The 114,736-nt window shown below is 36.7% G+C and overlaps 1 protein-coding gene across 1 annotated transcript; it reads left to right on the forward strand.

Annotated features, from left to right (window-relative positions):
- The first annotated feature begins 4,582 nt into the window (after positions 1 to 4,582).
- OTOGL (otogelin like) lies at positions 4,583 to 96,664 on the forward strand. Its single transcript, XM_039571582.1, is given in 59 exon segments — positions 4,583 to 4,874; positions 5,825 to 5,864; positions 6,938 to 6,986; positions 9,082 to 9,139; positions 10,859 to 10,957; positions 11,661 to 11,815; positions 14,515 to 14,636; positions 15,808 to 16,013; positions 18,732 to 18,862; positions 19,503 to 19,609; positions 21,821 to 21,927; positions 22,590 to 22,715; positions 23,398 to 23,506; positions 23,747 to 23,793; positions 25,212 to 25,357; positions 26,948 to 27,071; positions 28,694 to 28,871; positions 29,797 to 29,921; positions 31,710 to 31,919; positions 32,755 to 32,920; positions 33,989 to 34,063; positions 34,597 to 34,649; positions 35,312 to 35,474; positions 38,952 to 39,059; positions 40,305 to 40,443; positions 51,238 to 51,372; positions 51,834 to 51,977; positions 53,640 to 53,759; positions 57,265 to 57,337; positions 57,340 to 57,380; positions 60,144 to 60,300; positions 60,817 to 60,843; positions 62,298 to 62,465; positions 64,011 to 64,289; positions 64,914 to 65,031; positions 66,265 to 66,344; positions 67,256 to 67,525; positions 69,206 to 70,065; positions 70,746 to 70,923; positions 71,824 to 71,966; positions 73,010 to 73,033; positions 73,176 to 73,268; positions 73,889 to 74,078; positions 76,316 to 76,530; positions 78,383 to 78,524; positions 78,860 to 79,045; positions 79,556 to 79,768; positions 80,618 to 80,722; positions 81,031 to 81,138; positions 81,503 to 81,604; positions 82,186 to 82,290; positions 82,379 to 82,419; positions 83,382 to 83,445; positions 84,407 to 84,585; positions 84,938 to 85,042; positions 85,852 to 85,971; positions 87,572 to 87,617; positions 91,733 to 91,812; positions 94,313 to 96,664. Coding segments are annotated over 59 exon segments (8,034 nt in total). The 5' UTR covers positions 4,583 to 4,795; the 3' UTR covers positions 94,514 to 96,664.
- Positions 96,665 to 114,736: the final 18,072 nt, after the last annotated feature.

The raw sequence follows: 114,736 nt of genomic DNA on the forward strand, positions 1-114,736 counted from the left end.
GTGTCTAAATGTAGGAAACTTGAAATACTCACTTAAAAATAGTATTTTGTAAAAAAATCAAGGATTTTATGTTTTAAGATTAGGTCTGAGTAATTAATCCTTCGACCACATGTTTGCGCAGTACAAGCACAGAGGAGTAACTGCTTATGTTACGACCTGCAAGGCAATTTGAAAGCCTTGGAGGAAGAAAGGGTGGAAAAAGTGAGTTGAAAAGTAATTTTCAAAAATTTAGCTAGAGAATGTGGGTATTAAATGTTGGAGAAGTTTCAGTTCCTATCCATTGACCCAAGGACAAAATGTATATCCTGAGTAAGTGTGAGATGGGCCAACAGGAGTCTGTTGAAAAGACTCATTCTGTCCTTAGGAAGAGTTGCAAGTAATAGTGTGAGGCCTCGGATACAAGCTGACCCAACCAGTGTGAGCACAGCCCTGAGCTGTTTCCTGCGTTAGTAAGCCAGTTTGGAGTGGAACTGGAAGAAACACTGGAGACTAAGACACTGAGAGCCCAGCTACTCAATACTGCTGTATTGCTTTCCAAGCCTGGTATTTTAATGTCACAGGCTTGTATGCCAGTACTGGAATTATCAGAGGAGCACCTTGGTACTTGAGATTTTTGTTGGGCTTTCTCTTAGCATGGTATTCTCATTTGCTTAATGGGAGATTTTTTTCAGTGTACTCAGTCAACACAAACCAGCTTACCTTGTGAGTTAGGGAATTGGAATGACTTGTAAAATTTCACCCTTTTGCTCTAGTTTAATAGAACAGGTGCTTACAGCTGTTTTTTTTAATGTTAAGCATTTGTCATGATGCCGCTGCTTTTTCAGTAGAAAAGTAGTAAAGGTATACTCACAGTTATTCAAGAGTTAAACATATAGCAAACAAATTCCTTCTAAAAAAGGAATTCTGCATCCATCTCCCTATTTTAGCTGTCACTTTCTGCCACAAAATAACTGCATTCCATGATTTGGATAGAAGAGGAATGCTTGTATTCAAACCTCTCATGCTCCTATTGAAGCAAAGGGGACTGTTCTATGTTCTATCACCAATTTACATACCAGGATTTTTTTGGTTTTACACTAAGCAAATGGGACACTCCATCCCAGACTCCTGCTATCTTTGGCAGGATGCATGGTCTGCTATTCTCAGTCCCCCTTTCCTGCACTCTAAGCTCTTGGGCTGCTGAAAACTGCAATGCTCAGCCTCTTGGTTTTCCAAGGAAAAGATGCTATGCAGAGCTAACTTTGAGTTTGATTGCTTGAATTCCTGTGAGTTTTGTGAAAACTTGGGTCTTGATGATAATTAATTTCAGCTGAGGGAAAACAAAGTCTTTTAGTTGTTTGGCTTGTGTGACTGAAAAGCAATGGCTCACTCATTGCCTGCCAGTTGGCAGATACATACCCTATGCTGTGGCTTGTCCAAAACTGATTCTTGCCTAGCTGTGAGATGACTGGGATGGGGGGAAAAGAGATGATGCAAAATTGGAGTGGTGTGGAACTTAATGAGGCAGGGGCAGATGCAATACCTGATGCCAGTAACCTTAGGGGTGGATTTCACAGTTATGAGGAAGCCTGATGGACCTGTTTTTCTGCTCACAGAACAGCTTGTAACAATTGGGGATTATTGTTTTGCTGTTCTTTTGTGGAAAGGCTGAAAATAAAACTTGCATTGCTACTAATATATTCAGAGATGATATCTGCATGTCATTTCTTCAACCAGAAGACTTAAAATAATAAAAACGCACTCTGATCCTATAAAAATGCCCCATTAATCCTGTAGAGTGATGTCATTCCCACATGCTTGCTTTCTAAATGAGAAATGTTTGTAGAATTGGGCTGCTGTCTGCCTGGATGGCTGAAGGTTTATATTCTGAGAAGCTGCTTACTGATCATCCACTAGAGGGCTTAACTTCATTGGGGAACTGTAACCGCTGTGAGTAAAGTTTGAAGGTGTTTGTAAAAATGTCTCCTTTCCTCATGTCCTCATTCTGCAGGGATGGTACTCAAGCACTTACCATTGAGCATACACTCTGGCCAAAGACACACAGATCAACAGAGAAGTAGTAAGAGTTTGATCTTCAAACCATTAGGAAGGTTCTGAGCAGCTGTGGAGATGGTTCTCAGAAAAGAGGAAATGGCCCTAACCTCCTATTGTCCAGCTCTTTCATTAGTTTCACCAACGCTAATCCTTAGGAAGATCATCTGTGCTCAACAAAATGTGGCCTCACTTGAATTCTTTATTGAAAATACCATGTTTTGTTAGCGATGGCAGTGGGCCTGGTTCCAAACCAGGGCAAGCTTGTGCCCACGGCATGGGAGGCAGTTATTTCCTTATCCATTGTTTATAAACCTGAGAAACATTGTAACCTGTATATAAATTTAAGTCCTCCCTGATGTTATGTTGGAAAATTTGGAGAAAATTAATTTTGACTGCAATATACAAATATATTAACATTGAAATGTTTAAATTTTATTTTTGAAGAAAAAACTGTAACTTAAAAATGTAACACTGGCATTTTAAAGTGTGGACGACAACAAACAAGTTGTGCTTGTTTTCTTACGAAAGCAATTCTTTTCTAGTGCAGTTTTTTCTGTTTCAGAAGTGCCAGTCTAGGAGTATTCTAATACTTGCATAGATAATGTGTGTTGTTGCCTTGATATAATTTGATTTAATTTTTTAAATCTCTTAATATAGTCCTCTGAGTTACAGTTCAGAGTACTTGGCTGAATAATTCTTTTTCCTTAGCTGAAATGCTTAATGTGCTTGGGACTTCGCTGTTTCTTACCTTGCCTTTGGCAGAGATGTCTAAACTTTATGAAGCCTTTATGATTGCTTTAACTCTTACAAAGTTCCTTTGCAGCTCATAAGGCTTGGCCTATTTTTAAATATTGGAAGTTAAAAAACTGTGAAATACTACATATACCAACTTTGCTCTAGAAAAATTGTTTAAAAAAGCCCCCAAACCAAACCAAACTCACAAAAAAGCTGTTTTGGATAGCTTTTTTTCCTCCTGTTAAACCAAAAGAGTTTATTTCTATTAATACTACATTAATTTAGTTGTGAAACTGCATATGAAGCATGGTGAGAAATACAGTCTTGAGAAAAGAAGGAATCCCAAGTCAGATTTCTCAGAGCAGCTCGGAACAGTTTCTAAACCAGACTTAGCTTGACAGTAAGATTATACAGAGACTGGTGATGGAATTTGGAAGATGTAATGCTTGGTTTCATCTCATCTTGAGAGCAGCCTTGAGAGTAAGTTTATGAGATGGTGAAAGTCTATTTCCTATAAGTTCTCACATAAGAGTTAAAAGTCTGTGAGTGACTATATCAATGTGTCCCTATGGCCTAGGAATTCACTTCTTTTGCTTCTGTTTGTGGTGTGGAGTGGTTTTGGACCACATGCAGCAGGTGCAACTGAGCTGAGAGATGCAGCCAGTCCATGGAACCAGCCCGTAACTAGTCAGAAGTAAAAACAAAGCATAAAAACATCTTGAAATGCAATTACGGGAATGTCAGCTTCCCTGATCCAACAGTAATAAAAATAGTCCCTAAGAAATACTTCCCAAAGAGTGTAGTGCTATGTATGAGTTTTCAATAAGTACCCTTGTGCCATCAATGATCCCAAGCCTTTGCCAGTAGTTGGCTTCTGTGTGGACACAGGGTTTTGTGCTTGTCTGTGCTTGAAGAAGCTGAGTTTTCATTTGCTTTCTCTTGTCCATCTGGGGAGCAGGAAAGAGAAAGGGCTAGAAGAAAGCATGGGAGAACTTGTTACCCGAGAGAGGCCATCAACTTCTAAATTTTATTTGGGTCCAAACCCACCTTCTGTAGCATGCTCAGAGGGTCTTACAAAGCACCTCCTAGGAAGAATGGAGGATTAGGCAAAAGATAGGCTTTGCAAAATAAAATGAGCAGCAGCAATTTCAAGTAGCATTATATGTGTCTTTAAAGCTGTGGTTTTTCATGATTCTGTTTACATTATGGTGAAGCAGGTAAGAGTCTTTTATTTTAAAACATGATCATTTAAAATTTTAATGAAAATTAGAAATGAAACCCTCTGGTCCTGTTGACTTCTTTCTCCTTTTTCCTGATACGAAGTTTTTATAACATGATTTATTAAAACCAAAATATAATCCCCTGAGAAGCCTTCTTTTGTGCTGTAAGCAAACTGTACCCAGAAATGCATCCAGAATATTCTTAAAATCTAGATGTATTATTTAATAGACGTTCATCTATCCCCTTTTAGGACAGAGAAAGAACATTAACATGTTAATCTCTAAAACCATCTGGTTATAATTTATACAGTGGTATTATTTCAGGGTCTTGCAAAAACATTTTGCTGTACTAAGGAGTAGAGAACAGCACTCAGCTCAAGCCCCAAAGCACACAAAGGTGTGTGATGACTGAAGGATCTCTCAAACCACCATGACATGGCAACATTTCTGTCATTGTCTGCTATGTTATAAAGGGCCGATTCAATTCAACAGGGGAGTAATGCTCGCAGGTCTGGTGGAAGTGTAACTAATACAGGCTGTGCTGAGGAGCTACCATGCATTGCTAATGAGAGACACGCAGCCAGGAAGTTGTACGCAACGCTCGCAAAGCTCCTGAAGCTGTATGTGGCTACCAAGCTTCATGTCTCCTGCTCTTTTCCTTTTCTGCATTGCATTATTTTAAATAATGAGTCCAATTATCTAACGTCTAAAGGATTTAAACACACTGTAGAAATACATAGTTGTAAGATGCCATATAATCAAACCCATTAATTTGGATAAATTCCCTTTTCCTAACTTATACTGAAATGAACATTGTAGGAAAGCTCAGTTTAATGATACCATGGAGTATATTCTTGCTGCATTCACTGCTGTTCTCTTTGCAAGGTAAGAATTTGATTCCATTTTTTGTAGTAATACTAAGTTTTCAAAAGTTTTTCCTAAATATTTTAGTATTACAGCTACTTCTTTTTCTACCATTATATTTTTTGACCTTGCTGGAATTTGTAAATGCAATTTAAACAAGTATATATCACCATTCTCTCTCACAGGTGTAGAAACTAAAATACAACTTCTTTTAAATATTCGGTTTTTATGTCTGAATTTGTTACAAAATAATTATTTATGAATAAAATCTTTCTTGCCTTTCTTGCTGTTATGGTCAGATGAGTAAGCATTTAATGATTTTCAATGAGATATGATTTTGTTTGAACACTGCACTTGCAGTTTGTTTAAACATTTTTAGACTGCTAGGGTAAGTAATTGCTCTCCTAGTTATAGAAATTACCTTATTTTATATGTAATGCAGCTGGATCTTATAGATCATTTCCTCGCAACAATTATAAAGATTTCTAATGTAATATGAAAAATTGTCTTGTGATCTTGTTTAGTTTTGTTTGTTTGTTTGTTTTAAGCATGGACTCATTTAAAATTATTTACAATTGAGTCTTAAAAGCCACAGTCAGAAAATTATTCAAATCCTGGAAGTTTGATTCTGGAAAGCTCAGATTCTATTTTACCTGTCTACCTGTTCTATTTTTTTGTTATGAGCCTCTGAAGAACTATGAACTCTTTTCATTTCGTCATGGTAGCATGTACCAGAACTACAACCATGAAAACCTGCAGGTAAAGAGTCTGTGAGAGACTCAAATTCTTAGGAAGGAGAGCAAGTAGTGCTACATTCTTTGGAAACAGAGTTCGTGCAAAGGTGCCCTGGAAAACTCAGGATTGTTAAACCTCAAAATTCAGTAATGTTCTTTTAAACTTGACATTGCTTGCCAAGGGCAGAGTGAGGCTGTAGAAAAAAATGTTTAACTTCATGATTTTTTAATCTACAGGATCTTATTGCAAGCTTTCTCTTCTGAGAAGAACTTTGAGGTAAGTTTTTATTCCTTATTTGTCAAGTCCTACAAACAGAACAAGAATGAGCAAGTGCAATGCAGTGCAAGTTAGAAAGTAAAATATAGCCTTGAACTCAACATGTAAAATGTCATCTACATGTAGGTTGGATGTAGAACACAGTTTCAGAATGTTTACAACTCTTTTCCAAGTATTTACATAATGGGCATGGGTCGTCTGTTAGAAAAATGGAGGTCCTTATGAAAAATGATACTTCCATGGTCTCAAGAAAGCTTAGAGGAATAATGGAATGAAAACAGCATGAGATCATGATTTCGTGACTGGAAAAATACATTAAACAAGTATCCATCCACAGTTTTAACTGCATGATAAAATCCTAGCTGCTATTTGAAGCACAGAGAAGTAAGTGCTATACAGCCTTAAAATAAACATTTTCAATACAAATTTTCACATAGAAGCTGAAATCCAAACAAAACCCAAACTAGGCAATGTTCCTGATCCCATTGAATTAAATGGGATCTATGCCATCAATTTCAATGGAAGCATCCAGTTGGATAAAGCTTTGTATGTCTTACGACTTCTAATATATCTAGTGGACACATGTGCACGTCAAATGATGTGCCATCATGGAATATTGGTGGAACTAAGCGTGTTTTATAGCTTGATGCCCTTGTTTCTAAACTTAATCACAAATTAAAGTTGGCTCCAGCTGGAGAGTCATTGCTTGCTATCAAACGTACCATCAGAGTATATTCACGCAACACTCTAGGGAATTGTAGCCACTCACATGTAGCATGAAGTAAATAAGAAGCTGATTTACAATTTTGTATCCTGTTGTGTAAGTCTGTTTTGCCTATTTATGTCTCCCCAAAGCTCCAGGTACCTCCCTGTCCAAGTAGAAATTGGAGTGCCGCCCAATTCTGTAAAATGAGACACTGACAAAAAAAATCACCTTTTAAAATGTTAACCCAAGAAAGACCTCTTTGATAAAGTGATGGTAATCGGAGAGAAACACTTCTCTCTGGGGACTTGCTTATTCAGGTTGCTCCAGGGACCTTTGATAATACAAGATCTTTTTTGTTTTCTTCCAGAAATGAGTTTAATGCAACTCGACAGAAAAGAGATCTTGTAACAGCTGAGGTAGGTTATACCTCCTCCTCCCTTTTCTGCTCTGGGCCTTTGCCATCCTTACAAATGAGCCTTTGTGGGGAGAAGGACTATGGTAATAGGAGGACAGTGAGGAGGAGCAGCTACTCCCCACCTGCTCACCCTGCCTGAGCCGTGGCCTCATGCCTTCATTCTCCCTCAGCAAAGCGCCCAGTGGATGACCTACCCTGCCGAGCTGACTGATGCACACCATGGGAAATAAACCCGGGGCGTCTCCGTCTTTTGTGAGGGCGAACAGAACGCCCTGGAAAGCTGTTTGTGTTTGTGAGAGGCACAATGGCGGCGCCACTGGCAAAGTTCCCTCCTGGCCATGATGCCCTGGTGGCTCCGGCCTGGCTCTGGTTCCCATCGCCTTGGCCCCAACACTGCCTCATTGCTGCATCCCGGCAATGTTGTGCTGAAATTCAATCGTAAATGGAGGAATCTTGTTCCCCCACTTATACACACTTGGGCTATGGAGCCCAGCCAAGGGTTATAACCCCTTTTGAAAGGGGTAGGCAGGAAGCCAGAGGCTGCCTTGGGATGTTTTGGGGAGCCTGCAGCTGAGCCAGGGGTGATTTTCTCTGAGGCCCCTTGAGATCTACATACCCCTACCAAGTCAGAAGGCAGCTGGTATGAAACACTGTGCTAAGGGTAATCAAGCCTCTGAGAGAAGCAGGACTGGTGGTGTCCTTGGAGGGCCCTCGGTAGGGAAGTGCTGTCACTCTACCTCTGCAAAATGACACAAAGGCCAAAAGCTGCTTTCCTGAGGCGGGCAGCTTGGAGTAGCTGTCAGGAAAAATGGAACTGGGTTTTGTTGTGCAAGGAGGGAAGGGACCCTCTCCAGCTGGCAATGGACCATGGGCACCAGGAATAATTTTGGTGCAGGGGTCTCCCAGGTGGTGATTCAATGAAATCTATTTCAGGTTGATTTCAGACAGATTGTACTACTTGGACGCATCCCACAATGTATTTCCATTTGGAAAAGGGAAGTTTTTATGCCACTGCAAGAGGCATTGGCAGGACCAATCCTAACAGGTTCCTTGCACAGTGTTGTTCACCTTGTGATCCATCAGTTCAAACTCCAGATGTGGAGAATGAGTGGCATCAGAAGGGAAGAAAGAAATTAGCTTACAAGCAAAGACTAAAACAATTTTTTCACTTAGTTGTGCAGCCGAAGGCTTGCACTTAAGTTTGTGGGGACTGCAGAAAGGTAACTATTTTTTCATAGAACATCAGATAAGAAATAAATAAAAAACAGAGGGAAGAAGAGCTATTTAAGCAAAAAGGACTAGATTTATAAAGGAAGGGATTAAAACTGGCCATGAATAAATATAAGTGGGAAATATTTAAGTACTCAGCACTTCATCCTGGTAAACTTTCCAGTCAGGCTAGTGGGGGCAAAAGCCCCAAAGTACTTTCATTCTGGAATGGGATCAGTTCTTGGAAGGGACAATGCGACGTGACAAACTGCAGTAGCAGAGTGCTGGGCCAGATGCAGGGCTTCCTCATGGTGTGAGGCTCCCTGTTCCTAAACAGGAAGCAGGTCAGGCAGATCTGCTTTCTCTTTTGTTTGGGATGAACCAAAATGCAGTTCTGAAGGATGTCAAGGAGAACACAAAATCCCTTGCAGCTAGACTGGCCATAGTTGGATGATCAGGGTGCAGCTCAGAGCATGACTCAGGGGAGTGGATGCAGTAGAGGGAGCTCTCCAACTGTGGGTATGAGTGAAGTGAAAAAGGCAGAATGCACTCTGTCCCCTCCCTTTTCCTTCCAAATGTAAATGCAAAACTTCCCATGTGGAGCCTTGGTGATTCACTGGAACTGGAGGGCATGGATGAGAGGCCAGTAATGATCTCACAGAGCAGCTGTATCTTACCCCAGTCCCCTCAAAAGCTACGATGCTTCTCCTCCCAGGCTGCCAATCCCTCCAGCAGCACCCATGACTGTGCCATGTGCTGGCTGAGATGCAAATTACTCTTCTGTATTAAAAGTCCCAACCTAGTGTTTGACTGCAAGGCCTGAGGCTTTTATCAATTCATTTGTAAATCACAAACCCCCTGATTTTGCTTTTATGTTTCTCTGACAGGTTCAAGCTGCCTCTCGGTTTCACCGTCATGGGGCTCTGGTGCGGAGTCCACCAGGAGGTCAGTGCTGTGCTCCTCACCTGCAGGAGGAGAGAGCCCTGAAAATGTTGCCTTCCTCCCCTGTGTTACCATGCGCTGCAGAAGCCTTCTTCCTCATGCTCCTACAAAACCCTGTCCTGTCTCCTTTTCCCATTTTATCCATGTTAAAGAAGGAAAATTTTCTGTTAAAATTGTACTTTCAAAATAAGGCCTTACAACCAAATATGAACAGCTAACGATGCCAATACTTTGGGGGGTTTTTTTGTTGTTTTTTTTTTTTTTTTTTTTTAAAGATTAGTTCTATTGCAATTTTTCCTTTCTTCCACTTTTTTTCTGGCCTTGTCAGAGGATGTAAGTATGTCAGAGAGGCTTGTAACTAGTTGTGCAAAGGGAAAGGAATACTCAGGCAATGAGCATGAAGCTGCTCCTGGAGGGTTTTAAGCACTGGACAAACATGTAAAGCAGGCCCAAGTTACAGAAATTGTTTTACAGAGAAGTTCACTGTATGCAGCTTTGGTTGGAATTTTCATATCCTTCTTGGAAAATGCCTGGGTAGGTGCCTTCTTTTGCATGTTTCTATGTAAATGAATATATGCAATTTTATCACTCAAAATTCTAAAAACAGCAAAGAAGATTTCCCCATTAGTGCTGTTATAGAAACAGTAGTTTTTGCTTTGTTGGTATTTTCAGAGTATCTATGTATATTTGGAAAGCAGTTCTTAAATGGAAAAAATTCAAAGCTAAGCATGGAAAGGAATTTTCACAATGATGGATGATATTTCTAATCACTGGTAGCTTCTGTGTACCTTTACTGTAAAGGTCCCATTTTGTTCCCATTTAATATCACTCACAGCTTTGCTGTGGCCTCATCAGGAGTGGAAGGGCCTGTTTATTTCATTTACTTTCTGTCTTTTGTGATACTTTTTTAATCTCCATCAGCAACATTGGAAGCTTTTGTATGTATGTAGAGTTTTAATCCTACACCAAGAAGGCAAGCAACTATCTGCAAAACCTGACGATGTTTTGCTTTGGGACTAGTTTTCTTCTCCACTTTTGGGGAATTATGATTTAGACCCACCTCAATGAATGATTAGTAAATGACAAGGAGGTCTTAGCCTTCAAAGAGACTATAAAACCATTTAATGTAACTGCTTTTGGAAAAAATTACTGATTATAGCATACAACAAGTCATTCCCATGGAATCTAAAGTCTCTGATTCCAGTCACCTCTGAAGCAGAAATAACCTTTTAGCTGACTTTTTTTTTGCATGTGGGGAAGGTTGTTTAGGACTGGGTTTGACTCTCAAATATATATTCTGTCCTGTTCATAAACTGAATGTACCCTTTGCAGTAATGTTTAGGAGGGAGAAGCTAAATATATGTATAAATTATGCTGAATTTAGTGAATTAGAATGATCTGTGTCCTGTATATTTTGAGATCAGCAGGACTGGGATTTGATTTCTTTACATGGGAACTTGACCTTTTGTTTGCTTGGAGGAGGTTGACCTTTTGCTCCTTTGTTAGTTTGTAAGTCTCAAACCAAACGAGAACCTTGCTTCTCTTTTAACGAAGGAACATGAAGGATAAAATGAAGCATATGTTAAAAAATGGAGATTGTTGCTGGTTAATTTTCTCGGCTAATATATCTGCTCGTGATTTAACAATAAACAGATTTAACTGATCTCTCAGCCTGTTTGCAAAATACTGTATCTACTAAAAGGCTGGAATGCTTGCTTACAGGTTCATGTCCTCAGGAGTGCCTTAATGGAGCTGCCTGCACTGAAGCAGGTGACTGTGACTGTCAGTTATTTCAGGCGCAAGGAAGCAGGTGCCAAATTGGTAAGTTTTTTGGGTCAAAATTGTTTAGTGTCAGTTTTCAGGGAGATTTAGGATACAGATTTTGAAAAAAATACTGTTACTAGCATATTTATGATTACGCTATACTAGGACTCTCATTTGGCCAGTAGCTAGGAGGATTAAAATTATGTGCATTAGGGACATAGAGAAAGCAACATCAGAAATGCCTACATTTTAGCACTTGGGCTGTAATGATACATAGATGCCATAGCAGATAGACCATTGTCTAGTTTATCAGTAGCCAGACAGATTTTTTCTAAGTTAGTTGAACAACCAAAAAACCACTGCATTTGTTCTAATGAGCAGTGGCTTATTGCAATTTAAATTACCCACTATTTAAATACATTAGTTTCTGGAATCTGCTGTGTGTAGAGATCAACAAGAATTGTCTTCTAGGATGTACAGAATATCTAAATCCCTTGCCTCTACTTGTAATTAAAATGTCTTCACTGAAGCAAATAAAAAACTTAACAATGGTTGCACATGGCTAAAACTGCAGATTTAGGATTGAAAAAGAGTACTGAGTTTATTTAAAGTTGAAGGCGTAAGTTTATCTTTTGTACTTGCTATGTATTTTCTTTATAAGCTCTTGTTTCCTTTCTGAGCTCCTACTTTTGTAGATGCATGTGACACCTGTCAATTTTTGATGACCATGCTTCTTGTAAACTCAATGTATTTTCTCCAGTACCTAACACTGGTAAGGACCGAGATGGGATTTGCAAATCATGGGGACAGTATAATTTTGAAACATTTGATGGCATCTACTACTACTTCCCAGGAAATTGCTCCTATATATTTGCAAAAGACTGCAGTACTCTGGAACCCCAATACACTGTTTGGGTAAGTATGTACATATGTAAGTAAGTACATACACTAGAAGTATGTAAGTAAATATAAAAGTAAACAAGTAAGTGAAATAAGTAGAGAAACAATAAATGTACCAAACTGGGCATTAATTACTTAAATATAAAACTGTGGAAATTTGGAAAGCTTCTGGAAATGCCTAAACCTACATGCAGTAACTCAAAATACTGATGAATAATCAAAAGAGTCAGCATATTAAAAATAGCATTTCCTACTCCTCCTGTCCTTAATGGGAATTCTTCTCTCTCCCTTCTGGGAGCAAAAGTGGGTCTTAAAGCAGACCTCAGAAACTTCACTACGCTTCAGATATCAGATTGTAATAAAACCCACTGAGTTGCTGAGTGAAGTGCAAACAGCTACCACTTGCCTATTAATGAGGAACACAGACGTGCTAGGCTCTGATTCACAGCTATTGGCATGCTATGAGGATCTGCCTCCTTGGCCAATGGGATTTGCTCCCCCACCCTGTCCCCTCTAGGGATTTGCATTCTAATTTTGGATTACCTCTACGTCATGCAGAGAAGATTAACAGCTCAAAAGCTTTCATCTTGACCTATGTATGGAAGGCACTCTTTTTTAGTAGTTTCTTCAAATTGCCGAGTACCCATGGTTAATTACTTTGGGTCAGGGGGAGTTCAAACCTATACCCTCTTCGAAGAGAGATGCCCTGTTTGTCAGACTGGTGGTTATTGTGGGGAGAGGATACAAGCTCATTATATTACCTTATTCAAAATAGTTGGGATTTGGAGCCGATTGGGCAGGGAAGAAGAGAAAAGAAGTATCCTAATTCTGAGTCCATGTAGGTCCAGTGGTCATAGGGATGAGGGCAGATCTAGGTGCTAATTTCTGCTCTGAGGACTGTTTTTCATTTATAAACAGATGACCTCTTTCTCGCTCAGATAACAGCACTTAGTGAAGATAAATCTACCATTAGAACTGCCATTTCTACCTACTAAAGTTACAGAGAGATGCTGTTACACCCTTCTTTCACAATTTCATTTTAAATATTTGGGTTCTATGTGCAGCTGTGACCTCTTAGAGGTTTTAAGAAAGTGCTATAGCAAAGTCCAAGATTATATTAAAATCTAGAATCAATATGTCAGTGGATTCCAGTGGCTCTGGAAAGCGAGAAGGTTCCATTCAATTACTGGAACAAATGTAATATTTTACTAAAAACTGAAAATGTTTACTCAGCAAAGTCATAAGTAATGTGACACTGTAGACAGACTGGGCAATGGAGAGACAAAAACCTTGCCAAATCCTCACATTATGGTCCTTCTGGCTTTAATAATCCACCCCTCAAGAGGAGAAGAAAACATAAGAATTATTTTGATTTTCCTTTATTGTTTTTCTGTCTTGGGTTGGTTTTACATAGAAGCCATCTGCCAGTACTAATAATTTTTATGTTGTCTTTAATTATGATTATTTTTATACATGTAAAAACTCTTAATGATTTTCCTGGTCTAGTTTATTTCACCTAAAGAAACAGTAACTGATTTTTACTTCCAGGATTTAGTGTCAGTTAAGGAAGATTAATTCAAGTATTCATTAGCACTGTATGTGTTTACTCATAGATATTTTGTTCAAAACAGTTACCTTTACAGCCTCCATCACTATGTTGGTAAAATGTTCCCAGTTACAAATTTATTTAGCTTCACAGCACTGTCAAGTAAACGGGTGATGAAATTCCCATCCTTCTCAGAGAATGATGACACACAGAGTAACATTAAGTCATATTTGAGCTATCTAAACTCTGTCTACATTTTAATCTGGGTAACGATCGGCATCTAAGATTCAAAACATGTTTCCCTCTCTCTTCAGTGGTGTCTAAAATAAGCTCACAGGCTTTTGAAGCACTATAGGACATTCTGCAGGTTTGGGTGGCTCATTCCCTCTGAGATTTATGAAAACTGTGTAAGTTTTGCTCAAGCACAAACCCACAGTCTTCAAGACCTGAGAGTACTGTATTCAAGCGAGATAAGTTGATATGTGACTAAATCAACCCCCTGGCTCATTATGCTATATACATATAATGACGAGAAGCACACTTCAGAAAAGTCTACCCTTCTGCATTAGTAGGGCTGAAAAGCCAGTGCAAAATGGATTTTAACAGATCCATGTAAACTAGATGCCTGCCATAATCTGCAGGAGCACTTCAAAATCTCAGGAGATCCTGAGTGGTTTGGGAAGGCATGTTGTGGTTCAGCTGGTATCAGTCTCAGGTGGCAGTGCTGCTATTACACTGAGGTTCTGTATTGGTTTGTAATCCTGTTTTATAGATCAGACCTCTAGAAACAGAGCAATAGGGGTGTTTCCTTAGTGCAAGTAACAAGCTCCTACTTTGGCCACTATAAGCTAGCTCACTACAGTGTCTCTGAAGTTTGTCAAGCATACAATACCTGTCTCTTTCATCAAGTATTTAGACTACTGGCCTGTGATGCTATGCACTATTAAACAGTTACTGTATTTCTCAGCAGTATTGTTTAGTGTGAACTTTGAGTTTTGTGTATCTTTGTAATTGTGACTTTGTAATATTCTAGGTATTTATTTGTAAAGCTCTTCCAGTAACTGGAGCATAAAAATGTAAAATATCATATACAAATTTAATAAAAATGGTGTGAAATTATTGAAGACAAGCATTTATTCTTATTGTGTGTCTATTTTTTCTCTCAAAGGTTCATAACAGTCCTCACTGTTATGGCTCAGTATATACTTGTCATAGGTCCATCAGCTTATTTTTTTCAAACCAAGAAGAAATAATGATTTCAGGACATGAAGTAAGAAAAAATGGAATCAGGTGAGTGTTCTAATGGTGGGTTTTAATATTTTATTGCAAAAAGATAATGTGGAGTTTGGGAAATTGATGCTTCTTACACAATCCAGATAAATTAATTTGATCTGTATCTTTATTGATCCCTTGCTGTTCTATATGGGGGCTGATAGAGCTCTAGTGTGAGCAGATGTAACAGTACTGATGAAATACCTGAGTAAGAATAGAATACACTCCCTGCATTAGCTGTGTTCAACTTCTCAGCTGTAACCTGTAATTATTCATTCCTTCTTTGTACAGACAAAGTCTGTGTCAGGCAATCCTAGTTAATCCCTGGTGCATCCATTTTGAACAAGGCAATTATTATTTATTCTTGGTAGCTATAGCTAATATAAGACATGATCTTCTTCTAGACAAGTCTGAATTGGTTCAAAAAAAGATCTTAAGCTACTCTGGGGCAAAAACTCCACAAAACTTCTCTGAGGTACAGCAAACCTCCAAATTTACCTTTTCTTTTTTTTTAATGAGCAAAAAGATGTGCCTGAGGCTATCAGAAGTATATTTACTGGTTGATAAAGTACAGAAAATTTAAGAAAGTTGTTGAGGTGCTTTTGCCATCCACTTTGTAATGCTATGGCCTTTAGTATCTGAGAATGATAGCTACAGTGATACTGTTCAACCCAACAGAAGCAACTCTGGAGGATTAAGATTAGATCTGTGCTTATTGTTGTCCAGTGGTCTTTCAACAAAGGAGGAAGAGCTACAACTTTTTTGTCAGTGGTGTTTTCTGTACTGCAAGTTCCTCCATTTACAGATGTCTAACCCAGTGATGACCCAGTGCCCAGAAGGGCTGCTGGTGGTCATAGCACCATATAGCTCCTTGCCCAACGCAGCATGCTTGTGAACTCAAGAATTCCTCAATGCAGTGTGCCAGGCTTTGAAAGTAAGGATGCATTATTCTTTCAAGCTTATAATTGGTACAGCTGATAGGTGTATACAACAGAAAGCACTCATTTTTGATGGTCAATACAGAGGATTAAACAGAAGATAGTAAAAACATGGTGAAGAGTTGAATGGAGTGACTGCGTACACCCAGGAAAAAGTGTTTGTTGGGTTAGCAGGTGATGTTTTATGTCGTATTTTTCTAGCATGAACCTCACCTCATCTGAGATCTTTGATGTAGACTATATTTTTCCAGATTAATATTGCCTCAGACAGTTGGAAATGCTTTCATTGAGAGACTGGCTGACTATATTCTGGTGAAGACTACCTTTGGTTTTTCTCTTGCTTGGGATGGAAACTCTGGTATTTATATTAAGTTGACAGAAGAGCATAAGGGAAAACCTTGTGGCCTGTGTGGAAATTTTAATGGCAATAAATATGATGACCTGATACTTCAAAATAGTAAGTAAATAGCTTACCCTTACTTTGTGTGAACAGTTTCCATGTTCACTTTAAATACAATGCTTATAAATATCATGCTGTAAAAAGGCAGTCCTGTTTCAGTTATTTCAGGAAAAAAGTGTATCTGCTCTACTTTTCCTTCTCCTCATCATTAAAGATGCAAAAGGGAACAGGTCCTAGTTCAAGAAAGTATTTATATATGCATTTAAGCCTCTTGCTCAGCAAAGCACTTGTGGTATGTTTATCCTAGCTGACGAAAATGCCTTCAAACAATGAATAAATAAACAAATGTTTATGGTTTTCTCTGTGTTTAAAGATGGAGGGAAGAGCACCATCTCGAGTTATTCCTTTATAGCAACATCATAGAAATCCTAGTTGAAATAAATACATTTCCAAGCTGTTTCCAGGGAGTTCCTTGTATCTCCTGGTTGGTATGGTGGACTATGGGCCTGTAGGATGAGGAGCTGCTTTGTGCTGTGTCTGAGGCAGAGATGAGTTTTTAAACTTGTATTCTGTAGCTTAGGTAGGGAATACTCCACGGGGACTTTTTTCCTACTTGCAACTAATGTGAAAAAAAAAAAAAAAAGACAAGAACAAGCTTGAAAATATGAGGAGGATTTTTCTCACTCTTATAAAAACAAAATAAGATTATCTTACTGTTACCATTAACTGTGGGAGAATCTAGTCCCATGGCTCTGCATGTTCTTAAGTCACAAAAGGTATCCCACTGTAACTTTTTTTCCCATTTTTTATGGTTGGTAGTGGAGATTTTAAACTTTCTTAGGGAAGGAAAATTCGCTGTACCTATCTTTGCAGAATCTTTAAAAATCTGCCTAAGTATAAATTTTTCATAGCTTTTCTGCCATGAGAGCAGTAAGTTTTCTGCAGTAACTTCTGCACACCAGAGTACAGTAAGTTTAATAAACAGTGTAATCTGCTGATGTATAATAATAGAGAAAAATAATATTTGGAGGAAATAATGAATTCAAATGATCTCTAAAAAATAGTAATTTCAGTATCTTTAAATGTATTATCTGTTTTAAAAGATTTCCAGCTCATACCTGTCTTCATTTTCTGAGCTAAATTTATTCACCATCATAATTTCTTCTAGCATTTTTCTTTATCAGAAATGATAGCATTATTGCACTGTACAGCTGAGACCCATATGAATCACTTTAATCATGAACCAGTTGTATAACATGGTGCCTTGACTCTGCAAATGCAAGCACGAAGTTCTGAGATCTTCATGAGAATAGATTGCTAATTCAGCTCCCTTCCAAGCTGCAACATTTTCCTAAGAGTTTCTATATCTTATCAATCATTTGATATCATGATTTATCTCTCCCAAAAAAAGTACTTCCCTGAGTAGTGTAAAGGTAGCTCTTACAGCTATCTTGAGTCTTTCAGAGTCCAAATGCTCATTATTTGTAATGCTCAAATACATAAGTTGCTGCGAGGCATATAATATTCCTTTTCAAAGTACAGTTTAAAAACAAACTCATTTTCTGTTTCCTTATCTTCACCTTTAATGCCATCTTTGTATTACTTTAATATGCAAGACTGTGTCTATGTATCTATGTGTCTATGAACTGTTTCAAGGACAGTGATTTTATTTTGTGGTATTTTTTAAAGACCTAGAAGTTTTTTTCAAGCCATGTCAAAATGTACATAAAATATTTTTAATGTTTTTCTAGAAGCAGAGTTATATCAATAGGTTCACCTCTGGATCAAACCCAGCCTTTTATGTTCGGGAAGGGTTTTCTGCATAAAGAAATACTCTGTCAGAGTGGAAGAAATACTTTAAGTCTGCCTCACTCTTAAGTAAAACAGACTGATGGTTAGGATGTTATTGTCATTTATTTGTGGAGATCCAAGTATATGTATCTGATTAGTGTGCTTTGTGACTTTCCACACTGCAAGTGTCCAACTTTGTACCTCTTGTGCTAGAAGTTTGATTCAGTTTTATATGGTACAGCTCTGGGAAAAAAACCCCTCATTTCAATATCTTGTCTCCTAGTCATGCAACGATATAGATAACCACAGCACAGATACCAATTACTACAAGGTTCTTCAAAGTGGAGGCAATATACCCTTTCTAACCTAATTAAGAATATAGAGAAAATGCAATATTTAGTTCTTGCTGCAAGTATATGGGATTTTTGTGTCTGTTTCTTTACTGCCAACCTTCTTGTATGTTCATGTATCTAACCAAGCCTGTTGCCATGACTTCCAGTCATGCATCTTGTTTGTTAATTCTCCCATGCTCATGCTGTGAGGAGAGCTGGGCATATTGTGAATGTGTGTTGTAGGGCTTTTCTGCATAAGGGAAAAGGAGGGAGATAATAGCACTAAATGACCTTTGTGAAACCTGATGAAAGACTTAAATTGCTTCAAAGAAATGTATTTTTTTTTAAGTATTCAATGCCTTACACTTGTGATTATCTGTATATTTGTTATAAAACTATCAGTGATTGCACTTAAAAAAACCCAAGCCAACACTTTGTCATGTATTTTTCAATCTTTTTATTTAAATGTAGTATAAAATACAACCTGAAATTAAAAAAAGAAAAATATCACTTTTCTTTACAACTCGTACTCTGAAATCATCTGTAATTGAGGTAATGAACACATTGAAAAAGGATTAAAGATTTCAAAGCTGTCTTATGTGTTTGTGTTGACAATTTTTTTTATTGTTGCTCTTTCAATGTTTTCATGCAGTAGGTGAATATACAGAAGACATTGCTGAATTTGCAAATAGCTGGGCTGTGCAAGCCTCAGATGATATAGCTTGTGTCCCTATTGCCTCAGATTTTTCCAGTCCTTGCTCAGCCGATGCAGAATCCACTGAGGTAAATTTACCATATTTTATATGTATACACATAGATACATGCATATACATGTAAATACACGAATTTCCTTAATCTTCACTGCCTACTGATGGTAAAAGAATCTAACAATATACACAATGTTGAAAAAACCTTAAATGCATTGAGACTTTGAACAAGGAGATTCAGATCAGGGCTGTTGCTAGGGGGTCCCTGATGTTCTTCATATGTTTAGCTTAAAAGTACAAAGGCTCAGATGGATGTGCCAAGTGGCACCAGTCTGCTGGCAGAGCTCTTCATTACTGCATTAAACTTGGGTTCAGTTTCCAGTCCTGGCATCTTATAACTCATTATTTTAGCAATTGTGAAATAAGGCAGAAATAGCTGCAGGTCAGCTCCTGCATTGATACAAAATGCTTTTCTTTGTCATTTCACACTTTTTCATCCCAGCTGGTTTAGGACCAGCATGCAGTCAAGCAGGCCTAGGCAGAGAGGACAAATTTTAGGAAGAATAATGAAGGAGATATAATAGTAAATTGAGACTGCACAATGCTCAAATTTTAATGGGGATATAAAGGACCTTAGACTAGGGAAACAAAGAAGAATGATGCCTGTTCAGAAAGGACTGGCTAACTTTCATTTACTGATTCTCCTTAATGCACAGGACATATTCTTCAAGTGCCAAATATTCCTACAGTTTCCTTTTCTCAGCTGTCATGAAAGCATAGATCCGTATTCTTATATTTCAAGCTGTATGAATGATCTTTGCAGGTAAGTACTGGCATTCTTGTGTATTTAATCTTGACACATGAAATGAATGCTCACTCTTTTGTGTGAGACCAGAATAAAAGAACATTGAAGGAAGTTAGGAAGAACTAAGTTCAAAATGAAAGAGATGGAGTTTCTCAGGGGGTGATTTTGTGCGGGAACAAAGGGCACAGAACCAGCCTGACAAGGAATATTTTGATTGCTAAGGGCTTACATAGATTCAAGGAAACACTAGAAAAATAAGTGGAAGATAAATTCATGGAGAACCACTCATGACAAAAGATGAGCTGCTAATCAGAAAAAACCCATGAAACTTGTATCTGGAGGCCCTGAAACAGAACTGTATGAAGATGATACTAGGGAGAAATATCATCAATACTGGAGAAGCTGGACCATTTGTCAGACACAGCTGGACTGTTTTTTTATGAGTAACCACTATCATTCAAATTAGTAGAATTTTTACAAAATGGTTCCATATACTTAAATTCAGAGTTGGCAAAAGAAATTCAACTCTCATTTGCTTTGGTGGGAGTCACACCCCCTCAGCTGCTGGCATTGTAGGCAACCTGGTATTTTTCCCTTAGCTCTCCAGACTCCTGATTAGTTCTTGTCATTCAAGTTAAGATTGTACTCCAGTAATAGAATAGATAATTGAGCAATGTGCCACTTTCTTCTTAGTAAGGTTTTCAAATTAAGATGTAGTTGTCACAAATAGGAGGATATTTACCAGAGTATATAATTCTCAGAGTATCACCGGTTTAATCAAAAACATACAGAAAGGATCAAAAGACTAAACATAAGGATCACTCAGTATAATCCATTAAAACTTGTTAGTTCAATTCTTGATGAATGTTTAGTTTTCTGATTTACCATTGGGTCAAGATGGAAGAATTTGTGTTTGTAGGCAAACATTGCTCAGAAAAGAGATGAGTTGCCTCTGTATGGTCTCTTTGTAACACATGAGTTTACTGTAACTTTTGAAGAGTAACAAAACCCAAATTTTTAAAATAGGATATTGAATCAGTGCTGTGGTATTAAGGAGGGTTGGATTTTTGTCAACAATCTGATGTGTGTTGATGTGAATTTTGTGAATGTTAAAAACCTTGAAGTTTCTGTGTCTCAGAACCTCATTAATTTAGGCTTATTTTGTTTATAAAAGAGACCTCTTTTCTTGTGGCTTAGTATCAGTTTATTAAGTCCTTTGTGTGGCCATAGTATAGGCCAAGTATTCTTTCTATTAAGACCCATTTAATTGGATTAGATAAGGAGAGTTGGAGAGACTCTGATCACTGTAACAAAGAGTATAGTGGAGTTTGATTTGATAACAGATGTGTTGAAAGCAGAATACAAACACAGTAAAACACGTTCTTAAAATGATAATTTTGAAAGCATGATCTTGTGTGCTGAGAAGCAAATTTAGTTGATCTGTCATAAACATGCTTATAATAGAAATGTCATGTTATGACTAGTTAATTTTGGCATCAAATCTTCCACAGTGAATGATATGAGTTGTTCGGCTTTCAGAGTAACAAAAGTTTGGTGGTATTTCACCATATGTGTCTTACATCTGAATAAAATTTGAACTTGCCTAAACATTAATGAATGTCTTTTTACTTGATTCTGGTAAAAATCCACCATACAGCTTCTTCTGTATAGACTAAGACAGAAATCTTGTCCTTGCCCAAGGTTGTGCTGTAAATCCCTGAGCCTGTCCATGGTATTCAGTGGATATTCTGGCTCTGAGAATTTCAGCACAACAGGAGTCGACTAATAAGGTTCTTGTCATCGAAGTTCAAGGCAATTGGAGACTTGAAATTCTTACTTGAACCAGAATGTCTTTTATCAGTGTAGGTCAGAGTTTCTACATCATGCAGGAGGGAGAGGCCTGAGATGGGGATCTTGAGACTCTTGAGTTGTCCATTGTCTTCACGAAAAGGTCCTGTTTCTCTTTCACTATAAGCGACACTTTTTAAAAATAATAGATTAGTGGTTTTGTTCATTGTAGTAATATTAAAATGAAATAACTTTTTGTGAGATCAAATGACAAAACCACAATGGTGTATTCAGTGTAGCTTGCTCCTTTTTACATTTTCCCTGTGTTTTTTATGACCAAGTGGTGTCAGCTATGTGTGAAATATCCTGTGCCATGTCACATGGCAGGAATCGTAGATGGGATTTAAGTTCCTTGATTACTCTCTTATTTTGTCATTTCAGAGTGGATGATGATGAAACATACTGCAGGGCAGTGACAGAGTACGCTAGAGCATGCTCTCACGCTGGGTCCCCGGTGCGGGACTGGAGGGATGACTTTCCTGCCTGTAGTAAGACTCTTTAATAAAGCATACTGTGTGACCTTTGAGCTATCCCATGTATTCAGTTCAAATAATTTCATCTTGGCAACATTTGTCTCTGTAGAACTCAAACCTGATACTCAAGTTGATCAGCCAGTTTCACTCTTGCTGGCAAACAATGAAGTCCATGACTTGCTAGAGGAATATTTTAATTCCATTGTGGTATGGTTTAGATCCTTACAAAATTCATGTGTCTGTGGATTGCTTGAAACATCATGTGCGCTGATCATATTCTAGGACAAAGAACAAACATCTTTCAGCCTCTACTGGCCCTATAACACAATTAATGCAGTTAATGCAGCTCCTTCTTATTATCACTACCACCCATCAATTGCAGCTCAGTCTCATGCACAAGGCTTTGAACTGGCTGAGATATGAGCACATTTCCCTGTCACAAAGGCTATAACTTATTTTGGAGAGATGCTATAAAGATTTGCTGAAGAAAGACTTAAGTATTGATGAGAGCTTCACCATAGTTAATCAGTTAAACCTCCTCCAAAACATTCATTGTACTTGATCTGATTAACTACCTATACCAGAGGAGCTGCACAATGCTTATTTGACAGAAATGGGTTTTCTAGCATGGAAAGAGAAATTGCACTAATGTTCAATATACCGTGGGGTTTTTTTAGCTGAGAAGTGTGAAGACACCTTTGTTCACCGTGACTGTATCAGTTGTTGTCCACCAACCTGCACATTTGAAAAAGATTGTCTTGGCAGCAACCTGCACTGTTTAGATGGCTGTTACTGTCCAGATGGTAAATATTATCAATATTATTTCAAAAAATACATGTAAACTTAGTATCCAATATCGTAATGAAGTCTATATAGACTGTGCTTAAAATTAAAGCCTGAAAATTATGAATATTGTAAATTCTGCCGGAGCTGTTATCATTGTCACTGTGATTCTGTCCTTTATTCTGTGCTATTGCCCCAGCATGCAATATCAGTTAAAATATGGAGCCATTACTAATGCTTCCTGCAGTAAGATACTGCACAGATTTAGTCTCCTTTATTTGAATTATTCAAAAATCTATAGAAATTTTGCTTAAAGAGAATGTGTCATGCTCTGTACAAGAAACTAAAGTTTCTGAGACCTGTACTGAATAAAAATTATTGACTGGACTATGAACCATCCTAGTTCTAGATGGACTAAAGATAATGAGATTTCAGAATATTTTCATTTTTGAGTCTGTGTAGTTCTACATGCTTAAGTCAGAGATTTTTCATAAACCAATGATTCAGAGTGAAAACTTGTTTTTAGGGAGCTTCACTCTGAGCTCTCTGCACTCACTGGGCAACTGTTTTTGCTGGTCCTTGTTTAAGATTGATGACATCACCTTCTGGCAGATTGGAATGTTTGAGTCAGATGGGGAAGTGCAGTGATCTGGAGTTTGTTAATTTGTTTTATATCTCATTTATTAACTTCTTTCCCAATAGGTCTCATTATGGAAAATGGAACTTGTATCTCTTTGTCAAGTTGTCCTTGTATTTATCATGGAACTGCTTTTCCTGTAGGCTCAAAGATTGAACAAGAATGTAGCAACTGGTATGTGAAAGCCTGTGTGTTTCATCTCTCTGTGGCTACTGTCCATAGTTAGTTTAATATCGTAGTCACAGTTACATTTTAAATAATAGTTACCATCTATGTTTTACAGTCTGAGGCCTGTGTATCACTAAAATATACAGGTTATTCTGTGTGAATTCAAGGTATATTAATTAACTCAAAGCTACTTATTTTGCTAGAGATCAGAACACTATTTCTGTGTTTTGTGATTTTTCTTTTCAGTGTTTGTGTTGGTGGCATTTGGAACTGCACTGATCATGATTGTCCAGGTATTTGTATTTCATTACTCTTTTTTCACTTCATAACAAAAATTATAAACTTTTCTGAAGACAACAGAACCATATATGACCCAAGACTTTTGGATGCTAATTTAGGAAAGATTAGGCAGATGGATATTGACAGTAGCTGTGGGCCAGCTGGAATGAAGCTGTTAATTGCCTGACAATACTCACCCTGCAGTTTCCCACTTGCTTCCCTACCTCAGTGTGCTACATCCACCTCTTGTTTTCTATCTCTTGTTTATGCTCAGTATTATTTGCCACAGATGGTGTGTTTTTATTGCCTGTGCAGTACCTGGGCCAGGTATAAGGATCTCCTCACTGCTAGGTGCAACTTTAATGTACGTAATAAGAAAACCATCATTCTGATGCTGTGTGCTGGATTTTTTCTCTCGTAATAGCAGTTCATGTTTGAATAATGATCCTTATCTTTAAAGATAGCATGTCTCTGTAATGAGCTACACAGAGGAACATGCAGCAGGCAAGTGGTGAAACTTCCTTGATAGTTCTGTACCTCAGACAAGATTATATTGTGAAGTTTCTGAAAGAGAGATTTTTTTACAAATTATGGAGCCCTCTTTGAATGAGGTAATAAGGCTTAACAATTTCTAAGCAAGGCTTGACACTGTGGATCTGTCATGTAAAACAATTGAGATTGAGAACCACTCTCTATGTCCTGTGTGTGTTGTGTGCAGACATGGGGGGTTAATTACGACTATTTTGGTCTGGCCCTAGGAACTGAGTTGCTGTTAGCAGTGGGAGCAGGTTAGATGTGCTCCCACAGAGCACCTCTTGCAGCTAAAATGAATCTAGCTCATGTGCTCTGATGCTACCCTATGGTGTGATTGAAAGTGCAGTAAGTGGGGATGAGCTGGAGACTTGCTTCTGCTGTGCATTCCTGATTTGAACGGAAAAAAAACCCAAAAAGGTGTGCCCTGAGGACAGACACTGAAACCTGCATCTTCTTCATACCTGTGGTAACAAGCAGTGCCATAATACCTAGAAGGATGGAGAAAGAGGCTTGTCCTCTTTCATGCTGAGTCATGGGAAAAAAAAGAAGATTCTAGGATATTTCTGAATAATAAAGAGATAAATAAAGTAAATAAGTAAATTTTTATTTATAAAGTATTAAAGAGAAAAGTCTTTTGTATTTTCGTCAAAGGCATCTCATCTATTTAGAACCAAAAGATGCTGCACATGGATGTGTTCTTTATGAGATGGTATCTGTTGGAAATAGGTGTCTCTAGCATAATTTGTTTCTAAATGCCATTATAGCTACATAGATTAAAGTTAGCCTGGGTTATATGCTTAGAAATCAGGAGAAAGGTTTTTTTTTCTCTCTTAAATAGTTTGCAGACTAATGATACATTCTTGTGGAAGTGAACATTCTTTATCCTTTTTCTCTCAAGCTGAGTGCTCCATCACAGGCAGCTCTCATTTCACAACATTTGATGGACGTCATTTTACCTTTCTTGGGATTTGCCAGTACATTTTGGTAAAAGGCACTGGAAAAAACAAATTCACAATCACTTTACAAAAAGCACCTTGTGGACAGGTAAGCCATTTCTTTTTTTTTTTTTTTTAATGTTGAAAAAAACGAGTCCATCCATATTTCAAGCAATCTTCTAGGAGTTCTACTGTAAACTACTTGGTTATGTTAAATAGAAAATATAAACTGAAACAATTTCACAGATTTTTTTTTTTTGTAATTGTTTGTGTTGCTACATGTTGTATTGCCCTTTGGAAAAGCTGTTGCAACTTTAGTGAGATCAATCTAAAGAGTTACTCATTTATGCATATTAAAGTTGTATAAACACCTTTAGTTATGGTACCAACAGATGTCAGGCTTTGGAAAAGCTGCTGTTGGCAACACTGTAGGTTTAATACATCACTATTTAGGCAAGACTTTTATTTTTTTGTAGCTTTGGATTTTTATTTGATATAGCATAACATAACATATTTAATTTGTTGGAACAATGCCTTTTAGAAATCTATGAGATTAGTCACCACACATACTTGTTTGAAAATATTTTGGTAGACATTCAAAAACAGGCTTTAGGAATAAAGGTGCTTATAAAAAGTACTTACCTGTGAGAATGGATTTAATGAGGCTATTAGGCTCTCAGGAGAAGGGGCTTTGAGAGTGTGACTCACAGCTGCCCATGTGCTGAGGACAGGGATGTCTGAACTCCTCAGCAGAGAGCAATGTCCTACTATGGGACCGTCTCTCATGTCCTTCCTTCAAAAGCTTGATTATTATGAGCTGGTGCCTCTCTGCCTTTTTTGTAAGCACCTCCTTCTCCTGCATAGGTGTTGAGACAACTGTTTCTGCATTTCAGGTGGCCTCAAGCATGAAATGGTTGGTTAGGTAGCCACTGAGAAACAAGATTTCCACTGGTAATAACCCTTTGTACAACTCTAGGCACCTTGAAAAGTTTCTGTATGAAAACAGAGGGGTCCCCAGGGAGCACAAGATGCTTGGTGTCAGCTAATTCTGTGTGGGTTTTTGTCCTGTATTTAAGTTCATGAATTCTGCCTGGATTGCACACTAAAATGATGTGTGTGACATAGTTTATAGGTCACCATTTTTCAACAGTCAGATATTTATAAATTATTGTAATATAATACTGGAGAATTTATATCCTTTTTGTCTGTAATCAGAGATCATCACTACATTTCATGGTGAGAAACACCTTCATGTGCGCCAAAGTTTCTTTTTCCTGCATTGCTGCATTTGTGTTCTGATTGCAGCAGCTTGGTTTAGACAGGATCTGACTCTTGATCTACCACTGCTTAATCCATCAATGAGCAGTACCCAGGGTGGCCGTGCAAATACGGAATTTTGAACCCAGTATCAGTACCTGGGGACCTCTGCCCTCTTACTATAAGACCGCCATGATAACGAAAGTGCATTCTCCTGCCATATGGAGATTACACATAAGCAATGTTGTATTATGTTGTACATTTAATTTTGTGTGCTTTGTTTAATGCTTTGAGCCATAGTTTACAACTGATTTACCTGATGACAGTTCTGATATTTCCTTTCTGTATGATTGTCCCCCTGCCCCCGTTTGTTTGGTTCTGTTTTCCATGGTAATATTAACGTCATTGCCTGTTTCTGATGGTGAAACTTGTTTCTACTTAGAACTTTGACCACGCCTGCATTGAGTCTGTAACACTAGTTCTTGAAGATGATGCGAGGAACCAAGTAACCATCACAAGATATGGTCAAATCCAAACTGTCCCTAACCAAGTTTTTAATCTCAATGGTAAGAAGTGTATGGAGAAGAATTTTACCAGACTTCACATTCTGTCCCTTATATGCTCCAAAACTTTTTAGTAATATCGGTCTATGAAAAGGGAATTTCTTTAAACATAACTTATAAAAGGATACAATAATTTACTTCTTGGAACTTTAATAATAATTATAGAAATTTACTTTTATTGTCTGTGAAACAGTTCTTCTATATGCCCTCATTTGTTTGCATTTCTTATCTAACAGATTACCTAGAAATTCCATTCATTTTGTTTGTGTTTAGGGGGAAGGAGGTGAGAAAAAAAAAGGAGGTGAAGAGACCTTGATGATAAGGTCTAGATTGTTTAAAGCTTTTTTGACTAAATAGAATGGAATAGAATCCATGTGCTCCATGGGATTTGTATTGGTTTCACTGCTGACTTACTTTGTGATTTCAGACAACTTATTTAACATTTTTGGAAAGGATAGTAAAACAAACCAGCCCTAAAAGCATGTTATAAAATTAAGCACTGAAGGTAGAAATTACATTGCTAAATTTTGAAACTTATTTTGACCAGTTACTGGATTTTTAGTCTCTTTCTGAAAGAGGAAAGTGAGAGTAAAGTTCTTACCCAGCCTTCAACAAAATGGAGTTTAGGGAGTCCTGTGCTGGTGGTGGCAGCTTTGTCTTTTCTTCGAATTTGTCCAGTCACAGTTCTTCTTTTGGCATTCACAACTTTCTGTGGAAATGAGTTTCATAGCTCTATGTTGACAGTTCTGCTTCATAATTTGATTTGTAACTCCATTTTATTTCTTTTGAATCAGTCCCTATTCACTTTCTTGCCTCTTTCCAGAGTCTGCAACAAATATAATCTATGAAAAATATTTTAGTGTCACATTCTTGATAATTGTGTGTATCTAGTAAGTCTGGTCACCTAAGGACATCTTTAAGGATTTTATCTTCTTCTCTTGGTTTATGTGCCTGAGTCTGTTTGTGTGCATGCATAGAGGCTGCTTGTGAAGGTAGATCAAGTAGATCTACTTTAATCCTCCAGCTGCAAGTAGCCCCACAATGTATAGCAAATGAATACTGTGACAGTGAAATTTCAGTTTCCTCACATAATGGATTTGCTGGGAAGGAAAGCTGGGAATTTGATAGGGGCTCAGTTCACATACAGTCCAAGGAAGGAGCTGTACTGATGTCATGTCAATAGTGGTAAGACAGAACCTTCTATCCAAAGATTCAATACACTTTACAGAGATCTGTAAATTAGTGTTTTAATATCACTGGAGACTAAGAAACAAAGAGTTTTTTGTCTTGTCTTCTCATTGCCAGAGGCCTGCAGTTGCATTGCCTTCTTCTAAAATAAAAAAACCAAATAGAGGTGCACACATGGTTTCTAGATAACTCACAGGTACAGAAAGGTGTGAGATTTTTTTACTGTCAACAGTAGCTGGAATTCCTGATTTGTGTTGTTACTGGAAATAAGCTCAGATGGAGAATGGGTGAGGATATTTGTCTGATGGTGAGATTGTGCATAGTTTCTAATTTTATTTCTGAGTTTTCAAAAAAATTTTTTTTTAGTGGGTAAATCAGTACAACCTGGAAGTTGTGTTTCAGTGACTTTGTTTACCTTCTTCTTTTTCTGTGTTCAGGGGCTATTGAAATTCAGAATATATCTTCTTTCTTTGTTCAACTGAAAACTAGTTTTGGTTTGAAGATACTGTTTGCTAAAGATGGAGAAAGGATCTATGTTCAAGTTGACGTCAGATGGAAGAGAAGAACATTAGGACTATGTGGAACATACAACGGAAATTTAAGGGATGATTTTCTGTGAGTTGTGTGTTGTACATTTATATCGTGTTTAATAACAAGTGAAAAGTTTTGTTGAACATAATCTGATTATTTAATTTCATTAACATGCACAAACCATTAAAATAACCAATATAAAATGTCTTAATTAAAATGGTAGTCTCTTTTCAAAATATCAAAGTCACAAATTTAGGCATTCTAAGATGTTTTGCTAAGAAATTATAGAAAGCTACCACATTATTTGTAGAAGTTACTGGATGATAATATTACTTGAATGCACTTTCTTCTTTCTTGTTGCTCCCTTACCTTCAGAGCAAATACATGAGCACAGAGAAAAAGAGTGGGTGATAATAGCTGCATCATCCTCACAAGGTTCACTACTGCTCGATTTTCCTCCCCACATCAAGTTTTAATGTAAAAAAATGTAATTCTGAACCACAGGAATATTTGAATTAGAAGGGCACACTTTCCTTACTTTTTAACCTTATTTTCTCCAAAGTTCCTCAAGCTATAATGTCACAAAACTTGTCTGGCATTAATAAATGCTTTTGAAATACTTGGTGCAAACCAACATCAAAATGCAAACAGCCCTGCTCTAGAACTCCAAAATTGGCTAACAGATCAAATTTTGACATTTCACTCCATTTATGTACTGGGATAAAGGCCAAATCTCCTCTAATGCATCTTCCCACTGATTCCAGAGTACTTGAATTAAGCATAAGTGAAGGCAGACTTTGAGAGCAGGAGCATTTTCACATGAATTAAATATTGAGGAAAAAGTTTCACATGCCCTCTCTTCTTCTGTACCTGACAGACGGAAATTCTTTTGGCACATTGACTGTTCAATGTGACTATGCATCTAAGCCTTTTTAATGAACTTGCATCCTCGCCCATGTAGTCCCTAAGGTCAGCAGGATGCTTGCAGTGTTGATCTTTTCCTTTTCAGATCTCCAGCAGGGATGATAGAAGGGACCCCACAACTTCATGCCAATGCATGGAAGGTTTCCTCAGCTTGCTCCATGCCTATCAATATTCCTGTGGTTGATCCTTGCAACGTTAATCAGCAAAATGGTATGTTTTCACATGGGAATCTGGAATTAGCTGTATCTTACTATTATGGGATAGTTTCTGTTTTCTCTGTGAAGAAGTTTCACATACATGTATTTCATGTATTTCAGCTCCAGGTTTAGATGTGCACTTTCTTTTCTTTTAATTTTCTTTTTTTTTTGGCAAAGACCGTTCTTTCCATATGTTTAGCATGTAAATTGAAGCGAGTACTTGATAAATAAAAGATAGCTGGTCATTTAGTGCTGGAAGTACTTGCTGTGAGTACTAAATTCTGCTGTCTACTACACATGTAGAGTGTTAGCTGTCTATGGTCCTGTAAATTATGCCAGTTGAGAGGAAAGATGTGATGCATGTTTGTAGATTGATAAAGAAAGTACAGGAGACAGTGTTCAGGTCAAACATCCTGTCTTTGGCTTCTTGCTGCTTGTTGTATTAAAAGTTTCTTTATCCTCCATCTATGTTCTCTGACAAAAACTGGTGCAGGCAATATGAGAGCCTTGGATTTGTTCAGATTCCTGAGTAAAGATTTAGTTTTGGCTGGTTGGCATGCCTATGGCTTGTGTTGAACTTTCACTGTCTCCTTTTTGCATTGCTGTTCTTTTCAATTAATGAAGACAATGGGTAGACTGTAGTTGCCAATTCTGACAGAATGTAGTCTAATGTTTTTAGTGTTTCAGACATCAGATCTCACTAAAGATGTGGGATTTATCCATATTTAGAGCCTGTTGAAGCAAGCCTAGAATAACAATAAACCTCTAACAATGTGGGGCATTCTAAGAGTTTTTATGCTTTCCTCATGGTCTGTCTTCTAAAGCAGTATCTCTCAGTCAGATCAGCTCAGAGCCTTTGTGCCTCACCCTCAGTTCTGTGCTATCTCAGTGAAGGGGATGTTTGACATAAACATAAGCTGCTTAGAGCAGGAGGGTGAAGTGCATGACTTTCTGAGGGTCCTTTCAAGCCCGAACTTCCCCATGATCCTCTAATAATCACTGTGAAAGAGCAGTGGAGAGTGAAGTGATCCACACCATGCTACAAGCACAGGCATCTTTTCCAGGTGTGAGATGATATTGATCTGAGGAAACTAAAAAAAATAAATTATTGTTTGTTTGATAACTTATTTTGTCAGGTTAATTTCCAGCCAAGTCAAGTTCAGTCCTTGAATCTAGTTTACTGAGAGACTCCATAAAATGTGAAAGTCTTCTGTCAATGTGTGTACATGGAAATGAACGTGGAGGTTGATGGGTAGGGGCATTCTTTAAATATAATCCACACTACAGTGTTCCTTAGCTATTTTACCACTTCTGGTGGTAGTCTGTTTCAGTGGCTGGAGGGCTGGAGGAGGATTTGCTGCTGTTAGAAGGTGTATGGCCAACTTGGGATTTGCATGCCCTCAAGCTCTGCTTTGTAATACTTCCTGAGACCACATGCCAAAAAGTACATGGCCATTGTTGATGTTAAAGCTAAATGAAATGTCAAGTAGGAAAACCATATCCCAAGCTTTGGGGACTTTTAATTACTCTTTTGAAATATATTATTTTGGCATTTAAATTTTCCGTGTTAGTAGAGGAAGGCATAACTTTTTTGGTATAGTTATTTTTATCTTAAGTGGAGTTTACTGTTGTGGGAGTTGCTTGTAATATCTATTTTAAACTATAGAATTTTACAGAATGACATTGAATGCAAGGATTTATTGCACAGCTGGCTATGTTTGGCTTAAATATTCCATGCTATTCATTTGACTAACTGTTATATTAAAATGGATCTGGCTAAAACAATGTCACCCTCTCTTAGCTGGGTACGCATCTCACTGTGATATCATCAACCAAGACATTTTTGCTCCCTGCCATGCGTACATCAGTCCAGGGTTATACCACCAGCTCTGCCGCTTTGACGCGTGCAAATGTGGAAGCAGCTGTTTGTGCAACGCTTTGGCACACTATGCTTATGTCTGCGGCAAGCACGGTGTCATCGTTGACTTCAGATCCCACATCTCTTACTGTGGTGAGTAACGTTTCCGTAATGGAATATCTTTTAGAAATGTGCAAAAGTCTAAAAATTTCATTCACTCCACAAAATACAGGGTTTGGCTTTTTCCTGGAAACTGGTATTGCACCAATGATGTACTAGGGGAGAATGATAATAGCCTTTACATTAGGCATCTGAGCTGGGGCCCCTGACCTGCCTAACAGGGAGTCCCTGCCCTTTCTGTTGGTCACAGAGAGAAATGGAATTCCTTCTTTGAACCCCTAAGTCATATGGAAGCCCCTACTAAGATAAAGTAGTTAGGGAGTGGCAGGAATGGAGCCATTCCATAAGGAGCTTGGCTGGCAGGGGCTCTCTAGGGTGGGCAGAGCAGGGTGGGCAGTGATTTGACAAGTAGGATACCATAATGATTTAAAACATGGCATTTCACAGAATCTTAAAGTATCCTGAGCTGGAAGGAACTCACAAGGGTTATCCAAGTCCAACTCCTGTATTTCTGTTTCTAAGCCATACAGCAATGCCTTAGCCTTAGCTGGACCATTCTTTCTCTCTTGGATGCCTGGATTATTAGATAGATGCCCAATTTAACACATAGAAAGAATATAGTTATTTACTAAACAGACTATTCCAGTCAAAGAATTATTTTAACACAAACCCACCTGAATCTAAACATGTCTAACTTAAGAAATTGGTAAAACAGCATGTTTTTCTCATGCTTTTCAATTAAACCCAGTGGAACAAGAGACCACTTTGATTTGCTTTTTTTGAACTTACATGATATATTGCTTTTTTTTTATTTTTCGCATTTTAAGACTATGCTGTTCTCCCTTCTTTCTCCCTCTCTTTCCTCCAGCTGTGATGTGTCATAGTGGTATGCTTTATCATCAGTGCTCTTCTTTTTGTAAACATTCCTGTGCTTCACTTTCTATGGCAAATATCTGTGCTGATGACTGTGCAGAAGGATGTAATTGTCCTGATGGGAAGTATTTTGAAGAGTCGGTCAACTTTTGTGTATCAATGTAAGTAATAAAAAAATAGAATTTATGTATGGGCATATTTTCCTCTTTCCAGCAAGATTTAAAGTAGCTTTTCTGCTATTTCCCTTAAGATGTAGACTGCCTAGAGAAGATAACAAACAATATGTGAAGATTTCTTATTCTTTCTCACTAATCAATAGTGGGGCCTCACCTGTTACTGCACGTACACACATACACTGCACTTCAGACCAGATATATCAAACTGCTTTAGAGAAGGGTAATGAAATTTTTTTAATCCATGGAATAGCATTTTCATGTGAAAACCTTGTTAGTAACACTTAAAAAAATGAGAAGGAATCTATAAAGCAGCAATATATAAAGTAAGGGATAGTATGGAAAGAGCAGCTAGAAGTGTCTTTTTTCTGTCTCACAATACAAACCTCTTCAGTTTAATGGGAGGAAATGTTCAGTGAGAGGAAATAGTTTCTGTATGTTGCATACCAAAATTTTTCAGCTTATCACCGTGGGTAGTTAATTTCTGTTCGTTGCAAAATATATTTTGGAAAGATCAGTAAAGTTCATACTGTAGGGATAAAGACTGTTTCAAATTATTCAAGAGTGTGAACTAGCTTCTTACTCGCATATTTTTGCATGGTTTCTAGGTAATTCTGTTGCTGCTTCTAACCCATCTGGCTCTTATCACAGACAGAGTTAGTGGATTTTGTATAATAACTGCTCTATCTCATGATTTTAGCAACACTTTAAGCAGGAACTGCATGTTGCCATTCTACTCCCATAACTGAGAAGAAGTTCTTTCTATTAGAATAATGCACAGAAACAGCAAATTAAAAGTAGAGAGATTGAGGAAAATCCTGGCTTTGCTGAAGATGATATGAGTTTTACCACTGACTTCAATACAGTCTGACTGTCGTCTTTAAGTTTTTGTCTTTCAAAGAATACTGTACATATAAGGACTGAGTTAATGAATAATTATGTTATATGTTATTATGTGATAAGTCCTGCTTATCATAATAGCTTGATAAATAGATGGCCCTTAAATCCCATTTCATCTTGCTTTTGTATCTAAATGCATGAATATTCTTTTAACAGATCTGGCTGTCATTGTCATTACAAAGGCAAAGCCCTCCAGCCTGGAGAAATCCTTCCTATGCCAACAGGCTCCTGGTAGGTTTGAGTGCCAAGAGTTTTATTTTTCTTGTGTCACACTTTGGATGCTACTTTAAGTGGTTTGAGAATTGTTTTCATGTATATTGAAAGTTTATTGTATCAAGATTTTTTTGCACACTTAGAAAAAGGGAGTCTAGTATAAACTGGATTATGTATCTGATTATTTTAACAAAGTACCTGGAAAATTCTGTAAGCCACGGTGGATAAGGTTTTGTGTTATACTGCCTGCATCCTAAATCACCTGGCCCTCCATTCTCACGGGGATTGACATATTCACCTTTTTTTTTTTATTTTGCTGGAAGTTAGGAAATAATGTAGTACATAAACTACGAATTTAGGCCCTCACTACAGATCAGCAGTTAGGAAATACCAACAAAATATTGAGCAGCACTCAAGATTTTGGATTTTAATCCACTTTCTCTTCCTGATTTCTGTTGTTTAAATTAGGTTGAATTGTATAATCTTTTTTAACATGGTGACTACAAAACATTTTTCCCTTGAATAAACATGGGTTTCCTTTTCTTTTCTAGTCAATGTTTGAATGGAACAGTGAAATGTATTGAAGCCACTACAGAAAACATAGGTAATTTACAGTCTTGTCCCATATAAAAGTTGCACAAATAGAGAATTTGATATTGAATAGTACTTTGGTTTTCTCCTCATATGTATTTAAAATATGAGATACTTTACATTACAACGTATTTAAAATAGGAGGTTAGGAGCACAAATAGTCTTGGGGTTTTTTTCCTCTTTTTCTGTAGCACAAATTGTACTACTTAGTCACTTGGGAAATTAAAAGAAATAAATGATTGCATGTGACATCTAGGTCTGTGTTCTCATGGGAATACCTATAATTAGGCTCATTATCCATGTTTAGGAAGCCTTAAGATTTTTATTTCTAGAAAGTAGATTTTTAATGTATTTCTAGTGGATTTAGAATGCCACTTGTAAGGATTTTTTCTAAGGCATTATTGCTCCATCTTTAAGAACGGACTGTGTGTCAGATCCAGGATGCATACACCCAGATGCTTAATATTACTGTTTTTTTACATTAGAACATATATTAATTTTATATCTCTGTAATATAGATTATGTTATAGACTGTTATTCAGATTGCATTCGTATACGAACTGTAATGAAACCTCACTTTGTATGCAAATAAATGGACTGTGAACAATAACAAATAGAAAACTTTCAGCGTAAAAGAACAGTTGATTTTATCTAACCTGCATTTTGCATTTGAAGTTCACATATGCCCTGAAGGAAAAATCTACTATGACTGCAGATCTCCTGTGCCTGGGTTGCCAGCAGCGGGTGTGAATTGTGGGATCTCTTGTGCAAACCTTGCCATGAACTTCTCCTGTGTCCCATCACCACCCTGTGCAAGTGGCTGCATTTGCCCCCCTGGGTAAGCTTTGATGGAACAACCTGGAGCACAAGCCAAGTACATATTTTCCACAGTTCAACTCTGCATATTTTTTTTGCTTTTTAAATACCAGTGGTATCACACCTCTAATTTTGAAACTATTGTTCTGTAAATTGTCGCAGACACACAGTAACAGCTAAAAGGCCATCAGCTATCCAGCTTGCTCCCAGTCCAACTGGCTGCTATTTGGGACTGTCTGGACAGGAGGTGATTTCCACCACTTGCAGAGTATAGTTTATTTGAATGGGAAAGCAAACGTGACAAAAAATTTTGATGAAAACCATTTGTCCTCCTGCTTATTGCTGCCCAAGTCATTTTCTCACCTAAATTTCAACTCAGGCTTGCAATGTTGATGCCCAGCCTGGGGCAGGGAGAGCAGGTTTCTGCCCTATTTCCCCTCATTCTTCTTTTTTTGTTTTCTCAGCTTGTGCATTTGTATTTGGTGCCTGGAAACAGTCTGCTGAGATTGGCAAGGGTCAAACCCAAGCATAAAATCTAAACACTTCTGTTGTAGTTTGTGTCAGGAGCAACCACCACTCACTCCCTCCATTTGTTTCCATTCCCTCCCCTGACACCTCCTGCATGCACTTGCAGATTGAGGAGTCAAATATGCTGTGCAAATTGCTGTAATTGCTGCTCATCTCAGGTGGAGTGCTCCCTTTTTTTTCTCAGCTTTCCATTTTATTTCACTGTGTGTGTAGCCAGTGGTCTCTTGACAGTGTATCAGTTGTGCACAGATCAGAGTATAAATGAGACCGTCACCAGTCCCCTTCCAGCACCTTGTCATGTTCATAGATGACTAAGTGCTGGTGGAGGTACAGATTTCATGCATAGCTATTTAAGATTTCACTAGTTCTTGCCTGGTGATCTGTAGTCCTCCAAAATCTCTACCTCAACTGAGAAGGTAGCTTTCAGAACCATTAGTGTTATAGGAATAAAAAATTATTTTTAACACAAAAAGTGCATGAATTTTTAGAGGTAATAAACTAGTAAATTTTTGCTGAAATATCGCCATGAAATGTTTGCATGAAAATAAACTAGCAGTATTGACATGAAAGTTAATTTGAAAATTAGAAGAAATTAAAATAAAAGTTAAAAAACAGAGCTAAAGTCTTGCTCTCACAGTCATAGTACTTCAAACTGAGTATTATTTGATTGTTTTCTGAAATATAAATGATAACAGGAGTACAAACAAGCCAATTTCTAAATTTCTCTCAAATGGTAGAGTAAAACACATGAATTATTTTTATTACATAAGAGAATAAACACTCTTTTTGCTATTAGGTTGAAAAGTAAGTGTATAATATTTAGTACGGTTAGTAATGTCTTTGTTGTTAAATTGTACTAACTTATGCCTTTCAGGCTCATGGTTCCAGAAAGTGAGTATGGTTTTAGCTAAGAAGGGGCCAGCTGTATTATCTTAAAAATTAGTTTAAGAAGGTCTCTTTTTTTATGCAAGAAAATGTTAAGCATATATCTCCTGCTATTAAATCTAAGTGGACAAGTCATTAAAAACTTGTTTTGAGACATTTTACTGTAATGTAGTTTTTAAAATTCTCTTAAGTTGGCATTCTTCTCTTTGGTTCTCCTTTGCCACCTTATTTCTACCACTACCCATTGTTTGACTGAATGATCTAAGAATTTGGGGTGGAATCCTGAATTCTCCTGGAGTCTGGCACCTTATTCTAGCATCCTGGGTATTTATGGTGCTTATAAAGTAGAGCAGTTTGTGCGTGGTATTGAAACCCTTTTCTTTGGAAACCCGTGAAAGGATGGGCTCTAGTATGCAAAAAATGGTCTTCCTAAAGTAAAAATGGTTTACATTTTCTGTTGTTAAAGCTCTTGCACAACAGCTTTTCATTCTTTTAGTCAGTAGTTGAAGAGGTGATAAAAGAATTAGAAACACTGAAAGTCTCTGGTATACTTTAAAAATTGAATAATATAACAGCCCATGACAGTAAATGACACTAAATTCATCACCCAAAGATACACTGAAAGTCACCCTTACACTGAGCTAGAGATATGGAGCTAAACTGAGTTGCAGAAGCACAGAGTAGTACGGAAAAGGACCTCATGGGGCTAAGTTAATCTCCTATCTTTAGGCAGCACCAGCAATACCGATGTTATTCTTGGGAGACTTTTTGCTTCTATTGACAGAGACTAAGTACCATCCCAAGCCATCTGTTCTGATGCTTTCCCATCCTTAAGAAGTTTTCTGAACACTTGACTCTTACTTAAAGCTGATTGCTGTTTAATGAACTAGTAATGGGCTGAAGAAAACTCTAAGCTGTACATTCCTTTCAACTTCCAGTGAAACAATCTCAAGATTGTACTTTGATCCACATGTTATGATGAAATGTTGTGTCAGCAACATTTTTTGTTGTAACTGCTGGACTCTGCCTAGCAGGCTGCTGCTGCCTGACAGCTCAGCGAGGGTTTCCTAGGGCCATGCCATCAGTGGCATCCCGGAGTCCGTTTCGGACAGCCCTGCGATCTGGCTCCGGCAGCCAGCAGCGTTACAACGTAGTGAATGGTAAAGAAGGTAGAGAAGGGTCTCTCACGAGGGTTTGAGATGGCTTTAATCACACCTTGCCCCCACGATGTTCACAGGTAGAGAGACAACGTGGTCTGGGCGTCGGATGGTTTTGTCAGGGGCCCAGGGGCGGTCCCTGGGCGGGGTTGGGGTACAGGAACAAATAGGGAGAAACCGAGGGAGTGGCCAAGGCTAGGGAGGGAACAGGGGGAACATGCAGAATCGGGGGGTTAACAGGCTACCACAATTTTTGTTATAAAAGTTAACATTGCTAAATAGGTGGAAATGAGATAGCAAAAATGTGCTTGACCATATCTCTGGGTCACTTACTGATCTAATTAGATTTGACGCTTTTTGCATTAAATGCCTGTTTTTCTTAACCTTGGTTGTTTCAGCTTCCCTTGTGTAGGCAAGTAACCTCCATCACTGTGCTTCATAAAGTGTGCAACAGGTGCCATAGGCCAGCTCACTGTTCTGCACTCAGAACAGGACAGGTGCTGTCTGTGCAGAGGAGCAGACACACCAGTCCAGCTGCTTTCCTGGCACAGCAGGACAAGAGAGCAGCAGAGAGGGAAGGGCAATCTGGCTGCCAGCTCAGCCGCTCGCATGGTACCCAGATGCTCTGCAGTTTTCAGAGAGAAATACCTACACTAGCTACACTCCTGCATGGGAGTTGCTGCCCACATCAACATATCCCTTTCCAGATAGAAGGAGAGCTGCAGCAGTGAGCTTGGCAAGGTCTCCAGCTGTGCACAGTGGAGATAATTTGATTTGGACAGCTTTTGCTGAGGGAACAATTTTCCTTGGCTGGATGGAAGACTGGTTTGGTTGGCCTTGCTGGGGTTTCAACAATTCACTACACATTCAGTTATATTGATGTTCTTGTGGATTTACTCTTTCATCTTAATAATTCTTTTATTTTGAAGGATGGCTGAGCACAGAGGGAAATGTTATATTCCTGAAAGTTGCCCATGCACCTGGAAAGACAGGGAGTTTCTGTCAGGAGAAGTGATAGCTACTCCATGTTACACCTGGTGAGTTCATTTGCATACTTTCAAATCATCTGGATCTAGACCCAAAGTGAAACTGATACAGAAAATGTACTTTGAACATCAAAACTATATATGCTTGTTTATAGATAGTTACAGGATATAGCTTTCATTAGGCTTACTGATAGACTTGGATAAGTAGGAAGCCTTTGGAGTGAGTGCCTTTTCAGATCGAAAAAGGAAGCTGAAGGTATCCAAGTTAAAAAGCAGTCAGGAAGAAATGCTTAATTCCACACATATTTGCTAGTCTCTGAAATGAAGACATGTGGCATTTTGCAGAGTAGAATATCATGAAAGACAACCAAGGAGAAAAAGAGAGATATTAAATGTATGACAGCAGTAAATAGTCTGTTTCTTTGAGAACTGGATGGTTTGCAGTGTAATTTACCAGTTACTATGAGTGACTGTATAGGGAGAACATGAGCAAATTGAAAAAAAAATTCCATTAGAATTGAAAAATGAGCTAGCACCCAGCATATTTTTAAAGGAGATTTACCTGATTCATGCGGGCACAAAACAGTTCTTCATCCACGCTAATTTGGTAGTCAAAATATCTATGTCCAGTTAAGTGTGTATTTAATAATGAAAAAAAAATTGGCATGGCAGCTTTTGATCAGTTAAAAACTGCACTGGCAAATCAACTGAGCATTTACACGTACACAAAGCAAAAATAGAGGATGCCAGTACTACTTTCATACAAGTTTGTGTGAGCCACTGAATGTAGCTGACAGGAAAAATAATCTTGCAAAATATCAGTGTTAATTTCTTAAACTCATTCCATATATGTCTGATACCCTGAAATCCTACAGGTAGCACTTGAAGTATTTTCCTTCGAAAATTTGCAGACCTTTATCAAAATTTAGAAAAAATAGATGATTGGTGTCTTATGAAGGAGCATGTTGTGGCATTGTGCCTTATTTATATTGGAGACAGTGATGGAAATATTTGCATAAGCCATGCAAAGTTTGAGATTTTGCATTTATTTTTAATGCATTTTTATTGTACGTATGGGCTGATGGCAAAATGTTCAACACTTTTTTTGCCATGGCATCACCAGTATTTTCAGAAGCAATCCACAGTATAGCTCTCTGTTTCAAGGTCTGAGAATTTTATTCTATTAATGAATTTCTGTATGATTTGAAATAAAGACCACAAGAAAACATTTTCTTGAAAATATACAGCAAATGACTGCCATTACGAGGAGATACTGATTTTTAGTTTTCCTTGCAGTGTTTGTCGGAGAGGCGTCTTCAACTGCACCAGTTACCCCTGTCCTGCTGTGTGCACTGTCTATGGAGACCGACACTATTACACCTTTGATGGACTGGAGTATGATTATGTCAGCGACTGCCAAACTTACCTGCTAAAGGTAAGAGGATTGGTCGTAAGTTTTCTTGTGTCCATGAGGCAACAAATATTTTGAACATCAAGAGTTTAGCTATAGAAACAAACATTAAGAAAGCAGATGTAGAACAGATGTGAAAGAAGAATCTGTAAATGACATTTTGTGCTCATCTGTTTGAAAATGGTACCTGGGCGTGTTCTTGCATATCTATGTGGTTTAGAGAAAAAGAAAAATCAATGGTTTCTGGTTTAGCTTAACCATGCTTTTGTCACAATGAACAAAGAATATCACTATAGAAACTGCTAGAAGTAGGTATAAGCTATAGATTTATTTAATAATTATCTATAAGCCCTTCTTGGCCTAGGGCTAATGATGAGCTCAGGCTGCTTGAAATTCTTCTTGAACACGATCTGCATGAGATCTGGTTTGTATGTGTTTAATAATATCAAACACAATGATTTCATAATTCAACAATGAAATCATTCATTGAAATTGTCTGGCAGCTACATGCTAATGTTCCTCATAGCACACATTTTGAGTACATTGCTAGCTTTTTGTTTAAAAATACCATTACTGACATTAAAAAATATAGTCTTTTACTAAAACCACTATTGTTTATTACAATTGTTGCTATTTTAAGACTGTCTTCTCAGTTACAGTAGTATGTTTAGAAGAATACTCATTTTCCTGACTGTCTAACCTTAAGAATAAGGCGTAGTTTCTCAACAAGAACTACTGCAAATAGTTTATTTCAAGTATGCTTTAGTAGAGTATTCACAGCTGTGAAATAAAATACATTGGTTCCAGATTTTTGAGTGTGTTTAAAAAGTAAATAGAGAGATTTGAAAAAGATAATAATACCTCATAGCAAACTCCTGGCATGTATCATATATGATAAAAGAGCTCTTATTCTTAGAGATACGTGAACCTTTGTACAAGCCTTCCTCCTTTAAGATGCAAAAAATACGGGTTACTTTACCTGTAAAATCATCTTGTCGGTATGATGATGTGGAAAGCTGGGTTGTAATTTCTTAATTCTTGTGCCATTCATTAAGAGAGGTTTGTAAAACAAATCTATGCTGCTTTTTCAAACTTCAGTATGATACTGGAATGTTTGGCTTTTACAATCAAATATCACCTGTCACTCTGCTGTGTAAGAAAGAACCCATCTGGAAGCAAACCATGGGTAGCATTTGGCGTCCAAGAATAAAGCTGACAGCCAGATAATAAGGCATGTGGCACACTGCCAATGGGCCATTCTTCAGGTGAACATGACACAAATAATGAAAATGCTGCCTACATAGATCTGCTTTTCAGAGTTCTCAGACTTTTTCCAGCTTTTCAAGCTTTATTTTTTTCCCAAACTCATTTAAGGTGAGAAACTATGCCTTGTTTATCAGTGTAGATCATGTAAACACTTCATTTTGCTAGTCGAAATATGAATGATAAAGTCAAACAGTTTCTTACTTTAAAATATTTAAGTATATTTTTTCTTCCATTTTCTTGCTTATTGTCTTATTTTATTGTCTTTGATGATGCTACATTCTTCCCCCAAGAAAAGGGATTATTTTTCTGGCAAACTTTTTACTGGTTGCCATCTGTTTCTTCCACTTACTTATTTCATAGACTTCTGCTTTTATAGTAAAATTGATGTCTTTCTATGACAAGTGTTGGCCTTTTTCTCTGTTTGTGGTGGTTTTTAGTCCTGCAGCTCAGCATTTTCATTAAGGCTTGTAAGGTCAGTGCACTTGGAGCCCCTCAGACATGTTCTCTTCTGTGAAGAAGATAATTTTTCCTCAGAAAAAATATTCTCAGAAAAATTAATAGTAATATTTCTCAGAAAAAATATTTTACCTGCTTTGGGGCAGACTTCAAGCAAGAGTTTAGAGGGATAAATTACCCATCAGAATATTCTCAAATGAGAAGGAGCTCTGTTGCAATGCTCATCTGCCTTTTAAAAAACACTCCAAACTCCCCACTGAAGTATTTCCACTAACTTTAGTAGGTTGTCAAGGAGGTCCTAAAGCACAGAAAAGGATGGACTCTTCCGTTCCTATATCCTGAAAGATGAAGGTCAGCATAACTAAGTTCTTATCCTCAAGTATTCCTATTTAATAGATTAGTATTAACTTCAAAATATGCAATAAAAATATTTTCTCTTCTTTTCACCTGCCATTGGGGGTTTGAGCATTTTAAACTCACAATTTTAAGCTTTTTTGATGTAATCATGAAAGCTCTTTTAAAGCCAAAGTTGGAGGATTATGAAAGCAACAACCATTTGAGCCATTTGATCAAATAATTGAAGCATTATGCCAATTAGAAGTGCAGATGTAACTCTTTTGGGTCAGGAGACATTACGTGAGAGACCATTTGTTAAATTCATTTAACAAAACATGCATCATCTCAGGAACAACTGGGAACAGTTTCCCAAATGATTCTGCTGTTGCTGACATGTCCTGAGAGCTAGATACCTGGACTGCCCTGGGGAGTAGAGCCAGGGAACTCTTTTCTTGCATTCCCCTTCTTTTGTAACTTGAAGCAAGTTCAAAGCTCTTAGTTAATAATACTTTTTATTAGCGTGCTTAATACAGAGCTTGGCTGGTGTACTGATAATCTTTTAGCCATTACTTGCTGATATATTTATCTTGACTGGTAAATTTTTTACATGATGGCTGGGCATAAACTGGAGCAATCACACAGAAAGCAGCAATTTTCAATTACTCATTTGACACATCTGAAGAGTCAGAAGTAGCATTTATCCTATTCTTCCTTATTGAATATCTGTAATATTTTGTGCAGCTTTTTTTCAACATCATTTGTGCCAGGTAGCCAGACTGTAGATCCATGAAATTTGCAAATCTGTAGAATTAAATATTTTCTATGGTCTCTCTCATTATTTATATCTTGTAAAATAATAAATTTTAAAAATAATTATTTGTAAAATAAATACATTCTTCTTGCTGTTAGTCACCCTACAGTGGATTTGAAGCTGCAGGTGCATGGTTAATCAACGTTGTCAAGCTGACTATTCACAGTTAAGAGAAATAGTTTCTTTTAACAGATTTTGAAGATTTAATGGGAAAATAAATAATGTTGAATTTGAAATTACAAATGTTTAAAATTGGACACCAGACTCTAAAAGTAATTTCCATTTTTTCAGGGAATAAAGCAGTGCATGGGGTCTCAGTCAGAATACCTTTAATTTTTTAATTAACATATTTAATCCTCAAGTCACATTCTAGCATGTAGTTTCATGAGTAAATGATGTACCAAAATATTTCCACCTAAAACACTTGTCAAATTGTTTATAGCAGCAGTAACTGTGTAAGTGTAGAAATAATGATGTGTTGCGTGAAAATTTGTGTCCAAAAAAGAGGGAGACTACATTTCAGTGAAAACACCGTTTACTGTGAATAGTTTGCCCTGCTCTAGTTGCAAAGAATATCAACAGTTTGCTTTTCATCAGGCCCATGATTTCAGATGAAACCTTTCTGGATGCCCTCTTTTTTCTGAGTCTCTGGAAGATCTGTAAGGGTCAATAGCAAGCTCCCTCTGGGAAACATCCCTTTCCATCTTGTCTTCAGCTGTAGCTGTTTTTCTATTTGTTCTATTCCTTCTGTGAGCAAAAGATCTGATTACATTTGGCAATGGATTTATGCTCTGGTTCCATTTTCTTCAGATCAATGACTTCAGACTCAATTACCTCCACATGCCTTTCCGCCTCCTCCACCTGATTCTCCAGACCATTAAATTATGCAGTGAATGAATCACTTTTATTCTCCAACAAAGGAAAGATTTCTTTCAATTTGTGCAGATTAGCATGGAGGGCTTCCAGAAGAGGCTTGGGGAAACGTTTCTTACCATGAGAATGGCAATTTGGAGATTGTGTATGCATAGTGTGATTCAAAATTTGGATTCTCTTTCTGAGAACTTTGCCATTTAGTGACCTTTTGCCTTGAATTTCTGATTTTGGGTTAGTGTTCATCACCCAACAGCCCTTTGGCTATATGACCCCAAAATGTTTTATTGTTGTCTGAAAAGGCAGTTCACTGTAAGAGAGGCTGCCTGAGTTGAAGCACCTCTGGTGGGTACAGCTTCATGGTCTGTTGATCCAGCACAGTACAGGATGAGGAAAACCCAGCATGATGTGCTGCTGTTTCAGAGCTGTGGTGGCAGCAGTAACCCCCAGCCCTTCTCTGTGTTTGAAGGGGTGGGATGCTTGGGCCAGTCCCCTGGAGGTGCTGCTTAGCAGTTTATGGCCTCTGACTCTGGGTGTTGGTGAGCTATGAGAACTGTGAATTAAATTTGCTCTGATTTAGGTTAGGATATGAGTTGTTGGGTTTTTTTTTCTGAATGTATAAAAACTAAACTTCAGCAGTGTAAATGAACACGCTTAACATTTTTATTTTGAAAAACATAAAAGCTTTGTGCACATACCAGCTTTCTAGTTCCTGCAATCGTGTGCCGGAGCTCTTGTCCTTTATTTCCTGTTGCACTTTATCATTACCACCAACAGTGATAAAATATTAACATTTATAATGCACTTATTAATAAAACAAGACTAACAGGTCTCATATAAACACATATAAATACATGCTTAGATATTAAAACTAACACCACCAACTCTGATGCTGATTTGTAATTCAGAATAGTTCATGTTGCAGAATGTGTCACTTGGAAACAAATATTCAAATGTTCCCAAATCTTCAGTCTGCAGAAGGTCTCATTTTTAATTAGAAAGGGATTGCAGTAATATGACCTGTGCAAAAGCTAAATATGGTACATGAGCAGGCAAAGTCAAGTAAATGAAACAAAAGGAAATCTGCTTTAAAAGATTTTTTCTCAAACCTTTTAATATAGTTCTCTTAAAAAAAATCAAAACTTTTTCAGTGATCTCTCTCTAGTGTTTTCAAAATTAAGAAACACTGAGTTAGAACAAGGTTCTATTTTAAGTAGATAAAATATTCACGGTCATGTGTTTTCATTATTATCTGTATATTTTAAAAAAAGTATTCAGACTTTATTGTTGCAAACCTTCAGAAGACACAACAGCTCTATATTGCAGTAAAATCTGCTAGAAAAAAACCCCAATGTGTAAAGAAAATATATCATGATATGTTTTTCCTATTGCTTGTATATATACGTATGTGTATGTATACATAATTGTAATGCATCTTTTTGGAGTTGAGAGTTTATTCTGCCTGAGGTGTATCCTTTTCAGAAGTCACTTTTAAAGAAATAGGAAAGAGTTATCATGGATGCATTAACAAACATCTGGAAGTTGTTTGAGGATGAGTCAGAAGCTAGAATAATCTCAGTCTTCTTGAATTTTCATCAGTGAATCTACTCAGTCATGTTGCTCTCCTCCATTTCTACTCAACTGTGCTTCAAAGCTAGAAATAGATCATATCTTACAAGTGTACTGAAAGCTTCTTTGCCATATTTTGAGTGAAAATAATCTGCAGCCATGTAGAAGATGTGAAGGAAAATTAATGTGCATTTGCATGAGCAATTTAGCTCTCAGGTTCTTAGTTCCTAAATGGGTTTTTTGGTTCTTTTTTTTTAATAGCTGAATAAAAATCTATAATATCAGTGGAAAAAAAAGTGCTACTACTATTCCTTTCCTCTCTTTTTTCTCCTGTGTAAGAGGATCACCCACTGTCTTTCCTATAACATTTTTCCCAACTTTCATGTGGATTTCTTCCCAAACTGAGACAGTGTGTTTCAGTGCCATCTGTTGACTCCAAGCAATATTGCTCTGTTGTTTTAATAGCTATGGGGAAGAACATTTGCTGATACAAATTAGTACAGGATGCAAAAACAGGGATCGAATAAAGTGACATGGACTGTTCATATAATTTTGAAAAGGTAAAGAAGAAATTAGTGCACCAGCAAAGCAAAGGAAGCCTTTCAATAAGAGATGGTTCTTAGTGTAAATTAAAATAATTTTTGCATACTTAATGTGTTTTCACTGATTATCTGGAGATCAGGTCCATAGTAAAATGGCACAGGAAACTAATAGAGCAAGAACATGTTGATGCCAAGGCATTTCTCTGCTCTCCAAAATCACTTAAATATTTATGCCCAAAGAAATCTGGGCTATCACTAAATCTGGGCTAAGATGTTTTACTTCTCCGAGATCAAGCTCACTAGAAGTAATTTCAAATGTTAACTTCCTTCAGAAGAAACTTGGAGCCAATAAACCACAACCAAACAAATTCTTACTTTCCATAAAATCTCCTGAAATGTTAGGTCTGAACAGAGCTAAGGAATCTCTCTAAAAATATGTAGGAAGGAGAAAGCAAATTCTACTTTTTAAACTATTGTATATTTTTTCAGTATGTTTAGAGCTTTTTGCGCTTCTTTTTTATGTCTATATATGAAAACATCTAAAGCATCATTAAAGCAAAAGGAAGATAGACCTAATCTATCTCTATTCCATTCCCAGGATGTCCTCATATGCCTTTATGGCCACCCTAGTTTGCAATTTAGTGTATTGTAAGGAATAAACCAAAGATAAGGGGTAAATCAGGATATTAAGAATGGAAAATAATGAGTCTTTACACTGAACAGTTAGAGAAATTTTAATGAAACTTTCAAAGAAATAAATACAGCCACTTTTCAATTGTCTTCTCCCAGGCTGCATTTTGACAATGTAAGCACACTACACAACATTGTTAGTGGTTAAAAGGGATAGAAAATTTTTAATAGGATATTGAAATAGAAAGTTTCTAACAAAAATAAACTGTAGCATTCCCAAGCACTGCTAAAAAAAAAACAACAAACAGAAAAAAAACAGAAAAAGGAAAGCAGTGCTTTGCTTTTTCTACTAGGAAGAAATATGGAAAAAAGTGCAGTGAAGTCTAGAAAAAGAATGTCCTGAGAAGTGGGACTGACAATGAGCTTTTGACTGACTGCCCAGAGCTGTGACTCTGTCTCTTCTGTTGCTTGGCAACTCCATGTTATCACAAAGAAACTGATATTAAGTTGGAACGGGCTGGATATGGTAATTTACGTGGGAAGATACTCTTGCAGTGGGAAAACCATTTTATTTCAAGTTTCTGTCAGCGTAAGTAGGTTTCACATGATGAACTGTAGTACATCCCCTGCTGGGTGCATTTTACCTAAAAAGGTAAAGAGTGACTCTGCCTTGGAAAGAGGCTGTGCAGAAAAAAAACAAAACCAAAAAAACCCCCACCTTGTTATTCATTAGACCTGCTCCTAGTATCTACTCAGGTATTTCTTCTAGTGGTAGTAACAAAAGCTTGTTTTCATATTTGTTTGGATTTAGTGCAGATTAGAGAGATGGAACTCGATCATTATCATTTATACCATCACATTCTCTAAGATCTCTTGAGATTTGCCTAAGACCTCACTGTCTTATATAAACATCAGATGATCCTCGCCTAATCTGAATAGTCCTTTCTTTTGCATTGGTATTAGTTAAGTGTTAAGTTTCAATTGCACTTTATTTCTTCTTTATTGAAAGAAGAGACTGCATGTGAAGCAGATACAGAATAATTTGAAGACTGTGATAGAAACTGTCTTTCAAGTTTGAATTTGTCTAGTACTGTATGGCTGGGAAAGGTGTCTATTGAGGTATATGGAGAGAATGGCAAGAGTATATATGTAAAGCAAATAATTTTGTGAAAGCTTAGAGCCATAAGAGACATGTAATGCATAATGATATTTTTATGTTTGTGTTTAGGTCTAAGATTTAATTTGAAAAAGAGAAAGCACAGAAGATTCAGGATTTAATGCAAAGCCCCTTTTTCTTAAATGTCTGGTTTACTCATAAGTCTACTGAACTACTACCACAGTCTCTCTGCATTTCCATCCTGCATCATTTCTAGTAATTTAACCATCATGCAGTCCTAAAGTAAGGAAGTACTGCACATGTCTTCAGGACTCCCTGTTCTCCCTTTGGTCAGCAAAACACTTCCTGGCTCCAGGCTTCTCTGTACTTCAGAGTTAACTTGAAATATAACTCAGCTCATGCCCTTGGCTCAAATCCCAACCATACACAAAAACTTCTGACTTGAGTATGTTGATGCTGTTCAGATGAAGGGATTGGCCTGGACTGCCAGAAGGCACAGGCAGCAGCTTCAATTAGCATAGCTAATACAGCTACCCGCTGCTGCCTCAAGGACTTGTCTTCATTGCCAAAAAAGGTGTATTTCTACTGTGGGATAATTAGCCTGATTAAACTACCCTTATTTAAAATCAAGCTCTTAATTTCTTTTCTTATGGGGAAGACATTGCTTCCCTATTAACTCTGAGTGTCCCTTTTTGCTAAGACTAAGCTAACTGAAGAGAAATGAACTGTGCCATGAAAAGAGCCCACAGTGTCATCGGCATCAAATAGACCTAGAGACTGCAAGCAAAGTCCTTGTCTGCACTGAGCCATGGTGGGGAGGTAGCTTGCTTTCTTGCTTTCCAGTTGGCCAGCACAGAATGTATCAGCTTGCATCCTATCTAGCAAACTAATGAGATTGTCTCCTTTTTAATTTACCACATCACATCCAATAAATCAAAAAATGCTCTGGGCTGTTATCTGACTTGGAGGGGAACAATTGTTGTACTGACTCCAGCAGCAAGCCTGGCTTAATTAAAACATAGTGTATTTCCCAATAAGGTAGTGACCAATTTTATTTTGAGTGCAACCTAAAACAACTTTACAATAGAATGGAACAGATGAACTTTGCTTTACCTTGAAGCTTTTGATACTTTTAAACTGAGTTCCCTTGCTAAATCATGGAGATCTGATTTCCTACACCCCCTTACCACTAAGCAGTTAGTGAATAATTTTACCCACTGTAAATGTTGTCTTCCAAGCTAACTGCTGACAAATACCATCTGTTTCCTAAGCCCTGGCATTAGGGTAACATAGAGCTTGCAGGCAGTCTCCCACAGCTTGTGTTCATTGCATTCACAAGCACTCGCCTGCTGTAGAGTGTTTTCTATGCCAGGTAGCAGCATCCTCTGGATTGTGGGCTATGCTAGGCTAAAGGCAGCAAAACTGTAGCACCTCCTCCGTGTGGCAAAAAAGTACCTCTACACTTTCCATCATCTGGGGTTGGGTTTGTTTTTGATTTTAGATTGAAAGTGTTTAAAGAGTTTGGTCACTGTGACTTCTATTAAGGAAAAATACACGATCTGCTTCCTATAGCACCTATGTTTTCTGTATGAGATGTTTATCACTGATGAGGAAAAATTACTGCTTTTTTAAAAAAATTCTTGAATTTTGATGAGCATGGAATAAATAAGGGTACAAATGTGAGACAGGCAAAAAGTAGTTAGGAGTAAGTAGCCAGCACCTTTTGGGGGTACACTGACCAGGGCAGCGGTACATGGACCACAGGAGGGAGCAAAGCTCTGGGGAGAGATTCTGTGGGCATAAACCAAGGCAAGGGATGCCTCCTGTTATGGCCAAGTGGAGCTCTTCAAGAGCATTGCTAGGAGCCAAGAGTAGTTCCCAGGACTGGGGAGATGCTGAGAGCCACCATTTCCATCTTGCACACCAAGCCCATTAGCACCTGCAATTAGTTTCATCTAAACATAGTTTCAGAGACTATGTTTAAAGTAGGGTGGGAGTAAGGAGAGTTTTATCAAGAAGAGAAGCTTTTTATTCCCAGCACTGCCCAAGTGTCCCATATAAAACTAGATTTGTCAGTGGGTGCTACTTGCCACTTCCAAGATTTTTATTTCATGTCTGTAAGATTTTTATTTTATGTCTGTCTCAGGTTTGTGATCACTGTAGGACTGAATTTGATCAAAAATCGAACCAGATTCAGAAACAGTGTTATTGGCTCATTAATGTTACGAAGTTAACTTTCTCAAGTAATTTCTACAGTTATGGCTGCTTGTTGATTTGCAAAGATTGGTTCAGAAATGAACAGGAAAGCAAATTAAAATAGGAAATAATAGGAATAACTCAACTTTGCATTTGTTTGCGGTAGTGTTAGCAACTCTGAAAAGAAAGTTGATCTCCTTTGTTCAAGTAAAAACCTTAGCATGGGGAATTACAAGGTGCATGTGAATTTCCCTCAGGATACAGAAGAACCACAGAAGCTGTAGGTGAATAAACAGATATGTTGAGCCAAGGTGCAAAGGTGGGTTTTTTGTGCCTAGAATGCAAAATTAATGTACAGGCTGTAGAGCCGAAAGGTGTGGGATTGGGAAGGCACTAAATTTGAGTTTAAAGTACTAAAACACCAGTAAATCAAGACAACAAAGTATTCAAATCTTCTAAATGTTAAAATAACCCCACCCCACAAACAAAAATATTGGCAGAAACCTTTACGCCCCCCAATAACACTGAGTATGACTCATAGTTTTGTGAAATTTGATGAGTGGTGGCACAGAAACTGTTCTATCTACTACTGCAGATGGTAGGTTCCTTGGTTTTAAAAATACGAAAACAGCTTGATCTCATGTACCTTGGTTTAAAAATAAAGCTCTTTTTATAGCATGTCTCAATTTTGACAAACACACTGTGCTGTAAATATTGGATTCCAAGTATAAGCATGTTTTAAAAGCCTAAACCAGACTCTTATTTTAGGGGTAGCCTGATCCTCTGAGTTTGTGAAGTCTTTAGCAAGAGGAGTCACAGCTGAGCATAATAGCTCTTTAACTCCAAAGTTCAGCTTTGAATTTAAAAATGCATTTCCTGGTTTGGTAACTTACTTAAATTTAATTTCAAAAGTGTGTAAATTCTAAATTATACACCTTTTTTTGTGATGGTAAGCATAGAATAAATCTCCAGGAGTGAAATGCAATTGAATATATAAGTAAAATGATTTCTTCTTAATGTTACAGAGCACAGATAACTCAAATATATCTATAATTGCTCAGAACAAAAAGTGCTTTGACAATGATATTGTTTGCTCGAAGAATGTTTTCATCACTGTTGGAGATACTGAGATTTATTTTAGTGAACCTTCTGAGAAACAGGTTAGTTATTTTCTTTCCTTTTTGTGTTGCCCTTTAAGATAAGCACTGCAAATTTACAGCTCTAAAGGAGCATGTTTTTGGAAAGCGTCTCTCAGTCTGAGTTAATACAGTACAAGTGCTTAGGCCAGGATAAAGCAGCAGGTCCCAGGACACATCTTTTTTTTTTTTTTGCCTCGAGTTCTGTTTGTCCTACAAAGAAGATTGCTCAAAAGTCTCAAGGAGCTGGAACATACTGGCATTTATGAGTTTCTTTCCACTTGGTTTTGAAAGGGAAACCAAAGTATGAAGCAAACTTGAATGACTGAAAAGACAAAATATCAAAGTATTAAACAGTTCCATTAATATTATTGATTCAGCTATATGCTGAAGTATTCTTCAATATAAATTTTGCTGTTATCTGTTTGTATACCTTGGTAGCACTACTTCAGCAGATCTTAATAAATATTCGTTTGTGTCAGAAGACTCTAGGGGCACAGGAAAACAAATCTAACTATCAGGTCTGGAAGGCTGGATATTATACTGTGATACACTTTCCAGAACAGGACATTACAATTCTATGGGATAAGAAGACAATGATGCATGTTAAAGTTGGACCTCGATGGAAGGTGAGCCAAAATATAAACCTGAGATTTTGTGTAGATTCTCTATATTGCTAATGTGATCTTTTATTGAGTAACCGTGATATTCTTTTCTTCAAGACTCCCAGTGGTATAGCTTTTTATCACTGTGTTCAGTGGCTAGCATTTCCCAGGTAAGAAGAGATGGAGAATGCAACTTCCGAAGAGAAGGAGTGGTTGCTACATGTATGCTTACCCCATTGCTTGATACACGGCAACCTTGGACATATGCAGGGATTCAGCTCTGACTCAAAGATACTTTGGGGGCTCAAAGGGAGGGGTAGTTTTGAGATACCCAGTTCACTGCGTGTTCGCATAATTGCTAAAGCCAATGGAAAAGAAGCTTCCATATCTAGTGACATGGAAGATGGCAAGTTTGCAGTACAGATTGCATTAGACTGATGATAGATCTGCAACCTGGGATGTAACAGAGGCTTCTGAGATGAACAGATAGAGTCACATCTTGGGTTTAACTTAAAAAGACAAGATACAGGAAAGGATGTAGACAAAAACTTACATTTAAACCTGAAAGATATATCGTGACAGGATTCTGTCATGATGCAAGCAAGAATTCAAGGCTTCTTCTTTTGCCAGTTGCTCTTCTATTTTCCATTCCTATGTCATCATCTACCTTGGTGTTTCTGCAACTCAGTCTTTGGGTGCTGGCAGAGTAACCATATCTGTGCAATTCAGAGTTACAGTTCTCCTTTGTTTCAAACATGAACACATGTATTAAGGTGGGGCTCATTCAGAAAAAGAAAAGAAAGCATGCTAGGCTAGAACACAGTATCAGATTTTCTGAAGTGTAAGTCAAAGCTATAATGACCATCTAATGTGGTTTTAAAGCAAAATTATTATAGGCTTCTGTCCAAATAGCTGTAACATACTTACTTCACCTACAGGTTGATTTATCAGTCAACAATACACATGGAGAAAAAAATTTCTTCTGTTTTTGAGTAAGCTAGCAGGGAGCTGAGGTTCCATTCAGGAACACAAATTCTTCCAGTTCATTCTGTTTCCAATGATTGTTTCTTCCAGAGGCTCCAGTTCAGTAAGATGTCTGCAGCAGACCTTAAGAAAAAAGAACTCATTAGCGTGAGCCACAACACTCTAAAAATCCAACTTTACTTTTTACTGTTGCGCAGAAATATCTATTTTAATATATATTTATGGGTGTATGCATGTCTACGTAGGTTTTGCATCAGAAGTGCATACCCAACACAATAAAGTTGCAGCTGTGTCTTTTATAACTGCTATTACAAATGTTCTAGCTATTGTGAGCTAAAATTAGAGTTAACAAGTTTTAATGACAACACCTAGTCAGGCTTCACAATCATGAGGTAATTCACCTGAACTTTTGACTTTTGGACTGGAAGCACTACTAAGCTTTCAGAAAAAAATATTACTAGATTCCAGTCCATTTTCACAGGCAGGCACTAAGAACAAGTTCTGGAAAACAAGAAGAAAACCACTGATTTATGTTAAAAGATATTTGCAATATGGAACTGCAGGCATAGCAGAGCATCAGATATTTTCAAAATATAAGTCAGATTTGCATTCACCCTTTTCACTTAAAATTTTTATATTCCATGTGTGTCATTTGGGCCAATTATTGACTGTTAGTTTATGAAAAAATTTCTTCTCCTTCAGGGCAAACTGGCAGGCTTGTGTGGAAATTTTGACAAATATACTTCAAATGATCTGACTACATCAAACAACATGGAGGTGAGAAATGCACAGGTGTTTGGAGACAGCTGGGTATTAGGACAGGTAAGTCCCATGTCCAATAAAAATTTAGAGAAAAAACATTATAATTTTAATTTCTAAATGAGCACATTGTAAGCACACGATGTACAGATATTTTCTAAATTTATGGTCACTGTATAACAGGACATTTTAAATTTTGTGTCTGTAGAGGTGAAATGTGTTAATAATGTCTTGTGTCATAGCAAACATATCCTGAATTTAAATGAAACCAAACAATCTCTTTAGGGCAGGATATGTTTTCCCCTATGTAAAACAATTATAATTGTCTGGATTTCAGTATTCTACAAAGTTAGGTACACTGCTTCTGATATTTTTGATTAATCCCAATTTAAAAACAATTGTAATTTCTCTGGATTGGAGGCATCAGGATACCAAAAGTAAACAGAATCTGAATGCTGGAAAGAAGTGGTCTGGAAAAGAGTTTCTGAACACTGAAAATAAAACAAAGATTTATTTTAGTTGCACTTTGTAAACAGAGTAAACTGATGAAGCAGAGGTGGTGAAGGGATGGGCAGAAAAGGCTCAGAACAGCAATAGGCACAGTCCAGTATGGAAACTTGGTTTCTGAGGAGAAGGAAGGAGGAGGCTGTGGAGAGCGGATGGCCATAACTCTGGTTTATAACACAGGAGAATAGGATTTTCATTAATTTGTGCTGAGATGTGAAGTTTTATAGCCTTGTGGACCTCCTGAAAAATCATTATTTGTAAAGCTCTCTGTAGCAGGTTGGGTTTGTAACCGGACAGAAACACCAATTTAGTGTAGTGGTTTGGTCCAAAATACTCATTACTGCTTATCTTCTGTGAGACAAGAATTAGGAGAAAGGCAAAGCAGGCACCAAACTTGAAAGAATATAAAGAAGTTTATTAACAGACCTAAAAGAGGGAAAAAAAATTATACCACACCTTCAGAACTCTTCTCCTCCCCCTACCTTCCTCCCTTCTCCCACTGACAATGTAAAAAGACAACCCTCAAGATGTTCAGTCTGTTTACCACTTCCATAATAACCTTGTTCAGTCCATTTAGGAAGAGGAGTCTCTCTTGCTCATGCTATGAAAACATTATCACAACGAGACAGCCGCCCACTTCCAAATATTGTTCAGTCCATTTAGGAAGAGGAGTCTCTCTGCCTGCATGTGAGTCCCTTCCCCCAACTTGCAGCTTTTCCCACAACTGCTTTTGAGGGTCCACTCTTGAAGTTTTTTGGGGTACAATTTTAAGGTTGAGCCGTTCTGAAACAAAAGTTCTCTTCACCCATCTCTGGGAGCATTTAATCTCTAAGAACAGAGGCCCTTCTCCTTCCCTGGGAGCAAAGGGTCTTCCTCATCTTCATCCTTAGGACTATCTCTGGGAGCATCTCTAGGAACTGAGGTTTTCTCCTTTTCCATTTGGAGCAAAAGTCCTCATCACTTCCATCTCTCCCTGTTCAAACTTCTCATGAAATTACAGCTGCTTCAGCATCTGCCTATCTCAGCGCAGGTGCTTTTGCTTACGAGTTGAATTGAACACTCCACCCTCCATATCTTCATGAAATTACAACGGGATACTCTGATATATCATAGCTTCACAACAGAATTTCAGCTTTAAGCATCTCCTCTTTCTCTTCCCTCAGGTTTTCAGCTCTTCACAGCACTAAAAGGGTTAATCTCACGTAGCTGGAATATGGCTTATCGCAGTGGAGAGGGGGGGGAGCCGAGCTCCTCCGGCTGCCCACAGCAGGACTGTGGGGGGGTTCCACGGGTGGAACAGGGCCCATCGGCTCCAGGATGGCCCTGGCCCAGCCCAACCTGGCCCAAGCAGGGCCTGGCCAGGCCCACTGGGCCCCGCACGGGGCCCGCAGCCACCTGTCCCAGCGCCGGAAACGAGAGAGAGCCTCTGCCTCAGGGTTTCTATTCTTAAGTGTGGATCACAGAGGTGATCACAACTTTAAGTGGCTTAAAGAATTGTCTATATTCAAACTGGCCAGCTGATAGGTTCTGTCAAATCCTAGAGGAAGCTGTAAGCACTCCTTTGCAGAACATCACTTCCGGGACTATGCTTTGCTAACCTATGACATTCTCCCTTTGGATGTCTGTCAGGACCAGTTTTTAATCTATTCTCTCCTTGACACAGCAGAAAATTGGCTAAATGTTTCTCACCTCATGAAAGAATGCTTTGGAATAGAGATTTTGAGGCTTCTCTGCCTCAATATCTCCATTCAGATATATTTCATTGTACATAAAACATTTACATTTTGTAAGGAAACAAGGCAAATGTTTGAAGAATTACTGCTCATCTAGACGGTTGTACATAAACAAATGTGTAAATACTTTGTATGAAGTGTGTGAATTTTTCTTTTTCAATTTATCAGTTCAGCGTCTCCCTTAAAAAGCACAGCACATTAACTTGCAGGATGTTACAACTTTTGCTTATGCCGCCCAGACTTTCACCTTACCTTTTGGTGGAGATCTATATTTATAAAATATCATGTAATCTCCTAATGTCTGTGTCTGCCAGAACATTCAGGATCTAAGTTCGACCTTGGTCTTACTGCTAGGCTGTGCTCAGGCAGACTTGACACTTCATCTGCCCCCGCAGTAGGCCTTAGGGATTTTTTCAGAAAGGACCTTTGGCCTTTATAAAGGTGTATCCTGGTCACCATTTCTGAAAAATCTAAATACTGTAAAGCCAGAGGCCTAAAACCCAGCTCTGCTACTGGGAAATGTTCTTGTATGAGCACTGTGAAGCATGAGATGCTTCCAGGGCTTCTCCTTCCTGGGATTGGCCACACATTCCCTCACAGCAGTGTCTGAGCAACTGCACAGGAGGGCAGCACAGGTGGGTGACTGCACTGCAGCTGAGGCTGCTGTGGGACACCCCGATGATGCCTGTGGATTTGTCATCATACCCTCCTGGTGCGTGACACCCACCTTCCCTGCTGCACCTAGACAGCATGGTTTTGGATGAACTTGTGTTCTCTGAGCTTGAATGTCCCTTTCCTGTATTTTTCTGTTCTTTTGTTTTTCTTTTTGAAGAGACCCTTTAAGTGATGCTGTTGTACCTCAGCCATTTTCGAGTTATCATGATGATCTTTGACTCTATTTTTTTTAATGAGTTGCTCCCTTCCTACCACTGCGGCTTTATTTGAACTAACAGGGCTAAAGCCATCTGTAGTATGACTCCATTTAAAGTCAGTGCAAAACCACCCAGGATGGATTTGGACTATGTATTTGTTTGTGATGTTACAGTTGGTTGCTCTGGTAATGATTATAATGTGTCGCAAAGAAAACATTTTGTCTTTATGCATTGAGCAGACAGCAGGAACATTTTTGTGCTTTAGAACGAAACACAGATTCTTTTTTGTGCAAATGTTTTCAATTATAACAACAAATCGTGGAAAGAAGATGAAGAAGATAGCATTTAAATTTTTTGTTTTCTGGTTATGTAAGTATTGAATTATATAATATTGTGGTGTACCTGATAAACACAGCTACCTATAAAATATTTGTGGTGTTCTTCCTTGTTTTCAAGTGCAAGAGCCCAAATGAAACACTGAGACCATGTGAAGTACATCAGAGCAAGTTCCCTTATGCCAAAAAGGAATGCTCATTTTATACAGTGATCTTTTTGCACCTTGTCGCAATGTGGTAAGTTTATTAAATATTCAAGATATGCTGTCATGAAAATAATAAAATTCCAGTAATTAACTTCTTCTTGCCATTACCCTCAGTCTGAATGTGAGGATACAGAGTAAATCCCTGCAAGCATCTCTGTGTGGGTGCGCTATGTTTGTGCAGAGCTCCTTGTTCCTTTCAAGACTGGAATCTAAATATAGTAGTGGTAACAGAGTTGTGAGTTAGTCGACTGAATAATCAAGGTTCTATTCTCTAGGTTTTATTTATACCTTTTATCTATATAGGTAGCTAAATTTTTATAAATTGTAAATTTGTATAAATGGAAGGACTCTAAAATAAAGTGTATGTGTAATGCACCTACAGCTTAGCTCAAATGGTTTTATTTTGTTAAGTGTCCTGCTCTATATAGAAATAAATATGAAAGAGCAAGATTTCAGCTTCAGAGCTATTGGTATTTTTAACTGTTTGACAGCTTATCATCTGGTTTTATCAAAACTTTGAAGTTTGGTGTCCTTGTTTTCCCAATATCTGGCTGAGCCTGGGGCTTGAGTTATGAGAATGTCCTTTAGTTAAGTCTAGACAAGGTGGGGACAACAAAAGTTTGTGTGATAATCTTTTATGGCATTTTAATCCACCCGTTACCAATGCAAGACCTGCTTTATACACTTTTCTCTATTTCCAATTTTAGCCTCCCAATGGTATTTAGGTGCTTCTTTACACCTGTGCAAACAAGAACCACTATGACATTTCATCTCAGTCTCTTGCTTTCTTCATGATTATTAATACTAAATGATGTCATTAACCGTCCCAGCTGAACCTCCTGACTTTCAGGACTGAAGCTGGACATCAACATGATTAGGAATTTGCCTGTGTAGGAGGTTGCAGTAGCTTAACCCAAGAGATTTATTAATGTTGACTTAAGTTACTATGTAAAGAATTTTCTGAGTATGTGCCTGAGAACATAATGATGAGTGTATTTTCAAAGTGGCAAATAATAAATAAAATGGAACTTCTGAGGGTTTTTAAGAAAGTGTATTATTATAGCAACTTAGAAAGACCTTTTCTCTTGAACATTCGTTTTCTATATCCACGTTGTGATTAGAATTTGCAAATATGATGCCAAAAATTTAGCATAATTATATTAAAAAATGTATGCCAGGTGCAAAACATGTAATTTAATAAGTAGTCAAATATTTCCACATGTACATATTTATCTTGTATGGGACAGTCTGTAAAGCAAACATCTTTCTTGTGTTTTTAGGACCTATTAATCAGCATGTGAAAGTACAGCTTCTGCAAATGTAATGTAAAGTGACCTCCTATCGAGGGCATGTGCAGCTGACTGCTGGGTGGGGAACTGGGTGCCGAGAAAAAAGCCCAAGCAGAGACTGACATTGGGGGCATGGAAAAATAATAGATGTGGGCTTTTTGTTGCTTTTTGTTGCTCCTGCTATGTGGGTGATTGAAGAGCCTGCAGTGCATGCAGGCAAACTCCTGCTTGTGGGACAGGTGGCCTTGGAGTTCAACTCAGGCAGCAATGCCCGGTTTTCAGGGAGACAAAATCTTGCATCTCTGGCTGGCAGCAACTGATGGATTGCAGTTGTCCAGATAAGCACTGAATTCAACAGGGTCTGAGGAACCTGAACACTTGCAGATAAAAAGGTCTTCCTCATAATTCCTGAACTCAGCAGAAGCTTTGGCCCAAGGCTCCCAGTTTGTCACAAGAGCAGGATATTGCTGACCCGTGGAGAGATGCTGTTATTCAGGCATGAGAGACAGGTTGAGGTCTTTGGGGCCAGTTTGCTGTTTGGTGATTCCTACAAAGCTACTACTGCCATTTTCAATGGAGCTAATTCTCGTGTGTGTCCCTCACATCCCCAGGGGTATCCCTGTTTTCAAAACAAGTAAAAGAATGAAAGCACAGTAACATCTCCCTGCACTTGATCCAGTCCCTGCCAGCTTCTAGCAGCTGCCAGCTGAGAAGCTGTCTTTGTGTTAGATAAGTGCTGCTTTGTTACTGTGATGGTATTTCTGTAATCTGATGTGTGCCATTTGAGTGCTGTACAACTGAGCTCAACCAGAGACTAAACTGAAGAAAAGCATTTCTTTAAACATTCCATGTGTTGAGTAAGAACACTGTTTCGGAAATATTGCTCAATATTAAGAAAAAGATGATTTAAACTCAAGAAATAGTGTATCATGTAAAACCATGAAATATTGTGATAGGATTTTAGAGTGAGAATGTCGTTTTCTGATCTAATGAAGTTTTGTGGGCAAATTATCTTAAAATCTTTATAAGTACAGAAATATTTTTTTTTCTGCCCAATGTCACCAGTGGTCTTAATCTTTCTGTCCCTGGGAAAAATCCCCTCTACAACTTATTAATTTAATAACTTGGTAATCAGAGTTGCAGCTCTGATTTTGTTTTTCATGCAAAACTGACAGAATGACTAGAGATGGCAGTATTTGCCTTATGAGAGCAGAACTGCCAGCTTCAATAATTCTCTAAAGTTGATGAACAGCAGGTGTGTGGACAAGCAAGTTAATAGTCACTGACTGAATTTTCTTTTGACCTGTAACTTAGGTATAAGCTGATCATTTGAAGTGTACTTTTTGTGTAGGAATATGCCCAAACTTTGAAAAATACCTTATTTTTGTGTTTAATTCTTTCAGTCAATCCAGAAGTAAAACTCCTGCTGAAAATGCTGCAAGAGGAATTTGTACAGCTCATGCAATTAAGCCACCTATTTTTCTTCTTTTTTTCTCCCCCTGTAGATTGATGTCACTTCTTTTATCAAAAATTGTCACACAGATACATGCAACTGCAATCTTGGTGGGGACTGTGAGTGTTTGTGTACCAGTATTGCAGCTTATGCCCACAAGTGCTGCCAGCAGGGAGCAGCAATTCATTGGCGATCTCCTTTGCTCTGTGGTAGGTACCTCAGCTGGCCATGCACCAGAGCTCGTCTGGGAGGCATCTCTGGCTTTTTTCTGCCCAGTTGTACAAATATGACAGAAGCAGGGGGATAATAAACACAGTTCACATCTCTCAAGCTGTCTCTGTGTTAGCTGTGTAGTTCTTATACACCTAAATTTACTGTTTTGCTGCAAAGGGCTGGCTGTGCTCAGGATGTGTTTGTGCAGAGACTGTGGGAAAGGCACTGGTGGATGTCCAGTTTTCTGTGGAGGGCTGCAAAGAGATCCAGTTCATTCTTCTTTTCATTGACAGCAAGAAGGGTTCTTGGCTGTAGAATAATTCCTGCTTCTGGCCTGCTGTCACTGAACAGAGGTCTAAGGAAATAAAATCACTGACTGAAATATCTTGTGGGACATGAAACTTCCTCTGCTGAAAGTGAGCTTTACATTTTTAGAATGCAGATATGCAAGGATTCTCTTGTTACTTTGTAGTAATAATAATAATAATGTGCTTGTTTTCTTTTACTTTTAGCGTATGACTGTGAATATTACAACCAAGGTATGTAGTATTTGATATTCCTGTTTAAAAAACTCAGTTAATTTACGGGCTCTTTCTTTGACTTGCTGTATGTAGTTTTAACATTGCTTTTATTTTTAATGAGGGACGATTAGTGGCCCAGCTGTGTTGAATGATCCTAGTAATCCCTAATATCTCCATTAATAACTTCATAATGTGCAGTGTGGGAGGTGGATTGATCCATCATCCTACAACATATGGTAGCAGTCAGGGAGAAGCTCCAGAAGGATGTTACCTTGTGTTTGTACTATAAATTTCAGAGCTGGGATCTACAACATTTGGACTTCAATAGGCTACGGGATTTTATGCACAAGTCTCACAGTACCATGCTGTAAATAGAACAGTACCTTAGAATGAGAGTGGTATTCATTTAACAGAATAAATTCCTGTGTCATCTGCTCTAATATTTGGATACTGTGTACATGCTTTGTAGGGAGCAATAGATACTGAAAAGGGAAATGTGACTAAGTGCAATGACATGAATCTGACTTTTAATATTTTTTGATGACTAGGATGACTTGCATCCTATAATGAGCATCATTATAAAGATGGTTTTTTTCTCCTCCTGTCAGGCCTAGTACAGTAGTAGCATGTAAATCATGCTAGGTATGGCTGACTTTCCACAATTACTTTGTAATAGGGACTTTTATCTTACTCAAGAAGTTTTAAGGACATGGTTTTGATGGTGAACATCATCCTAGTGATAGGTTGATGGTTGAACTGGATGATCTTAAAGGTCTTCTGACCTCAATTATTCTATAATTCTATGAAAAAGCAGGAAGGGGTACTGGTTTGGCTAATTTTTTTCATATAGTTAACATGAATTTAATTAACGTATTTTGTATTTGTGATGACAGTGGTATTTTAGCTACTGCTTACATAGATCAAGACTATTCCCAGTTCTCATGCTGATCTACCAGTAAGCAAGCTGGGGATGCACAAGAAGTTAGAGGGGACAGAGTTGGGACAGCTGACCCCAGCTGACTAAAGGGATGTTGCAGAACACATGGTGTTGTGTTCAGCAACAGAAATCAGAGGGGATTTGCTGGGGCTGGCATTGCTTAGGGTCCACCTACATAGTGGTCAGCTGGTGGTGAAGAATTTTGTTTTTTTCATCACTTTTCTTGCAATTGGCTTTTTTTTTTGCTTCCTTTTCTTTTTCCTTATTTCTCTATAAACAAAACTCAAACCAAACCATTATTTATCTGTCTTTATTTCCACCCACAAGTTTTTTTCAGTTCTTCCCCTTTAATTCTTTTGTGAGATGTGGGGTGAGTGACCAGGTGTGTAGTGCTTAGCTGCCTGCCAGGGTTAAGGCCAAGGACAGTTATGCATGTTACCACTACCAAGTGGAACCAAGTGGAAAATTAAGACGTAAGTTTTGTATGTTAGGTGATGATGATTTTTCTTTTTCTATTTGAATTTTCTTCCCTTAGGTCTTGGTGAAGGACCCTATATTTTGGCAAGTTTTGGAGTGAATGACACAATTATAGGGGCTAATGTATCCAGCAGAAGGATATTTCCCCTGCCTAGAACCGGAGCACACAAAAATGTAATTTTCAGTTTCATGATAACTCCAGGTCTTTTCAAAGACAAAGATTTATGTAAGTGTTCTCAGGGGTTTTGCTAATGGTGAGATACGTATCTCGAACTATATGAATGATTTTTGCTGCATCTTCTAAATGTCCTAAAATAGTCTAGATATTTTTAGTTATTGGAGTAAGTGGCCAATTTCAAAATGAAGGAGGGATTAAATTTTTAGGGTTTTTTTAATATTAGACAGCCTCACTTCCAGCTTTAAAGTTGACTTTTCAAGAATTGTTTTAGAAATATTACAGAATAGAATAACTTTGTGAAAAAATCCAGTTAGTTTGTATAAGTGGAAACCAGTGAATTTTATACAAGTATCTAGCAAATATCAACACTGAATGTCAATGCAGGATATTTTTGTCTCCAGTAAAATCTGTTCTACTTTATGTTTTCACCTTATTTGTTACTTTTCCTGACCTAGAAAATGTGCAACTTAGAATGATCAATCTATTTCTGCATTGTTAACAAGCAGCATCTCTATGCAATGTAGAAGGTAGTTAGGTGAACAGCTGAATCCTAAGCTCTATTTTTCACTTATTGAGCCTTACCCAAACTATGCAACAAAAATAAATGTTTAAATATTTTCCCTTCTGTAATTATTTTTCTTTCTTCACATATATGAAATTTGTGACAAATCAATAAAGATTCTGTCATTGCTTTCTCAAATAATTTAATTTGTTGAAAAAAATCACAAACCCTCAAAAATCAGCAGCCCAAAAGAAGTTCTGTCTCCACAGAAGAATTTCAAACTAAGTTTACAAACATTTCGTTGTTTATTGCCATGGGGAAATTAGGTTTTTAGATGTGATTTTGAAATGGAAAATACATACAACAGAAGAATTAATTCAGTCTTGTCAATTCCCCATGTAAAGTGGAAGTAAAACATTCATTATCTCTGTGCAATACACAGGTGACTTTCACATAGAAATGAGGGATAAGATAGTATTCCTCTTGAATGAAGAACTTCAAGACTTTATTCAAGTTGAAAATCAGCTACTAAGTCAATCTTCTTATAAATTAATGCATTTTCAGAGAATTTTTTTCACTTTTGATTTGTGGTAGAGCAAATAGAGGTCAAGTCTCTTATTTGGCCACAGATTTTCTTACTGTATTTCTGGATATGACTGTATATAAAAAAAGCCTGACCTCAATGTTCTTACACCATGATATTATTTACCAATGAAATTTTGGCACTGCTAAGCTGTCAGACATTTGTCCAAACTTGAGAAAAACTCCCAAGATATGCAAGCTCCAGTATGAGACTGCTTATGAATCATTTTTGAAGGTTAGTAGCAGTAGGCTGAATGCAGTTTTGATCTAACTGATTAGCTGCCTGGTAGTTCTGGATTATATGATCATTTGAAGTCTCTTTTAGGTCCTGCACTGCATTTCTAACTCTTCTGTGCAACCTAAAGCTGAATTTTTTTTTTTTTTTTGGTGAAAAACAGGTTTTTAAAAGGAGCCACTTAACAGCCAATATGTAGGATTTAATCTCAATTATAAGTTGTTTTCTGTGAAAATCTCATTATCTTTATTATTTTTTCTTTCTTCTGTGGAAGCTCTATCTCTTGTTTCCTTTGAATCTGCTGAAAGACCAAACTACTTTCTGTATGTACATGACAATGAAACCATTGGGTTGGAGCAGTGGCAAGCAAGTGCCTCCTTTCAGAGACGAGCCACCTTCTTCCACCACCAGGGTCTCTGGAGTCCAGGGCTCAGTGCCTTTGAACTGCACAGTAAAAAAGGCTTTTTCATCATTCTCACCTCATCCAGTGTTAAAGTGGAAAAGTACGATGATTCAGAAGAATTCAAATATTTCAGTAGCTTTAGTATTGAAGGTAAATTTTGCATAATCCCTAGGGATAAACATTCTTTTTCTGCTTGCCTTCAGAGCACTTTCTTTCTTTCTTGTCTCTCATCAGCTGTAGTAACAAACTTTTTATCCTATTTTTAATTACTTTCTTTGTCTTCCATTCCATCTCAAAATGCTATTATTTTCTAATTTTTGCAGATATGATGGTCACTTTATCTTTGAACTATATTTTCATTGGTTTACTCTTTCAAAAAGGAAGTGGCATGTCACAAAAGGATGTATGTTAATATCTCATTAGTAGTCTATAGATATCTATTCTTTTAAATGAATTGAGTAATTGTATTACATGTGCAACCAACAGTATCTTCACTATGTTTAACTGATCTTTTAGGTTTTGAAACAGAGTATATTCTAAAAGTGAATAGCTATTTTTATTGTCAAAGCTTGAAATGTCTTTTAGCTTGAATGAATTTAAAATACTTGAAACTGAACAAAATCTCACATTTTTTGAAAGTTCTAAAGAATTTGTCTACTTGGTTTTCATTTTTTCATTTATCTGAAAATCCCAACGTATGTTATAGCAAAGGCTGTAAATGTATTGTTTATTGACTATAAAATCAATAAATAATACCCTTTCTTTCCTTCTCAGAACTCAGTGCTTCTGTGCCTTACAGAAGGATGTGTGAATGGCGATACGAATCTTGTGCTAATCCTTGTTTTAAGACATGTAGTGATCCTGAAGGAATAGCATGTAAATTTCTTCCTCTGTAAGTAAAATTCGTCTCATACTGCTACTGTATTGTTTTTCGTATTAAGCATACCATATGCATTCTGAGAATTACTGCTGCTGCAATATGCATTTATTTTTACTACCCCAATTTCAATATCACTCTTATGAGAAACTCTTACAAGTCATATGAAAACATTTGTTACAAGCCTCTCATTTCCCACCGTTTGTATTCCCTTTAACATGTGATTTCCAACACAAGAATGAGGGTTTGTATTTAGCCCAGAGGATTAGCTTCTGGTAGTGGTTAAGTAGAAAGCTATTAAATTAAATGAAGGTTATTTCCTTCTATGGGTTTGTAGTTGCATCCTAAACCAGCATGCCATGATGCTAAAACAACACGCTGTCTGGTGTTTACATGAGAGAGATCAAAAATTGTAGGAATAATAAGGGAGAAATACGCCCTCTCCTGTAAGAACAGGGAACTTTTATACTGGGAGATGCCCATCGACGTGAAGAGAGGGATTTCAGAGCGGTGATGTTACCTTGTGATTTAGTAAACAGGTTTCCTGTCTCCATGGTTCTTCCCTGACCTCTATGAAACCACAGTAAACTAAGAGGAAAAATGCCTAAAAGCACAAAGCACAATGTGGTGGAAAATAAAGGATATTTTAGATTTCAGACTCCCTAGGCATATGCAATTTATGATCAGTAATACTATTAATATTACTAATTTTCTCTGTTCGTATTCTAAGCTCTTTCCTTATGGGAACACTTATTGTTAATGTCATGATTTTCCTATTGAATAGTCCCCCCAGAATGAAAAAAGGCTTGGGAATATAGTGGTTTGTCTGCATTCTCTGACGTTGAAAGGACACAAGAAAAAGGCTTTATAGAGTCAGTCTAAATATTTTGATATCAAAAATGAACATATCTGGGTAGAACAACAGTCTTGTAGAGAAGTTCAGCATTCTGTGGAAAACCTTTCTGCTTCAGGATCTAAACTTCCACCTAGTTGTGGAAGCAGAATGGTCCAAAGCTATCATGTTCATCAGCCTATGCAAATAATGATTAACACTTTAGAAATAGAATTATGCTGCTCAGTAACTTTTTTACCTTGAAATGCCTCAAAATGCTATGTTCATCATTTCATTGGAAAGTTTTCAGAACTCTGAAAAGACAGTCTAATGGTTTGTTTGGCCAAAACAAAATAATTTAAAATTAACTTGTACTTCTACTGTGGCTTTAGAGTTGACTATGCAATATTTTAAAGGGTTGAAGGATGCATGCCATACTGTCCCAAAAACATGATCCTTGATGAGGTCACACTTAGATGTGTTTATCCAGAAGACTGTAAGTATACTTTATTCTGTCGATCTACTCTTACAAATTACTCTAGAGATCTCAGGAAAGGATTAATCAAATGTACATTTTTTTAAATTAAATGCTTTCTCAGAACACCTTTCTGTTGAAGATAGTCTCTCTGGGACATAGACTCCATTTCCAATCATCCAAAATACGGCTTCTGCATTCAAACAAGTTATATTTCAAGTTGAATTCTCGTATTTCTCTCATAGTGGGTCATATATAACCTTTTGTGATTATGTTATACCCAGAGCAACTATATATTTAACTATATAATGCTAGTATATTACGCATCTGTAAGGAAGAGGTCCCAGATGAAAGACACAGAGATGTGACAAAATGTTCAGTCTTTTCAGAGAATGACACACCACTAAAAAATTCAGCTCATCTATTTCATAATTTCTGGTGTGCAAAGATACCACATTATTTGCTTATTTTGGGGGATAAAGTATTATTTTAATATTAAAATGTCACTTTAATATTGTATCTTATTTTATTGTACAGATTTTGAATTAAATACATTATGCTTGATATTTGCTAGTACAAAGTTATCTCGTATAGTATACTATATTCTAATGATGTATTTATTTCAAATATTTTACTATTTTGGATTTACTGAATTTTCTATGGAATTGCCTTGTTGCTTCAAACCTGCTCTGCAAAATCAAGGTTTTCACCAATAATAAAAATTAACTACTTTCATTTCTGCAGAGAAAATTAGAAAACATTTTGAGTCAGCTGAGTTCCTCAAAGTCATCAGATGACCTGGAACCATTGGCAAGATGTGATTTGCTAATATTTAAATGGGGTTTGATATTTAAATGGGCAGTAGATAGATTTGCTATTTTTATTTTCTAATAATACATAAAAGACAGTTAAACTCACATTTTTCCTTTTAGGCATACCTGTGACACCTACAGAATCAGAAACTGGACTGAAACCTTCACCGTTAATCTCTCACATGGGTGCTACCACAGAGAGATTTCCTCAGACACCTCCTTTACTTGTTACTTCAGGGAATGAATCAACTCACATCAGTGTGACAGACAAAATAACCATGAGTGCAAACACAGCTTCAAGGGGAATTAATATGTCGGCACAATCCATTACAGACTTTTATTCATTGGAAGCATCTAATGCAGCCACCTATTCAACATTTTCATTACCAAGTACAGTGGAGCCTTCTGATGTACTTCACAGCACAGCCAGCCTTAGTGCCCTTTCCAAACCCATCCCTTCAACAGATTTTCCAATTCTTCTTCAAGCCTCAGCAGTCACTTCACATACTGCCCGCTCTAATGCATCTATAACTTTACCCATTACAATAACAACTCCAACAACCCTGCTCAGTGCAAGTCTTATTCCAACACATTCTGCAGTGTTAACACCCACTTCCCTAGTGGTAGTTTCCTTTTTCACTCGAAACATGAACCAGTCAGCTAGGAACAGTTCGACCTTCCTCAGCACTAACAACTTTAACCTCCGAGATATCTTTTGTCACTTCTGAGCTGCCTGCAGGGATTGGGAAGAGTAGGAGTCCTTCAGTAAGTCATCCTAAGGGAGCAGAAATACACTCTGAAGTGTCTTTGTCTGCCTTGCTGGCTGACAGAGCAACTTTCATAAGACCTGTGTTTCTTCTAGGTCCACGATTGACACTAAGCACATCTACTTCTCCTATATCTGCTTTGTCTGTTAGAACTAGGTCTGGCATTACTCAAACTGCGGTTTACCCAACACCCATTTCTGCACTGACTTCAACTGCTCCTCAAATTCCAATGACTACTAGATTTTCTAGCTCTAAGAGAAGTTTTCCTCAATTAATCACAGTTTCATATTTCAAAACAGCAAAACTAAAACTTCTCTGATATCATGAAATGCTAGTTCTTCAACTAATTTTCCTCCAAAGCCATTTTCATCTTCAGTGCAAATTTCAATGAGTGTTCCTGAGCAGACATCTCCATTAAAAAAGGGCAGTATTTCTGCTGCTCTGCCAATAATGACAATATCTTCACCTCAAGTTGTTTCTCAAATCCCTATAAACACTTCTTCAAGTCCTGCAACATGCACGGTATCTACACCAGTGCATTCGCTGTTTACCTCCCTGAAGCCCAAAGCTATAGCAGGTGCCATGGTTACCTCTGAAAGTCTTTACACAGTACCTTCTGGTGCTTCCATTCCTCCAGTCAATTCAACAATCTTTGATAGGTCTGTAGTAAGTAAAGCCTCCACAGAAAATAAGCATATAATGCACACTGATTTATTTTCATTGTCATCCATTTCTAAAAAGCCAATGAAATCCATTATGTCTACACTCTTCCCTCTCAGGACATTGGTATTACCTCTAAATGCTACATCAATAACCACTTCAGAACTTACAGAGTACCCAAAAAGTTCAGATACAGTATTGAAAACTGACCCTGTGGCTCAAAGTTCAGGCACTTTCATTTCCAAAGATCTTCCTTTTACAAGGTCATTATCTTTATTTACAACCTTGTTATCAACATAAGTACCATATTATGTGACATCTCAGACTACAAGTTCTTCATTTATTCCCATAGTGAGTAGCACATCATCACTAACACAAAATATAAGTGCTACCCAAGCATCAGTTTCATCTCTAGATACACAAGGAACTTCAAAAATTCCAATTATAGACCTTGTAACTTCTGTGGATTTTTCTAAATTCACTTTAAAAATAAGTCTCTCTACCAACTTTTCAGCTGCACTAAAAACACCCATTGTAATGCCCTCTTTACTAATGCCTACAACTTCTGACGTCACTTTAGTAAGCCAGCCCTCTATGCCTTCACCTCCTCCTAAGATCACTCCTATCTCTAATGTTTCTCTAGGAAAGCCGAGTTCTTCGGTAAGTTCTTCAGAAGATGATGGAAAAATATCAGCCATATCAGCTGGAATCATCACTCCGTCCACTACACCAATGATCACGAACACAACAGTGAATGCTACATCCTCAAAAGCACCTTATATTTTTGCAAAAATGCTGCCTAGTTCTTCAGCCAGTTTATTAGTTACTTCAGGAGCTACCCTAGCCTCTAGGATCACAACAAAAACCACTGATTCTTTTGTCATCAATTTGGATTTTTATATGGCTTCAGCTTCAGTTCCTACCACCATAGAAGCACACAAATCTTTATTTACAACTGCAGTAACTCAAGCTTCACAGAGCACTAGAGAAACTTCAAAGATTAACTTAATGAAAACAACTGGTACTACAAGTCCATTATCACAGATGAAGAGTACCTCATACATAGCATCAGAAGTTGAATACACAACTTCATTTGAAAAAACTGTGGATATTTCAGAAGGTGGTCAGACTTCACATGAGCAAAGAAATGCTACCAAGATGAAGACAACCACAACTGACAAATCTTCCCCACCTTATTTGCCAGTAACTGCAGTTCAGAGTTTGCTTTTTTCAAGAAATACAACCTCAGTCAAAAATATCTCTGTTTCTGGAGTCCTGGGTGTAACAACATCAGATACATCCAAAATGCCAACACAGAAACCCATTACACCTTACTTTAGTGTAACAGAGGCCACAGAGCTGCAAACCAGAACTATAATAGATACATCTCATTCTAGTGGTAGAATGGCTCTGCCTTCCTCTTCAGAAATGACGCCTGTAGCTGACAAGGCTTACTTTGGCACCATGATGCATACACTGATGTCTACATCTTCTGAGTGTGTGGTATGATCAGTCTTACTTGCCCCTACATGTTAAAATATATATTAATTTTCAGTCCATTCTGTTATTCTACCTATCTGAGATTTAAAATATTTCCTATTTTCTATTTAATTTACTTTTAAAAAAAATTCTCAGTTATTCTTAGAGAATAGTTTTATTGCTGCTCTTACATTGCCCTGATATATTCTGCAACTTGGATGTATTGCTCTGAAAAAAAAAAGGCTTTAAAGCCATGTTATTGTTCTAGATAGCTAAATATATTTCTGAGCTGCAGAAAAAGGCATAATCCTTGGAATTTTGGTGTTTCTGCATAATCTCACCCTGACTTTCCTTTTTCCACTTGTTTCTTTGTCATAGGGTTTAAAATGATGGGAATGCATGGTTTTCTGTTTCTTAAAATGCTTCAGATTATTACTGATGATAACGTGTAGCCTCAATGCATAATGCTTTACATAGGGTATTCCACCAAAGCTGGATGGAACAGGAAGGGTGTGAATGAATGGACATGCATCATTGTCACTGGTTACTACCACACAGATGCAAGTCATTCCAAAATAAGCAATGAGGAGCAGGTAGATGTGGTAAATCTCTCTCAGACCTGGGAGATGGACAAGTAATTACTTGGACTTCATAAGACCAATGAAGTTAAAGTTGACTCTGGTTGTTTTTTCCTTATATGACAGCCGAGATACCTCGAACCTGTTGACAAATGTAGCCAGTATGTCTGTGTTAATATGGGTTGGATGTTATACAATCTTTCAAGGAACTGCCCTAAGGATGTGCTGAAGCCAGGTTGTGGTTTTCGAGGAATGCCTGTTCAAGTTAACACTGATAGCTGTTGTCCAGAATGGGAATGTCCCTGTAAGTTGCTGTTTTATTTTTAAGTAAAACATGGAGCCTTGGTACATTTCAATTAATAAAAGAAAGGGTTATTACAATGAGAATGAGGGGTTAAAGAGTGGAATGAATTAAAAAGAGGTATTCATCAGCAAAGCAGAACGAAATATACTGAATGTTTTGGTACCTTTGAATTGACATTCAGGAGAAGCAAAATATTTTTTTTTTAATGAAAACATTGAGATGACATCTGCAATGCGAACACCAATATTTCTCAGCTGAGACTTTTCAGAATTTTTATCAGTAGAAATGTTAAGATTTCAACATTTCATGAAGAAAAATAAATTAAATACTAGATTTTCTGAAAGACAGAACCCTCATATTTCATTTAGCTCTAATTGCAGTTTTTATTCAAGTGCAGAAAATGGTGGATGAATGTCTGCAGGGGGAACAAAAAGGCTAAAGACAAGTCATATTTAAAACCTTGTAGTATTAATGAAATCAATATTGCACTTTATATTTGCTTCAAGATAAGACAGATAAGTCCCTTGTCAGTATTTCAAATTATCTATCTATCTATCTATCTATCTATCTATCTATCTATATTTATGCATATATTTTATCTCACACTGTGCAGATTCATTAACCTTGCCTTTAAAACATTGACTTAAGTGAAAATTGTGACCAATTTAAACATTCTCCCCTACCCTGGGCACACAGAAGCAGGTTAAGGTATTTCCACTGAGTAACCTAAACACTTTCTTCTGCTTATGGCTGAATATGCTGCCTGCAGAACAAGGTCATCTATCTGTCTATCTACTATGAATGTATATGCAAAAGCAAATAATGTTAGAACTGAAAGCTTTTAGAAATGCCCTGTATTCAGTTTTGTGGTAACCTCATTAAATGACAGTTCTTTTTTAGGTCAGTGTTCTGTACTGTCTGAACTGAGTGTTATTACGTTTGATGGAAACAACATAGCCCTCTGCGATATGGCTTCCTATGTTTTAGTCAAGTTACCGGGAGAAATTATTGTTGCTCATATTGAAAAATGTCCTGCTAATCAGGTAACATTTTTGAATTTATGTAATAATTATAATTGTTCCTTGAATTTTTGTGTTATAAGTTTGAAATTCTGCAAAAATATGTCAATTAAAACTTATACATAAAAGCCATACTCAATGAAAAATGCCAAGTTGTTTAATTTTCAAGAAGCATGCTTAATAATGCTGTCTAGAGAAAAAAATTTTATCTTGAGTTGAATACTAATTGTTGTGTTATAAGGAAATTCAAATGTAAGTTCCTTTTAAATTATCATAGGTGACATAACTTCTGAATATGCATGTCTCCTTTCAGGTTCTTCACACAGAAGTGTTCCTGTAACCTTGAATTTGTACTGTACAATATGGTCAAAATACAAAAATATTTTTAATAGTCAAAAATTATATTTTGTAGTTATTTTAGGAAAGTATTAATGACTTTGTGATGAGCTGTTCTTCGTAGTTGTCTAACTCTTGTCTACACAGGGGATTCGACCACTCTATTTTTAGATTGCCAGTTTAGATCAGGTCAGTCTCATCCTTAGAGTCTGTACAAATATTTCCTTTGCATTGTCCACAGTCCTAGTTTATGCAGCCCTTGAGCAACTGGATTGAGTCCATCTTTGGTTTGTCGACAAACCAGTCAGTGATGAGGGGCTTCAACAGGCTTCTAGCCTTCCCATCCCTCTTATTACTCTCACTGGGCAACTGTATGTTCGAACTTTAAGACCGTTAAGGGCATTGCATTGTTTTAGAGGTTTTCTACTAAATTGCTCTCTTGTTTCCTGGTTGAAGTCTAGAGAAGGGAATGCAGAACACATATGCAGATGAGTTTTAGAAGTCTGCATGTTTAGTTCTTCATGAGGTATTTTTTGAAAGGGCCTTTCAGCATATGCACAGAATTTGCTGCAGAGTGTGTATTTTTTATTATTTGTAAGGAATATATTAAATCAATTTAATTATGTAGCTGATTGTAGAAGAACATTAAAGACAAAGAAAATAGTAACTTTTTTTTCTAAATAAAATGCTGCTGATTATTATTGCGCTTCTAATTTATTTTTGTTTTCCAGAGTGCAAATTCAATAAGAAAACTAGTAAGTGCTTACTTATTTTGCTAATTATAAAATGCATTAATATTAAAAGATATTATTAAAGTAATAAAAAAAATTCCAATAGCACAGGCACAGAATTAGAAAAATGATAGTAACAAAACTTGTTTGTTGCTTTTCTTTCAAGGTGCCACCGGCAAACACTTCAGGGCTCTGTTTTAAGAAATTGAATGTCACAACACACACATGTCAAATACTTATCAATCGTTTAGCAAGAAAAGTAAGTATATATCAGCAGTGTGTGTACTCTTAAAAAATAGCTGGAAAGCTATGTTGTTGTAGAATGTGATATATCAGAATTAAAATGAAACACAGGATTAGGACTACTTTTGCAGTTCAGGTTCCCAGTAATTCATGCTATGCTAGAAGCAAAACAATATACATTTCTGGTACCATGCTTCACTTAAATGTCATTTTTCCAAAATGACATTTTAAAGTTCTTTTAAGATTTTTAAGAAGCTGCAAAAGCAGTTATGCCTGAGACTATGCTTCCAGAAACCTTAGAACCCTAGACATGATAAATTCTTAAGCTACTTTTCCTGCTAGTCAGTAACAAGTCAGAACAGATGACTTTGAATAAGTGGAATGAGGTTTTGTTTTATCATACAATATATGATAAATAAGATTTATTCTTTCCTTAATTAGAATTTTTTTTCCTCATACCTACTTCATTTGCAGTTTTTGGAAGTAGCACTGGTGGGAAGCTCTCTGATTTAAGCACTGTGACTGTCATATGTGGTAGAGGCTGTGAAAAAAACCTTTTGTTATAAAATAGAAATGCATATAAAATACATCATTGCAATCTGGCTTTGTTTCTAAAATGTGTTTGGTTTATTTTAGGTAATTGTGGATTCTGTAATTCAACCATTACCATTTTCAAAAGAAGGACTGAGTGTTCAGGATACTGGTGCAATGTATGTTGTTAATACCCCAGCTGGTATTAGCATCAAGTGGGCTCATCTTACAGGCATCATAGATATACAGTATGGATTACACTCCAACACATCGAGGAAGACAGAAGGACTTTGTGGTGAGGCTATGGTGGCAATTCTTTTCTTATTTAGAAACTTCCCAATAGAAATTTGCAGCTCCCTTTTGTGTCTGTGACCAGCTGTCCCTATAGCTCTCCTTGTGACCCTCATTAACTATGCTGACAATCCTATATGAGGGCCTGTGAAAGACTATTAATAATAATAAATTAATTGTTCTGTTTAAAATCACCGTGTGATAATAAAGTACTTTGCAGAACAAGTAGTGATCAGCACATTGTATCTAAATAACTTAAAAAAAATCTACTTATTTCATTTACTTATTTCTGCCTGTTTTAAGAGTATTGCTGAAGCCAAGTAAAGAAAAAGAAAATTTTTAGTGAAGTGGCTGCTAAAGAAGTTCAGGTAGTGACAGTATATTTCAGTGATTATGGAGAAAAGAATAACTGTCTGATGTTAACAGTAGCAGCTTATTGCTATGAAAATAGTGACAAAAGTTGTATCTTGGGAAGGGTCCAATTCTTGTGAGGATAGTGAATTTAGAATGTGTATTTAGACCTCTTGAGGCTGGGTCTAGGGTCCAAAACTGTGCTGAGTTGTCTCAGTCTTGAATTACAATGATAGTAAATGTAGCAGGTTTCAGGTTTCTCTTAAGTCTTTTTATAATTCTTCCAGTATGAATAATATAAAGTCTAAGCAGGTAATTTAAAATTACTTAAATTTTATCATAAGTGCTCATTTTCTGGTGGTTTTTAATTTTACATATTCTACTTCATATTGAAAAGGAAAATGAACTTTTTATTATCTTTTAAACCACTTTTAGTTTTAAAAACTAAAAAGCAAATCAGATATGCTTTAAATATAAATATAAACAAATCAAGTCTTTAAAATCAATTTCTATATTCTGCTTGACCAAAAGATCTAGTGAGAGAAGGTGAAGGCTGGCTCTGCATGTTTTCCCAGTATCATGCCATCTTCTCTATGCATGCAGAACGAGTGGGATGAGATGAGGTCAAATGTAGGAAGACTTACAGAATAGTTCCTCTTTGTGTCATGGAAAGATAAAGAGAGTAAGACAATGCAGACAAATCCAAACTTAGCTCAAAAGTGTTGCACTACCTAATATTTTGCAGTAAATTCTGAAGCTTTCTTTGGTGCTTCTTTCCTTTCTCTGCTGTTTGTTCCTGTCGGGGATTCTGCAATCTTCTTCTTCTCATCCTAGGAAAAATTGTGGGACTATGTGGTAAATTTGCTTTATTTTTAAAGCTGTATTGATTCTGCAGTTCTGCAGCATGGCCTTAAAAATTCTAAGTTTGTGATCTGCAGCAAAAAGCATAAGAGTTAAGAATACTGGAAAGTGGTGCTACTGTAAAATGCTTCTTATTTAAATGCCATCTTCTGTATTTCTCCATGCTGTCTGAAAGAACAACAGCCTGCTACACTAAGCTCATCCAGTTCTAACAAAGGACCCTGGAGAGCATCAGACTGCAGGGCTGAAAGCATGAGGGCAAGGGCTTAGGATGTGCTTACCTGTGCAGGAGGAAAGTGAAAACAAGAGAGGAGCTCTGCCTGATCAGTACCCGAGACATAAAACGCCAGTATGAAGATCAAAGTTTTGGCATTACTCACTTGTTCTCACTTAAAGAGATCATATAGTTTAATTGATTAATCAACAGAATGCATACAATAATGAATTCAGGTAGACAATGAATGTCAGAGGTCTGGGAAGGTTGTTTTTTATAGTGGTTTTGTATTAATAAATTGAGTAAGAACAATATTTTCTCTAGATAAAGCAATTTTTTCATCAAAAGATTCTTTTCATAACTTCTTGCACTTAGAATGTTCAATTAAATTTCAGTACAGTGTCAAATAATCAGTGACGAGCAGTTAATTTGAAAACCATCTACTGTTACTCCCAAGGAACTAACTGATATTCAGTGAATGAGATCAGAATCTAGTGCTGTGTCAGTGAATTTGCTACAGTCAACAGCACATTTTGGTAGCAGTTTTTCTCAAAAGTAAGTTGCTGTGAAAGATATCATGAGTTGTGTTGTATGATCTACTTGCTTTACTAAGGCATTGAGCTGAGAAGTAGAATCACAAGCAGGAAGTTGGAACTGCAGTGGATATACAGCTGCTTTAACTTATAAACTCAGGTGACTAAGTTGCACAGGTCAGCCTGCTGCAGTGTTGATCATAACTTATCAAGTGCACTTTTCTTTCCCAAATGAAATGTGGCATGTTTGTTTGTGCTTTGAATATGACGCTCTGTCTCCAGGGGTCTGTAATGGAGATCCTAGTGATGACTTGAAAATGCAAAACATGACCATAATTACAAATATGGAGGAAATCGAAATGTTCATTAAGAGTTGGGAAATTGAGAAATCACTTGATGTAACAACCAGGAGGCCAGCAAGAAATTGTACTGAAGATAACTGCTCATACTGTATGGAACTGTTAAACAGAAGCACTTTCATCCCTTGTCACAAGAAAGTGAGTATGGTGATCGGAAAAATTGCAGGAGCAAATCTAATAAAAGTTGTATAATTAAGAAAAGCGTGATGGATACATGCACATTTTTCATGTTTGCTTATTTTTATGATTTGACAATGGAATGGATGGTTGTAATACCCCTGTCACGTTGGCTTTAGTACTTTAGTCATGTTGTCCATTGTAAACACACATCTATATTGATCCCTGTGCTATTACGCTGGTTTTTTGAAATTATTTAATGGGCAATTGTCAAAGAAGAGACAACGGATCATCATGTCAAGATATACACATTCCAAAGGTGTTATTTTTATTAAATGCTTAACATGGATCACTAGAACAGAAAACCTCATGCTTCTCCTGCACACAACAGCGATTCATGCAGTTGGAGACTTATTGGACTAAAGAAATTTTCAGTTGAAAATTTTTGACATAGTCAAATATTATGTTGACAATTTTGTTGGATTTCTTACAGAAATCACTATCATTTGTTTCCACAAACGGTAGTTTCTAATGGGGATATAGCTGTAGCATGCAGACTATCACTAGAGGTGGGTAGTGCAGCACAGCTGCTTCCCAGAACAGAAAATGAGGAAGCCCCAAATCCCTGAGGTCTGACTGACTTCCCCCACTTAACTAAAAATAAAAAGGATTAATTACTCAAGTGGCCCTTTCTTCCTGAGAGATACTGGAATTCCCGTTCCTAATTCATTTCTTCTTGTTCTGCCTTTCCACCCTTGGTTCTTATTGTGTTACACTTTAGTTTTCATCACAGACAAATGCTGTTAAAGGTGTTGCATGCAGCTGAGCCCCGTCTTTCAAATTCCTGAGACCTCTCGTCAATTTCCTGAGGTAGAAAAAATTCAGGGAGTTCTTCTGAAAGGAAGGAACTAAAGTAGTTTCTTTATATACAAAATTAATAGATATTTGCCTCAGAAACTTAGTGGGAGGGAGCAGTGGTTTGGAATCTAGAAGATAGAGTAGCACCAGTGAGTAGTAGGATGCTTTGCATAATTGTTTTGACATAACTAATTTTATAATAATTTAAGGAAATCTGAGGAGTCAGAATTCCTACTGCATATACATTCCCAGGAGAACTCTAATAGGGCATCTTTTCCTGGTTTATAGCAAAAACTGATGTACCATCAACATTTTCAAGGGGTTGGTTCATCCATTGTGAAGTTTGTTTTTTTTCATATACAAGATGGTGGCAGAGCTAGAGTGGATGGAGCATACTGTGCACTCTGGCAGGGAGCAGCTCGTCAAGGATAGGTAACACAGTCATCAGAATCATCATGACCTTCTTGGCAGAAGTGAGAGACTGCTTGAAGACTTACTGAAATCACAGGGAGAACTCGGCTGCAACACAGTAGTGAACAGGAAGAATGAAATAAAATCTGACTTTTACATGTTGTTAAAAATTTATGCAAACAAATCCAACAGAAATAAGATGGGTTGCACCACCTGCATTTAGACTCAGTAACATAGGCTATCAGGTCCTACAGACACAGAAACAGAGTAATAAGTAATTAATTCACAGAAGGATTGTATGGAAGGTATAGCAGCAACATTTAGCTGAGATTGTTCACTTTTAGTTGACAGGGCTATACTGAAAAGTTCTTGTAAGTAGTGTGACAATCTCACTAGGTCTGTGTTCTGTGTCTGCTGATGAGCACAGAAAATTCGTCAGTTTAAGTTTTGCAGAATGAGTGTTCTGACAAAAATGATATGTTTTAATTTAGATACTGCTAACAATTTTTTCCCTCATGGCTATATTATTTCTCTTAATTACTGATTTATTTTAATTACAGAAAGTCCTTATACTTGTTAATTCCCAATTGCAATATGTTCCTAGGTGTCACCACAGGAATTTTGTGAGAAGATGTGGATCAACAGTTCTAATTTTTGGAATTATGAGTGTGATGCGCTTTCTGCATATGTGGCTTTGTGCAACAAGCACAACATCTGCATTAAATGGAGGACACCTGATTATTGTTGTAAGCAGACAGCCATGTTCTGTACCCCTATGTGGCTTTAGTGATGAAGTTTTTCGAGTGATAAGTTAAAAATATATTTCTTTCTATTATTCTTGTAAGTAACATCTCAATTTATCACAGCATTGATAAATCAGGGTACAAGTTCTTAAGATACGTATACATCATTTAGTCATGAATGAATTTTAATCTCCATTGAATTAGCTGCTGTAACAGAGTACTGTTAAAAGTATAAATGCATGCTTTCTGTGCTAACTCACTTGTTATTACTACCTATTTATCCAATGAAATTCTGAAAGAATACAGAAGCACTCAATGTCCTTTTTTATTCCTTGCAGCACTGAACTGTCCTGAGGGCAAGGAATACCAGCCTTGTGTGCAACCCTGTGAAGCCAAGACATGCTTGAATAAATGGTTCTATGAAGATTCTCCCTGTTCCTATTTAAGGGAAGACTGTGTGTGTAAAAATGGCACCATTCTGCATAGAACAGACTCTGACCTCTGTATACCAGAAGAAAAATGTAGTAAGTACAGTAGGACAGAGTAGTTTTGCAGTTATGAAATATTAACCGCAGTTATATTAACAGTTCATGGTACAAGATGAGTTTAAGTTCTGTGTCAGTCCTCAGTAAGCGCGAATCTGAGAAAGGTCCCTTGAACAGAGCCTACCTTTTTCTCAAGCTGCAGCAGTTTGTGTTTTCAGTTATCTTGGCTTTAAGACCCAGTGCTGATGTACCCCTACTGGGGGGAAAATAGTGGTCATTCTTCTATAGCTCCCAGGCTTTCCTCCCTTGAGAACTTAGGAAGGAATAACCTGGGCAGGTTCTGTCCCTTGCCCTCACCCATTTTCACCATAGTGAAGCATTTGTTCCTTTGGGGCTCTTAAGGTCATCATCCTTTTTCTTGGATTCTTTTATCATAATGCTCCACAGTGATATTATTTTATGCAGAATGTTATGCAAGTCGTGGTTGCTTGCAGGAAATGGGACCTGTCTGCTTGTTGAAGGGATATCATGGGGGTTTGTTTTTCCCAGCATGTACAGATAATAAAGGAGAGCCCCGCTCTGCTGGGGAGATCTGGAATGGGTCCATGAGAGGGTGCTGCATGTACAGCTGTTTAGAAAATGGAAGCATTGTTGCTGTAGAACCTGAATGCAATGAGGATCCAGCACCAGTCTGTGAAAGAGAAGGGGAAGTTCTACTCGATGTCATTGAAGAGAGAGCTTGCTGTCCCAAGAAAGTTTGTGGTATGTACCACATTTGTGTTCAGTAACAGAAGTCTAAGTGCATGACATTCACAGGCAGCTGAAAAACTTTAAATTCAAGGTAACATTTTTTAGAATTAATTTTCAAGTACTTGTGGCTGGTTGGGCCAGCAATTGAGGCTTCTGTTCTTTATAAGAATTATTCACTGAAAAAATTTTTTTCTTAGAGGTCCACCAGTTAAGCAAATCTTCTGTTAAAAATTATTTTTTAAGCTCTTGCATAGAATTTAATAATAAATTGATATATATTCAATGATAGAAGTACCTTGGTATTTGGGGAAGTCATCAGAGATTGCTTGCTTTTCTTTCTAGTGCTTTGGTGTGAAGAGCAGTATCCTCTGATCTACTGCTGTTTCCCAGAAGAAGTTTTTTGGGAGCTGATCTCTGAATACTAATATTCTGCCTAGCAATAATTGTTAAGAAAAAGAATAAGTTTTTTGCTCTTAAAATATTAAGCAAAATATACTAATTTCTTCATAACATATTCAAGGCAGATGAGAATATATGGTCCAGCTGATATGGTCCTTTTGCTCATTAGATACCTGTAACCAATACTGTATTGTGAATTTGCTAAAGGAACATCAATGGGACTTTATGGCTGGTTTCATGTATAGGAAGCAGAGCAAGTGAATACCAGTTTTAAGAGGGATATAACTGCTTGCTTGGGTTGAGCTCAAAAATCTATGTGATGGTATGGAGTGAACTTTAAGCTGACTTTGGCTGCTCTTGTTTTGTGGATCTCTGTATTAGATGGTATAAATAGTTTGAACTATAGGACTTGCACTTGTAGCTGTTTAAAGATGTCAAAATTGATTGTTTTTTATCCCACAGAATGTAACATGTCATTGTGTGATGCCATTATTCCAACATGCAAACCCAATGAACAATTGGTGGTAGGCTACCAGCCCCTGTCCTGCTGCCCACAGTACCGATGCGGTAAGGGAAATACAAAACCACAGTTAGTGGAAAGTTTTCCATACTTGTATTGTATGTTGGGAGAAAATTTGTATTACAAGTTGGCTTGATTGCTGACAGAATGGGACACTCTAAATAGCACCAGGCAACAATGTATGTTTTTTTAAACATTCCCCAATATTTTTTTGTGTTTGCGTTTTTTGTTACTCCTGATTTACAATCACTTTGGTGTATTTTATTTTACATAGTATATGAAGAATATATTTTTTAATCTTTTTGTATTGTTTCAGTGACTCCTTTAAAAAAGTTGTTTGTTTCACATCCTACAGAATGTGATCCTTCAGTTTGTTTTAATGCCTCCCAGCCAGACTGCCGAGAAGATCAATTTATTGTTGAAGCAAAACAGGAAGATCCCTGTTGTTTCTCTCATCTCTGTGGTAAGAAGCCTCTAATATTTTTATGGAGAGCTTAGGAATAGTCAAGTATTTACAAAAATAGACTATAATTCTAAACCAAGTAACTTAAGGTAGGAATGCTTGGAGAGGTCAGTGAGATTTCACACAGATCTGGCTGACTGGAGCCTAATTATCCTTGGGTTTGGGGATCTTTTCTTTCCAACATAATTTTGAACATCATATTTGAACTTTGTTTAGTTTTTATATCCATAAAAACCTTAGAAGTTCTGTTATCTGAGTAACAAACACAATACTGCTTGTTATATAGTCTATTAGATGGAATTCACATGTGCTAACTTTTTAGTGTTTAAAACTTTGTAAATGTCTGATTTTTTTTTAAATTTAGTTTGTGAATCCTGTATTGAGCCTGTTCCCTTGTGCAGTGAAGGGGAAATTCTCACTGTAGACCTTAATACCATACACTACTGTTGTCCTCATTACTACTGCGGTGAGTGTAACTGCTGTGAGTTCAATATGTCACCAAATTCTGTAGAAATGACAGACAGTGTGTGGGTGTGTGGGGATTTGTTTAGATTCAGCAGTTAGGGTGGGCTACAGGTATAGACTAAGAGATCCAAATGAGGGTGTCCTCGTTTGAGGTATGTTCAAGCTTCTTGGTATACTCAGTGGTGGGCTAACAAACCCAGTCAGTGGAGTCTGGAGAGGTTATTTAGTTCACCAGACATAATATTGTTATTTTCACAGTGATCTAAATGCCAGTGTATTAATGTGGCACTGAATCCTATCCTTGGAGTATTAATATGCAATTGTTCATATATTCAAACAAATTTAATAAAACAGCTTCCATGTTGTTTTTTTCTTCTAAGACAACTAAAATCACTTTTGAAAATCTTTGTTTAGTTTTTCATTCCAAGTATAATTCAGATGCTTAAGAAATACAATAATATTTATATAGAAGAATGTTATTTTAGAAATGTAATTTCTAAATGTATTTTAGAAAAGTAATGTAAGCTGCAAAACATGAAGGAAAGTTGAATACATTCTCATATGTCTTTTCCCCTCATTTAGTTTGTGATGAAAATCTTTGTTCTGAGCCTCCTATGATTTGTACAGATGACATGACACCTGTGAAGGAAAAAATACTTGGGCAATGTTGTCCTGAATGGCGTTGTGGTAATTATTTCTTTATTCCTTAGTCACAGCTGTTAACCAAAGCTAAGAGTTAGCTAATTGATTAACACAGTTTTCTTTATCTCTTCAGAATGTAGCTGTGAAAATGCTACTATGCTGACCTGTAAACTGGTAAGTGGTGTCTTTTAAATATTGTTAATAATGGTGTTCCACTCTCTTACCCCTCCCTTTTACACTCCTTGTTTCAATTGGTTGTAAAGAGTGAACAGGGACAGGGTGGGATTGCCTTTCCAGTCCCAGCTGAAGCATGTGATTCCAACAAGTGTCTGCATAGTGTTGTTAACCATTCCTTGGAGAAATTTCACTTTGTGTGTTTTAAGATGGAAAAAGAAAAAAAAGAAACTGTAATTTTATCCTGGTCAGTGTTGACATGAAACAGTATACTAGTGAGGCTTTCTACATAAGTAATTCCCATTTTGAAAAATAATTAATGAGGTATGAACTTTATGATTATATATATCATCTGAAGAAATGTGTTATTTTCTTAATCACTTATGCTTTTGATTAAAAAGATTTAACATTATTGAATTTAGCTAGTGTGAGAAGTCATGAATATTTTGCTTCTCTGTAGTTTGTCATAATAGGGACTGTGAGATGGAAAATAATTATGAGTGAATGTTCAAACTCCCATTAATACCATAATGATCCTATTTTCCTTATCCCATGCCTGAAGTTCCTTATGTGAAGACTTCATAACATAAAGTCTATTAAGGACTTTTAGATTTAAATAGCTTTCACCACTCTTTCAGAAGAAAATTCTTAGGAGGCAATCTTTTGCTAATATGTTTATTATTGAAAAAACTTTTTTTCTCAGGAAAAAATGCTGTTTATTGACTCTGCTATTCTATGCACCCCTATGGAAAATGAAGTGCTGTTTTCTGTTTGATGAGATAAATACATTGAATAACTCTGAATGTGTTACTGTTTCTTGAGTACATTGCAGCTTTTCTCTTTTATGAAACCAGGGGTGGAAGTGATGAAAGTAATATTTTACATTTTTAGAGAAAAATTGTCCATGTAGCACTACCTTTAATTGTGTATGACTTTGTAAACTTTTATCTTTTTATACTCAGGGAGAAGTTAAAAAAATAGATAGCAGTGTTTCCAGTGCTTGTGGATGCACGCACTACATTTGTGGTAACTTTTTCATATTCCTCATTGTTGTGTTTCAGTTTTTAGCAAAAAGGGTGCTTTTTATGCATTTATGCACACCATTTTATGCAAAGAAAGCATAAATAGGACCATTATAACCTTCTCAAATGTAAATGCTCTTTTATCCTAATTTGATGAGTCTCTATCTAGTTATGCAATGATACTCTCTTTTCTGAATGTGGTGCTTTTTCTGCTAAGCCATCCATTTTGTGTCTATTCTGGCAGGGTGTGGGAGTGTTGCAGAACTGCCCATGCTTTCAGAGTCAGGTACAGTCTCTCTGGTGAGAGGCAAATAGGAAACAGGCTGTGAATGGTAGCTGAGTGTGAGCAGGGCAGCTGCTCCTGGTCTGCTTTCAAGCACACATGAGATGACATCTCACACAGAGCAACTGACCTGTTCAGCCAGCACAAGAGCAGGTAGCCAGTCTTAAGATCAGAGCTCTGCTCCCGTCCCTCACTCAGCTACCCATGTAGACTAGATTTCAGCTGCACTGTGCTGAGGCAAGCTGCAGTCTTGGCAGCAGCCCAGGCTAAACTGCCTCCAAGAGCCAAGCACACATTTATGGTACAGCCTGAGCAGATTACTGGCCCACAGGTATTTGTAGACATAGTAGTTTAGTTGACAGAAAGGCTACATTTTGTGATACACAGAATAGCTGAATGGTAAATATTAGAATACTTCTAAAATAAGAACAACAGAATTTTTTTACTTCTATAGTACAAACACTATCAGTTTTAGGCAGTTTTATAATTGTAGCATTTTCTAGAACTGAATTATCGTTCCTCCTGCTCTTGTTTGGTAATTAAAACCACAAACCAATCAAGTCGAAAAGATAGAATACTTTTGCAGTGCGTAGGACTTTGCCCTTTGTCTTATCAGTGTTTCTGTTAATTTGTTTCATGATTTTTTTCTCCCTCTGCTAACATTTATTTCTTTTGGTTTTAGAGAAGGATGATGTGTGCATCTTCCAAGAGGTCACAGTACTGAATCCTGGACAGTCAGTGATTCAGTACTTGGATGGAGACCTTTGTTACACTGTACAGTGTTTACAAGAAAAAGATCAGAACACAGGCTACAATGCCATGCATTTCACAATGATGAACTGTTCCCAGCAATGTGAAGCTGTGAGTATTCTTAAAATACAGGAATGATGCAATTTGTGAGCACAACTGCACAAATAGGATAAAGGTTTTGGTGAAGACTTTTGCTAGTCCTGTTTACTCAGCGAGAACTTGAGAACTTAACAGTGATGATGTGTATCTTGTGGGTACACGATTATTTTGAGAGGCAGTTTCTAGCAGACTATATAAACATATCTATCTGTCAATCCATCCATCCATCCATCCATCCATCCATCCATCCATCCATCCATCCATCCATTGTTTTCCCTGGTGTTTTTAATTTCAGAAATCAAAGAATTTCTGCATAATGTATATTTAAAAAGTACTTGTTTTTTTTCCTTTCCTTTCTTTCCAGCATCAAGTGTATATTCCTTCCTTCAGCCACCATACTTGTTGTGGTACGTGTCAAAATGTGTCCTGCTCTTTTCATACAGAGAATGGAACGCTGATTGTGTATGCGGTAAGTGCCTCTGAACAGAGATAGGAAATAACTGTAATGATACAATAGGCAGGATTCTGACAGGTGTTTCTTAGTTAACTCATGCTGTCAGTCTTGCTTCATACCTCCTTACTGCTGGTTACACAGTTAGAGACTGTTTATGATGTATGACTGGAAATGAGTGTGCTTATCTAAAGACCTGCCATTTCACACATGTAAATATCTTATTGATTATAATATTTTCTACAAAGATATTCAAATGTCATCATTTACTTAAGGCTGGATATGCTTTAACTGCAGGGCAAGGTTCAATTTTTATCTCTAAATTTTATACTGTGATTTAGATGTGTTGAGAGGTTCTGAGCCTATATCAGGACTTCTATGTCCCCCTCTTCTCAGGGCCACTCTTCTCTTCACGCTGGTTACTACAGAAAGGAAAAGTGCAAACTGAGGCACTGGGGTTCAGGATCTTGATGGTGTGCCCCAGCATACACATACACAGAAATTTAGATGTGGCCATGGTTTGGTTCATACTTTGAATTGATTTCAGAGCAAAAGAAATTATTGAACTGCACAGAGTCCTTTCATCCTGCAGTAGGACACCCATGCTCAGCAGCATGCTGGAGATTAGAGCCATGGCTCTGGGGAGGAGTAACCTCTGGTAGTTAGAGGATGATCTTTGCCTTTTGCCACCTACGGGTGATCTGCAGCAGACTTTGCACTCCAGTAGATGCTACAGCATGAGGGCAACACTTTTATAGACATTTTAGGTTGGAGATAAAGTTGAAGTGTTTGGCTTTCCTGACAGTGGCTTTGTTTTATATATTCAGGAAGGAAGCACCTGGACCTCCAACTGTACCAACTACAAATGTGCAAAGACTGCTGCAGGGGCTATTGTACTGGGGTCAAGTGTTGTTTGTCCCCCATTTAATGACACTGAGTGTACAAAGGTTTGTACTTTGGGTAAGGTAAGTGACAATAATTGCTCTGGAATTTGGCTTATACTCCACAACACATGCAAACTTCACATACTTTCTTTAAATTAAAAAAGTGGTAAGTAAAAATATGTAAATGAGCAATTTGCAGTCATTTCCTATACTCTAGTTTTCTTTCTGAGTGACCAAGTATCTGTGAGGAGTGTAAAAGTTTGGCTTGGGTTTTGTTGATGACTGCTATTAGAATATTGTGGAATTGGAATCATACTTGACATAACACTATACAAAGTGCTAATTGCTATATGTTACTTGGAATAATACTTTGCCAAGTTCATAGAACACAGACAGTGAATAAATCAGATCAAGAAATCCAGAAATGCTGCATATAAAAGTCAGCTATATTAAAAATTCCCTAAGTTGTGCAATGATTAGGAAGATAAAAGAGTATATATAAACTTTATTGTCTCTTAAACTAAAATTTGTGTAACATAACAAAAGGTATCCGGGGTATCTACCTAGATCATATATTTAAAAATGTAAAGGTGGCATATCCATATAAACTGCTTTGAAGAACATGTACTCTTCACAAAGATTGTATATTTGTTTGCAGTTTAACTTCTAAGTTAATAATTCTCTAACTTTATAATACTTGTAAAATTTTTGCACTTGCAGTACATCCTATATTTAATATGAACTAAAAATGATAATAAATATATATGTAGAAAGGGTAAGTACCATTGCTGCCTTGACTACAGATTATACATTTGCTATTAGTCCTACTTATTCCTTCCATTTGTTTAAAAAAGTTCCTATTTCTTCCAATCCTGAAGAAGGTATTCTATTTAAAATTAATGCCTGTACTACTGTGAGTTTATTCTGAGTTTCTTCCTTGGAACCATTCTAACATCATCTATTAGGGTCTTTCCTTACTAATAATGGTTAAGATTTTAAGGAATGGAGCCCTAAAATTAACTTTCTGAGTCAGTCTGACCTGTTTTTGAGAGATGCTAAGCATATGCTTGAACTAGTAGCTGAGAAGAAAGCCTTTCTCACAGGCAGTTCAGGATAACTCAGGAATATCTGAGTTTAAGTGCTCATTTAAGAAGTTCTCGAACACTTTATTCAGTAATTTTTCTGTAACGAGGTAAAAAATTTATGCTCACATGAAGATATAGAAGCTAAAAAATGTCTGTCTTTTGTCTGTTGTTATCCTAAGAGTTCTGTTTATGTTCTGTTGTCTGCTTGATATGCAGATCTGGGCTACTCATGTAAAATTTTGAAACTATCCTAATAAATCTCTGTGGTGGGGAAATAGATGGTAGTGGATGATATAAAAAACATGCTGATAGAAACTAAATGACTTTTTCAAAGGAAACTAGATCAGATGAAAACTGAACACTACTGAACTTGTCATCAGTGAGTTCATTTTCAGTTTCAAAGACTAAAGAATTTGTGAAGCAAACCTTCAGCTGATACATATCTGTGTAGTTCTCTCGATTTCAGTGACACTACTTTTTATTAGTTTGGCATCTTTAAAATGTGGAATGTCTTGAGACACAATTTCCTTTGCATTGGGCCCAGACTTTTTTGCTATATTCTTCTTTTATTTTCCTAGAATGGAGGAATTGTGCAGACGTATAATGATGGCTGCTGCAAGACCTGTAAGTCATGAAGGCTGCAATATGTGCTAGTTTGGCTTTGGTTTTGGAGGGCTTATTTTTTAACCTCAGTTGCTGGGACATAAAGAGTGAAAAAGCATGCAGTTCCCCCTACAAATCACATAAAATTGTTGTAGTTACCTAACTACTCTTATTAAAAGGCCTTGCTTCATTTGGCTGCTGACTCGGTGATTTTTAACATTATTGTTCTGGAGTATAACCAAATCTCTCCAAATATAACCCATGGAAGATTAAAAGTTGTCTCAATTAAAAAACTGAAAGCATTCTCTTTATCATTAAGTTGGCTCTAAAATAGCGCCTGTAAGATCTTCACCTGAAAAGACAAGAATATTTCCTCTTAAAATTGATTCCTGATTCAATGACATTTTGCGATACATCTTCAAACTTAGCAATTTATTCTGTATCCCTAATATGTTTTTTCTAGGCCCAAAATCCTGGAAAGTTTTTTCTTAAATCTGAAATGAGGAAAAATTACAGTAATATTGATGATAGTAATGCTTATATAAAATCAGCTTTTAATATCTGGGAATACATTCACATTTTCTGAGTTTGTAACTTTAAAATATGATGAAATGTGACTCAAGCTGACATAAAATTTTCATAATTTATGCAGTTTAAAAAACTGATTGAGAAAAAACTGGTTTTCTCTGCAGTTTTGACTAGAAAAATTTTTATTATCTAAGTATATAATTATGTATATATATATATAAATAAAACACTTCTGTAAAACTAATTGTGTAGAGCAAGGACATGTTCAATATTGCAGAAAATTTTAACCCTCTTTTTTGGCCTTTTTTGTGTTCAACATTAGAGTAAAAGCAAATTAGTCTTTGGAACTTTTGTATACAACCTTTTACTTAATATTATTGAATAGCAAGTCACAGACTTATAACCATATATTGCACAGTTATTATATAAAACTGAAGTGCAATGTATTGAATATAATTTGGAGAAATAAGGGGAAGTAGTGATATTTATAAAACACAGAACAACACCAAGATTCCAAGCTATGCGAGTCTTAGAAAGTGAACTGCAAATATTGTTGTTCCATTGTAACCAAAACATGGAAAACGAAAGGTATTTTAATACAACAGAATCTATTTTTTTATGACAATTACCAGAGAAGTAACACACCAGAATTGTACTAAAATCAATAGTCTTTCTCTCATGAGATAAACTGAATGGAAAAAGTACTTAAATCTGCCCCTCCAAAAAAAAAAATTAGCTTGGTGTTATTTAGAAAATTAGTCTTAAAAATTATTGACTGCTGGTTCTCTGCGGATCAGGAAGATTTATAATTTTGGCCATATTCTGTGGCCTCAGGAAAGGCATTGTTATACTTCAGAAATACTTGCTGAGGTGGCTGCTAAAACCCCCAGATATCATTCATAAAATTATATGCTATTTTATTTTTATTTTGTTTTATTTTTAACTAAAAGCATGTGCCCTGTGGTGAAAGCAGTTGAGTACTTATAAATAGAGCTTGCAACACATTGGGATTTTAATGGGAACAAATAACTTTTCTGAAAGAGCTTGATTTAATGCATGCAAAGTGAGTGGATACATTTAATTCTTACCTTGCCATAGAGAGACTAATTCCAAAAGTTTGGTTTAAAAGTAAGCATTCCAGTTTTGTGATAACCAGGAGGGTAATAAAGTGTAGGCCATCTTTAGTGAGACTTGAAGCAGCTGCAGAGTTTCTAAATTGTAGAAGACTAACAGGAAAGCTCATAATTTTTTGCTAAAAGAAAAATTTCAGTTGGCAGTGTAAGAATTAATGAAGTGTCATTTATACAGAAATGTTTTTATTTCATGAGCATCTTCTATTCCTAATGATTCTGGCAGGTTCTGGATTGGGTCTATTACCCTTTGCCATTAGTCCAGTAGTGCCTACTGATAATATTAATTGTGAACCAGGTATTATTTTTAATAATGTATTTTCTCTTTTTTTTTTTATAATAATGTAAGCACTGCTTGATATATGTGTCATAGCTGTCACCATCATTAAATGTTACCATGCAGTTAATGGTTCTGGGCCTGCTACTGAGAGATGCTGATCCTCTGTGGGCCTCCCACATCAGTGGTTTTCTAAAGCCTGATTAAGATTCACTGCTCAGCACCTGTCAGAATTAGGTTCATCCATTTATGGCATATGCTGCTGATGGTTATTCCTCCTGCTCATTGTTGAAATTGGTTTTATCACATGAACTTAATATACAGGGTAGTTTTAATAAGAAATGTTACTTTAAAAAAAATCATAATTCTGAATATTCTTACCAAGAGATTCTGAATCTGATCCCAGGTCTCTAAATTTAATGATGGAAATCTTTTTCCCTTAAAATAGAGCAAGAGTGTGTGTTACTGTCTGGTCTCACCTTTGCAGACATGGATTTATGCTGTTGTCTCGGGGTGACTGTATTTCTTCTTTGTCACAAGTAATATGTTTTACAAAGTTAAGGAAATACTGAGGGCAGGGGCAGGGAGGGGGCCACAACACATACAAATACAACCCCATGGCAAGATATACTTTTTATACCAGAAATTACAAATTGTTACAGAACTGTTGCAATACACTCATAATTCTTTGCTTTTTAGGATAGGTAGGTCACAGAAATTCCTTACTCAAATAAGGAGTGAGTAAACAAAGCACATCTGATATTGAATGCAGTTCCTTTTTACAGTTCGAGGTTGGAGAGAGAAAAGTGTAGCAGCAGAGCTTTCCTAAGACATCAGCACTTTATATGCTGAAATGTTAGATTTATATCTCTATATAACTTGCAGCACTACAAAGATTGCACTGTCTACACATACTCAAGCTGGCAAACACTTTCAGATGAAAATATCACAGAATTTTTTAAAGTGTTTCTGAGGAAAGAAAAGAGAAATGTTATAGTCTAACAGCTTTGCTCATACAGAGATCTGCTAATTCAGTAACATAATTTTGTTTGATTCTTCAATGCACAGGTTAAAATATAGCTGTACTCTGCAGGCAACCTAATTTTTCAGCACTCAATGGAGCAGTGGTTGCAGAATATCTTGGTTACTCAGAGATCATTTATCTTATAAAAGTGCTCTCAAGTTTTTGGGGAACAGAAGAGTTGTTGTTTTTTTGTACACTCAGCCATGAAGGAAGGTCAAGAAACTACTGAATAGTGCTTATTATTTTATATGCTGTATGTCCAGAATGGTTGCACAGCAAAACTAACAGATCATTTTGGTGGGTAGTGTGGGTAGCGAATCAGGAGATCTAAATAACTGCTGTTACACAGATAATAATAATGGTCTGAAACAGAGTGAAGCATGAAAAATTATGTTTATTGTTTCAGTATTATATTATGACTTTTACCATGTTAAAAAATGGCTTTTCACTGTACAGCTTTATTTTTCAAATTAAAAAAAAACCCCTCCTATCGATATCTCCAAGACTGAACATAAAAATTCAGTATTTCCCTCATCCTAGATCTGTATGCTGACTTCATGTGCTACATGCTTCAGATCTGGTGATAAAAAGTGTTCCATATTTAGCAAATAAATGCATGTCTTCAAAGAAGCTTTGAAAGACATCTTTCTCAAAAATATATTAAAATAATATAATTACACTTAATTTTTAATCATGAAAAATATCATGAAGGTTGGAATCACATTCACAGCTTCACCTTCTCAAATGTTAAGTTCTGAAAATTTTATAAAAGTCAGGATCAAAATCCCATTTGCCTTAGAAATTCCCAATTAAACAGAATTAATTCTAATACTATTCAAAATTACTAAAGACATTTTCTTTTCTAATTGCATATATTTCTCTTGCCATATGTGCAATGTAAAAACATATTCATTGTTTAATATTTTAAAAATTTGTATAGCTTATTTGGGCCACTTGATGCTCATATGTGCCAGCTAAAAATAGATAATACTGCACAGGAACTCTTTATTAATATATTGGATTTTAAAAGAAAATTATGGAAGTAATAGTTTCTGTGTGTACATTAATGAAAACAAAGTATAATTATTTAAATTATGTTTATATTTTTACTTTTTAAAGAAGGAAGTACAGAACAGAAGATGTATTGATTCAGTATGCATTTTTTGTATTTTATCAGGCAAAAAGGAAGAAAGGATTTGCCAGAAAATGACAATCAGGACAACCATAAGAAAAAATGACTGTATAAGTCAGAGCCCGGTAAGCATAAAAGAGCTATTCAATGCTAGGCCTATGGCTTTGCAAACCAAGTATTAAGAAGTCGGTTATAACTAACAACAAGCAACAAAAAATGCTGCTTTCTTCTCAAAAGGAGACTCTTGGCCCTAGGAATGTTATCCTACTCATATATGGAGTAAAACTAGCTATTTCTATTACTGAGAGACTGAGCCCTCCTACCTGGAGAAACATCTGGCTTCAAATGAAAATTACAGACCATAATTACTTTAACTAATGAAGGCACTGAATTCTTTAGCTGAAATAATATCCTGCTCTAAAAGAGGAGTAGAAATGTTTCAACTTAAAATGTGATGGAACACTGCCACATTCCTCTTTGAAGACGTTTATGCTCGTGGCTTCTCCCTCACATAGTATAGATTTCCATATCATAAATTCATGATCCCATTTATTTATGGATTTGCTTGAGACATCTTATTTCTCAGCTTTGGTGTAGCCCCATCTACAGACGCTGGGAAATTTCTGAGCAGCAAATGTGCTTCTCATGTAGCACTTAAAAGAGAAGCAATTGACAAAGTATCTGAAAACTTCTAAAAGGCCTCTCGCAAGATTCTGTTGAAGATCCTAAGCAGTCATTAGGGAAGAGGCAAAATGTCATCACATGTTAAAAGTCATCCTGATAGAAGGTCAATAGTGACATGTTCAAATTTTAATAGTAGGAGTGTGTGGTGTATTTATTTAGTTTTAGAAGGGTTGGTAATGAGGGAGTATAAATATATAGATGAAATTAGAGTAATTTTCCATAGTTAAGAGAAGAGTCTGGAGAGCTTCACAGTTACTTTAACAACCTAGGCTGAGACAGCAATATGACAAAATAAGGACATGGTATTAACTAAATAAAGAGTATTAAAATGAAAGACTTAGTTAAAACTCACAGGTTTTTTAAGCTAGGTGAAAAGATCCTTGCCCTTTCATCCAATTCTGTGAAGATCTCTGCTCTCCCACAGACAAAAAGGCTAAGAGCTGTGGCATTTAGGCAAATGGATAGGGAGTGGAAACAAACTCATTCTAGTGTCTCTTAGGAATCAGTGCTGCAGTCGTGGAGAGAGTGCTCTGCTGCGGCCTACATTGCTGCAGTTCTACATTGCTGCAGAACTAAGGCATTCGCAGAGGAGCAACAAGAATGTTGGCCAAGTCAGGTCTTGAACGGCGCAACAGATGAAGCCTTCCTTTTTATGACTTTCTATTGTAAACATTTTATCTTTTCTTCCCTCTCTACTGACCTTCCAAAAAGACCTACCACCATCCCACCTCCATCTGTATTACAGCCCCCTTTTCCCAGTATCTCCTTGTTCACGTTTTCCTTGATGGCTGCACATCCTTCACACAGTCCAGATTCCCTTACCCTTCACACAGAAGTACCTCCAGATTTTCATGTTCTCATACCCTTAGCTCCCCTTCCTTTTCTCTCCAGCTCCCCCACTGGTGCTCTTTTTCGATCTTGATTTGGCCCATGAAATGGTGGTATCAGCTGTTACTGGCTGGGAACTACATATTTGTTCTTGGCCAGATTACTGCTGTCAAACCTTGGATAGGGCTGAGCATGATTACATTTAGTTAATTAATAACTGAGACTATTAAAGCGGACTACAAAATCTTTTTTTACTCCTGTCAAATCTCAGGAAATTTCAGTTATAAGAGTAATCTTTTGGTCTAACTTGTATGGGTATGGCATATTTAATCACAGGCTTGGAAGGGAGTGGCTCAAAGCAACGTTCATACGCCCCCCCTGCATAAGAAATCAGATTTAAGTCTGTCATGAAGAGAACTAGACCTAGTATAGCCAGCCTTGATTTCCCACCATTTCAACTCTGCTTTAGTTAAAAAGTGTAATTTTTTTTCTGTCAATGTATCAGCTAAGAAAATTCTTGACATAATGTAACAGTGAGAGAAATCTTTGCTCTGCTGAAGCCTAGAGCACAAATAATTTTCTAACTAGTATGTGCTCCAGCTGGTTTGTTACTGCATCTACTTTTTGGATATATTTCTCTGAGTGATAACACAGCCCTCAGACACAAACAGTAAAATAAAAAAGGGAAAAGGTTTTTCACTGATATTCTTTTCCTCTTGAACCTTCAAGGAGAAAGATAAACTTCCCTTCATTTTACATAGAAGAATTTAACTTTTTATCACTGAACATGAAAAGGACACAGATTCAACTGTGCTGTTTCAAAGTTATTAATTTGTAAACTGGGGATTCAGTTTTGGTATCCATAGCATAAGGTTGAAACAAAACATGTGATTAAACAATCAAGAAAAGTTTAATTAAAAAAATTATTTTAAATGTGGCTAAGCTTAGAATGAATGAATTTTAGAAGATAAAATAATTTTTAAGACCAAAGTCCTTTTCAAATGTAAAAATGGGTTTTAATCACAAAGAAGTTTGAAATGTAATCTTTTTATTTAAAAAAGTGAGATATCGAATTTTTATTCTTATTCTTATTTTCTTTTATTTTACTCTTAGATAAACGTGGCTTCTTGTGATGGAAAATGCCCATCTGCAACAATTTTCAATGTCAATATTGATAGCCATCTAAGATTCTGTAAATGTTGTCGAGAAGTGGGAACACGAGTCCTGACTGTGCCATTGCGCTGCTCAGGAAATGGCACTGAAATTACGTACGTCATTCAAGAGCCTATAGACTGCTCATGCCAGTGGAACTGAACATTGCTGTGGACATGATTTAGCTTTCACCAGACACAGTTTTTTGATCATGGATGGCTGTAGTATTCTGTAGGGAAATAAAAAAGGCATCAGTTATGCTTTATAATGTCACTTTTCCCAAATTTAGCAAAGATGATGTTTGTTGTTCTTCAAATTACCTTTGAAAATATTGGCAAGTACAGAAAGAAAAACATAAATCCTTTTGAACAAGGTGTAGTTTATCCATCATTTACTTCTACTCAGTGGTTTTCTGTTGAGGTGGTGAAAAAAGCTGGTTAATATCTGTATTTCCAGTGTTTTAAAGGTTTGGATTGTGGCTACCTATCAAAGTTGAGAATTTCTTAGTGGTTCATTTACTTAGAGGTCTCCAGTTGAAAACTGTCACCACTCCCATGTTTAAATGGGAAAGAAGCATATTAGGATTTGGGAATGACTGAATTAATTTGTTTAAAAAACAGTGGGTTCAACTGTAACATTTTTCATCTTGCTCAAAAATCTATCTTTTGTCTGTTAAGCTGTTGGCAGTGATGGATTCTGCTTACACTGTAAGTCACTGAGAAACAACATGACTGTTATCTGTAAGTACTTGTAGGAAATCTCCAGAGTATATAGCAGAACCATAATACCTTGAAACTTTAGACATGTATTTAATTTTTATGTATATTATAAATATGAAGCATGAATCGGCAAAGGCTGAGGAGTTATAGCTTTTGTGCCTTAAAAATATCTGAAAGCCATTTCTGCTGTGAAGGTTTCCATTTTATATGCATTTTTTCACTTTTCACAGAAAAGAAATTGGCTCTCTGCTAGGTATAGAATAAGATTATATGTATATATATTTATTTTAAAAACCCAGGATACTGCACATTTTGAATATTCATAATGGGTTTTGTCTTTTTTTTCCAGTCTGAAGATTTGTGTTCAATGTATGTTTTATTTTTTTTTAATGTAGATATTTAGACTATTGACTGAATTTAGGAATCATAATTTTTGAGTCCAGGAAAAAAAAAAATCAAGTAAAATAAATGTTTTGAGGGGCTTAGGTGAGTTATTCATGCTCAATCAAGATGTAACAAGATGATTCAACACCCTGAAGTGAGTATAATCTCCCTTTTATTAAACATACTACATAACTTGCTTTTAAAAATAAAGGATACAAATTTAAGCTTGTTTTTAGAAGATTACTTTGCTTTATAAAGTCACTGAATGAAAATTATTTAAGTTATGACAGTATTTTCCTTATCAATTTTCCTTTTAATTGACTCAGAATTAAAATTCTTGTCTAAAAGTTTGAAAACCTGACAAACAGTTTTAATTTCAAGCTGTCATCATTTAATTACAAAAAGCTTGGATTATCACAAGGGTTACTGCAATGAAATATGAGCAATATATAGCAAAATAGCCTTAAAATCCAAGGCTATTTTGCTTCTTTGTGTGACAAATCTTAAATTGTTTGCTACATTCAGTTTGATGGCTTATAAAGAAAAATAGCTTATACAGAGAAATCTGTCATTACTAACAAGACTCATCTACTCATCCATATCATTAAAAATAGTGACTTGGTTTAAAAATTAAATAAGAATCATTTTAAAATTTCAGCAAAATATTTAACCATTATAAAGAAATAGTGATCAGCTAGAGATCAAAATAAAACTTTGAGAAAGCAAATGCTTCATCTGCCTGTTTTTATGATTTGTAAGGCAGAATTTTCAAGTTGTATTATATACCAGGGCCTAGAACCAAAACAGTCTCTGATACTGCTGTCAGTATTTGTGTACAGAAACTTCATGCAGGCAAGAAATAGAAGATAAATCACAGTCACAGCTGTAATGTTTATGTACTCGTACAGCAAATTAAAGGACAACTTCTAAAAGAAAAATACGTACTTTTGTTTTTTGAGATAGAGGTTGGTATCCTATATTTGCATTAAGAGACTTTGGCCCAAATCTACTTAATGAATTTAGCATTTGATAGAAAGGAAACTCTCAAAATATAGCATTTTTCCATATAATCATCAAGCATTTTCATTGAACAGCTGTGGCCTTTTATAAACCCTGTGCTTTTCTAAAATTTAGAGCTGTGTTTGTAATTGAAAAGAATTTAATAAACTTATTGTGCATAGTGATAATAAATCAGTGTTGATGCAATTAATTAAGCTTTGCCACTAAGATGTATGCCAATGCAAAACCTTAGGAAAACCTGGAAATTGTAAAAGAAGTTATGTTTAAAACTTCATGACAACCTGTAATAAGATAAACGGTATTAAACTATTTTTGTCCCACTTAGACAACTTTCTTTTTTAAATGCAACAATCAGAAGGAACTGTGTCAGGATTCTTCCTGAAGCCTACAGCAAAACCTTACATCTTCAGTGGAGCTGGATTGGATGGCTCTAAGATTGTCTTTCATTTTACAATTAAAGTTCAAACTCGGGCTGCTTTGGCCTTGTCAGAAAGCAGACATCTATTAAAACCCATGAACCATTTCCTGCACAGGCCACTCAGCCCTTTTAGCTCCAGGAAGGTGACACTGGCAGAATGTGATGTGTTTTATACAATGTGAACTAGCCCTTGCAGGCCTTGCACCAGAGAGGTTTTAATGAACCTGCAGTGTGGCAGCACTGTTCTACTCCACACATTTCCTCTGTCTGCAACTTAAATATTAATGTATATGCAGTTTATGGTTCTGTCTTGGCTTTCTCATGTGTCTTCAACTCTGCATTCCTGCCTCAATCCCTATCCTCAAATTTTGTGTAACTCTGACCGCACAGTTGTCTTGTGAGCTGCTTTGGAAAGCTGATCCAACTCAAACCTTATTTCGTTAAATGCCAAAATTAATTAGTCTGTTTATTATTGACTAAAAGAGCTTTAATACCCACAGAGTTCCCTCCCTTCTACCCTCTTGAAACTAAGACTAGAATAATGTCTACTCCCCTAAAAAAAAGGCTGGGAAGGCATGCTTCTGAAACTCCCACACTGTCACTGAAAAATGTGAGGAACTGTGCACGATGGTGTGGATGCCTCGTGCTGCAGTCCTGCCATGCCTTGTCATTTCTGCCATTTTTAACTGCTTCCAGTGGCCCTTCATTCCTACATTTCCACTGTTCTCTTCTCCTACCTAAGCTTCCAAAAGATATTGCTCAATATAAAGTATTAGCCATAAAACTATGCAAATATTTTAGGGATTAACGTAAAAATATCTCTGTACTCAGAATCAGATTGTACCTGACTATGCTTCTAAAAAATGGTAAGTCTTTGCCATGTTATTTATATTTGACTTTTATTATTCCATTGCCTTTTTACCAGATAATTTGTTAAGACCAACTCTAGCCCCAATATATACAATTAGAATTTGAAGCACAGCTTTTAATATTAGGTATAAGCCACTTACTGTGTGTTTTCATCAATAAAATCTGAGTATAGCTATACAGGCAGCTAACATTCCCATTTTTAGCTAGCCAAAGCTGTATACTAAAAATAAAAAGTAAAATGTAATTCATTTGCGTGATTTATTTCCACATTGCAGGCAGAGCTCTTCTCAAATACATGCACCTGTGTATTGGTGAAACTTCAGGGTAGCATCAGGCCTGAAGGTGGGTGTTTGAACACAGTTACAAGCCACATAGTATACTGAGAGGCAGAGGCATTTATAAGAACCCAGTCTGGGGTTATACATCGTCACTCTGCTGTTCAGAGTGTTTCAGCAATGACAAAATTCTGTTTCAGATGTGGCTCTTTTCCCCCCTCTTCCACACTATTTTACTGACACTTTTTTTTTTTTTCTGTTGATCTTCTGCACTGCTGATAAACTCATCTTACAGCACCTGTAATTTTTTTTATAATTATTTTCTTTTATTATTATGCATTAGTTCTGTATAATTCTTTCCATCTCTTTTTCTTCCATCTCACCTTTTATAAGAATTTAAAAGACAAATCCAATCTCCAAATACTACAGAGATTCACCTTTGTGTAAAACTTACTGCCAAATAAACATGTAGATAACACTCAGGAATACTGTGACAATGGCAAACATTGACTTGAACTAATTTTTTTAAGTTCTGTCTCATCAATACTTTTTCTAGATGTTACCATGAGATGCTGCTGCCACTGTAATCATGTACAGGTGTATGTCCAAAGGAAAAATCTCATAGGCGTGTGTTCTAGTACAGGGGACAAAACATAAATGAGTTGTCACATGTAACCATTGCAATATAACCACCATGGAGGACAAAGCATGAAGGCCAGAACATTAGCAGAAAATTTGTACAGTTACACGCTCCCAACTATTCTGGGAAATACATTTTCAAAAAACATTCACAACATGTAAGTAAAAACTCTTTTGAGGGGTAGACTTCAGCACTTCAATGCAAGAGAAAAAAAGGGTTTTATTGAGAAAAGGTTATGGTGGAGAGAGTGTGTGCCTAACACTCTGTACTAAATTTTGTCTAATCTTTCTTTAAATGCCAGGTGGAATGTGCAAGCCACCTATAGAATAAGAAAACTTAAAAAATTGTCTATCCATTAACAGGTTGCCACAGTTTAGGGAGGAAAGGTATATTCAGAACTGAAAGACAATGAACTTTAGCAAATAAGATACATCGACTGGATCTTGGCAGCCACATACTGATCACTTAACTACTGGAATTTTTGTCTATTTGGAAAAATAATTCTAGATATGCACCAATTAGGTGGTCCTATATCTACTGAAATCACTGTTAACTGATTCCCTAAGATCAGAGATTTAAGAATCTTGCTTCAAGGAGATGGTCTGAAAAAACATCTTATACAGGTATTTTCTAGTTTTATGAGTAGTTTTTGTATGGGGGAACTTGAAGAGCTGCTTCTGTACTGATGTCACATTCTGGAGAAAACCAATAGTGAATGATGTTAAGACTTAATCATTAGAAATGCTGAATAAAAGGAATGTGGTTATGTTTTGGGGGAGTGTTCTTTTGATTAAGGTGGAATGTGCCATGCACATGTAATTTATTGGCATTAACACAGAGAGGGCTCCTGCTGGTGTCTTGAAAATCACTTTGTTAGTAAAGTCTCCCTTTGTACCTGATGACTACAAATTGCTCTGGAAAAAAATTGAGCATGTCTGCTTTGCAAAACAGCTGAATAGGCAGTAGCTTACTTTTGTCATTAATAGCTGAAATGGCGTTCAGGTGATTACACCCCTGTGCTCTGCTGCTCTGACAGGGGGATTGACTCAGTGTTTTGAGATGAGGGATTTCACTGCAGCAGCTTTTGATTTACTATGTGTGTCTTCGAGTCTGGATAACATAAAAGCTTCAAAATGTTGTATTTCTGGTGAGAGTAAGCCTTTCTTGTTTAGTACAAGTTCTAAATAAAGCTTTAGTTGAAAAATTTATTCCTTATTTCACGATTCACAGTTCAATGGGATACAGGTTTTAATAAAAATTAGGAACAACCCACTGAAAAACAAGATACTGTCTCAAGAGAGAAGCATGATGTGATGATAGCACCTAAGAGAATGCAAACTATGTATTATTACTCATTTTTATGGTACACATATACTATGGCACTGATCTTTATTTATTCTACAATCAGTAAAAAATTTTATCAGCTTATTAAACGGATTTAATTTAAAAGAACACAGTGGGAAACTAATTTTCTATTAAAAAGATTAATTGGGAATGGTTAAAGTACTGGGAAATATATTGAGGTAAGTTCAACTCAAATTGCTGCTTCAGATCTGTCCAAAGATGGATGTCACACAACATATTTTTTCTGAGACAAGTTCTTGTTCAGCAGCCCTTAAGAAATAGATCAGTTATGATCTACTGCTATTAATTCTTGTCTATTCTTTATTTATAAATGCTTATACTGGTGACTTTGTGTGGGACCTCTGTAAGGTCACAGGACATACCAATGGTTCTGTAGCTGTGCTTAGTACTTCTGCAGAAATGTGTTTAAAGGCTTATTTTGTACACTGACCACGGAACATCTGGATAGAAATGTGTAATGTGGAAAACAACCAGAGTCTGAAGCAAAATAAGTAAGGAGTAGCACTGATTGCAATGAATTTTGATCTGGTAATCACATAAAAACTAAAAAACATTTTTTACTCTGAGGGGTTTTTATATGACTAGTGCACAACAGGCACATCCACAGTTCACTGAAATTAAAGGATCTCAGGAAACTTGATACGAGGCTTGGGGAGAGGCAGGGCCAGAGCAAAGACACACATCTCGGGTGCACAATTGGCTGCCTCTGTATCCATGTGAAGTATAAATGAGTGTATTAGTTTTTCCCTCCTTAGGATATTCTGACATGATTTTGCTTTGAAGCTGTGGTGATATAAGCACTTAAGAGGTACTGGGACTATAACATTTCTTTCTCTATGGATCAACCAATTCTGCTTCTGCTTTTATTTAGATATTTATTTGAGGTAAGAAAAATACTCTGTTTTTTGGGGGTGGATAACTAGACAAAGTGAATGTTGAAAATTGATGATTTTTGATTTGGACTGGGTTTTTTTCCCATTCTAGCAGTCACAGGGAGCTCTCATTTAGCACTACTGAGCACTCTCAGTCTTCCTTCTATTTAAATAGTTGGAAGCTCTTTTGAGATCTTTTAATATTATTTATTGCCTGCTGCTTTGGGTTTAATGTTGTTTCCCAGAAGAAGTAAGATATCCCAGCATCTTTAAGTCACCTTTTAGACAGGATGGTGTGAATTAAAAGCTTTAATGAGTTCATTGTCATACCTCTGACAGTGGCAAAAAGCAGACCCTTGGGGATGACTGTAAGAATAGCATGTGAAAATTACCTATACTATGTCAGTTTTCCACCATTGGCAGCTTAAGAACTTCTTGAGATGGGTGTGTATTTACTTTGCAATTTGTGAGCTTCACTGTAGTTCTCTTCTATGAACTTGAAATTTTGTGAACATGAATGGGCCTCCTCTGGCACCCCTTGAAACTTTTAGTACTCATTTTTAGCTTTGTCACATCAACTACTTACTTTGTGAAGAACTGCCTTTTTTCCCTCTTCAAATCTGGAGCATACCAGCTGTGTTTCATCCATCACAGTGCTTGTACTTGAAGAAAAAATGAAAATCAATCTCTGCACACTTTTGGCTACTTAAAATGTTATAGACTGTATTTCCCCTGCTGTATTTCCCCTCGAGTGCCTCGTTTCCAGACTAAGAACCCTACTTGAGTCTTATTGACTTCTGCTATCGACTGCTTCTCAACATAAGTGTTTATTGTTTAGGTCTCCTGCCTCCTGTGTAGCTAGCCTGAAGACGGATTTGAGCCTTAGGTCTCTTTGGTCAATGTAATAATTTTGGCTTTACTTTTTAAATTGCTGCATTCTTTAGATAAGGGCCTAAAAAGTGATGGCAAGGTGCTGGCACAAAAAGGGAACGTTCTAAATCCCTCTCATTAGGTAAAAGTATGGAAAAATTTCTGTGTACACTTGAAAATGCAGTTCTTGTTTTTTAGGTCTAAGTAGGATGTATTTATGTATAGTAAAATGGCACACAATTGCTGGTGCTGGAAAATTATTAAAAATGGTTAATTGAATTATTGGCAAGTATGTATTTTTTATCTTTAAAATTAGATTTTCCTACCCTTTGGATTGTCTGGGCTAGACAGATTGTATTTTCAGGGAATGCAAGCTGGCTATACACCCAATATACTGAATTAAAAATCTGCAAATTTTCCTGGAAAAATATTCCTTAAACACTTCTGTGTATGCCATCAGTATTATAAGTTCATTGTGTCAGTTCATCCCAGAGGTGGTATATACCCTCTTGTAAAGGATTTATAAAGACTTTATAAACTTTACAAACTTTATACTTCACAATGTATAATCTAAACTCTGAACAATGAGATATTGATAGATTTATAGTTATGTTAGCTATTCATTAGTTAAACGAAGTTATGTTAAGCCAAACTGAATTCCAGAGTAAGTTGTACTTAAAAAAATTATACAGCTGAGTGTTTTTGCTTTTTATGATGTTGGTTTGGTTTGGTTTGGGCATTTTTTGTGCATGGTTGATTGCTTTACAGGACAACACAAAGTAATACAATAATAAAACGCCTAACTTTTATTTTAGTGTCCTAGGGGGTTGTATTTGATTTTTATTTTGGTTTAGTTTTCTGAACTAGATTTTAAGTTCATTGCTAAAGATGGCATTTACTTGTCATCTCAATTCATTAAGAAAGCAAAAATGGAACACAGAAGACAGAACTGCAGTCTTTTATAAATGTTTTGTGATAGGGATGGGCATCACATGCACCAATTTCTTTGAATGTTAGATATTTATCTTAAATTAGATTGAAGCAGCCCATAAGTTTCTGGTTCAAAATGAAACTCAGAGAAGGAACATGCTTCTCTGAAATGTTAAGCCAAGGTCCTTTGAAGGCAGGTAAAATTATCAAAAAGGTAGTGTCAAAAATGCAGGATACTTGTGTCTAGAATGAGTTCACTTCTGCAAGAAGCTGAAGTGCTGGATGAAATTTGCATTGCCAGGGTAAATTAGATTGCTAGGGAGGTGTTTATAAGTTATTTCTTTACCTCTTGAAAGTGGTTGTTTATTATTCTGAAATATTTGAAAATTTTGAAAGTGATGCCGCTAAAGTTTTTAACATGTAACATCAGAATAGGACTGAGACCTCCAGCTCCTGACCGCCTGTAACTGTGGTTGCAGTGTGAACATTGCAAGTGAAATCTCTGACATTGTTTCTAATATAAAAGAATGACAGGTTTCTGTCATATTTGGGTCAGCTGACATGATTATTCCACCAGAGAATAAGAAAGAGAGAGAGAAAGAAAACTAGAACCTGTACTTGCAGAACTTGTAAAAAGTTAGGAGGCACACAATAGAGCTGGGGGTACTGGTCCATGTAAAAACTATTGCTAGCTGACAAGCTCTAGGTAAAGTTAGTTAAAACTGACAGAGATTAATTATTTAGTTAGAGGCATGTTTTCTGCATTTCCTACTAAGCTGCATTCATGTGTGTCTGTGTCACAGGGCGCACAGTGTCTGGACTGCGACCAAGAGAAAAAGCCTGCTAGAATAGCTCTGATGGAGTGGACTGAAATGCCCAAAGGAGAGGATCCAGACTATTATATTGTGATGTACCAGCAAGCAGATACTTTCAGTCAAAAAGTATATTTTATCAATCTAAGCAATAAGTTGTTCCATGTTATTTAAGCTGTTGAAACCAGTAACAAATAGCAGCGTGTGCTTGTTTGGTTTGCTGATTTTGTCTTCAAAAAAAAAGTAAAATAGCAAATAAAGAGAAAATTTGGAAAAAATTTACTGGATTTTTAAATTCATGTCATTTATGTGTACTCATACAGAGTCCTACTGAAGCTAATGGGACTTAAAAGACCCTTGAGTATCCTGTTGAATAAGGATGGATAGTCATATGCTCAAAATTAAGGTTCTTCAAGGTGCTGTGGTTTGAAGGAGTCTAACTTCTCCAGGAGAGGCACAGACACTACCCCTAGATCTCTGTGGGAGGGCAGTGTTCTTATTTTGAGCACAGGATGTTCTGGAATGTAAAGAAAATATAGGGATTTTGATATGAAGGTGTTTGTTGTTAATGTGATTTCTAAAAGACTTTGTTTTAAATGCATCAGGTATTTTGCAGTGTAACTGTAGCCTCAAGTTTGATATGCAGCAATATAAGCTCTCCTTCTAAAAGCTTCATGGATCACTTATAAACTGTATTTTTATTACTTTCACTATATTCAGAAATTCTTCTAACTTGCAGAATGTAAGAAACATTTCTAAAGTTGAATGGAAACCTGTCAGTACTACAGTTCTGCTCGAGGAAAGTAAGAAGTATGATATTACAATAGAATCCCTGAAAAATGGCCGAATCTTAAGTGTAAAATCATTTAAGACACGTAAGTTGAGTAACACAGAAATATTTTGGTATCTTTATAGTCAGTCTAATACTGAAGATTAAAAAGTACAGGTTCAAATCCTGAGCTCACTCACATATTTAGGAACTTTGCATTGATGTATGTTTTCAACCATGAAGTGTTGAAGGAATAATTTTATATAATGTGTTTGGTTGATGTAACAATTCTAAAATACGGGACTGATGTAAAAGTTTGTGAGATTTTTTAATATTACAGGTTTTTTTATACTACAAGTAATTCTAGGAGAAGAAATTTATAAAAGAGGACCATGGAGAAAGTTACTTAAAGTCTGGCAATTTCATAATAACATGAGGTCATGATTGTTTGTCTTATACAAATTTAAAAATTTAAAATTTTTGCTTTAGCTTTGTAACAGTCACCCATTAAAAAGGGTTAATGAGTATCCTGAAGATCTTAACATTGTAACTAACTGGGACAGTTTTTTGGTATAAGAATTTATGACTTTGTCCACTGAACTTACAAAAACATCATTTAGAGCTGTGAATCTATTCAGGACCACAAGTCCCACCGGTTAAAGGGCCTTCCCAATCTTAACTTCGTCAATTAAAATAGTTTATAGCATTACCTTTGTACATATTGCAAGCTCATACTAGCTTTGGGATCCAGACTAGGACCTGAATTCAGACAACAAAACTGGGAAAAATAAGTAGTAAGTTGAAAGGATTGCAGGAGCCATTGACTGCTGAAAGAACATTCAGCAAGCTACAGGAAATGGTTATGCTACTAATTTATTACTGCACTTAACATCTATTACTTCACTGATATTCTATCAAAATATGTACTTTTACAGCTAAAAAAGTTCTTAAACTGTGCACTTTTTTCTCTGCTTGCTTCAGACATAAGCAAACATACTGTGAAAATAAAGAAAAACATTACTTTCTTAAATGATGCTACATTTCCTTCTCTCTTTGGTCTATCCCTCATCCCTTCTCAAAAGAAAAAAGTAATAATACTGATGAAATAAAACTTCGAGTTAAATATTCTTTTGTGGTAAAAACAGCGTTTATTTTTCCTTTCTCTACTAGGTGGAATTTCAGAAAATGACATCAAAACATTTGTGACAGCTACTACAGTGTCTTTTAATTGGAGAATGATGATCAAAGAATTTTCAGTTTCTCTTTTCCTGAATGGTACTTCTCAGATTATAAAAAGACCCAGTGGATTCTTTGTATGGAAAAATTTGACACCTGCCACCATTTATACCTTTAAGTTTCTATTTGAACAATTAAACCCTACATTTGTAAATGTGTCTCAATCACTGGATATTCAAGTTGAAACAGGTATATGTTAGTTTCTTGTAGTCACAGTAAATGCAAGTTAGTACTGCATATTTTCCAGAAGAGTTATGCAAGTTAGTACTGCATATTTTCCAGAAGAGTTATGAGTAAGTTGTAAATTCCTGAATTCCATTTTACATATTTTAGTAGATATGGATGTTTTTTCTAGAAAGAGGAAATAAATTGAATGTTAATGACATAGGAAGGTTATTTCTAATTAATACTTCTTAGTATTTTAGAAGCAAGAATTCAAATTTGCATGTGCAAATATTTTAAGCTAACAATGTTTTTGCAGTCTAAAATAGAGTCAAGCCAATGTTGAAGTTAAGCCTTGTAATTATTGGAGTGTATGGGTTGAATTTGCTATGTAGTTTCAATGAAAAGGCAAAGAAAATCCTGAGTTTGGGAAGGATTTGGAACACTTTCTGCAGCATTCAAAATGATGTGTTTTTTATTGCTGAGTGGCCAGCTTAGCTGTACTGTTTTGTTAGAAGTGCTGTGAAGGAGACAGAGTTCTGAGGATATTACGGCTTGGTTGTGTATCCTTATTCCTTTAAATGTGCTACTCTCATAATGAAACTTAAAATCTTTAAAATTAGATACACAAAAGAAAGAACTATATACACTCAAATTCAAGGAAGTAATTATTTTCCTAAACTCAAGCAGATATTAAAATCAAATGATTTGTTGAATTCATTTTTATAATTAAAAAAATTGAACCATCAGAAACTAAACTTAAAAATTAATTTCTTTTCTACAGTATGACAAAGATTAGTGGATTTTTTTTTTTCTTCACTTGGTTGCAGTTGTAGCTTTTAATTCAGTCAATCAGATTTTTTAAAACACGACTTTGAAGAAGTGTTGGTTTACAATTACTGAATGCTTTGGGGGTTAAAATCATGACTTAATTAAATGCTATTGTCCTCAAAATATCTGTGTAATTATAAGGTATCAGTAACACTACCATGACTAATACAACATATCTTTAAAATCCTGTCCTTGCTCACTTATAGGCACCTGTTCCCAAGGGTGGGTGGCATTCCAGAGCAGCTGCTACCGAATAGGTAAGGAGAGCAAGCCATGGAAGGTGGCACAACGAATCTGTGAAACCTCTTCGCAAGGGGCACATCTTCTTGACATAGGGAGTGAAGAAGAACGTGGATTTGTGTTGTCATATCTCCAGAAAATTAATCGAATAATCATGTTATGGACAGGTCTTAATGACCTAAAGGTCAGTATATTCTATCTTCTTTGTTATTACAGATATGGAAGCAGGAGAACTTTGAAATCGAGAAACCAATCCTTTGGAACATATTGCTAAACAAAACAAAACAAAATTACTAAACAGTACATTGGTTAGTTGTTCATGTAGTTACTAGTAATTAGATGAAGAACTATCGTTTCTTCCTATTTAGAAATACTGAAAATACTTAGAAGGCCATAGCTGGGGAAAAAAACCCCATAGTGTATCCTTAACCTGTAATTTTGTGTGTATTTCCCGGGGATATTACTTTGCCTGTAGGTGGTGCTGCATTACCAGATTTTAAATCTCAGTCTACACACACTTGTTACTGTGGATATCGAAGTCTGGGTTTGGCTTTCTCAGTTTCGCTGCAGGTCTGAAATATTGAGTGTTGACCTTAGTGATGTTTGTCCAGTGCAGGTGGAGCAAAGTGTTTATTGTAAAATATTTCCTGTTCCTCGTATTCAGAATATGAAAGTTCTTAATGCCACATCTGCTGTTACAAAATGATTCAGTGTTGTATGGTGTGTGATTTGGGAAGAACTACAGACATAAATTAAACTGTTGGGAAAGCTCTTGGAAAGATGGAGGCACTGTGCCAGAAATGTGGGATACAGGCTTCTGTGATCTGGTTTAGTGAAAACTTACTTTGTGCTAAGTATAGAAGGTTGGGAGAATGCCAGTATTTTTTTGGTTTAAAAAAAATCTGCACTCTGAAATTTAGTTTTAATATTGGTACAATTATTTAAACATTATGTTAAAATTATTTTAAAATTATTTTACTGTGAAAGTAGCAAAACCAAAGCAAACTTTATGTGTAAAAGCAGGAGTGGTAAATGTCACACCCCATGTCATAGAGACAGAAAATTTCCTTTTTGTAGACTCTGTTAAATAATGGGGCTACTCAAACAAGTCAGAGTGAGATAACATGCAAGCTGAGGAAACACAAATCTGTCTAGGTTAGAGAAACACTGTAGCCATCCTGGCTAGTAAAGCACCAGGAATATATGCACTTTACATGTAATATTATTTTGTAATTATGACTCTAAAGTCGCTTGTCAAATTGCCGTAAGTTTTACACCGTAGTGATATTCCTTGTAACCAGCTTAGAATTTTAGAAATAAGGTAGTATTTGTAAGAGGCTGTCAGAAATAGCTGTCCCGTGGAAGCATTATATTTTTTCATGTTGGAAAGAGTACTCGAAAGTTGTTTTTTTTAAACTCTGATTACACAGAAAAGCGTCGATTGCCAGTTTGGAATTTGACTGTTAGTCAACTGTTTAATCATTACATGCATTTTTATGTTTGTGGGAGTCAGTCAGTGAAATGAACTAGATGAGAACCTATGTTGTTTTAAGAATAGCAAGGGATAACAATAAAATGCTTGTTTTCCTAAATATTTGTACTTAATTAGTGTGTTCAAGCGCTGTCTGAACATGTTTCGCTCCTAAATGTCATTGTTGTCATCTGCTCTCATGAGAACTAAAGATTGTACTTGCACCAAATTGCACTTACTTGAGGAGTTTAAATATCATGGGACATGCAGTAGGAGTTGCAGGATTTCTTTAAAATCTGAGATATGAATTGCAGATTCATTTATTTTTGCTTTCTCATTTGTATTTGAAGCATTAGAAAGTTAAAGTTCTCTTTTCAGTAAGAAAGTTCAAAATTTCTATTTTTCTTCAAGAACCCCAGGACTTGAAACACTTGCTGAAAAAAGTTGAGGCTATAACCTACTCAGAAGATTCCAGCAGCCTTAGGAAAACTGCCAAGCACTGTGACACTGATAAAAATTAACAGCCCTGTGAACAGGATTAGTTCTGTTGCATTTGTATTCTCACAGTTTCTCCTTCTTTAACCCTACTTTGATCTATATCTGAATAAAAACCCTTCCTGGTGAGGATGAGCATTCTGTGAAATGCAACAGAGACCCTGGAGATGTAGGTCACTGCATGAATGAATGGAGTGCTTTGGTGACACCCTCATGTCTGTCTGTTGGTGCAGTTCTTCAGTTAGGAAGTGGAAAATGTTGCCAAAGACAACTGAGCTTTCTCCTACAAGCCTTGCTGCAGAGGTTTGTGTCATGGTAGTATCTCCTGGTTTCCTGTGCTTGTTGTTAACTCTAGTGTCTAGGAAGACCAGTTAATAAAAAAAGACATGCACTGATCTGTATAGCATTTTTGAAGTGGCAGACTATATGCACAAGTCCTCCTGAAAGACAAGTCGACGTATTTCATACCGTTGAAAATGTTCTTTGCTCTCTTGGGAAATGAAAGATATCACAGTATTTTATTTCATTTTTTCAACACACCAAATTAACTGAAAAAATAGGCTTATTCTTAACAAATGTGACTTCTTATCATTTTCTCAGAGAAATGAAAAAAATTAGTTTTTTCCTCCCTTTCCACTCTTCTGAACATCTTTAATAAAAGGATAAACAACAGAAGTCTTAAAATGATGGTGGTACCTCAACATTTCTCCACTGGAGTACTTAAAGCATTCACTTAGATTGTAGGAGCACAGACTTGCTATGCCTGAGTGCACTTACGCTCTTTTGCCTCCGGAGAGTGCCCCAATGCCATGCCTAAATGTGTTGGGTTTTCTATTAATGCCCTGTAGATGTAAGAATATTTTAGTGTAGTGCAGACTGAAGCCTGTGTCCCACTGGAGGCATCTGCCTTACGATGCTGGAAGCAGACTGGGCAAGCATCTTTCCCCCAAACTGTCGTGTTGCCCCACTCTAATGTTTGTAGAGCTCTGCTGGAAAACCAGAAATTACCTTAGAGGTTAGAAACCTGGAGTGAGGTGTGAGTGTCCTGACTGCTGAGAAACCAGCAAACAGGAGAAGGGGGAAAGATAGCATTTCTTCATCTGATTGTGAATCTGGCCACAGTTATTTTCAGCTAAATATTTCTGTTTTCAGACAAAAATTATGAGTATTTTTGCCTGACTGATGTTTTAAATGAATACCATTTTTAGAAAATTATCCATAAAGATTATTAAATTATTTGATTAATAATGAATTTTAAAGGCTTGTTTGTAATGATGAAACATACTCATGTGGTTTTTATTATATTATACTATGTTATATTATTTTCTTGTAATCTTTGTAATAGAAAGGATAGAATTTTAGATTGAAACCTTTGTTAAAAACAGTCCTATATAATTAATTTGTGTAAATGAAGTACATCAATTTTGGATGTTTTGGAGATATACTTGTGATGAGGGAAGACTTAATAATTTATAAATATAACCTAAAAATATATGCTTTGTAATTTCATTTTTTTCAATCCAGGAAGAAGGTCAGCTCTTGTGGACAGATGGATCTCCTTATCTTCTAAAAGCTGGTATCTCATCTCTGTCAATGATACCAGAAAATCAAACTGACTGCTATGCCCTTCAGAGAGATCCCACTGGCCCAGACTATTTCTTCACTGGATTTTTCTGCTATGTACAGCTGCCATATATCTGTGAATATGAATGTAACTATATTTTTTCAATCTTTTGCATTTATTTTTAAAAGCCTTGCCCTGATTAAGTTTGCATTTGAAGGTACAAATATAAAAAGAAAAGGTTTTAATGATTTTCAAATTTTTTCATTTTTGATGTTCTTTTTCAGTACCTCTGGTACCAGAAGACTTCACGTTTGATGTGCGTGATGTCAAGACAACTGAAGCTGTACTTGTGTGGAGCAATATGGACATGTGGCTTAAGTCAGGCTTTGCACTGATACTTAAGTACTATTTTGATCAGTGGAAACCATACATTCTGAACTTGCCTGTGAATACAACGCAAACAAAAATTGGGCAGTTGTCTCCAGGCCTTCGCTATAGTTTCTTATTAGCAGCAAGGAACCCAGAAGGAGCACAGACTGTCTTAAGTCCAATTCTGAAGGTAGAAACAAGTAAGTTACAAAAACAAATAGCAATAATAACCAGATAATAAAATATTTTTTACATTCTCTATCACGGTGTCCCGCAGTGGTAGGGAGGAGAAGAGAGATCCAACAGGCAGGAATTGTGCAGCAGGATTCATTTATTTAATTATTTTACAACTCTTTTATAGACTTTTTTCTTCACAGTTTAATTGGTCAAAGGATCAGCCACCCCTTGGGGGTGATTGGCTAAAATCCTAAAACATCCATTGTCAAAATATTTTTCTACTGTACCATAAACAAAGCTCTGCAAGGTCGCAGGTGTTCATAGTTTATAGAACTCTGCTAATATCTTCTGTGAGAGAGAAAAATATCTCATGGGACTGGAAAGAAGCAAGAAAAATTCTTGCTAGCAACAATATTGTATCCACAATTTTCCTTTTAATGACACCGTTTCTTGTGCTGATATTTTGTCTGAAAGTATAAATGAATCTGAACATGAATTCTGAACTCAGGATTTACTAGTTTGTGAAGTAGATTCCAAAGACTTCATTTTGCTTTGTACTAAAATGCTTTGTTGGGATTGATGAGGAAAAGCTCTGAAATTTTCAGTGCCTGCAAGCAGAAAATCATACAAATTCTGTTTCTGTGAAGCATATTTTAAAATCTCACTATTACAATGATTTTACTCACAGAGTTTCTACTGATGTTTAAAGGTAAAGCTGGATGTCGAAGTAGCAAAGTATTTTTTGGCCATGATGGTGAAACAGAGTGGCATATTTTCCAATCTGAAGTAAAAGATTTTGTTGGACAAAGCAGAGGTGTCCCTGAATATCTGAAGCTAAGATGGTCTTTATGGTTTAAAATACATTGCGTTTTGACTTGCTACATGATGCACTGTGGCATATGTAATATTCATTCACAATTAACTTGTAAAGTCTATCTGAATGAAGCCAAATGAAGCCTGCCAGTTGGTAGAGGTGATAAATGCCTTTGCACCTAATAAAGCGGAGATGTCTTCAAGGAAAAAGTACTTTATAGACACAACTTTAGGTGCAAATTTTCTTCATATTCCTGTTTATGTGGTACTGGGAAGATGTTCTCATTTTCAGACATTAAAGAGAAGATAGTGCCCTAATGTTTTTACCAGTTCTGTCAAGGCAGTCCAAACATACAGAGAGGTCTATTTTCTTAGAACAAAATAGAAGTTAATCTTTGGGGAAAGAAGCTGTTCTTTTTCTCCAGCAAGTACGTTTTGTGCAGTTAATTTCCTCCTCCAGGGTACTTTAGTGCACTTGAAAGTCCTTCCATCTCCTGTGCCTACCAGCCTCTCTCCTCCATAATTTGATGGGGTTTTTTCTATATATAAGACCTTGTAATGCAAGTTGCCTGTATAATGAAGGAAATACATTCCTGTTTTCTTCTTTGAGAAGCAAATTTGAGAGGTAGGCCTGTGGGAACCTCATGGAGCTCAACCAGGCCAAGTACAAGGTTCTGCACCTCTGCTGGGGCAATCCCAAGGACAAGCACAGGCTGGGTGGAGAACGGATCAAGGCTAGTATTGGGCAGAAAGACTGGGGGACGTTTGTGGATGAAAAGCTTAATGTGACCCAGCAGTATGCACTCACAGCCCAGAAAGCCAACTGCATCCTGGGCTGCAGTGAGGGAGGTGATTCTGACCTTCTGCTCTGCTCCAGTGAACCCCACCTGGAGTGCTGTGTACAGCTCTGGGGTCTCCATCACAAGAAAGATGCTGAATTTTTGGAATGAGTCCAGAGATGGCCACTAACTAGATCAGAGAACTGGAAAATCTCTCCTATGAAGACAGACTAAGAGACTTGGGGCTGCTCAGTCTGGAGAAGAAAAGCCTCCAGGGAGACCTTACAGCACCTTCTAGTACCTAAAGAGAGCCTACAAGAGAGCTGGAGAGGGACTTTTCATGAAGGCATGTATTGACAGGACAAAGAGGGACAGCATCAAGCTGCAGGAGGGTAGTTTTAGATTAGATAATAGGAAGAACCAGTGTTGATGTGCTGGAACTGGTTTCCCAGAGAGGCTGTGGACTCCACATCCCTGGAAGTGTTCAAGACCAGGATGGATGGGGCTTTGAGTAAGCTGGTCTGGTGGTAGGTGTCCCTGCCCATGGCAGGAGGGTTAGAACTTGATTGTCTTTAAGGTCCCTTCCAACTCAAACCACTCTATGATTCTGTGATTCTATGAACTGGAGTAATGCATGCCATTTGCCTTGGATGGTGTTTCTGAACTGACTGAAGTACAAGAGAGGACCTAAACGGGGAAACTGGGTTCTACATAAGGAGCGAGTTGATTCAGAAAAACCTCAATTAGCGAGTAGGAGTATTCTCTGTGTATCAATATTCACTGTCACTGGTACACTGTCAAGGTTGCTTTGTTAGATTTGCTCTAATAGTATTTAGTCTGTATGTAAGTGTGTATTGTTAGGTTTTCAGGCTCTATTTAAAACACACAAACAAACAAACAAAAAGACACAACAAAACACCCCACAGTTATTGGTGAAAGGCCTGAGAAACTATTATCCTATTTCTATTCCTAATCTTATTCAACAGGGCCGTTGCACTCCCAGAAGCTAGAGGTTACGTATGTTTCATCTGCAGAAATACATTTGAAATGGAAGCCTCCCCAGCATTCATCCAGTGCTTCTTTTCAGTACTACCTGGTCAACATATTGGACACTGAAACCAACATCTGGGAACAGTTACCAGTTGAAAAAAGCAAGACTTCCACAGTCATACAAAACATAAAACCTTATCATCAGTATCAGTTATATTTACAGAATGTAGCAGAGAAAGGAACTCTAAGCTGCCACGAGAAGCCTATATTAATCACAACAGGTGATGTATCCATTTTCTAGTTTTATTTTACTAGACAGAGTTTAAATTGAAAATACAAGGCATAAAGGTATCTTTAAAGCCTTGTCACATTGTGGTTGTTGGGATATTCTTCAGAACCTTCCAAAATTGTGAAAGTACCAATCCCTTTATTTATTTATTCATTTGCCTACTTAGACCATATTAGTATGAACTAAAGAAATTACATTCTGCTTGATAAATTCTGATTCATAGTTAGTATCTTTAATTTTAGCAAAGTTAAAACATTACAATGATGTCTCAAATCTTTTAGGGTAGACTAATTTATTTTTCTAATAATAGATACTGAGACTCAGACTGTGTCATCTTTTTACTCTGTATATATCCAGTGGAATGGAATATGCCTGCAAAATGAGTCCTTATTTGTTAAGAGAAAACAGAAAGTAGAATCTGCCTGTAACAGGCAGTTGTCTGCAAACTATTTCAAGAAATAATTAAATGAATCAGTAGCTTTAAAATCATGACATCTTAGAAGAAAAAACAAACCAAGAGACATCATTGGGAAGTGATTGTAAATTGATAGTAAGTTTGATATATGATTTTATACTGACATCTTTTTCTTTGATCAAGCCATCAGTCCACCTACAGCTGTTTATATTCACCCAGAGGATGTAGAAGAAGAGAGTGTAATCCTTCACTGGAAGCTGCCACAAGAGTGTCAGGAATCCTACATTGAAGTGAAACCTAAAGCAGACATAGGTGAAATTAAAAAGTTTTTATTAAGCAACACAGAAGAATTAAAGGTTGATGACCTAGTTCCTGGAATGGCTTATGAAATAGCAGTGGCAAGTGTGAAAAATGGAACTATGAGTGAACTGAAGACCATTCCATGCACTTTAAGTAAGATACTGCTTATAATGGAAAATACAGACTGTAATACATACGTCAGTCTTGCTATTGTTGCTATCACCTAATAGATTTTGTAGACCAAACCAGCTTGCTAAATAGGCAAGGATCAACTTAAATATGAAATATAGAGATCCTAATCCTAATCGTT

Source organism: Corvus cornix, chromosome 1A, assembly GCF_000738735.6.
Source record: "Corvus cornix cornix isolate S_Up_H32 chromosome 1A, ASM73873v5, whole genome shotgun sequence".
In the NCBI taxonomy this organism is placed as follows: domain Eukaryota; kingdom Metazoa; phylum Chordata; class Aves; order Passeriformes; family Corvidae; genus Corvus; species Corvus cornix.